The sequence below is a fragment of the Ictidomys tridecemlineatus genome, unplaced genomic scaffold (genome assembly GCF_052094955.1).
Source record: "Ictidomys tridecemlineatus isolate mIctTri1 unplaced genomic scaffold, mIctTri1.hap1 Scaffold_52, whole genome shotgun sequence".
NCBI classification, from domain to species: domain Eukaryota; kingdom Metazoa; phylum Chordata; class Mammalia; order Rodentia; family Sciuridae; genus Ictidomys; species Ictidomys tridecemlineatus.
In genome coordinates this window covers 1099266-1243444 of record NW_027523416.1, presented here as the reverse complement: position 1 = coordinate 1243444, position 144179 = coordinate 1099266, and the positions used below count along the sequence as shown (strand labels likewise).

At 39.4% G+C, this 144179-nt stretch overlaps 1 long non-coding RNA gene and 1 other non-coding gene across 3 annotated transcripts; one reads left to right on the top strand and one right to left on the bottom strand.

The window, feature by feature from the left end:
- Nucleotides 1–54693: 54693 nt before the first annotated feature.
- On the bottom strand, nt 54694–114564 carry LOC120888018 (uncharacterized). 2 transcript variants are annotated; one of them, XR_013433404.1, is made up of 4 exons: nt 114315–114564; nt 91337–91503; nt 82265–82500; nt 54694–54795 (listed from the first exon to the last, which is right to left on the bottom strand). It is a non-coding gene; the product is annotated as an uncharacterized LOC120888018 (long non-coding RNA). The 2 variants fall into 2 exon arrangements; XR_013433403.1 differs by lacking the exon at nt 54694–54795 and having other exon boundaries at nt 81662–82500; nt 114315–114540.
- LOC144373906 (U6 spliceosomal RNA) lies at nt 97654–97759 on the top strand. Its single transcript, XR_013433467.1, has one exon. It is a non-coding gene; the product is annotated as a U6 spliceosomal RNA (small nuclear RNA).
- Nucleotides 114565–144179: the final 29615 nt, after the last annotated feature.

The following is a 144179-nucleotide window of genomic DNA, read 5'->3' as shown; positions in this document are numbered from 1 at the left end:
CAAGACACATGGGGCCTCTCTTCTCTGCCATCTACCAGCAATATTCTACACAGAGGCTTTCCCATAGGATTTTTGTCAGGGAAGAAATGACAGAAAACAGATCTGCACATGGTCCATAGGGGGTACATAAAATGACCAAAATATAAACCTATAAAAAGCCACCACAATTGGAAAGTATTGATTACTCTAGCATAACTTCGCTTAATCCAATTAATGTATAGGTCCACTAGTGAAGTACTCAGCTAGAAAGAAAACAATATAGAAACTATCCCTGAGTTATTTGTACCTCCTCAAAGAAAAGATAATGAGATTTTAACTGAAAAATGCTTACTTGATGTTCATTTCAAAGGGTACCCATTTAATTTTTTATTAACAAGAATTACATCTTTTTAAAAAATTTGTTATCATTTTGTCTAGTTAAAACATCCTGAATCTTCTCAAGTTCTTGAACAAAATAAGAATGTCAATATTTATTTTATATATGTATGTAATTCATGAAATAATATAAGAAACACAAAGTTTACACTAAGATAATGTAGTATTGATATGTAAAGAAATGAAATTCTTGAGTTAAACTGTAGTCTCTCCTACATAGGTCTAGAAATAGATCAGGCTGCCATGAAAAGTATGAAAGTGATTTTTGGCATAAAGAATCAGAGTTTTGGATCTTGGTTATAATTCTTAGAAACTCTTTCTTTCATTAATTGTTTACATTACATAAATAATCTGAGGTTATTCATATTTTTAGAAGGTTTTAACCTTTCAGTGTTTTACTTTGAATGTAAAGCTCAGGCATTTCCAACTTGGGGAAGCCTGGCAGATGTATACCCCTTATGGGTGATTATTGCGATACACACATCTTTTTCTTTGCTGGACTTGGGCATATGTCTTATTCCATGTGTTAATGAGCTCTTTCCATTGGCCCCTTTCTGAGCTCTCAAAAGCCATAGGTACAGGTGTAGTGGGTAAAATTCTTATAAGAAGCACAAATATTATTGAAAAATGTGTTCCTGTCTTCTGGAGAAGCACAGCAGACTGAGTGTCCCCTAAAACAAAGGTGTAAGTTGTAGTTGGGATTTGTTTACTCAGGGATAACTTAGGTAAAACCTCAAGTCTTGAGGACTAACCTGAAACTTATTCTGAGACAAGATACATTCCAAGATTAAAAGAACCAAGTGAAAAATCTAATTTGGGACCCCAATGGTTCAAATTTAAGAGGTAAATTTTAAGAGGTAGTTTTCCAATAGCCATGTTTTTATTAGATTGATTACACTTTCTGAGAGTTTGAATATTTCTAGAATGTTTTGATTATTGAAGCTTTTTTTGGTTATTTGAGCATGCAAATTAAAGAATGCTTAAGACACTATTGCCTCTTCCGTTTTTTCCAATGTCCAAATGCATTGGATTTTTGTCAAAGAAGATAATCCTAAAATTTTCTTCTGATTCACCAAAAGAAATCCAGGCATAATTTGCCCTTTTCTATTCTTTCTTTGAAGTCATTAAAATCCAGGCAATCTTGGTTCACAGATTGTCCCCACTGTTTTTCAGTAACTATCAATTCATCTTCCTTGTCTGTGCATTAAATTCTTAGTTCTTTTTTTTAAAAGAGAGTGAGTGAGAGAGAGAGAGATAGATAGATAGAGAGAGAGAGAGAGAGAGAGAGAGAGAGAGAGAGGAGAGAATGTTTTTAATATTTTTTATTTTTCAGTTTTCAGTGGACACAACATCTTTGTTTGTATGTGGGGCTGAGGATCGAACCCAGTCCTCATGCATGCCAGGCAAGTGCACTACCGCTTCAGCCACATCCCAAGCCCAAATTCTTAGTTCCTAAAATTACACACTTAAGATTTGTCTACTTTATATGTATGTTATGCTTCAATTTTAAAAAGCTAATATATTTTTGGGCTGGGGTTGTGGCACAGTGGTAGAGTGCCTAGGTGCCTAGCATGCGTGAGGCACTGGGTTCGATTCTCAGCACCACATATAAATAAATAAAATAAAGATCCACTGAAAACTTAAAAAAAATAAATATTTTTTTTAAAAAAAGCTAATATATTTTGTTACACATATTTAATTTTACTAGAACATAACTTTTTTGTATGCATTCAACCAATATGCCTCCATTCATCATCTAGTTATTCATAATATTTGTGAGTACATATTTGTGATTCAAACTGACATGAGTTCAAATCAAGATTCTGCGACTGCATTTTTACTCTCCCAAAGTTTGAATTCCTCATTTCTTGAATGTGATCATTGCTTATTTTCAGGGTTATCTTAAGGGTTAGCTGAAGTAATGTAAGTGAAGTACTTAATGCTGCAGATACTACATAGTAAGTCTTCAATAAATAGTAGAATTACCATTTTATAAATATAATGCTTCTATACAAAAAGGCAAATGGTGCTTGCTTGTAGCCACTGTGAAGTTGATCCAAGTGAACAATTTTTTTTTCCAAGACAAGAAACAAATGGTACAAAAACATCAGTGAAAGAAACACAAAACACACAAAACCTGCTTCCCTTAATTAAACAGACAATAGAAGAAATCATAAATTGAGAGTAAAAAATGGAGTGTCCAGTCCTATTTTCAAGCTTTGTTTTTTAAGCCTGTCATGAACATCGTGTACTCCCATATTCATTCAGTTTTGGTTTTGAAATTTTAAAGTCGATTTACAAATGCATGTATTATGTGTAAGAATTAATTCATGCACTGCCTATCTCAGTACCCTCAGTAAAAAAGTTCAACATAATAGTTTTATTACTATTATAATCCTAGTAAGTTTGCAAGTAGAAGAGGAAAGTAAAAACATAACACCCTGAGTGAACTTCCTTTAGTGTTCATAAAATTTTGTTATTTTCTTGATGCCTATAAGACCTCACCCTAACCACTGAAGTTATTTCACAAATATTAAAATTGTTTTTGTTTCAAATCACTTTGTTAACAAATAAAAATTGTATAGTTTGATGGTGTACAAACATGATTTTTTAAAGTATGTATACAATGCGGAATGACTGAAACAATCTGATCCTAAAGTTTTCAATTACTATGTTTAGTCTTGGACTGCGATATTATCACTCAACTAATATTAACATAAGAAAGTAATGTTTGACTGTGAGAATTTTTCACCAAAAATACAATGTAGATAATTTTCGATATACATGCAATTGTAAGAATAATGCAGAAAGAGCCTGTGTGCTCTTTACTTCATTTCCCTTATGGTATGACTGTGCAAAATTTTAATATAATATTGTAATCACAATATTGATATTTATACACCATGTTGCTGTTACTCAAACCACCTATTTTATTTGTACTCACTAGTGTGTGTGTGGGGGGGGAGGGATGTTGTATATAGCTTGATAATCTGTATAGTTTTATGTTGCACCAAACATACTCAGGATACTGAACATTTCCTTAACTACAAGGATCTTCCGTGACAGTTGAAGTGTAAATTATTTTTTCTTTCTTTTTGGCCTGTCGATGTGATGAATGGCATTGATTGATTTTCTAACACTGATCCAAAATTGCATACCTGAGAATAAGTACTATTTTGCCATGGTATACAGCTCTTTTAAAAATGTTGTATACTGTTTGCTAATAATTATTGGTGATTTTCATGTCTAAGTTCATGAGCAATATTAGCATTTCTCTTTTTTAAAACTATGTTTGTCTGCTCTTGGTATTAGAGAAATATTGAGAAAGACTATATGAAATTGTTTTTCAGTTTTTCAATGTTTGCTAAATTTCTCTGGTGAATCCCTTTGGGGCTGAGGATTTCTTCTTCAGGAAATTTTTAATTGCAAATTTTACTTTTAAATGGTTTAATGGGATTTGATAGTTCATGGTTTTAAAATAATTGGTCAATTTTATCTAAATTATTGAATTTATGAGCATAAACTTGTTCAGAATGATGACTTATTCCCCTCTACTGGTTTCAGGTCTGTAGCAATAGCCTCAATTTTATCTTGATATTAGTGATTCTTTTTTCTTCTTTTAATTTCTGTCAGTTTTACCAGAGATTTACTAATTTTGTTGACTTTGTTTTTTGATGTGTTAAGTATTTGTTTAATTAATTTTCTCTATTTTCCTATTATCTGATTTTCATTTATCTTTATTATAGTAATTGACAGAGGCATATGGTGAAGTCAGTGCTATAATTGTGGAAATGTTAATTTCTCATTGTAGTTTTGTTGGTTTGCACTTTCTGTATTTTGACACTCTAGTTTGATACATAATTAGGACTGTTATGTATTTCTGGTATATTGCTTTTCTCTTATTGAATTGCCATTTTTTTATTTCTGATAAATTTTAGAAATATACTTTGTCTCTTATTAATTCAGTTATTCCTCCTTTTTTTTTAAAAAAAGATAATGTTTCTCTGGTTCATCTTTTACATCCTTTCACTTTAAATCTACATATGTTGTTGAACTGAGAATGAATTTCTTTTAAATAAAATTTAATTGGGTGTGTATTTGTTTCATTATTTGTTTCATTGACCCTGCTGCCAACTTGTCTTTTCATTGGTGAATTTACACTGTTCACATTTAGTATAATTAATAATAAATTAAACTTAAATCTTTCACTGCGATTTTTGTGTGTGTGTCCTCTGGATTTTTTCCTCTGTTTTGCTTTCTCTGCCTTTTATGAGACACATAATCAAATTGTACAGTTCCATGTGGATTTGCAATAGTGTATTTCTGTATCAATACTAAAGAAAAGTGGACAGCAAAAAAAAAAATTGTATCTTTGAATGTTCCTTTTCTACTCCCAAGAAACCTCACCAAGTTAAGGGAAGTATGAGAGCAAACCTGGGCAGGAAAGTCCAGATACCTATTATCTTGAAGGCATGGCCTTCTCTGTGAACACAGAGAGTTAGGGTAAGTTAGTGTTATCTGTAGAAAGTTTCTTTCTTGCATGTGTGCAATGATGGTTACTCCTTGAGATTATGGTCATATAAGTAAGCTGATGCTGATATGTCACTGATTCTGCCTCCTAATATGTGAATCTATCTTCTGGGGAGTTGCATGATGGTGTGAACTGGAGGCACTGTGGAAAGGATTTGTATCATTCTACACTCATTCAGCCAGCCACCATTAGACAAAGCATCAAGAGGAAGAAGAGTCTCTACCTTGGTGAAACACCTTGAGGTACAGAGTTTCTATTTGTTCAGCCTTCCAAGAACTGGACTTTCTGAGAGCAGTCACTGATCTCTCCTAAGCTTTCCCTTACTAGTCATATATGTCTCATGTGGGCACTTTCTTGACTTTCCCAGAGCCCGTCAGAGGGCCCTGGCACACTGGGCTGTGGACAAGACAGTCTTTTTGTATCATTTCTGTCAGTGTTGCTCTGGGAATTACAACATATAAATGTGACTTTCAACATACATAGATGACTTCTGTTGTTACTGGGATTTCCAATTGACTTCCCTTGCTTTGGTGCCATGCTACCTGGTACTGTAAGTAAGCTCCTGAATCAACAAAGGAAAAAGGTTATCAAGGAAAACACTGGGCCTCCTTAGGTAAAGTGTGTGAATCTCACTTCTGGTTGCTGTCATTATCTTTTTCTTTGTCTTTATTTTTTATAAGTTTAAATTTTTTTTCAGCATTAAGTTCTCTGGAATTATTTTGTTTAGAATTTATTCAGTTTCTTGTATCTATATATTTGTATCATTTTGCCAAGTTTTGTAAGTTATTTTTCATTATGTCTCTGAATACTCTTCCACACACACTCTACATTCCCTCTCCTTCTGGGACTCTGATAACACAAATACTGAATTTTGGAATATTGTCCATAGTACCAGAAAGTATTTAGTTTATTTAATTTGTTTTCTAGTTCATTTTTCTCTTTTGTTTAAATTGAGCAATTTTTTAATCCATCAAGTTAACCATCCTTATCTTCTGTTATCTTCAATATATGATTGAGCCTTACAAGTCAGTTTAATAATGTTGTTATTGTACTTTTCAGGTTAACATTTTCCACTTGTTTCTTTTGTATGACTGCTAATTCTTGGTTGAAGTTTTTAATTTATTTTTTTTTCATTTGCTCCATGAAAGTGTATTATTGATTGTTTAAGTAAATTTTCTGGCCATTAATTAAAACCCCTTGTCATGGTGCCAGCTGATTGTCTTTTCTCACTAATGCTGTGATCTTCTTTGTTCTTGGTATAACTAGATGATTTTGAATATATTTTATTACTAGCAGACTCTGGATCTTCTAAAATCTCTTGTTCTAGTAGATGAAGACTCTTCTTAGCTTTAGCACTCAGGTCCTGGCATTCTTCTGTGAGTTGTTTTTTTCTCTGACAGTTCAATTTTTAGAGCTTGTGTGGTATATTCTTGTCTAATCTTCCTTCTGGTACTGATGGGGCTTCCACGGGTCTCTTCCACTGTCGATGTTTTGAAAGGGAAAAAGAGGTTTCTGACGGCAAGTATGACAAAGTATTTTTCATCAGGTAAAGGAAGTCATTGATCCTAGGATGAAGTTGCTTCTGTGGCCAGAAATTTATTGTGGTGGGATTCTCCTAACTGTCATGAACAGAGATCAGAGTATTGTCAGAGCATCCTGGCCAGCACTCCTTTTCTCTGGCCTAGCATCTCTGGCAATGGCATGACTCAAACCCTCAGAAACAAAATGTTTTTCTAGTTTTGGCTGATGAGAAGACTATCAGTTACATAGGGGTTTAAAAAAATTCTTCCTATCTTCTTATGTTTGGCTGCTCAGTGTGACTACATTTCTTTTGCTGTTGCTGCCCAGTGGTTTGGTGTCTCAGGCTGATATGAAGAGTGTTTCCTCTGGCTTCTATTGTTACAGGGGTTTCTAATTGACCTCCCTTTCTGTGGTGCCAGGGTACCTAGTATTCTAAGTAAGCTCCTGTACCAACAAGGGAAGGAAGAAAGCAACCTGGTCTACTCCTGGGTCAGCTTCTATTGAGCGTGGGAATCATGAGTCTTCTTACAGTTAAGGGGCTCTGCCAGTTCTGAGTGACAAACCAATTTGCCTTTCTCTTACCTCCTTTCAGGGTTTTTCTTTGGTTGCTTGTGGTGAGCCGTTCCTGCGGACTGTGGTCGCCATTACATGATGGCGCTGGCTCCGTTGTGGTCTGTGAAGGACAACTCCATATCAAAGAGAGTTGGCGTGTTCCCAGCTCCTTATCAGAGAAAGTTGGCGTGTCATTTTCTAGCACCCTGTGAGAAGGGTACACGTGGCAGCTTTGCATTGGGGTTCGAGGTGCTTTATTAAGGCTGGGAGGGGCATCCAATTATTATTCCAGGTAGTAGAAGAATCATTAGAAGAATATCAAGGGCCTGAATAAACTGCTGAAAGAAGATTCCTGAGTCGCGTCTTCCTTGCGGGCAAGGGGGTCGCGACAAGTGGTGCCGAGACCCGGGAGAAAAGAAACAAAGAAACACCCAGGAACCAGAACTTTCAGCAGTCAGGGAGGCGCGCCGGTAAGTCCCAGGTAAGGTGGGACCCGCTGTTAAAAAGCGGAGGCTCCTCTATACATAAAGAGGGAGCATTAAAAGGTACCTGCTCCTCTGTAAAAAGAGAGGGCGTTACATCTCATAGCAATTGCACTCTGTATTTTTGTTTTGTTTTCTGTGTATGTTCGTTTTGTTTTGTGTACTTTCACTTTCGATTTCTGTGTTTTCTTGTGTTGCATTATGGGTGCTGTGACTTCAAGTCCACTCCTTCTAGTCCTCGATGGCCTTTTACGTTCCAAGGGACTGGAGGTGAAACGCAGTACCTTAGAGAAATTTTTACAGAGGGTAGATACAGCTGCACCGTGGTTTGCATTTTCAGGCAGCCTCACTACACCCAGCTGGGATAAATTAGGCAAAGACCTTGACTTTGCTCGTGAGCAGGGCATGCTAGAGGGCGGGGTGATACCCCTCTGGAAGATGGTCCGTAGTTGTCTTACGGATGGCAGATGCCAAGAAGCGCTTGTTAAAGGGCAGGAGGTTTTAGAACACTTGCATGAAGAAAAATCAGAAACAACAGAGAGCGAAGTGTCTCAGGAAGAGGGGAGTGTGCGGGGCGTGGAGAACGGGAGGAGACTGTATCCAGATCTCAGTGTGCTGCGCACGCCCCCATGCGAAAGTGGGTCAGAGGTAGAAGATAATGAAGAGGAGGAGCTGGAGACGCTGTCTCGGCAGCTAGGGAGTTTAGGTACAGGGAACAGAGATAAGCAAGGGCTCAAGAACGGGCGGCCTCCCGATCCGCCTCCGTATGGCGGGGGTGTTTCGGGCTGCCGCTGCTTTCCTCTGTTTCTCAGGGCTGGCATATAATTGCTATTGACATTAAAGACTGTTTCTTTTCTATTCCTTTGCATCCTAAGGACTCACAGCGTTTTGCCTTCACCCTTCCCTCGTGTAATCACGAGGAACCAGATCAAAGGTTTGAGTGGGTTGTTTTACCACAGGGAATGTCTAACAGTCCTACGATTTGCCAGATGTATGTAGGGAAGGCACTCGCACCTCTCAGACAACAATATCCTTCCATTAAGATTATTCATTATATGGATGATGTATTATTGGCAGCCAAATTACAACAGTCAGTTAATGAGGCCTATACAGACTTGGTGAAGTTGTTAGCTCAGTATGGATTACATATTGCACCTGAGAAGGTTCAAACAGGGGATTCTATTCAGTATTTGGGAGCGACGATTGGATATGACATATTAAAACCACAAAAAGTTACTATAAGAACTCAAGATCTCCAAACTCTAAATGACTTTCAAAAACTGTTGGGAGATATTAATTGGATAAGAGGTTATTTACATATTCCTAATATCGTGCTCCAGCGTTTGTATGCTATTCTTAAGGGTGATCCAGATCTTACTTCCCCTCGTACCCTCACTACAGAGGCCAGAGCGGCCCTTATAAAAGTAGAAGCTATACAACATGCCACTCTATGCAGGCTCCAGAGTGATAAACCTTTCCAGTTATGTGTGCTTGCCACTATGCGGCAGCCTACTGGAGTACTGTGACAAGATGGGCCTCTACTATGGATCTACCCACATGTATCCCCAGGAAAATCTTTAGAATACTATCCTGATGCTGTTGCAGCATTAGTACTTAGAGGGATTCAACAGAGCATTCAATTTTTTGGACAAGCACCTTCTTCTCTTATCATACCCTATTCTAAAGTTCAACTTAATGTTTTGTGTGCTACTCTAGACAACTGGGCCATTCTATGTTGCTCGTTTCAAGGGGATATTGATAATCATTACCCTTCTCATCCATTACTCCATTTTGTTAAAGAGCATCCTATCATTTTCCCTAAAGTAACTTCACCCACTCCAATTCCGGGGGCTGTTAACATTTTTACTGATGGCTCTAAGTCTGGAATGGGAGCTTATGTGATTAATGACTCTCCTCCTGTCCAGCATCAATTTGCTCCTGGAAATCCACAATGGGTAGAACTACAAATTGTCATTGAAGTTTTTAAACAGTGTTCTTTTCCTTTCAATCTCATTTCGGACTCCATCTATGTGGTGCAGGCGCTTAAAATTCTGGAGGCTGTAGGAGCTATTAGTGACACCCATGCTGTGTCTGCTTACTTTAATCAGCTTCAACAGCTTATCCGTAGCCGTACTGCCCCTTTCTATCCAATGCACATTCGGGCTCACACCTCTCTTCCTGGCCCGTTATCACAGGGTAATGCCTGTGCTGACTCGGCAACTAGAAGCCAGTTGGTATGCTTGGCCTCCTCCTTAGAAGAAGCTAAATTGTTTTATCACAACTTTCATGTCAATGCTATGACACTGCGCAGACGTTTTTCCATCTCCAGAGCAGATGCTCGTCAGATAGTATTACAAAGTCCCCATTGTGTCACATTTCTTCATCCTCCTACTTATGGTGTAAACCCACGAGGATTGAAGCCATTGGTCGTCTGGCAAATGGACGTAACTCACGTGCCTGACTTTGGTAACCTCACATATGTACATGTTTCTATTGACACATACTCTGGAATTATTCATGCTTCTGCTTTATCGGGAGAAAAGGCACGTAATGTTATTACTCATTGCTTAGAGGCATGGGCAGCATGGGGTGCACCTGCATCCCTTAAGACGGATAATGGACCTGCTTATACGGGCAGACAGTTTACATCCTTTTGTTCTACTATGGGAGTACAACTTGCTCATGGGTTGCCTTACAATCCTCAAGGGCAGGGCATTGTTGAACGTGCCCACCGCACCTTAAAAGAAACCTTAGAAAAACAAAAAGGGGGAATAGGAGTTGACCACACTCCTAAAGAACGCCTGTCCTTAGCTCTTTTTACCATTAATTTTTTGAATTTGGATATTCATGGCCGCTCTGCGGCCGATAGACATGTGTCCCCTCAGCCCTCTGTGACTGGCTATGTTAAGTGGAAGGATGTTCTTACGGGCCAATGGAACGGCCCTGACCCCGTGCTGACATGGGCACGAGGATCTATATGTGTTTTTCCCCAGGATCGCACGGAGCCGCTGTGGATCCCTGAACGCCTGACAAGAAGAGTCTCGAGATCTACTAACCAGCAGCAGGAGGTGCCACAACAGTCCCATGATGAGGAGCTTCATTCTGATGAGTGCTCTGGCTCTGATGCTGGTGCCAACGGTACAGATGGCACCAATGCAGTGGTGGGCAGTGGCACGGGCATGGCCAATGCCAATGCCAGTTCATAGTAATTCTAGTGTCCTCCCCACTCTTTTTTCTACCTCATGTGAGATGTCTGCTCCTTGTACCTCTCCTAGAGGGGACATGGAAAATATTTTTAATCAGTCTCAAGTTAATCTCACAGGAGTTTTTTGTTTCAGTCTTGGGAACACTAATTGTATTAGCCTTAAGACTAAAAATTTGACTAACTGGGAGGACCCATTGCGGTCCAGTCGAGTCTCAGGGAGTATTCTCAGTGCTGTATTGAGCCAAGTAGTTTCAGGGAAGCAATCAGGCTCAGGGACCCCCGCAACTAGCTCTGTTTTAAACATAACTACTTTAGTTATTATCTCCGAGGTATTAATCCCAATGCCTCCTTCTTCTAATAGTACTTGCTATGCCACTCATTTCAAGGCCTCTCCTTACTGTACCCCTAATTTTGGTTTTCCCCCGACATTTATGCCTTGTCAGGACCATTCTTGGGAGAAACATCAAGTTGCTAAAGGTTTCTCCTTTTCCCCCCCTCTGAAGAGATATGTTTATAACTTTAACAACAATGCCAACTCCTCTACAGGAACAGGTTGGTCCTGGTTTCAATGGCTCATTTCCAATGAGAAGGGGGCTTCAGCCGATATTTCCACATTGGCTCAATTACTAGGAGCCAAAAGTTGGCTGGCTAATGTTTCTGGCACTACTAAGGAGAGTGAACGAGGTAATAGGCTTACATCTGTTTCGTTCAACTCTCTGTTACATTATGCCACATTGCCTCCTGCAATGGTCTGTATCCAATCCCCGTTCCTGTTCCTTTTAGCTAATCACACCTCGTCGGGGATGCTGGATTGTTCTATTATTACCTGTTTCTTATCTGAGTGTTGGAATGGTTCTTGGACTGTAGCAGTAATTATGAAAATTCCAACTTTTGTCCCAATACCAGTCACTGCGGATCCAGATAAATTTCCTATTGTAGAGCTACTTAGAGTCCGCAGAGATTTTGAAATCACAGCAGCTATAGTGACAGCCGTGGCGGCATCTACTGCTGCAGCAGTTACGGCCGGAGTAGCCATGGCCAGTCAAGTACAAACTGCTGCCACTATTAATCAAGTTGTTCAACAAACGTCCACTATACTTGAATCACAAAATGCGATTAATCAACATATTTTGTCGGGGATTTTAGCTACCAACCAAAGAATAGATTTTCTTCAAGCTCAGGTAGAAGAATTGGCTGACCTAGTACTTTTAGGCTGCATTGACCAACGTGCACATTTATGTATAACCTCTGTCAGATTTAATGATTCCAGGAATGCTTCCCACATCATTGGTGGATATCTGGCCGGAAATTGGTCCATGGAAGCGGAAGACATGATCCAGTCTCAACTAACCCAGATAGCTGTCTTGACTAGTACCCGTGTCGATCCCGTGACTCTGGGTCAATTCACCAATTGGATATCTTCTGCTTTTTCCTTTTTTAAAGAGTGGGTGGGAGTAGGCATTTTTGGTGCACTGTGTTGTTTTGGTATGTTCCTCTGTTTGTGGTTTCTCTGTCGCCTTAAGGCCCGCAGTGCTCAAGATAAGGCTATGATCATACAAGCTCTTGCTGCTTTAGAAACTGGCAACTCGCCACAGGTCTGGCTTGCGCATCTTAAGCACTAAACTTTTGACATGGTCATTGCACCCCAAGTTATTATAACATTGCACTGGGATTGACATGTCTTTCCTCGTTATTCTCTTAGTGTCAGAAAGCCCTTGCACTCTGCCGGTCTTGCTACCATTGCACGCAGATGGGTTTCTACACTAGTGCCTTTGACATGGTCGTTGCACCCCAAGTTATTATAACATTGCACTGGGTACGACATGTCCTTCTTTTGTCTTTCTCTTAGTGCTGGAAAGCCCTTGCACTCTGCGGGTCTTGTTGCCATTGCACGCAGAAGGGTTTCCACACTGGTCTTTATCTATCACTTTAAAGTCCGTGCCTTTCTTTCAGGGTGCTGCCAACTTGTTTGTAGTTGTACCTCTGCATGGCCACAGTTCAACCTCAGCTATTCCCTTTTACTCACCATCGTCACGATACAGGATGCGAGGCAAGGCACTGCACTTGAGTGATCCATTGAGAAGAGGGACCTCAAGGGGAGCATGTCCTATTGCATGCGGGTTTGACGTGTCTCCGCCCCGCCCCACGAAAAAAGGCGTCGGCTGATATGGTGTCAGGTCTGGGGAAGGCGCCCCCTGGGGCTGGCCCATACTATGCAGCCACTTTTGCACAGTGGGATAGGACCTCTACTCTCGCCTGTATTGTCTTAGTGAAACAAAAAGGGGGAGCTGTGGTGAGCCGTTCCTGCGGACTGTGGTCGCCATTACATGATGGCGCTGGCTCCGTTGTGGTCTGTGAAGGACAACTCCATATCAAAGAGAGTTGGCGTGTTCCCAGCTCCTTATCAGAGAAAGTTGGCGTGTCATTTTCTAGCACCCTGTGAGAAGGGTACACGTGGCAGCTTTGCATTGGGGTTCGAGGTGCTTTATTAAGGCTGGGAGGGGCATCCAATTATTATTCCGGGTAGTAGAAGAATCATTAGAAGAATATCAAGGGCCTGAATAAACTGCTGAAAGAAGATTCCTGAGTCGCGTCTTCCTTGCGGGCAAGGGGGTCGCGACAGTTGCTCCTTATGTTGTTCTCATAGTTTGTGGTTGTATATATTGGGGAAGAGCAGAGGCAAGTGTGTATATTGAAATCTTCTCCAGAACAAAAGCTGTAGATTATTTTTGAAAATACTTATTTTGAAAATGCTATATATAGTCAACAAACCATTTCAAAGTACAATCAAAACTTCCTGTTATGAATATGATAGAAATAGCATATAAAGTTTAGCTAGGCCATTGTCCACAATATCATATGTGATCTAGACTTCCTAAGCATCTACAGTTCACTTGTCTTCTCACTGAGTTACTCAAGTTATTCATGTGTTCTAATGTTTCAGGCCAGTATAACAATTTTTCAATATATAATAGAAAAGTAACCCAAAAGTCTCCTTAATTTTTAGTTGCTCCCATTCAATCATTCAACAATTAGAGGTTTATATTATAATTAATAATGCCATGTTCTGACAGATAAGAGTATACAAAATCAATTAAAATGTATACCTCATCTATTCTAAATTAGAAACTTTTAAAATAAAGACTATGAAGAAAACCAGAATAAATTTTCATTTATTTAAAATTTATCTTGATTACATATCAGGTTTTTAAACTACTCAATATCTACACAAAGATATATTTTTAAAGACACACATACAATGCTTTACATGCCAGTACATCTAATTCAATGAATATCACATATCATAATATGCTATGGATTGGATATAAAATGCCCCCTGGAGAACTCATGAGACAATGTAGGTGTGTTCAGAGGTGAAATGATTAGATTATGAGGGCCATAACTTAATAGGTGGATTAATTATTTTGGTGATTTAACAATTTGAAAGGAATACTGTACTGGGTAGTAACTGTAGTTAGGTAGGGCATGACTGAAGGATTATGTCATCGGGAGCATGACAGTGAGGGTTATTTTGTCTCTGGTTGCTTGATATTTGCTTCCGGGAGCTTTCCTCTGCTGAGATATTCCACCATGATATTCTGTCAGACCTCAGCCCAAGAGCAATGGAAGCAACCAACCAAGGACTGAGACTTCTGAAGACATGAGCCCAGAATAAACTTTTTCTTCTCTAAATTATACTTATCAGATATTTTGATCACAGTGACTAAAAGCTGCTTAACACAATGTACTACAGGTAAAACTACATATATTATAAAATGAATAAAATTGTATTATTTTGATATTACAATACTTTTCCCAATGTAAAATAATAATAAATCAACATTAATGTTAATTACACAAAATCTTAATAAAACAGAAGATTCAAATAAAAAATTGAAAAAAATTAAAAAGCAACTTTATATATCATATTTGCATATAAAAGTATTTATGCTGTAAGGTTAATTTTATAATAGTACAGAATATTTATTCATTTTAAAAATTCCTCCAGGGGAATTTATATCAAAAGGAAATGAAATATTTAATAAAGTTAACGTAAATATGAGACATCATTTAATTATTTGTCCCATTTCCAATCTTAACATAAACCACAAAAATGACTAAGTATGAATTACCATATTTTGTAGTTTATGTAAATTAAAAGATTAAAAAGTTATGTCTGTAGCTAAGGAAAATAAGTAAAACATTTTACAACTGCTAATCAATTCTAAAGCCAGTAATTTGATTTCAATTGTTCTATTCATAAGAATCAATAAAATGCTATTTTTTAGGGACAGGAATTGAGATGAGTTGAAGATTGAAATAATGCTAAGCACCTAAATCTTTCAACAGCATAAACATACTCTGATCACTTGAGAATGAAAAAAATGATTGTTAATATTTTTAGAGATTTCAAATAAAGAACTTTGTGAACCTCTGCTTTCAATTTCCAAAAAGCCAGTCATCTAACCATAGTATTTATGATTAAACAGTGGAGTTTTATTATAGTATTCCGGTACAGTTCACAGCATGTTTCCACACACTGTTTCAGAGGGAATCAAGGCATGAGAAAGTCACCCTGAACCCAGAATGGAAAGCTTGCAGTCTGTGGTCTTCCCATCTCACCACAGTTTTTTCTCTCTTTTTTTTTTTCTTTTAGGTGGAGAATCATGTCCATCAGAACTTTATATTTATGCAAATTAATTATAGAGTTCTGTGTTTCATTATGGCATATAACATAATTAATCTATATTTTCCCAAACACCTCCCTTTCTCTTCTCTCCACTTTCCTCCCTCCTCTGATTCCTATACTCTACTGGCTTATTCTCTACTGGCCTCCCTTCTACTTTCATGGCATCTTTTTTTTCTTTTTTTTCATCTAGGCTTCTATATATGACTGAAAATATATGACATATGTCTTTCTGAGTCTGGCTTATTTTGCTTAACATGATGTGCTCCACTTTCACTCATTTTCCAACAAATAACATAATTTTGTTCTTCGTTTTGGCTGAATAAAACTTCATTGTGTATATATACCACATTTTCTTTATCCATTAATTGGTTGATGGTTTCATAACTTGGACATTATGAATTTTGCTGTAATAAACATGGGTATACATGTATGTATGAAGTATGCTGACTCTAATTCTTTTGGACACAGAAAGGCATGCTATAGCTAGATTATATTGGTTTCTGAGGAACCTCCCTACTGATTTCCATACTGCTTGAACAAATTTACATTCCCAACAACAATGTGTAAGAGATGTTTCACCCCACTAGAACCCCCACATTCTTGCCAGCCATTATGGGTATTCGTACACTCCATGATAGCAATTTAGCATCTTAATGCAGTTTTGATTTGCATCTTTTCTGATGGCTGAAGATTTTGAACATTTGTTTTTCATAGAGTGGTTGGTCAATTGTTCTTGTTTTGAAAAGTGTCTGTTTTGTTCTTTTGCCCATTTATTTTCCTAATTATTGAATGGGTTATTTCATCAAAATGTTCCTTAAATCTTAAATCATTGCTTTTACTGCCTTTTGAAATGAGCATAGGTGTTTGAACTTACTTGTATATAAATACATACACATTTATGTGTGTATAAATATTCTGTATATATATATATATATATGTAGCAACATTCTGAGACATCTTTTAACAATAGATATAACTAATAATTATAAGTTATATAAATATGAATTAGGTATTGAGTTGTTTGACTTTCTAGTCAAGGCAAATAACAGTGGCTCACAACACAGGAGTAGTACCAAATAAATGCAGTAATTCGTTCCCTTTACACAAATAGCTGCTGAAAGGCAGACAGAGGTGTCAGTTGTGTGGGGTGCAGGTGATTACAGCCCAGTCCACACACCACAAGTTTGTTTTTTTTTTTCTCCACCAGAAAACTGTCCATTAACTTTCCAAAGAGCCAAAAGCAAAAGGAGAGGAATTTGTGAAGTTGCTAGCCCATGTGGCTGGTAGTGAGTTAATCTGTGTCTGAGCAGCAGGTAGCAAGAGCCAGTCTGTCTGTTGGGGCTGTTAGTAACCCAGGGGCAATCATAGAACAGCAGGGATGGTATCAACTCAGGCTGCACATACAGTCAGGAATGTGGCAGGAAATTATTTCTGAAAACACACTTTGCAGCATAAGGGAGCCATCAGATGCTACATGATAGTCTAATCTGCACTTCATTTTGGTAATTATTTAGAGTTATACATGTAGGTATAAATTTTAGATAGTTGAAGATATGTAGTTATTGTTCACTTTATATAACACCTTGCCTTAAAATAATTATTTTAAGTGTCCTTGCTTCAAAATAAAATGTGCATGCAAAAAGATTTTGGAATTTTGAAAAAGAGGAAATGATCTAGATCAGCTATATTAGAAAGAGATAGGGACCTGTTCAAAAGGCAGAACCACAAAGATAATGGCTTTGTTAAATAACCAAGAGAAAATAGGGGCTGGATAGTATTTCCCTTGATGATCTGGCAAATAGAGAAAATAAGAAATAAATTAGTTGAAAACAACTAAAAGAAGCCTGAATTATAGGAACAACTGGGTACCAAAAATTTTAATAAAAGAATCATGCAAATTATTATTGGACAATGCTTATTAGTATCGTCTTTCCTTCCTTCTTTTCTTTTGCTTTCTTCCTTCATCTATCAATAGATGGATCTCTCATCTATCAATGTACCTATATTAATATTAAATCTAACATTAAGATTTGGCATATTTTTGTGTTCGCAGAATTAAACCTAAACCATTTGCAAAAATAAACCAGACCAAGGAATCTGTTTACATGTAGTCTTCTTGTTTCTTAACCATGAAAATAAAGCATTAGTTTTCCTAAACTTAGTTAATATAACTTAGTTATATTAATCACCTGTCATTAAAATATTGAATAAAAGGGTTTAAGAGAGAAATAATCAAAGGGGACTGAAAGCTGAATTAAAATGATATTCACAACTAGTATCAAATGTGATAACTAGGATCCCATAGTTCTAGAAAATCCAAACTGCTATTTATTTTTTTTTTCATTTTAAATTTTTTATATTTTTACATAAGCTCTATTATTATTATTATTATTATTTGCATTATTATTCTTAATACACCTCTATACCACAATTTATCATATCTTCCTATACAAGACATGCTGACACCAAATTCACATCTTCATACATGAACTTTGTACTATGATGAGGTTCTCCTTCCACCATCCATGTTATTCCCCCTCTCTCTCCCCTTCCCTCCCACCCCTCCTCCCTATCTAGAGGTAATTTTCCTCCCATGGTCTCCCTTCTTATCACATCCTGAGTCACCCCCCTTATATCAGAGAAGACATTCAGCAGTTGTTTTTTGGGGATTGGCTAACTTCTCTTAGCATACTCTGCTCTAATGCCATCCATTTTCCTTGCAAATGCCATGATCTTATACTTTTTTAGTGCTGAGTAATATTCCATTGTGTATAAATGCCACTTTTTTTATCCATTCATCCACTGAAGGACATCTAGGTTGCCTCCACAGTTTAGCTATTCTGAATTGTGCTGTAATAAACATTGATGTGGCTGTGTCCCTGTAGTATGCTGTTTTTAGGTCCTTTGGGTATATATGTAAACATACAACCTTTTCAAACCTTTTTTACTCATAAAGAGCTTTAAGAACAAACTCTCTAGAGGGGAAAAGAATTAGAAAGGGCCAAGTATATGCTCAGGATCAGAATTCAAGTGAACTTCATGTTTTTCTTTCTGAGATCTATGACCATTAGTTTCAGTAGACTGAATTTCACCTTCTGTCATATTATAGCTGAAATTCTAAAACTAAAAGGTTTACTGTTTGGGGGTCTATCACCTGACCCTGGTGATAGGTTGTGGTTATTTCCATAGTGAGGCATATTCTGCTTTTTTTTCCCCTAGAAATAAGAAAAGTGAAATACTGTTAACTCCTGCACAAAGTCATTGCTATAGAGTGGTTCCTACCATTCTTCAATAGCCAGTATATGTTATCCACCTCACAATTGTCCTCTAATGTTTACATCACTTACATAATTTCAGGTGCTCTTTGGCATGGATCTCAGAGGCCAACTCAAATTCTCTTCTCTTTGCTCCAAATTGCAAAAACATCTCCAAATATGTTAGTGTGATCAAAGGAGGTATAATGGTCAAAATTGCAGCTGAACTGGGCCTCAGAATTTTAAATAATAAGAATCAGAAGATAAATTGTTATTCCATGAAGATTGACATGCTAGACATAAAGTCATCAAGATGGATTCCAGACTGTATCCAGGGGGAGAATGCAGAAGATCAGGATGCCTAAATTTACTTATATAATTCCTGAAATTGTAATGCACATGTCTCATCAAATATGAAGTTCAAATTATGATAAATGCTAAAAATTTTATTAGATGTCAGCAAACCTAGAAATGATGATTTGGAAGAAACTTGATTTTTTTGATGATCAAGGAAAATGACAACAATGACCAAACAAACAAACAAACAAACAAACAAACAAAAACTTGTACAGAGGTATCTATAACCAAAAGGCTTTAGGGTAAAATTTATGTATATATTAGTAGTATTTAGCAATAATTTGGATTACCTAAGTTTCAGAGAAAATATTAATGTATTTCTATGTAGAAGGAGTTTGTATTTTTAAATGGGAGGAATTTGTATTTATTTACAAATGCACTATATTCTATGTAGCTGTAGAGAAACTAAAAACATATTATTAACATCAGACATAGACACATGCATGTCTATAATGAATTACACAGTACCCAGCAATGTCACATTTTCCACTTTCACCTATTCTTATAGTATTCATTTTCCTTAAATCATGACAACCTAATAAATCCCAGTTTACTACAAAGAACAGAAGATTTCTCAAAATTAATAAAAATTGATGTTATTCATCTATGTATCTGAAAAACATCAATGTTCATTGTTTTTAAAACTACATTTTAAATTTATTATCAAAGTAATATGTTTAAAAGTAACTCTATTCTTCCAAGTCCACTACTAATTCTTAAAAGCAATGACATCCAGCTTACTTTTTGTATATTTCATTATCCACACCTCAAAATAATATGTGTGTATAATTTCTTAATTTATGAAAATAAAGTCACTTGTCTATTGTCTTCTGATATGACCAAAAATATTTAAGCATTTAAACTACCACATCACCTCCATGTACTCTGGGTATGGTTACATCACTATTCTTAAGTTTTTTGGGGGTAATTTCTATCATTTGGAACTATTTGAGAGAAGGAATATAAATTAATATAATAAATAAATGTGAACATAGCCCAATTTAATAAATCTCCAATGTAACACTTGTATCACGTTCTCCTTCCTTTCCTTGCAAATGTTAAATTCCACTTAAATTCGGTGTTTGTTTTTCCATACAAGTACATATTCACTTATATTTATCCACCTTTCCCGTTACAAACCCTTTTGAAGTTAAAGGTATTTTGAAATTCAGAATTATTTAGATACTATGAAAACATTACTATAAAGACACTATATACTATAGAATATGTAACATCTTCTGTAGATTTGGAGCAGGCTCTATAATTAAAATCAACAAATATTTCTGAAACAGAAAGCATAAATATCCATAGCAAATGTGATAAACAAGAGGAAACAATAGCTTCATATTATTTAGGTCAGATTTTGTCAGCAAGTGAATTAAGATTATGTAAATTTTATAGGCAATGCATTGGGGGTGGGGTAAGAAATCTCATTTTTATAGCTCTTAGGATTTGGGAGTCATTCATGAGAGATTGTGAAAATACACTAAATAATGGATTTTTATTACACTCCTAATACATTTTTTCCTAACTTTTTTGATACAGATTAGTGTAGTTCCCCTCTGTGAAACCACTTATCATCATCACTTCCCTTCCAGGGACCTTTCTTCCCAATGTCTATCTTTAAACGGAGGTCTTTTTTTGGTTTGATAACACTTGTATTCTGTTACAGAATGCTAACAAAGCTTGTTTTCCCTGCTATGTCTGTAATTTGATTTGGAGAGGGCATATCAATAATCTGCTTACATTACTTTGTCTATGTGAATAAGGGTTATGCAGCTCCAGGGAGCAAATCCATTTTTCTGCGAGCTTTAACTCTATTTAGTTCATTTCTTTGCATTATTTTAACAAACATACCTTTCAATTTACCCAGAATTTCTATCCAAATGTGTTTCCTGTCAGCTGCCTGTAAATACTGAACTCAGATCCTGCATTAAAAGTGATTTCCTTGTTGCTGTCATTGCCCTGTGTGCAACGCAAACATTTGTTTCCAGTTTCCCACCATATCCTTCACTCTTTCTCCATCTGCTTTTTAATCTTTAAAATTTGTTGAAATACATCATTTGCAAATGACTATTGTCTTTTATATTTATGTTGAGACTATACATGTAAAAGCATAATTTTTGTAAAATACTATATACACACACACACACACACACACACACACACACACACACACACAAATAGTATCAGAAAGAAGAGCAAATGAATTTATATTGCTAGCTTAACATTTGTTTCTATAAATTTTAAGAAGAAAAATGTTCAAATGATAACTATAAAAGATTATATTATCCAGGAGCAAGGTGGCAAGGTGCAGAACGTAAACAGTAGTTCTGACTTTAAAATGTCAGTGAATTCAATATACAATGTAATAAACATTCAATTAAAAATCAGGTATGCTTTTAGAATATAAGTAAATGGGCTGGGGATGTGGCTCAAGCGGTAGCGTGCTCCCCTGGCATGCATGTGGCCCCGGTTTGATCCTCAGCACCACATACAAATAAAGATGTTGTGTCTGCTGAAAACTAAAAAATAAATATTAAAAAAATTATCTCTCCCTTAAAAATATAAGTAAATGACAATAACTCCCTATATTCTCATGAGGAAATCTAAATATGAAACTCATTTTATATTCTAAGAACTGTGATTATCTATTTTGACACAATAGTAAGAAAGTACCAATTACAAAAGCATAAAGTTATGAAATAAAATACATTCCAGTATAGTAGTCATTTTGTTACATGTGCATTTTATCACATCATGTTATATACCCTAAAAGATTCCCAATAAATTTATTAAAAATAAAATTTAAAACCATGAAAAAGAAATAACTTAAAAATACAATAATTAAGTAAAATCTGATCCAGTGGCTCAGGAGGCTGAGGCAGGAGGATAACAAGTCCAAAGCCAGCCTCAGCAAAAGTGAGGTGCTAAGCAACTCAGTGAGACTGTGTCTCTAAATAAAATACAAAATAGGGCTGTGTATCTCAGTGGTTGAGTGCCCCTGAGTTCAATTCCTGGTACTCCTCCCCAGCCAAAAAAAAAAGTAAATAAATAACTGATCCTTGTTACACGAACACATGACTAAGTTCATAGGTAAATTATTGTAGGTTATTCTGCAGATTTTATTTAAAGAGGTTAAGCTGTTGCTTAACCTCTTTAAATAAAAAATTCCACTCATATTCCCACATTTTAACCACTTCAGTCTGTACTCCACACACTTGCAATTACCAGACTGCATTTCCTTATGTGAGGCTTCCTCTGATTATTAAAGTCTTTATTTTATCCATCCACTGGACCAAAATGCCAGAGAAAACAATTCCAGAAGAAGTACTCATCTGATGATTAATGAGAACTGGGGTATAAATATTTCAGCTTCTGTTAAGGACTTTATGTTTGCCCTTCTCCCCTGGCCCCAAATCTGTATGGTTGAAGTCCTAACATTCAATGTAACTTGTGAAATACAAATATTTGGAGTATGTGTATTTGGGCCTATGAGGAGGTGATACAAATTAAATGATGTCAGAAAGATGGGATCAAAAAAATCATATTTAATTTCAAAATACACAGAATATATTGTCCAAGGGGCTGTGGATGGAAAGTTTGCCTAGCATGTTCAAAGACATAGTTTCAGTTCCTTATACTGGAGATATATATATATATATATATATATATATATATATATATATATATATATATATATATATTCACACACACACATATATATAGATATATGTGTGTGTATGTCCATATGTATATGTGGGTATATGTGTGTGTATATATATATACACACACATAGAGAAAAACAGAGAAAGAGACATGAAGAGAGAGACAGAGAGACTCAAGATAATATATAGTCCAAATTAATAACATTATATTTATTTGATCTTCAGAAAGGGCAGTTTTTAGGGTGAAACAATATAGAGTTTGATCAATGCCAGAAATACTGAAAATAATGTAGCTTTTATATAGACAACATATTTGAGTAAATTTACATCAAGAAATTGTTTGGATAAATTCTAGTTAAATGAGATCACTGAGTGGAACCACTAATACCACTTCAGTTTATCAATTTTATCCTTGTATTGATAAGGAATAGCCCAGGTCCTGAAGCAGCCAATGTAATGCTTGCTTTTCTAACCAAAGTCAGAAATTATTTCTTGTTCTCTTCATATCATTGGACATATTTCTTAGTCATCTGGAAGAAAAGTACTTTCTCTTGCCTTTTCCAATATTATTTCTTTTATATTGTATATTTCAGAATAAATATTTGCACATATTTGCATTTTTCATATTTGAGGGTTAAATTTAAACTTTATTTTCTAAGATCCCAAGTGCTTTTTTTTTCTTTATTTTTTCATGAAAACTATCCAAGCCCCTCATATTTACACTGGTTACAGGATTTCATTTGATGAAAGAAAACTATTCAAAAGCAATAAACAGAAGGTAGGCTGACTTTCTAGTTACTGAAAGCAAGAACTTGTTGCCTGTGTTCATGATTAAGTAATAAACTATTGTTATAGAGTTTATTAATTCAATCAAATCCTTTAATATAAGCTCATATTAATTGTATCTTTAAGCTTCATTCCTCAGCTTAGCAATGCTGAATTTTCCTAATTGGAATCTGAACTGTAATTATAATTTACTTAACGGGATTTTATGAAGTGTTTTACCTCTTATAACACTTAAAGTTGAATCCCAAATCAAAATTTTGGAAAAAGGATTCTGAGGGAAGGTGCCTGAGCCATACATGGAAAACTTTGTCCCTTAGAGGTGTATCATCTCTGAGAGTTAAGGACATTTATATTCTTGTAATGCTGCAATGCTGTCTGTGGATAAACAATAATTTCAAACTTTTCTTCCTTTTTAGGAAAAAGCATAAAAATTCATTAACTAAGCATTGGAAACCTTTAAAAATATTTAAAGTATAATATCTTTTGGAGGACAGCATGCTTATATATTACACTTCTTCAGAATTATCTTAGGTGTGAAAATTTTCAAATGAGTAAGATGCCATCATCAATACTCAGTAGTCAGTGACTTAAGACTCACATCTTCTATATCAAGTTCACACTTCAACTTCAGCATTCAGCTAGTAAAGAAGTTGAAGTCAATAGCAAAAACATCATGTATAGTTATCACTGAAAGAATGTCCATGGACACATCTGGTACCAAAACTTCAGTGTCACAGATTTGACCACTATAGAAACATCTATAGGATTCTTAAAGTCTTATTATCTAATATCTAGGCTACAGGGGACAAAATGATATTTTGACAAAAATTATCAAAATAATTCAAATGTAAGAAAAGTAGTAAATTTAATCTGACTATTCTAAATTTAATCTTATAGTATGCTATGCATAGAAAATATAATAAGCACATTCAGAACTATACAATCAAAGGCAAATAGCTATTTTAAGTAAGATTAAGATGTTTTATTTGTCAACTCTCTCTCCCCTCTCTTAAACCAGGAGATGGGTTGAGGGAGGATAAGCCAAGGCTTGCTGCTGCATTAAATTTGTTGACAATTAAACTTTTATATTCTCACCTGTTGTTTTTACTAATAATAATAATTACAATTTACTGAGTTTAAATATAGACCAGCCTTTAGACAAATCACTTTATACAACTTAATTCTAATGTTCTCTATCAATGGGTAAGACAATTAAAGTTTAGAGAGACCAACAGACTTCCCCCTATTTACACTTTACAAGATGATGATTATTAGGTTTTAATGCAGGATTAAGAATTACAGAGAATTTTGAAAAGAATTTTCCATTTCATAATAAAATTGGCACTTTATGTATTTTGTGCAAATAAAACAATGTGTCTAAATAAGTTTTGCAAATCAAATTCCAAAACATTCAAGGATTTTTAGAGAAATATTTTACATGTTTTTATTTTTATTTTAAAAATATTTAGTTGATAAAGAATTTTGAAAATAATTTTCCATTTCATAATAAAATTGGCACTTTATGTATTTTGTGCAATCAAATAAAACAATGTGTCTAAATAAGTTTTGCAAACTAGAAAGCATTAAAATTTATCATTATTATTTATCTTGCTTAACAAACATTAAGTATACAGACCAGTAGATGAAACATGCACAGAGCCAAGATGGAGAAAGAGTTACTTCAAACAACTAAGACACTGCATAAAATATATAGAAACGTTGTTCTAAAGATATTGGACTCTGGGCAATAAAGGATAAGGGGAACTAAAGAAGTAAGAACTGCCATTGCTAAGAGTTTCCTGGCAATGATGTAGAGATAGGGGGCACCAGGTGGAGTCCAGAAATCTCTCTGCATTAACAAAATAGATTCTAGAGTCCATGAAGGTCAAGGTGGCTAGAATTCAAAGGGCTGAGTGCAGGAGTGAAAAAGAACTGCTCAGTGAGAACTCTGGATAACAGCAGAGGGTCCCCTATGAGAATTCAGCTGAGAACTAATGATTGCATTCATTTGAGGAAACTAAAATCTAAGTTCACTGAATAGAGAGAAGATATTTTCCTCAATGGTTGCAAAAATTAATCCTTGACTACATGTGTTTTAGTAATATTTGTCAAAACATAAAAGCAAGAGCAAAAAATGGCCAAATATTTTCCAAATAGGTTAATCAAATTCCAAAACATTCAAGGATTTTTAGAGAAATATTTTACATGTTTTTATTTTTATTTTTAAAATATTTAGTTGATAAAGAGAGCACGTTTTCAATGCACACCACAGAATGATTTGATGTAGGTATACATTGTATAACTATTACCATAATTAAAATATATAACAGATCCATCAACATCCAGCTATTCATGAGGTCCCTAGAAATTGTTAATTTTATAACTGAAAAGTTTGGACTTTGACTATCATATCCCCATTTTCCTCACCCTCCAGACTTTGACAATCACCATTCTATTCTTTGTTTTTATAAGTGTGTGTGTGTGTGTGTGTGTTTTAAGATTACACATGAGTGACAAATACAGTATTGGTTTCTGATTAGCTTATTTTGCTTACCATAATGTCTAACAGAATTTCCTTTGTTTCATGCCTGAATAACACTCTAGTGCATGTGTATGTAGGTATTCTCACTGCATTCTCATTTGTATGTTTGTGTCTATATATGTATATATACATAAAATTTTATTTACATTTTAAATATTTTATATGTATTATATGACATTTTATATGTTTATTTTATAAATTATATATTTTCTCACACATTTTTTATCTTTTTAACTTTCAATGTACCTTTACACTGACTCATAACTTGATTATTGTGAACAAGTCTGTAATGAATATGAGAGTACAAAGCAGATATATCTTGGAGAAGATAATTTCACAGCTCAGAGATTATAGCACTGGTCTTACAAAATAAAAATGAATAAATACAGTTCTCAAGCAAGTAACTCTCACATCTCACCCTTGAAATCTAAACAAAGACTGTCACTCATGTAAAGCAAGGTGTTCATCAACTTTCTGTCACTATAACAAATGCCTGGAATAATCAATTTATAAATACAAAAGGTTGATTTTAGCTTATGTTTTGGATCCGTTACTTTTAGGCCTCTGGTGTGGTGTGGTGGTAGACAGCAGTGGCAGGGAGAATGTTATACAGCAAAACTGCTCACTTCATGGCCAAAGATAAAAAATTAATCAAGGAAGGGAGTAGAGTCCACAGTCCATTTAAAGGGTAAACTCCCAAAGACCTAAAGAACTCTCATTAAGCTCTACCTCTTAAAAGTTTCTCCACCTCCCAATAGTGCCTTTCTGGGGAACAAGTTTTACTACATGGGCCTTTGGGGGCCATTAAAGATCAAAACTATGATAAGCAGAAAATAATAATTGAGGAAGATAATGTCAGTCACATGAAACAGACTGAGAAGTAACACACATGATGAAATTAGCAGACAAGGGCATAAAAATTATTACAAGTATATAGCATATACACAGTAATCTAGAGGAAAAAAAGAAATATGTTTAGCAGAAATCTGGAAGAGATGTTAAAGAGAAAAATATCTGACTTTGGATGAAAATTATAATATCAGAAAAAAATTGGATTTTATAAATAACAGCTAATGAAGAAAATATGTTAATGATTTTAAAGACAGAGCAATTGAAACTATCAAAACTTAAAAATGTTTTTAAAAAAATAGAGAATTGGTAATTTGTGGCTTGTGGTCTAACATACATGATACTTGGATTCTCTAAAAGGTGGGGCAGAAAAATATATTTGAAATATAATATCAAATATTTTGCCAAATTGGAGAGCTGCTAAAAATTCACAGATCAAAAATGAAGAATAAACTCTAATTATAAGAAGAATGAACAAAATTATACCTATATACTTCATAACAAGGTAACTTAAATCCAATGATAAAAATATTTTAGAAGCTCAATGTGAGGGAAAAGCGTGGTTCATGTAGAAAAGTAAGATGAGAAGGTGAGCAAATGCAGTGTTGAAAACAATCCAAACACAAAGGCCTGGGAGTAACAGCTTCAATGAACTAAAGAAAAATATTGTACATCTAGAATTCTCTACAGACCAAAACTAATTTTTAAAAATGAAGGAGAAGGAAACACCTTATTTTAGACCTAAAAAAGCTAAAATAATATCACAAGCAGACAAGAAATGTAAGGGGAGTACGTCAGGCAGAAAGGAGAACTATACCAATTGGGAATCTGGGTCTGCATGAATAAAGATCACTCAAAATCATCCCCCATCCCTCTCTCTCTTTCTCTCCCTTATACCCCGTGTGTGTGTGTGTGTGTGTGTGTGTGTGTGTGTGTGTGTGTGTATGTTTGTTTGCTACTGGGAATTAAACCCGGGACATCTTTGCCACTGAACAACATATCCAACTGTTTTTATTTTTTATTTTGATATGGGGTCTCATTAAGTTGCTGAACCTACGGAGTCACTGGGATTCAGGAATGTGCAATTGAACCTGGCTAAATATAATATTTTTAATTAAAATTTATTTTCAAGATAAGTAGCAAAAATAAAATAGCAAAACATTTCAATAAGAAATAGTTATAGAAATAAGCATGGTATTCTAAGTTTATTATACTATATGTGATGTGGTATATTATCAACTAAAAGCAAACTGATAACTTAAAGTTAACTGAGAACTATAAACTCTAAAGAAACAAATTATATCACAGTATAGATAATAAGACAAATAAAAAGAAGATGGGTAATAAAAGTATATTAAGTTAATAAAAAAGGCTGAAAATATCAAAAATGTAAAAAGGGAACAAATGAGACAAATAAAAAATAAATAAGAGTGTTTGATTTAAACCTAACTATATTAACAAGTGCATTAAATGTAAGTGTGTAATTGTCCTGAACACCACAATTATTGTAAGAATGGATCAAAAATAAAACAAAACCATCTGATGTATGCAAGAATCCCACATTAAATAAAAAGACAAAAAAAAGTTTAGGACCAATTGAAACCAGAAGATCTATTGTGATAACACTGATCTAGAAAGCTCAGATGGCTATATTAATACTAAAGTAAATTTTAGAACTAAAAGAGATAAGCAGTATCAAGTCCTTGTTTCTTAAAACAAAATCAATCAGTTTATTTTCAACGATGGAGCTGTGAGGACATCACCCTCAATTTTCTACCCAAAAGCAATGATAAAACATAATAAAATTGCCAACTTAAACCATTTAAGGTTACTGGAGAAGAAAAAAAGATATATAACTAATTGAGAATCAATAATTAATTAAAAAATCTAGCCAAGTTTAAGAAAGTACAACGCATTTGGTGGCTTCTTGCCTTCTTTTCACATCTTCTCCAGGTCTCAATTAGCACAGCAGCATCAAAAACAAAACAATTCATTACATACAGGGAAGCAATTATTCTATGAAAATCTGACTCTCTTGATTCTCGCCAGAAGTAATGAAGAGAAGAATGTATCCAGTGATAAAAGAAAAACAAGATTCTGGGCAAAAGCTAATTTCCAGTAAAAGAATTCTTCATAAATGAAGTAAAAACTTTTATGTGTAAACAAAGACGGATGGAACTTTTTCCTTGAATAATTGTCTCAAAATCCTTAAGCAAGTCCTTTGAGCTGAAATAAAATGACATCATATAGTAAGCTGAATCCAAATAACAAAATACAAAAGTGAGAACATTAAAAAAAAGGAAAGTTTCTGGATTAAAAAAAATAAATAAAAGGAATGTATGTTACATTTTATAAAACAAATTGCAAAACTGTGTAATTGGTTTTATAGCATATATGATTAATATGTATGACAGTAAGAGAACAAAGTAGGTGGGCAGAGATGACTGTATTTGTCATTTTAATATTTTACCAGAGTCTATGTTTGAGTCTATATTTTATCAGAATTTTGTGTAAATCTAAGGTAGATTTTGTATGTGTATGTGTGTGTGTTTGTGTGTGTGTGTGTGTGTTTGTCTGTGTGTGTGTCTGTGTGTGTGTGGTGATGGGTATTGTACCCAGGGTCTTGTGCATGCAAGGGAAGCACTCTACCAACTGAACTATATCCCCAGCCCTAAAATAGATTATTATAGGTGAAAATGCATATCATAATGCCTACAGCAAACTACTGATAAGCTTTAAAATGTAAAAACATCAAGACAAAATCAAAAGGATACACTAAAAATATCTCTTTATCATAAAAGGAGGTAGTAAAGAATAAAATAAAAAAATACAAGATGTAAAAAGAAAGTCAAAACACAGAAATCCAACAATTAGAACTATTACACTAAACTAACCATGTCATTCTAATAAAAAAGCTGAAATTGGATTAAGAAATCAATTTATAACTAAATAGAGCACCCTGAAATTCAAAGATAAGAAAAATGGCAGTATAAATGACAAAGTAGACTTTAAGGCAAAAATATTATTGGAGGAAAAAGTGGCTAATTTTTAATTACAGATCAATTCATGTACATTTACCTAATAATAGAGTCCTTAAACACAGAAAGCAAAACTTCACTGAACTAAAAGGAAAATACTATGATCATACAATAATAGTAGATAATAATAGTAGAACATCAATATGGACTTAATTATCACACTCTCCATAACATATTAGAACAACTAGACAGAACTCAACAAAGATATACAGGATTTGAATGACATTATCAGTCTATTTGTCCTCACTGGAAACAAGTCATTTTCTTTTTGAGCAAACAAGGCAAATCTCACAGTAATGTAGGTGAGGCTGTAACCCAAGACTCACTTTCAAAGGCTGAAAAACATACAAATGTTTTTCAACTCAAAAAAATTAAATGATATGCTTGAATCAAATGTATGAAATATGATATATCAAGTGCTTTGTAATGTTTTGAACAACTAATAATAATAAAAAGGGAAAAAAGAAATTCAATGAGAAATCAACACCAGAGTGAAATTTGAGAAATTCATGTATATTTAGAAATGAAAGGGTGTCTGTGTAAATAACCCATGGGGCAAAGAAAACTCACAAAGTGAGATACAAAGATATTTTAAAATGAATGAAAATTTTTAACAGGCAAAAAAACCTGTCTAAGCACAGCAAATGTTTTTGGCTGTAAATGGCTATAAATGCCTATATTAGAAAATAAAATAGGACTTATAAAAATCCATGAATTATTTGTACAACTTGAGAAGCTAGACAGAGAATGGAAAATTAAACTCAAAACACAAGCATGGAATAAAAAATGAATAGAAACAAGTTGACAAACTAAAAAGGTAACCAAGAGAAAATAACAACAAGACTAAAAATTGTCCTTCTTAAGGTCAAAAAAATTGAAAAATCATGGACTTAATAGTAAAAAATGATAATGATTCAAAATTCCAAAATTGGGAATAAAAAAAGAAGTATCATTACTAATAAGGAGAAAGTAAAACACTATAAAGAAATACCATGAAAATTTTTAGCAAATAAAATAACTTTGGCAAATAGATAATAATAGATAAATAAAATAAAATAAGAAATAAGTATCACATGCCCATTGCATCCACATGCTGCATAAACAGATATTGTCTGTAGAAAATGTATCTCATAGACTGTTTGATGGCCAGGGTTTGATTTATGGAAAGAAAAGCCTGTCTTTTCCTAAATTAATGTTTTCTTAATTTTAAAGGAAAATCCCTAATAATGCTTGCATCAGTCTTTAAAACTTGAGGGTTTCCAAAATTGAAAAATGTAGAAGTTTATGGAAGAACTTTGAAACCAATAAATGGAATTTAAATTATTTAGTTTTCAAAAATGAATAGACATTGTCAAGTCAACCTTAAATCAAACCTCAGGAAATAAGATGCTTCTCTTATATAAGAAGATAGTTTATATTTTTAAACTGTAAAATGTTAGGCCCAAAATATTTTTAAAGCAAAACAAGACATCACATCTAGCTGCCACTCCATGGTGCCTAGGAAAAAGACCATGAGTCAGACGAGGAAACTTCTTGTGGTCCTCCAGTGTGGCCTGATATGCCTGCTTCTGTCCACACCCTGCCCTGCCCGTGGGCTTCCCCATTCCCACCGAGAGCTCAGAGTCACTTTTCAATGTGATTCTCAGATGCTTCCCTGAATCAGCTGTTCATTTTGTCAGGGATATTTCCTCCCCTGTCACCATCTTTCTCTTTACGTAGTTCAGTATTTATCAAATCTAGCTAATATATGTGGTATTTAAAATAAAATAAAAAACTAAAAATGTATTAGACTCCCCATAATAGAAATAATTTTGTTTCCTAATATGTGCAAATGTGAAGACTTTGTTTCCAACTTGTGTATAACTTTGTAATCCAAATGAATTTCAAAACACATGTAATTTAAAATGTAAAATAATCAAATTTAAAATAAGAGCATTTAAATAATATGGTATTGTATTTGTTAGGTGGTAGTAAGATAATGGCAGGTAACAAACAACCTCAGGTCTCAGTGTTATTCAGTAACACATATTTATTTTTCCTTCAGTTATTTGTGAGTTGTGACCCAAAGATAAGTAGGTTTTGAGTGAATTTGAATTTTAAATCTATTCTGTGTTCCTTACAGTAGTAGCTGTATCCACAATAGCCAAGGAGCTAGAGAACAGTGAGCAGAATTAAGAAAAGACAAATCCTCTTTAACTTTCATACTGTCATTTGGATCTATGAGCCTTTCTTTTGTCAATGCGGATCATTTGGCCCAGGCAGGCAAGTGGACTCTTCCTACAGGGCAACCATGCCAAGCCAGGAGCTTAGGAACTGTGTGGTATGAAAACAAGACTGCTGCTATCCGAGAGAGGTGACGTCATTTGTGTGACCTCTACTTGAAATTTCCATTTTGCATGCTACATCTTTGATAACTTTGTGCCTGTGATGACTCTGTCTGTAATTGTTGAGTCATGAATCCTTCCCAACTAAGACAGAACTTTCATTTCCAGAATGTTCCATGTTATTGTTCACTCCTCACTTGACGGAATGCATCAGAACATGCTCACTCCCATCTAGTTTTTCTGCTGAGTTTTTCATAACTAACATAGCATAAGATGTGCAAGAGATTTCTAGACTTCCCCTAAAAACTGAAACTGAGAACTATCTCTAAACTTCCCTGAAATTGTTCATTTTAAGTGTGTGTGTGTGTATGTGTGTGTATACCTATACACACATTTATTGTGTGTTATACACATTATATATTATTCTATACTATATATGAAATACATTACAATATTTATATACATGTACTGGGTGATTCATTTTAAAGGATCTGAGACTATGTCACCCCTAAAATATGCATATTGACCAATTTAAGGATACTTAAAAAATAGCAGCTCAAGAACACTGACATTTCATTCTGTTTCATTGAAGATGAAGTCACCATTTGAAAAATGCCCTCCCTATAGTTCAAGTAACCAACTACCTTAGCATCTGCAAGGATATAAACCTTGCAAACAGAAAGACATCACCGATTTTTATGACGTTAATTGTCTGTTCCTCAGTCACAGGGCTGTTTAATCAACAAATACCATTGAACTTCCATGTCTCAAAGAGTTCACTAAATGCAGGGTATCATTGCTGTCAATGAGAGAGATGCATTTTAAGTCCTCATACAATTTAACGTATTAGACAATTTTCAGCCCACATGTGCTCCCCTGGGAAGTCTGATAGATAAGCTCTCCTCGAGGCGTGTTCCTCTCTGCAGAAAGCTTGAGGAGTAATATGTAGGTGACTATGTGGGGATTATTTGTGTGTGTGTGTGTGTGTGTGTGTGTGTGTGTATGTGGGTGCACATAATATAGTTTATTCATTTCTTTAGTGTATTAGTAGTACCGTTTTTGTTTCATTTTATTCATTCCTCCAGTTATCAAACTTTTAGAGGAAAATGGGAGAACATTTCCATGAAGGAGGACTAGGCAAAGAGCTCTCAGACAAGACACCAATGTTGTGTTTCATAAGACGGAAAATTAAGGAATTGGACACCACCAAAATTTAAAATTTATTCAATGCAATCACCTTGTTGAAAGGACAAAAAGAAAAGCCAGAGACTGGGAAAAAATATTTGAAAGTCACATATCTGACACATGACTTATATCAAGAATATATGAAGAACATTCTAAATGAAACGATAAGAAAGTAATCCATTGAGAGAACGAGCAGCATACATGAACAGAAACTTCACCAGGATGATGTAAGGGTGGCAAATATGTACATTAATGTTTCTCATGGTTAGGTATTACATACTCAAAGCAAAATCACAATGAAAAGTTGTTACACACCCGATCTGGTGGCATCCAACTTTAATCTCCACTACTGGGGAAGCTGAAGCAGGTGGATGGTAAGTTCAAGGCCAGCCTGGGCAACTTAGCAATACCTTGTCTCAAAATTCAAATAAAACTATTTAGGGTATAGCTCAGTGATGGAGAGCTTGCCTAACATGCAAGAGTTCTTGGATTTAATCTCCACCATCAAAAATAAATGAACAAAAATTATAAATCTGCCTGCTCTTGTGAATAAAATTAAATTACTGATAAATTTGAAGGATGATTCAGAAATTTAATATCTCTCCTATAATGATGGTGGGAATACAAATGGTATGACTGCTATGGAGATAAAGTCTCCAGTTTCCTGTAAAATTAAAGCAGAGACTTATGATATAGTTCAAAAATAGCACTTGTGGGTATTTATCCTATGAAAATTTATGTTCACCCATAAACCTGTACATAAATGTTCATAGAAACCTTATTTATATTAACTTCAACCTGCAAATGCCACAAATGGCTTTCATTAGGTGAATGAAAGAATAAATCTGGTACATATATGCAATGAACTATTATTAAGCAATAATAAAGGGCAAAAGAATCTACTAACACATGCAACAAACTGGATGCATCTCAAAAGAAGGAAGCCTGTGCAAAGTGTTTGCATACTGTATAATTCCAATTCTGCTATATTCTCTCACAGCAACATTATAATGAGGAGAGCACATCAGAGTCTCCTGAGGGACAGAGCTGGGGGAGGGAGTTGAATATAAAAGGACAATGGGAGGGACTTCCTTTTGGTGACAGAGCATTGACAATCAACACCTCTTGATTATGGTGTTGCTTACATGAGTCTATACAAGTGTTGAATTATCACAGAAGCACACACAAAGTGTTTGTAAACGAGTGAAATTAAGAAAGATTCTGAACTTGAGTTAGTATGAAAATGTCAGTGTTAATTTTAACTTGTGATATTGAATTTTTGTTATTTTAAGATATTATCATTTGGGGAAGCAGGATTAAGTGCATGGAGAACTCTCTAAACCATTTGTTTACATCTTCTTTAAGCATTTCAAAATGAAAACTTAGGTAAATTATCTTTTGCTGCTGAAAGTCATGATGATAGTATCTCTACATCCATCTGTCAATCATCCATCCATAACTTTTTATAAATGTTTTGAAGGAAATTGAAAAGTCTAGGAAGATCTGTTATCACAGGTGTTGATTGTCCCCGACAAACCTAACCTGCCCCTTCATCTCCTTGACTTTCTGAAGTTACTGCAACATGCTGATCTTAAGAAAGTAACTGTAGAGCTCAGGACACCCAGTGACTTGACCATGCAGGTCCTCCAGGTGCCTGAGTAGGACCACTGCTATTAGTACCCATGCAGAACTCCTGACCACCCACCTGCGCAGGACATCCGGCTGCAGTGCATGCACAGGAGCGCTAGCCACCACTCCTATGTGGATCCCCACCTACCAACATGGGACTCCTCCCGTGGCCTCCATATTGGGGCACTGCAACCACTGCCACTGTCCCCTACAATGCAGTAGCCTGCACCTGGGGACACTGCACTGGGTCCAGCGACAGCCTCCAGCCACAATACTGCATACCACAGCTGCATCTCTGAACATGCCACTCAACACCACTGCCTGGCCTCACCCAACTCTCAGACACCCCATTGCTGAAAGCAGCCTTCTCTATCTTGGGACTCCTATGTGGCCATCTGGGGCTTAGAAGCAGTATCAAGGTACCAAAAGTCCCCAACTTCCCCCACCTCCCAATAGCTGCTAACTTGGCACAGTGCCTGTGACTATGCAGCCAGTCCATAGCTTGCAAAACTTGGTCTCAAAACTGGGTCCTGAATGGCTCAATATAGAACAGCTCTCCATGACAGGTGCATGCCCCCAGAGCACAGCCCATAAGACCTCCGGAGAGACAGGTTCCTGATTGGGAAGTAGAAAGGCAGGGAGGGAGGGAGATCCAGTTTAGAGACTAAATTATAGACTAGGAATTGTGGAGTCTACAAGCCATATAAGGAGATAAGGCCAGGCCCACATCACATGAGTGGGCCCCAAAGGAAATCCTTGGGGTGAGTCTCCCATCTGAAGGGCAAGTGCTATACCCCACCTCCAGGAACCATGCCCCCAAGACCAATCATCATCCATCAATAACTTTTCATAAATGTTATAAGAAGGAATAACTTTCTCACCCTAATAACTTTCACCACCCTGAGGTTAGAGATACCAACAAGTAACAGACACCCCACCTATTGGATGAGAAGGGAAGCTGGAAAGATACTGATTTGGATATTTCAACCCAGACCCTGAAAACTAGAAGATCCTGGAACAACATATACCAAGTTCTGAAAGAAAATGGATGCAAACCAAGAATCTTATATCCGGCAAAATTAAGCTTTAGATTTGATGACAAAATAGAAACCTTCCATGAGGAAAAAAAAAGAATCTACAACTAGAAAAGCATGCACTATAGAAAATCCTTGGCAAAGGAAATGAAAAACAATTGTGAAAATCAGCAAAAGGTGGTATTATACTAAGGAACTACTAATCAAAGGAGAAACCAAGTCAAGTTAAAATCCAAATATAAACAAATATGCCCGGGAATACAAATTATGTCAATTATATCTCAATAATAACCCTTAATGTTAATGGCCTAAAGTCACCAATTAAAAGACAGACTGGCAGACTGGATTAAAAAAAAAAAAGACCAAACAATACAACAATATGCTGCCTTTAACAGACTCATTTCATAGGAAAAGATGGAGGTAAACGTGAGGGAAAAAACATACCACTCACATGGACTATGGAAACAAGCAGTGGTTTCCATCCTCATATAAAATAAAGTAGACTTGAAGCCAAAGTTGGTTAAAATGGATAAAGAAGGATATTTCATACTATTCAAGGGAATCATTCATCAAAAAGACATAACAATTATAAATGTATATGGCCCAAACAATGGAGCACCTACTTCACCAAACAAACCCTTCTCAAATTCAAGAGTCCAATAGACCACAACACAATAATTCTGGGTGACTTTAACACACCTCTTTCAAATTGGAGAGATCTTCCAAACAAAAGCTAAACAAAAGGTGTATAGAATTCAATAATACAATTAATAACATAGACTTAACAGACATATATAGAATATTGCATCCATCAATGAGTGAATACACTTTTTTAAAAAAAATTTTAGTTATTGATGGACCTTTATTTATTTATTAATTTATATGTGGTGCTGAGAATCAAACCCAGTGCCTCACACATGCTAGGCAAATGCTCTACCATTGAGCCATAACCTCAACCCCAGAGTGAATATACTTTCTTCTCAGCAGCATATGGATCCTTCTCTAAAAATACCATATATTATGCCACAAAGCAATGGTAAGTGAATATAAAAAAAGTAGAGATACTACCCTGCATTCTATCAAATCATAATGGAATAAAATTAGAAGTCATTGATAAAATAAAATATAAAAGCTGCTCCAACACCTGGAGACTAAACAATATACTATTGAATGAAAAATGGGTTGCAAAAGACATCAAAGATGACATTGAAAAATTATTAGAGATAAATGAGAACACTGATACAACATATTGAAATCTCTGGGACACTATGAAAGTAGTACTAAGATGAAAGAACATTGCATGGAGTTAATTCCTTAAAAGAAGAAAAAGTCAACAAACAAATGACCTAATGTAACATCTCAAGGCTCTAGAAAAAGAAGAAATCACATCAAAAGCAGTAGAAGAGAGGAATTAATTAAAATTAGAACTGAAATCAATGAAATTGAAACAAGACAAACAGTTGAAAAAAAACTGAGCAAAAGAAAAAGTAATTTTTTGAATAAGTAAAAAAATGGACAAATCCTTAACCATGCTAAAGAAAAGAAGGAGAGAGAAAACAAATTACTAACATCCATGATGAAAAAGGAAATATCACAACGGACACTACAGAAATACAGAAGATAATTAGAAATTATTTTGAAAATTTGTACTCCAATGAAATAGAAAATACCAAAGGAATAGGCAAATTTCTAGAGTCACATAATTTGCTCAAACTGAGTCAGGATGATATACACAAGTTAAACAGATTAATTTCAAGCAATGAAATAGAAGTCGCCATCAGAAACTTACCAACCAAGAAAAGCTCAGGACCACAAAGATACACAGCTGAGTTCTACAAGACCTTCAAAGAAGAACTAATACTAATACTCCTCAAATTATTTTATAAAATAGAAAAAGAGGGAACACTTCCAAACTCATTCTATGAGGCCAATATCACCCTGATTCCAAAACCGGACACATCAAAGAAAGAAAACTTCAGACCAATATCTCTAATGAACGTAGATGCGAAAATTCCCAGTAAAACTCTGTCAAATCACAAAAACATAGCAAAAATATAGTGCACCATGATTAAGTGAAGTTCATCCCAGGGATGCAAGGTTGGTTCAACATGTGGAAATCAAAAAATGTAATTCATCATATCAATAGACTTAATGATAAGAATCATATGATCATCTCAAAAGATGCATAAAAAATTTGACAAAATACAATACCCCTTCATGTTCAAAACACGAGAAAAACTAGTGATAATAGGAAAATAACTCAACAAGGAAAGCTATCTATGCTAAGCCCCAGGCTAACATAATTCTAAATGGAGAAAAATTGAAAGCTTTCCCTTTAAAAACTGGAATAAGACAGGGATGCCCTCTTTCACCACTACTATTTAACATAGATCTTGAAACTCTAGCCAGAGCAATTAGGAAGATGAAGGAAATTAAAGGAATATGGATAGGAAAAGAAGAACTAAAATTATCACTATTTGCCAATAATATGATTCTATACCTAGAAGATCCAAAATGTTCCACCAGAAAACTTCTAGAACTCATAAATCAATTCAGCAAATTAGCAGGATATAAAATCAACATCCATAAAGTCATTTCTGCACATCAGTGGCAAGTCCTCTAAAAGATAAGGTAGGAAAACTACCCCATTTACAATAGTGTGAAACATACACACACACACACACACAAAAAAAAACAACAACGTGGAAATCAACTTAACGAAACAGGTAAAAGACCTCTACAATGAAAATTATAGAACACTAAAGAAAGAAAAAAGGAAGACTTTAGAATATGGAAAGATCTCCCTTGTTCTTGGATTATAAGATTTAATATTGTCAAAATGACCATACTACCAAAAGTAATATGCAGATTTAGTGCAATTCCAATCAAAATCCCAATGATATTCCTCATAGAAATAGAAAAAGCATTGATGAAATTCATCTGAAAAAAAGAGACCCAGAATAGCTAAAGCAATCCTTAGCAAGAAGACTGAAGCAGGTGACATCACTATAGCAGACTACAGAGCAATAGTAACAAAAAATGGCAAGGTATTGGCACAAAAATGGACTTGTAGACCAATGGTACAGAATAGAGGACACAGAGACAAACCCACATGAATATAGTTATCTCATACTAGACAAATGGTGCTGGGAAATCTATACGCAACAAAATGAAACTAAACCCCTCTCTCTCACCATGCACAAAACTAAACTCAAAGTGGATGAAGGACCTAGGAATGAAACCAGAGATCCTGTGCTCAACAGAAGAAAAAGTAGGCCCAAATCTTCATCATGTTTGATTAGGCCCAAATTCCTTAATAAGACTCCTATAGCACAAGAAATAAAATCAAGAATCAATAAAATGGATGGATTCAAACTAAAAAGCTTCTTCTTAGCAAAAGAAACAATCAGTGAGGTGAATAGAGAGCCTACAGAATTCGAGCAATTTTTTACCATACACACATCAGATAGAGAACTAATCTTTAAGACATATCAAGAACTCAAAAATCTTAACATCAAATAAAGCCAAATGACCAAATGAATAAATGAGACAAGGAATTAGAGAGACACTTCTCAGAAGATGATATACAATCAATCAACAAATATGTGAAAAAATGTTCAACATCTGTAGCAATTAGAGAAATGCAAATCAAAACTACTCTAAGATTTCTTCTCACTCCAGTCAGATTGGCAGCTATTAAGAATACAAACAACAATAAGTATTTGTGAGGATGTTGGGAGAAAGGCACACTCATACATTGCTGGTGGTACTGCAAATTGGTGCAACCAATATGGAAAGCAGTTTGGAGATTCCTTTGAAAACTTGGAATGGAACCACCATTTGACCCCACTCCTAGGTTTATGCTCAAAGGATTTAAAAACAGCATACTACAGTAATGCAGCCATGTCAATGTTTATAGCAGCACAATTCACAATAGCTAAATTGTGGGACCAACCTAGATGAATGGATAAAGAAAGTGGGGTATATGTACACAATGGAATATTACTCAGCATAAAAAGGAAATAAAATCATGGCATTTGCAGGTGGGTGGATGGAGTTGGAGAAATTATGAGAAGTGAAGTAAGCCAATCCCAAAAAACCAAAGGCTGAATATTTTCTCTGATATGTGGATGTTTATCCAAAATTGGGATGGGGGAGGAAGCATGGGAGGAATAGACGAACTTTAGATACGGAAGGGAAGGGAGGGGGCATGGGGCTAGGAAAGATGGTGGAATGAGAAAGACATCATTACCCTAACTACATGTGTGAAGGCCAGAATGGTGGGACTCTACTTTCTACAACCAGAGTCATGAAAAATTGAGCTCTATATGTGTACTATGAATTAAAATGCATTCTGTTGTCATATATAACAAGTTAGAATAAACAAATTAATTTGCAAAAAAGAAAGTAAGTGTAACAGGATTTTATGAGGGAAATAACTGTATCCAGTTTTTTTCTGTCTTTTAACTAGTACCCTGTGCAAAGAAGATGCTCATTTGGATAATGGTGAATGAACGAGTCAGTGAGGGAGATAAAGCTTATCACTTCATGTGTAATTAAGACCAAATCAATTCAATCCAGGGTACATTTCCTTTCTATAGGGTTTTCAGTCCTGAGACCCCCTTAGAGGACACAGCTGTGGTAGTGTCCCCTCTTCTTCTCAGAGGAATCAAGAATCTCCAGAAAAGCATTAAATATGGCTGCTAACACAATTTTGGATAAAACATATTTAAATGTTATCAAAATAAATTATTTTAGATGTTTTTAAAGAAAAAAATTCTCTAAATGTTTTCTTTCTTAATTTCTTTGTTTGCTGGGGTTTGGACTCATGGCTTCATGCATACTAAACACACTCTACATTGAGCTACACCCCCAGTCCTATTTATATACTCCTTTTTAAATTTTTTTTTGCAATCTTTTAGTGAAAAGGAATGCATTTTTATTTTTTTCTGCTTTTATCCTCTTTTAAAAATTCTATTCTTTTAAAACATGCCAGTTATACAATTATTATTGTAAGAAGGAGGCCAGGATTCTAAAATCTAATCAGAAATGCTCCCACTTTCTCTGGTACCTCTGCAGAGTTTAAAAGGAATTTAACCTCTAACATCCTCCAATCAAGCACAGACTCTAATTAGCTAATTGGGAGTATTAAGAACATGTTAAAGTAATTGAAGTTGTAGATACTCTTCTGCTACTGTAGTGCATTTTTAAATATATTTTCACTGGGATTTTATAATAATGGAAAAAGAGCCATTTACAGGATGACCGAGCTTGGGGGCGCCATGCTGCTTTTCTGATTAGTCATCAATCTGAAATTACTAGAGCTCTAGGTAAAACAGAGTGAGATATCTTAACCAGGTTCCAGATGCAGATGTGAAAGGGAAATCAGAAGTGGGGATGTGGGCTCTGGGGGGCCTCAAGCTGTCTGTCAAGTGAGCCACCTGGAGTGGAAGCAGGTCCCAGACTGAGCATGGCCAGGGTACAGAGCCTCACCCTCTTTATCCTCCACCACACAACTCTGGTTCATTCATCCCATGACTTTTCTATTCAGGACAAATTTACCAATTCAGAAATACTGGCCACATTTCCTCCATATTTGCAATCTTGTGGTTGTTCAGAACATGCCTACATCTGCTATGGTAGCAGCAGGGTCTGAAACCTTGAATATGTGAAGCATGCTGATGGGAATGCTCTTCGGGGGAGTTTATCTAGAGAGACTTGTCAAAGAAGTATCTCCAAAAATGTGGCCCCTGGATGCTTGCCTCAGAATTTCTTGCCTCGCTTTTCATGAAGTCAGAACTCTAGGTCTCACTCAAGAACTGTGGAAGCAAAAGCTACAGGACTGAGGGGCTTTGGCACTCACAATTAACAGAAAACTAGAACCAGTTCTCAGTTCCCTAACATGAACATGGCAGATAGAAAGAATGTCTCCCTACTTCTAAGGTATGATTCAATGAATACAAATAATATAATTTTCAAACAATCAACAAATGTAAGTATGGGTATCTCCCAATACTTGGCAATCTGGCAGACACTGCACTGACATGGAAGGACTCATTGCCTTCTCTGTCTTTCATTCTCCATACAATCTCATACAATTTTTTCCTGTTAAATATCATTAAGTGACAACCCGGATATATGTGTCTACACCCAACTGTTCCATTTTAACACTGGCTCCTTTACTTAACTGCCTACTGAGATCTCTACCTGCATGTCTAATAGAGACCTCAAACTTTACAGACTCCACATTGAGTTTATGATTTTTTTCACTCAATATAATTTTTCCCCCATCCAAACCTTCTGTGGACTTCCTCATCTTGTAACTGTTAACTCTATAAATCCAACAGTTCAGGCCAAAATCTTGGCTACATCACTGGCTCCGCCTATCCTTCATCTTTACATTTAGCTTATTGGTGCATGGAAGGAAACCTCAGCTAACATCTGTTGTCCAGTGTATTTATTAATATAATCCCTTTCACTCTGGAATACATCTCTGATTGGGGCCACCCAATCCAATATCAGAGAGAGTTGCTTCTACTTGCAAAACATGATCTGTCTCTAATCCTTGTCACCACTGTCTCTTGTCTCATATCTATAATAGCCTCCTGCTCTCACATGCATCATCAACAGTTGTCACATGCCACCTGAAGTGACTGCAATGGTCCCCTAGGGCTGCCTTAACAAACTACTACAGAAAGGGTGCTTCACAGAAATATATTCTCAAACAGTTCCAGAGTCCGCAAGCCTGAAATCAAAGTGTAGGCAAGGACACAGTCCCTCTGAAGGCTCCACAGAAGAGCCCTTTCTTGCCTCTTCCTGCTTCTGCTGGTGGTTGGCCATCCATGGTGCTCCTTGGCCTGAAGACAGGTCACTCTAATCCCTGCCTCCTTCCTCACATGGTTTTGTGCAATGTGTCCAAATCCCCCTCTCCTTGTTGAACTAGGGTCCACCCTATTTTAGTATGACCTCATCTTGAGTTGATTATATCTTCAAAACTATTTCCAAACAAAGCCACATCCACAGAAGTAGGATTTGTTTGTTTGTTTTTGGTGGTGCTAGGGATTGAACCCAGAGCCTTGTGCATGTGAGGCAAGTACTCTACCAACTGAGCTATATCCCCAGCCCCACAGAATTAGGATTTGAACAATTGTTTTAGGGGGACACAACTTAACCCACAACAGGGATTCACTTAAAATATAATTAATAGCAAATCATTCCTTTGTCTCCAACCCTACAATGTCTTCATTTTCCTTAGAATAAGCTCCAACTCAGATGCTGGTCCCCATCTCCTGCTCTGTGCTCTCCCCTTCTCATCCGACCCACTCAATGCTCCAGACGATGTCTCTGTATCTTTCTCTCTGTGTCAAGAATGCTGCCACACCCGGCCCTCTGTCCTTGCTCCTTCTCCCCAGAGCCCTTTTCTCCCTGGTACCCACATGACTCCTCTTTGCTGGTAAATATTTGCTCTCTTTCCATTTAAGCAAATACTGCCCTCTTCCTGCCCCTATGGCTACTGTGTAAACAGAGCCTGATAAATGCTTCCTATTTAAAAAAAAGCTAAAAAAATGAGAAGGGGGAATAGATATTATGCTAGTTCTTATATATATTGTGCTAGTTCCAGAGAAAAAGTATATTGTCTTACTGAAACTTAAGGATAATATCATTTCCCTCCTTTTACAGAGGAAACTGAAATTCAGAAATCTTAAACTACTTTCCAAAGATTATACAGCTCACAGGTGGTGGTCAAATTCTTTCCCAGGTTCCATGTGACTGTTATACAACTTTGTAACACAGTCGTTACAAATATGACCTACTGTTGCATAATAAGGAGAAGCACATGACCAGAACTTTGTAAGAAATGTAAGTGATAGAAGCAAAATATCAAATATCAATGCAAACACTGATGCCTAACCTTAGCCCACAGACAACTTCATGGGCATTCCAAAATCATGCAATAAAAAACAGGAGAAAATGCACAATTAATACATAACTTGAATCTATTTATGCAGAAAAATGGGAAAAGTCAAACTGAGGAACAATCTATAAAGTAACTAGTTTGTACTTTTCAAAAAGGCCAAGTCAGAAATAACAAAGAAAGACATTGAGCATAAAGTCTAAATAGAACCAACAATTAGAACTAAGGTGTGATGCTGGAAATATCCTGAAACAGACAGAGAAAAGCTTAAAGATAGCATTATTAAGGCAATTAAACTAAATAGACTGTTGATTACCTAATAACATGATATTAATAGTCAATTTCCTGATTTTAATCTTTACTTGCCCCAAGACTCTGTAAATGTCTTTGTTATTAGGAACTATGCACTGGAGGATCTAGGGAAAGGACACACTGTCTCCAACTTACCCTGTAGAGAGAGTGTGGTGGATGGAGTTTTCTGTGGCACAAACCATGAACAATTGGTGAATTTGAATCAAGGGTAAAGGAAAGTTACTATCAGTATTTGCAAACTTATATAAGTTCTAATCTTTATAAAATAAGGCCAGATCTGATGCTTTCTAAATTTATTTTGCACTAGTTTTAACATAAAAAGAGAACATTTTCAATTGAATTTTAGTAACATGATGTTCAAAATTCCAAGAAGGCAAGATGTCTTGGCCATAGTTCACACCAACAGAAAGTGTTTTCTGCCTGCCATGCTGGCTCTAAGGAGATACAAAATGTTCTGCAAGTTGGAAACTATAGGAAAGTTCTAGCAAGTAGCTTTTTAAACACTTCTTGCAATCAACACATAGACTGAAATTTCTGACACTTTTCCTAATTAAATCAAGATACAGTAATTATGATGGACTAATACCTTATCACAAAGCAAAGGGAGATTATTAAATTACATGAGATGTCAATATAAGGAAGTGGTCCTTGTGAAAATACAGTGATGGAGACCAAAAAGTCCAAAAGGCCAGATCTAGCAAAAGTTACCCAGAACTTCCTTGGAGTGTGATGAGGACTGCAGATGAGCTTACCTGAACGGCACATTCTGGGCAGATCTACCATAGTAAAGGAACTCATATGCCAAACTTCAGCAGGTAGGAACTACAGAGAACCATTGTGTAACTAATTACACTGGGTCTCAGGTCACGCTCAGCTAAATATTTTAATTTATGTCCCACATGACTTTATACAAGGATCTGGTCAAAGTAGTTCAGATTTTCTTGTCAACTAGGAAGTTCTATTTCTTACTGGGATTAGCAAAGCTCCCGTTTATGTATCAATCCCTATAGGTTCGGTTGGCACAAGCTTTTATCACAAAGACCAAATGCCTCCTGCAGCAATAATAAATGAGATTTTTAGATCAGAAATTCTAATGATCAAATTCTGGACCCCAGTGATGTTTTTGAGGGCAAAATCACCAGGAGGCCCTAATTAGGCAGAAAGGCAATCTCCCTCTGTTTATGTCACAAAGTAGAAAACCATGTGGGTGTTTTTGGTCCTGTTTTCTAGTAAAGATAGTTAGGTTTTCCTCAGAGAAACTAAATATCTCATTCCTCTTTTTTTTCCTTCATCTTAGCTGAGAGTGACATTTTGTCTGATTTAGAGTGCAGCCAATTACATCATCCCACTGAATAGATTGAACACATGGATATCTAGCCTGGTGCTGTCCAGTGAGCACTCCCTATAATTCCTGAAATAGACACTCTTTTCTTCATCAAAACTGCCTGGAGCTGCTGGAAGCCGTTTTGCCACAACTTAAAATAGTCTGCTTGAGCATGAAGCCCACACTTGGAAGGCAAGGATGAAAAAGAGAGGTACAAATTCAGGGCACTATCATTGTCATGGGTTGGATATGAGGTGTCCCCCAAAAGTTCATGTGTGAGACCAAGTGAGAAAGTCTGAAAGTGAAATGAATGGGTCATGAGAGCCTTAACATAATCAATTAATTAATCCACCTAAGTGGGTTACCTGGGTGGTAACTGTAAGCATTTCCAAGATGCAGCTGGAAGAGCTGGGTCACTGGGGGCATGCCTTTGGGATTTATATATTGTCCCTGGTGAACTGAGCTTAGTCACTCTCTGCTTTTTTGTTGTCATGTACTGAGCTGGTTTCCTCCACTACACCCTTTCACCATAATTTTCTGTCTCACCTGAAGCCCAGAGCAATGGAGTTATTTGAGACCTCTGAAATCATGAATCAAAATAAACTTTTCCAGCAATCCTTAGCAAGAAGAGTGTAGCAGGTGGCATCACTATGTCAGACCTTAAACTATACCACAGAGCAATAGTAATAAAAATGGCATGATATTGGCATCAAAATAGACTTGTAGACCAATGGTACAGAATAGAGAACACAGAGACAAACCCACATAAATACAGTTATCTTATACTAAACAAGGGCACCAAAAACATGGAGAAAAGATAGCCACTTCAACAAATGGTGCTGGGAAAACTGGAAATCCATGTGCAATAAAATGAAACTAAGCCCCTATCTCTCACCATGCACAAAACTAAACTCAAAGTGGATCAAGGACCTAGGAATTAAACCAGGGATCCTGTGTCTAATAAAAGAAAAATTTGGCCCAAATCTTCATCATGTTGGATTAGACCCTGACTTCCTTAATAAGACTCCTATAGCACAAGAAATAAAATCAAGAATCAATAAAATGAATGGATTCAAACTAAAATGCTTCTTCTCAGCAAAGAAACAATCAGTGAGGTGACCAGAGAGCCTACAGAATGGGAGCAAATTTTTACCATACACACATCAGATAGAGCACTAATCTCTAGGATGTATAAATAACTGAAAAATCTTAACACCAGAAAACCAAAAAACCCAATCAATAAATGGGTCAGAGAACTAGACAGACACTTCTCAGAAGATGATATACAATCAATCAACAAATATATGAAAAAATGTTCAAAATTTGTAGCAATTAAAGAAATGCAAATCACAACTACTCTAAGATTTCATCTCACTCCAGTCAGAATGGCAGCTATTAAGAATACAAACAACAATAAGTATTGGTGAGGATGTGGGGGAAAAGGCACACTCAAACATTGCTGGTGGGACTGCAAATTGGTGCAACCAATATGAAAAGCAGTATGGAGATTCCTTGGAAAACTTGGAATGGAACCACCATTAGTGAGATAGTGGGACCCAGCTATTCCACTCCTTGGTTTATACTCAAATGACTTAAAAACAGCCTACTATAGAAATGGAGACACATCAATAATTATAGCAGCACAATTCACAATAGTTAAATTGTGGATCCAACCTAGATGCCCTTCAATAGATGAATGGATAAAAAAAATGTGGTATATATACACAATGGAATATTATTCAGCATTAAAAGGAAATAAAATTATGGCATTTGCAGGTGAGTGGATGGAGTTGGAGAATATTATGCTAAGTGAAGTACTCCTATCCCCAAAACCAAAGTCCGAATGTTTTATCTGATATGTGAATGCTTATCCAAAATTGGGATGTGGGGGGAGAGAATTCGAGGAATGGAGGAACTTTGGATAGGGCAAAGGGGAGGGAAGGGAAGGGAGGGGGCATGGGGGTAGGAAAGACAGTGGAATGAGAGGGACATCATTACCCTAAGTACATGTATGAAGACACAAATGTTGTGACTCTACTTTGTACAACCAGAGACATGAAAAATTGTGTTCCGAGTACTATGAATTGAAATGCATTCTGTTGTCATATAAAACTCATTAGAATAAATAAATAAATTTTAAAGATAAGTAAATAGATTTTTCCTCCTCTAAAATGGTTCTTGTCAGATCTGTCAGCCACAGCAGCAAAAACCTGACTAAAACAATTATGAATGCACCCAGCTCTTTCAACTACATGAGCCCCGTGTCCCTTCCCAATTTTATGACTGTTCATGTCATATTTCCCTAATTTTTAACCAGGAAATTCCACTGTGTTACATAACTTCAACCTGAAGTCTCTGAAATCACAGTACGCAGAATTGAGCATATCAGAGACAGATTAAAAGCAGGCTGTGCCATGAGCGGGTCTTTCACACCCACATCAGGCCTGGCACTAAAAAGGGAAGTGGACATCCCGGTGCAATGCAGAGCCCCAGGGTGTGTATGGGAGCCCGACTCCTGCATGCACTCAGCTTTTCAGTTTCAATTCCACATAATCATCATCTGTCCCACCCCTACGGATAAACATGGAACATTGCCCTCAATGAATATCTACTGAATAAATAAATGAGCAAATTAAAAACTACAGGGGAACTCTATGACTAGAGGTAGTGAGAAATCTAAATCTCCCTGTAGACTATATTTTGGGGACAATGTAAAGATCAATGGGACAAACAATGGTGTGTAATTAAAGACATTGATGGAGGCCCTGTAAACGCTGTTCTGGGAATCCTGGTGAGAAGGAAAAATCTAGTGGCGGCCTGCAGAATACCATCATTAGTAGCCACAGGCAGGAGAAGGCCTGATGTCCTGCCTCACCTGCGGTGTTACTGTGGACAGCTACAGATCTTTCAGTTCTTAGAAAGACTTCTATGTGTTCTTGAACCCCACCCCAGAGACCCTCCTCACTCTCTATTCTTGATCAAAAATGTAACCATAGCCCTAGTTTCTGGATCAAATGGCATTTTCTCATCTCTGTCTTCTAAAGGGGCTGAGAAAACAGCGCCTTTAAAATTGAACTGAACCATCAGAAGGGCTTCAGCACATCTCCTGTGTGATGTGGCTGGCAGAAAAGAATATCTACACGTTTGCTGCTGCCTTGACTGTGTTCTATCTGCTTGACCTGGCTTTACAAGTGAGGTTTATCAGTCTTAAACAGCAATAGCTGATTTGGAAATAGGGATATAAAAATCTACTGTTTCTTTACTTTCATATAGGATTTTCAGCATCAAAAGTCAAATGTATAAAGGGCATTGGTGGCTGTGGTTTTCAAACCCTGGCACCACCAGGCAGGATCATATGGATCCTATGTGTGTGAAGCTGTTTCTGAATGTGCTGAATATGACCCAGCTTGGACAGTTGCATGAACAGATGTGTTTCTTTTGCACCAGGTGCCGTGTTTTTAAGCTGTGCATTTAAAATGAAGCGTCATTCAGGAGCTGATGTTTTCCTTGCCCACTTTGAAATGAGATGTTAGGCTGCAGTTCAAAAGAAAATTCTCAGAGGAAGGATTCAGGATGAATAAACTATTTATTGCTCTGTCTACACAAACTGGAGCCCATCTAAATAAGATATCAATGCTTATTTTGTTTGAAGTCACAGAACAAGCCATAGGTTTGGTATTTTCATGAGCAAGACTTCCAGCTCTCTTGGGTCACATGAGGAGCAATGAAAATGGCTGGAAATGGACAGCTTCCAGCTGCCAGAGAGCACCAGTAAGAATGATGGCTTGCAGTTTGATGGCGCTTTTGTGAAAACATGCTCAATATATCTATTATCTCCTTCATGCCCTTACAATGCTGTGCGGGTAAATAGAGCAGTTGTTACCCCCAACTGATAAGTGGAAAATAGTCAAGAAGTGATTTTGACTCAAGGACACATTTTGGTCTAGACTTGAATGTTCATCTTGCCTCTAGGTGCTCTGTCTGCCAGAAGACGTCATAAAGCATAGTAAATAAGATTTTAAAATACATTACTTAAAATGTAGGAGCTTTCAGTGTGCGATGACAAAAACCAATGCCAAAGATACAGCTTATAAAGGAAATAAATGGTCTATATTGAGGAAATGAGACACGTTTATTCCTCAAGCAAAAAGGCACACTTTGAGGGATAGACAAACAGAGGGAAGTTTTGCATTTAAAATTTATTAGGTATAGGAAAGCAGTGTAGGAAGGTACATTTCTTCTCACCCCGGAATTGGTTGATGAAAGATTCAGAGTCCTCAGGATTCCCTCTCAGTGTCGGCTTTACAATTATATTTGCTAAATTCTCTTTTAATTAGACTTTCTCTGAAGTCCCCCCAACCCAAAGCTCAGATATCTGGAAGTATGGTCTTTGGAGGCTTTCCAGTTCTGCAATAGAAATCATTCCTAGAAAAGTGACTCTTTCTCAGTTCAGGGGTTTTGTTGTTTTGCTTTATGTTTTGCCAAATCTTGGTCTAACCAATTCTGGCACGTAAGGGTGATATTCAATTTATGATTCTCAGTGTGCAGGGAGGTGGAGAAGAAAGTGTCCAGAAAAACAAAGATAGTGGTAACAAAGATAGAGATGCAACAAGTGTCCACTATCTGTACTAAGAATTCATTTTGTAGCCACCATTGTTTTTTTAGTGATATTAGTATTGAGAATAACAGTATAAAATGAAAAATATAAATAAGCAGTGGCTTAAATCAATTGGTTTAACACTCTATGTTTAAAGCACACACACACACACACACACACACACACAAATCAGGGCAAGATCAATGGTTTAGAGCCAGTGGGACAATCTCTGGAGAGTCCAAGAAGTTTGAAAATCTCCATCTTCATGATGGTGGCTACATGTTAGCAAGGTTGAAGAAGATTGCTGGACCCACTATAACGCCCACTTTCTAGCCATCAGGGAAGCCACGGGGGGGGGGGGGGGGAAAGCCTGCACTGAACTGAGCAGTTTGTACCTCTGACATGTGCTTCCATCCTCTGGTTAAAAATTGGCCACCTAGTTAAATCTTGCTTTAAGACAAGCTAGGAAATGTAGCTTCAATAACACATATTCCTAAACAAAACTATGTTCACTGGGAAGGTCCAGTTGATATTGAGGCAAATGAGTATAGAGTATCAAGATAAAAACCAGAAAATTCTGAAGCAATGATATACATGCACGCACTATATATATATATATAAAATATATATATTTTTTTCCATAGATACCCCATAGAAGACAGTTTCTTAGACGTATTCATATGAAGACAATGTTTGAGAGAATCCACCTAAAGGGGAAATGTCACCTGATACCAGAGGTTGAGAAGCTTTCTCTGCAATGGTCTAAACAGTAAAGATTTTGGAGTTTGCTAGACAGAGGGGTTCTGCTGTCTTAACATGAAGAAGCAATAGACAATAAGAGGCTACATCAATACCACTCCATTTACAAAAGCATTCTTGCGGCTGAGGGCCCAATTCGCCCAGTGGTCAGAGTTAGCTGACTCTGTCCTACACAGTACCATCTCTCCCTCTCTGACTGAGATCAGAAAAGCAGAGTGGTGAAAACACTCAAGATAGGAAAGAGCTGGAGGCACAACTGCATAACTGAACTAAGGGCCAAGGGCTGTCACTGCATATACTTGGAAAAAAGTCATCACCGTTTCCTAAATTGCTTATGATGGTTCATCAGCTTTAGTCTCCAAAACCCATCTCTGTAAACAATCAGAATGTTCTAATTTTACTATTGATTTTAAAGGAAAATCAAGATCTACTCAACCCTCTACCAAGAATGGCAACAAAAACAATAAATGAAGTGTACACCCCTATCCTAAAAAAGGAAGAAAGAAGTCCTTTGTCTTATTTGCTTAGGATCCTGCCTTTCAGTGCATGCTAGGATTGATTGCAGAGTCTCTCAGAAGACTCCAGAGTTTGGACTGCCAGCTCCACTCTCCTTGACTGCTTGACTGACCTTCCCCACGCTGACTGACAAGGTACCCATTCCAAGGGAGATTTATTATAGCAAAGGCTGGTTGTAGATGGTATCATTATGTAGAATGGGAAGCTGGTTGAACTTGTAGTGAGTGATTATATTCAAAGAACGTGCCTGAGGCCGGTTGACAATAGCTTTAACATGAGGAAAAAAACTGATGGTCCAGGAACATTATGAAAATGCTTTTTGTTTTGTATATATGAACCCTGTGCTGAAGCACATTATTTACACATTACAGTTTTATTGCCTGGAAAGGCTTGTGGGTAAATGATTGCTGGCCAAAGTTAGAGTTGAATATCCTGTTTTATTCTTTATTTCTTTGAATTATGTGAACATTATCTTATTTGTAAGGTTAAAAATGTACTTATGAAAATAAAAATTTCTGAAGAACACTTAAAATCCAAATTCAGAGACTATATTATTTGTTCCACAAGGATGAACAAACTGGGTTCTGGTTGCTTATTAAATGAACGTGTAGTGTATTTTTCTCTGCTGCCTTAGTTTCATAAGAGTAGACTCTTCCTCGTCTCTTTGCAGAGGACAGACTCTTTGGTTTCCTTGACATAATTTTCCAGTCCGTTTTCTCTTAATAAAAACTGTAATATAACACATTCAGGGACATTCCTGGCTATGAGTTTATTATAAATTGGTTTCACATGAAATATTCACTGGATATCATTATTTATATATACTTCTGGCTAGTAAGTGAAACAGACAAAGATTTTATCAGAATAAAATATAATTGATGCTTGCTGTTTTCTTTCTTTCCCTCCCCCCACCTTCTCTTTCTTTCTTTCTCTTGACATATAGGAATTGATCCCCAGGCCTAGCACATGTTAAGCTAATGCTCTACCACTGATCTAAACCCCTAACCCTGGATGTTATTTCTTAAACAAAATTCAAATGGTTTTATATCAGTTGCAACAAATAACAGTCTAACATGCTTAAGTAGGACATTATGATAAATGATTTTGGGTTTCTATGTTGTTTATAATTAAATTCAATAAGAATTATATGCATTGTCTAGTATTCAATATTATTCTCTAGAACTAGAGTAAATCAATTAACTTTTAATGAAAATCAACTTAATTTACTAAGTCAGTAGATTAAAAAGGTACTTAATAAATCAAAATCATTTAAAAAAACATACCAGGAATAACTTTTTTTCCTTGAGGACTGGGTATTACATATACAACCTTCAGTCCATGGTGACTGACAAGTTACTATTATAAAGCAAATTTATGATAGCAACTCAGCATCCACATAGCTGTGGAAATGTTTTCTATGGGAAAACATTTTGAGTAGACACTTCATACTTACACACACACAAAGTTACATGAATGACCAATGGCATTTGAAAAATTACTCAGAGCAGAGTGTCACTGGGAAAATGCAAGTTAAAATCCCAATGAAATATTATTCCACACCCTCCAGGATGCCTACAATAAAAAAGCCCAGCATCATGAAGTGCAGGCAAGGATGCAGAGCATTGGAACCCTCCCGTGTGCTATGGGTGGGAATGTAACCAGGCTTACTTTGGAAAACATCCTGGTAGTTTTGATTAAATATAGACTTGTTCCATGTATCAGTGATTCTAGCAGGTATTTTCTTCAGAGAGCTGAAAATACATGTTAACAAAGAGGTAGGTACGAGAAAGCTTAAAGCAGCTTTATTCATAGTGACCCACATTGCAAACAGCCCATGGGCCAACAAGAGAATGACTTAAGAAACTGTGGTTTATATTCACAGTGGAATCATATTCACCAATAAAAGTAACCACCAACTGACATCACCAGTGGATCTCAAAACCTCAACCATGAATCTCAGAGGCATCACGTTGAATACAAGAGGTTTTCAGAGCACATAATGTATGAATCCATTTATATGAACACTTAACTTATGTAAAATTATAATACAGGAAATTTATCATGAAGAAAACTGAGATAGGCTTTAATTCTGGGAGCAGTGTATTGACAAAGGTACACACAGTACCTGGCAACTCAAGTCCCTCTTGAGATGAATCTTTAGCATGTAATTATTGCCCTTAAAATGAATGGATAGCTTCTATTTATGGAATCAATGTTCCAAAAATAGTGATTTTTGAAATAATGCAATAAGTATCTCTATATACACACACAAATATAAATCTATATAATGTTAAATAGTATATTTACCATATCATAGATAATTTACACTAAACAAGGAGGGATAAGAATATAAAGGGCAAGCAAATAATTGGAATATGGGTGGAGTGCTGAGAAGGGTGACAATTTTCCAGTTAGTTTATGAACCTGGCATTTATTATGCCTTGAGGAAAGTCAGAATGTGTTACACGGGGTATTAGGGGATTCACTCAATCAGCTAATCATGGTAAACAAGCCACATGGTAAAAGTGGACTTACTAGTTTTTCAATCATGTTCTCTTTTTTGGCCCTAAGAGATCATTGATAAACAAAATTTTATATTTTTGAATATCATAACTCTTAGTAATGTGTACTTTTTTTACTCAAGAATATTTGCATATAATTCCTAAAATAGAATCTTATAATTTAAGTGGATATTTGAAGCCATTTGGTGATTTCAGTGACCTCACAGTCAATGGTTTCTACCAGGATATAGGGTGGTTTGCAAATATATGGGGGCAAATACATAGAGGGGTTTGTTTTCAAATGACTAGGGGTGACACTGTGATTAGTGGGCAGGTCCTGGGATGCTCAACATCATGTGATCCTGACACCTGTCTGGCATGGCAAAGAATCACCTACCTACAATGCCAGCGGTGCTTCGTGAGGTCATACTAACCCTCCGGCGATTGCCATCATGCTGAGAATGGAATCCTGTTCACTGTCACAGCCCGCCAGGTCCTGGGCACACGACCCAAAGATGCCCCTGAGGCCCTTCCTCTTCCATCTCTTTGTTTGCCCATTGCCTTTCTGTGTACCTTGGGCTTCTCCAGGAACTCCCTACATCCTGTTCATGCCTGGTGCACTGAGGTCCCTGCACCTGGCTCCTCTTCCTGTTCCCATCTCAGGGGATGTTTTCATCACTTTTGGAACCACAGCCCCGCCCAGCAACGGCTCCCCCTCCTTACCTGTTTGTTTCTCTGCAGCACTTACCACTTTTTGATGTATTACTTCTGTGGTGGTTTTCTTCTTGCTTGTTTATCTGATCGTTTTTTCCTCACCTTACTAGAATGAAAATTTACATGGGCTGGAAGCTGAAAAGCAAACAAAACAGAATCAGAATATTTCTTGGTACCAAATACCTCTCTGGTATTTGTTGAATCAGTGAATAAATCAATGAGTACAGTTAGATCCTCAAACTTGTCCTATTTGAATCCTTGAGGGAGATTTAAAATACAGATTCCCAGGTCTGAACCCAGGAGAGTCAATCCTGTTGGTGTCATGCTCAGGCAAGGTCTGAAACCACTAAAATAGTGCAAAATCCTGTGTGACTCTGCAAACAGTTCAGATAAGTAGAAATACAGCAACTGATGTCTCTGAGGCACTGCTACCTTCCCCGAGTGCTTCCATTCCTTCTGTATCCAATAACAAGTAGCTTCAATTCTATCTAGACCACTAGGGACCGGAATATTGGCTCTATATTTAAGTCTTGTTCACACCTTGCCTTTTGATACATTCTTCTGTTTTCCTACCATACACAATTCATCTTGTGGCCATATAATTACTCCAGATGCATCTTCCTATCTACTCTTGCTGAAATGGATTCACACACTTGCTTCTTCCTCTGAGAAAGGTTCGGTAAGGCAACAATCAAAGAATGAAAAAAGAAGTCTTTCTCCAACTGACATCTTCTAGAAAGAGGGCCGGTTCTTTCTTTTCAGGAACTGAAATGCAGAAGATGTTAGCAAGCTGCATAGCTGGCATATTTTTTAGCATCTTAGAAAGAATGAAGTGGAACAAAGGACCAGTTAAATTCAGTCCCACTCTGTAGAGCACAGAACTATGGGGAGCTGGTTATTAGTAAACATGCAAAAAATTCCAACAATTAAAATGGGCTTGAATGCTTTGAGAAATTCAAATTAAATGTTCAATATTTTATGAAAGCTTTGAGTGGTAATGTTTGCTTGATCCTCACTGCAAAGGGAAGCGGCAGTGTTGGAAAGAAAGACCAGCATTGCAGTGATCTGGAGAAGGTGACTTGGTGTTTCATTATTTAATAGATGCTGCTTTTTGGGACAGAGGAGACCCTTCCCTCTTTGAGGTTACTGTGGAGTAAAATCTGACACAAGACTGTCATGAGATTTTTATCCTCCAGTAATCTCCCAGTGAGTATAGTCAGATTTAAGGAAAAAAATGTGATATATATATATATATATATATATATATATATATATATATATATATAGAGAGAGAGAGAGAGAGAGAGAGAGAGAGAGAGAGAGAGAAAATGTAAACTTCAGCTAATGTTTTTAGTGTAACCATGTCCCATTCAATATTTGAGATCATTTATATTAAAATTATTTTTGTTTATCTGAAATTAGATTATAAGTGGGTATTCTGTATTTTATCAAGCAACCTTAATTTAAGGTTTGAAAAGATAGTATGGCTATCACAGGATGATGCTTAAGCTTCCAAAGATCCCTCTATAAAGACAGGTAGGGTCCAGGCTGGGGATGGAAGGGAGGCACTTGGGACATGCAATTGAAGGGGACACTTCCTCTTCGGCCAATTGCAGAATCATTACTTACACAGCCCCGAGAGTAACTAACCTCTGAAGTGCACACTCTGGTCCCCTCCTGCCTCACTAGTCCAGGTCTGGACACAGATTGTAATTTCTTCTCATCCTCTTTTTTTAAGTTCACAATGTGAGGCAAAAGAAAATAAAATGACTTTATGTTGATCCTGCTTGGGAAAGCTTTAATTTTATTGTATTCTTCACACATGGGTGCAAACGAATCCATCCTTTGTTATGAGAGGAATGAGAAAGGAATCACCCATTCAACTTTTCACAAAAGTCTTTTGGAGAAGCCATCAAATGATAAGAAAATATGGTGGCAAAGAAGCAATCAAGGTCTTTGCTGTCCTGCAGCTTCTATTCTAATGGCGAAGATGAAGGAAAGGATGAAACTAACAAGGGTCGTGCAGAGGGATGCAGTTGATGGCGTGTTGGGAAGATACTTACTCCATGCTATAAAAATCAAAAATAAAAGAGAGAGATTTGCATGCCCCAAGTCAAGGTAAGATTAAAGGCAGTGAAGCACAGAGGTGATTGGCAACTTCAAGGGAGCAAAAGGTATTGTAGCAGCAGCAGCAGTGAGGTGAGGTGATCTGGACAGGAGGGGAGGGAGACAGGGACTTGGGACTTTATATAAAATATACCCTGCAGGGTGTTAAGCAGGACAGTGGGGGTGGGGGATGGGACTCAGAAAATGACACAGGCAGAAGAAAGAGAGAAAACATTGAAATCACTTGGTTCTCACTTCAAATGTTGCTAGCTTTCCCCATGTCACCTGTGCCTTGGTCTCAAGTCCTGGGAGAGATGCCACCTTGAGGATAGTGTCATGTCAAAAGCTTTCATTCAGCTTACTCCATTTGATTTTGGGGACTCAATTTCCCATGGCCATCCATCATACACTGATTTCTTTAAAAGTCAACAGGGAAACCATACACCATAGAGAAAAATGTCATATGTCCACACCACCTTGTCTTATGTCCACTGTGAGCCAGGGCACTGGGATGACTTTTGCAAAGGAGATTTTGGGCTTTAAGGAAGTAGAAATAAACTGTAAAGCACTGGATGGGAATGATTTGTATTGAAGGGGCAGGGAGTGGTAACCCAGGCTGAATCCTGTCTGACTTCCTTCCTAGCAAGATGCTGCCCTGGAAGCTTGGCCTGATCTTCTCTATTACAATGGTGTGTGGGTTCCCAAGCCCTCTGCAGCTCCCAGTATTCTTGGAAATCTCTTATACAAGAAGGGAGGGAATAGCAGAACAAGGAATATAAGTGATGGAAAATGAAAGCTGAGCTCCTCATGATGTATATGAGCCAGCAGAAGGGCAGAGGAAGGAAAGAAAACAGCCGTGGCCAGTTAGGAATGAAGTGGAAGATCTGAAAAGATACAATTCCCAAGCTTGTCAGTGTGCAACCCACGCAGAACCATGAGAAATGAGCGAAATCAAATGTATTAGTGTAAGAGTAGCATCAGCTTATAGGTAAATGTGTGCTTATGTAAATTAATATTAATGATAAGGACAGATATCAGAGTTTGGAACATTTTAGGTATGTTATGGGTTGAACTGTGTCCCCCAAAGGTTTACAGCCTAAGCACCCAGAAACTCACATTGTTACCTTATTGGAAATGGGGACACTCTTGTGTAATTAGTTAAAATATGAAGTAGGGCAGGCCCTAGATCTAATAAAAATGATGTCCTTATAAGAAGTGCAGAAAAGACACAGAGATGGGCTCCTGGAGGCCACCACATGAAAAGCAGCCAGGGATAGGAGTGATGGAGTGATGTCCCTGCAAAACTAGGGACACCAAGGATGGCTGGAAGTTGCCAGAAACCTGAAGAGATGAGGCAGGGTGCGCCTCTGGAGGCTGCAGAGAGAACACAGACTGGCCAGCACCTGGATTTCAGGCTCTGGCCTTCAGAACTGTGAGAAAACAAAATCATGTGTTTTAATTCCCCAGTTTTGTTTCCAGCAGCTTGGGAAGCTAATGCTGCATGCTTTGTTTAATTTCTCTGGCCATGAAGCCATACGTGAGAAATTCTCTTAGTTATAATTATTATTGACAACAACAAGAAGGAAAAAGTCTCAAGGATGTTTGCACACTTAGGGCACTGGGGTGAACTCCAGCAAGGGCAAGGTTGAGTTTGGATGAGAGAGAAAACTATGTCTTCTCCTTAGGTTAAAGACACTAGAGTGAGGAAAACTGCACAACTATGGCAAAAACAGCAATCCCAAGAAAGACAGCCTGTGGGCTGATCAGTTCCACCTTGACGAGAGGTTTGGAATGAGTTTGACAGTCGATTCCTCAGACCAACAGTGCCCTTGAACAGTATGCATTTAGCTGGAAAAGAGCAACTTCCCATGACTGTCTGCTCAAGGGATTTCTGGGAACTGTCCACGGCTCATTTGAATCAAAGTGAACTTGTTTTTGTAGTCACATCGATGTACTCGTTCTTCCTGGGGACTTTCAAAGATGAATTTCCTTCTTTGAATTGCCAGTGTGTATTAACTGGAAGTATTGTTGTTTTACAAGCTTACTACTAAAATTGCTCTCTCTGGCCTTGCTACAGCTGAGGACTTTGAGCCCACCTCAAAGCGTTAAGGAAATAGAATAAAATGAAAACAAAGAAAGATTGCGTACTCAGCGTTACTTTCATTGACATTAATTCTAGTGATAAATAATACGTAAGGGACTGGGTTATTAAGAATCAATAGCAAGTGCTGTTTATTAAGTGCTTTATAAATAGTCTAATATATTCTAAGTGGATTTTGATAGTTCTTCAGGTATCAATTTTATGTATTTGGTCGCACACATTAACTTTGTAAACACTCAGTAACATTCTACTTGAGATTTTTATGGGCTATTTTTTTTCGCCAGAATAATCATTTCGCAGATGATGTTTAGAAGTTTCAGAATCCTGAAGGTTATGAGACAAGGTCATGTCAATATCAAATGGATGGTATTGGGTAGAATGGACACTTCAATTATTCAGAAGGCAATTTTAATTATATCCTTGCCTATTAGTAGTTACTCAAAGGATGGTAGAACTTCAAAAGGAAAAAAAGAAAGGAAAAGATCACTGATTATGCTGAAGTTAAAACAGAAGATGCATAGTGGTTCAAGTCTTGTCAGATGGGACATCACTTCCATTTCTAGTCACAATGGAATAGCAGGGACTGGCCTGACTTCCTGCTGGAACCTGAGATTAAATATCTTTATCTACCAACAAAAGACATAGGAGAAATCTCCTTTTGAGTACTTTGTTATTTAATAGGGTCTCTTTCTCCATTATTGTATTGTAGTAGTTCCCAACATATTTTGGATATTAATCCTTCATCAGATATGCAGTTTGCAGATATTTTGTTCCTTTCCATGACTGCCTTTTTGCCTAGAAACTGTTCTCTGCGCTGGTGCTCTTCAGGTTGACATAGTTCTATTGGTCCATTTTTGCTTTTGTTGCTTGGGCATTTGATGTCATGTCCAAGAAATCATTGTCAAGACCAATGTCATGGATTTTTTTTCTCTAGGCTTTCTTCTAAGAGTTTTATAGTTTCAAATCTTAGGTTTAAGTCTTTAATCTTCTCTCAGAGTTTTGGTGGGTAATATATTGAACTGTAGATGCTCTGGGTAATATGACATTTTAATAATATTAATTCCTTCACTCCATGAACATGGAATATCTTCCCACTTATATGTGCCTTCTTTAATTGCTTTCATCAATATTTTGTAATTTATTATACCAATCTTTTATTTTTTTGTTAAGCTTATTCCTAGGTAGTTTATTCTTCTGATACTATTGCAGCAACTCAACAGGACAAAATCAGAATAATTTGATAAAAAATTAGGCAGAGGACTTAAATAAATATCTCTCCAAAGAAGATATACCAGTGGCCAGCAGATACATGAAAAGATGATCGACATCACTAATCATCAGGGAAATGACAATTAAAAGCCACAATAAAATATCACTTCACATCAATTAGAATAACTAGAAAAGATAGTTAAAAAAACCAAAGTTGTCATGTATGTACATTGTTGGTTCAGAAATGTTACAGAAACATCAAGAAATAAATAAAATAAAAGTAACCCATCCTTTAAAAATTAAAGATAGAACTACCACATGATGCAGCAGTCCCACGTCTGGGAATATATCCAGAGAACTGAAATCTGTATCTTAGATGTCTGCCTTCTCACATTCCCAGCAGCATCATTGACAATAGTCAAGATAGGGAAATTACCTAAATGTCCGTGGGCAGCTGAATGGGTAGAGATTGTGTGGCATATGAGTACAATGGAATGTAGTCAGCCTCAAGAAAGAAGGGAAAATTCACCATATGCAATAGCATGAACGATCCTGCAAGACATTATGCTAAGCGAAATAAGCCAGAAGCTGCCTTTTTCTACCTACACCATGTATCTAAATTAGTCCCAGTATCATGGAAACAGAATATAATAGTAATTGCCAGGGACTGGGAGAAGGAGAAAGTGGGAATTTGCTTTTGAACTGATATATAGTCTCAGGTGTGTGAGATGAAGAAGGGCCAGCAATCTCCTGCCGTAGCAAACAATATTTTACTGAGCACTTACATTTTTTTCCCCAGAGTATAGATCTCATGTTCAATGTTTTTACCACAACAAAAATTAAAAATAGGCATTGGACAACAGAGAGTGTAGGACTGTAGGCCATGAGTGAAACAAAACAAAGAAGGCATGCTTGAAGATTGCCTTGACTTCTTACACAGAGGGAATATACTGACCAGAGACACTGGTGGACATAAAACTTGAGATCTTGAGGAATAGAGTAGATAAAATTGGAGCTTTGGGGAGCTGAGGAGGCTCAAAGTTATGCAACATTGTTAGAAAGGTAGGACTACATATAAATAACTCAGAGATCTACACAGGAGGTTCTAAGCATTGGGGTAGCAGGATATGCATAAAGAGGATTAAAGCTCCACCAGGCTGGGCAAAGGAGAACAAGGAACTGCTGACATGAGGGAGACGCTGGAGGGATGATCAGCCAGCATGGAGACTTCTCAGTGAACCTGGGACATTGAACCAAATGGGTAAGGCCTTATTAGGAAGGCCAAAGTCCCCTTGGAATGAAGGTCCTTGTAGATCTGCTGTAGCAAAGCTTAAAGGAATTTGATGAAGGAATTAAATGGAACAACCAGTATCCTAACTCTCTAACAAAGTCAAACATCCTTTAATACAAGAAAATCCAATCCAGACCTTTAATAATGTAAAACTGGCCTTGTTTGTCATCCAATAAAATGCTGTTGAACATGTAAAGAAGCAGAAAATTATAACAACCAGGGGAAAAATAGTCAAGGGGAACAGACACAGAAATTATAACAATGATGAAATTAGTTAAGCAAAATTTTATTTAAAACTAGTAAAATTGTGTCACATATTTAAAAGCCCAACAGAAACCCAGTGAAGAGACAAGTGGGAGATATGAAAACAGAATTAAATGAAACTTCCTGAGGTCAAAAATGTAGAATCTCAAATGAAAATTTTAGTGGAAAGGAAAAATAGCACATTAGAAAATACAAAAGAAAATTTTGAAGTCAAAGTTGCAGCATCAGAATCTATGAAAAATGAAGATGAAAGAGTATAAAATGAGCAAAAGAAAGAGTGAGTCTCAGCAACCTGTGGAACAATATCAACTGGTGCATCACATGAAGTTAGCATCCTAGAGAGAAGGGGACGTGAGGAAAAGGTCTCAGGAAAAAGAAAAGGAAGAACTTAAGAACCACTAAATCTAATTCCAAGTAGAATCACACACACAGAGACACACAGGCACACCATAGTCAAATAAGAAAGAAACAGTGTTAAGGAGGGAAGGAACAAATGTGAAAGAAGACAGAAGTAAAGACCAAGTTCTAAATGCAAGAACAAAATAACACCTGGCCTCAAATTTCTTGCCAAAATCTTTGCAAACCAGAAGGCAAGAGAATGTTTTTTTTCCATTTCTGTTAACATAGAATTCTATACTTTGTGAAAAATGTATGTTAGAGATGAAGGTAAAGATGTCTCACAGAGACAAAACCTGAAAGAACTAAATGCGGAGAACTTCCACTACAAGATAGATTAAAAAGAAAATTATTTTAGTGGAAGGAAAAGTATACCTGGTAGATCTATAGAAAGCTAAGAAGAGCTCTGGAAATGTTAAATATGTGGGCAAATAAAAAAGATGTTCTCATTAAAAATCATTTAAACTCAATTGACATTTAAAGAAAAATAGTATACTTTGAGGTTTATAAAATACATAGAACATTATATACATATTCTGTGCAATATAATATGTTATATATTTACATGTTTTATATCTATATATAATATAATTAGGAATATGATGTAAAATAACAAAAAAACAAAGATAGGAGTAGAAATTCCAAATATAATTTTAAGGATCTTACATATAATTATATGATAATAATTTGAAAGCAGGCTCTGATGATGAGTTAAATGTGTTTATTTTAAACGCTAGAGCAGGATCGGCAAGCCAGGGCTGTGGCCCCACCACCTGTGTTTGTAAATAAAGTTTATTTGGAACGCAGCCACATCTGCATTGGCACATGTCTGCAGTTACCTTATGTTTTATAACATTAGTCATGAACAGTTGTGACAAAGACCACCTGTCTCAAAAGGCTAAAATATTTACAGTCTAGACCTTTTCATAAAAACTTTGCTTATCAAGCTTGCCCTAGAAAAGTAACTCTTTAACAACTATAATGAAAAAGAGACATATCTGTTAAGTAAATAATCAGAATAAAATTGAATTTTAAAATACACAATTCAAAAAAGTCAGAAACATTAAAAATACATCAACTAGAAAATAAATACAAACAAGGTGGATTTAATAATTGATTATTAAATAATTAATAATTGAATTCAGTAATTACATTAAATATAAATTGTCTGAAAATTTCTAATTAAAAGGCTTAAGTTGTCAGACTCAATAAGAAAAGCAAGATAAAATTATATACCATCTACTACTATCTGCATATGTGAAAACACAAATAGAATATAAAAATAAAAAGTATATACTATGTTTGTATGTATGTGTATATATATATATATATATATAAATCAATAGAAAGTAAATTACTCTCAATATCAAAATATACTTCAGAATAAAGTTATTATACCAGGGATAGAAAGTGATGCTCATAGTGCTAACAGAGTAAATTCTCTAATGATATAGCAATCCTAAATGTCTGTTCACTCAAGAAAGAGCTCCAAAATACACAAAGTAGAATTCTACAGGTTGAAAAATAAATGGATTTGTTTGTGATTATAGTTGATGTCTGCACTATCTTCTTGTCAATGGCCAAACTAAATAGGCAGAAAGATCTGCAGATTGTAGAAGTTTTGAGCAATGATAATTCCCCAAATAATAGATGAGTGCTGAAGAAAGCAAAAATTAAGAAAACAATTTCATTGTTTGATTCCACGTTTTTACAGGAGGGTTTTTTTTTGTAATTGATTATTTAATTGTTGGAGCAAACAGGAGAGAACAAGACCCTTGACCAATATTGCCTTGACCATTGTCAGATCCAGGAGGTGACAGCACTGAGACACTGAAGGCTCTCACTGAGACACCAACAGGACTAGAGGAGTTATAAGAACTCTTGCCACTTGCCTTGTTCCTAGGACCACTCCTGCTCTAGAGTTTCCCTGGGGAAGGACTGAGGATGTACTATGACAAGACCTTCCATAATTGACATCTCAATCTTCATAAGCACCTTATTAGAGAAATGCCATTTGCTATTCCCATTTCACAGGTAAGCCTGACCAAAAGGTCTTTTGAGTGGAGATGAAACCCAAGTCTCTCACCCAGTCTGGACTGCAGCCATCTGTGCTTCTTGGTATCTGCTCCTGCCTTCTTCCAGTACATTCTTCATCAAATGGTAAGATCCTCTTAAATGCAAGTCTAATTTTTTTTTCTATTCCTGTTTAAAATTCCCCTAGCTTCCTAGTGCTCTTGTGGCCTCTGCCCAACCTCACCTGGCTTCACTCTGCTTTTCCTGCTCTGAGCCCCAGCCATGCTTGCCAATCTTGAGGGAAATCTCACACTCTTTGAGTCACATATTTGCACAAGCTGATCAATCTGTCTGGAATGCTTTTCCATCTCCTTCCACACATGGAAGGAAGCAACCCATTTCCCCCAAGCAACTCCCCATGCTTCAAGTCTCAATGCAAATGCTATTTCTTCAAACAGTCTTCCCTGGTACAGATTAGGTAACAGAAATCATAGGTTCACACAAAGCTACACTGATTTAATTATGACTGTGTATGTGTGTTTGCTTAATTATTTGATTTTTATCTTTCTATAACTGGACTCAGAGCCCATGAAGACAGATTTTTTATTTATATATGACAACAGAATGCATTACAATTTTTATTACACATACAGCACAATATTTCATATCTCTGTTTCTTATAAATAAGGGATTTAACTCAGGGACACTTAACCACTGAGCCATATTCCCAGACATTATTTTTATTATTTTTTTTAATTTTGAGACAGGGGTCTCACTAAATTGCTTAGGGTCTCACTAAGTTGCTTAGGGCCTTGCTAAATTGCTGAATCTGGCTTTGAACTTGTGATCTTCCTGCCTCAGCCTTCCCAGGTGCTGGGATTATAGGCATGCACCACCGTACCCAGCTGAGACAGAGATTCTTGATATTGGCTCATTAGTTTATCTTCAATGCTCAGCACAGTGTTTTATACAAAAATATTTGTTAATTAGTAAATAAGACAAGTCAAAAAGAAATAGTGGAATGAAAGACAAGAAAGGAAGAAAAATGTGGGCTACATGAAAGAATGTACCATAAAACTCAGATAAATATTTACAAAACTAATCCAATTCAAGGATAATGATTTGATTCATAGAAGTATTTTTTTTTCTTTTCATCAGCAGTGCTTCTAAAATACTTCAAGTATGCTCTAATTTGTATAGGACTTGATTTAGCAATCTGACACATAAAATGATTTCAAATGTGTATTTAAGGTCACCAAAATAGATGACAATTATTTTCCATTTTAAATTTCTGAATTCTTGAAGCAGCAACAACACACCAACTAGTTCTTTTTATTTAAAGACTGCCTGGTTTTAGGATTGAAAAACATAAATAGAGGGGTGAGATCAGACTTTGTAAATGATTTATTTTATTTAATTTTGAAGCATCTTTGCTCTTCAAAGCTCTGTAGTTTCAGGATATGACTGTTGGCAAATCTCTTTCAGCCCTCTCTGCTCTGGATTAGCTTAGTTTGTTTCTGTCTGCCAAAGTGATTTTTATAAAATGCCCTTAGTGCTGCTGCTGCTTTCCAGGGAAGGCAACATAGGCACTCTTTATTGCCTGCACATGGCAACCGATTAGCCAATAGTAACCTATTATCCAAGCCTATTAATTAAATGAAATATGAATTGATAATTAAAGAAGCTTCCAAATGTATTACTTTCCCCCATCCCATACATAAATACTACTGTGTTCTGTTCATCATAGATGTAAGGCTACATATCTGTGCCATGTAGACAGTATAGGAACTATTTAAATCATTTCAGCTCAACAGTTGACCTGCCTTGCTTTGCCTACATGCATGGCTGTTCTAAGGCTCAGAGTCAAGGATGGGGATTTACAGGAGACTGAGCACATTCCAGGGGCTCTCTTTGGTCTTTTTTCCTTTGATAAACACCCCATCTGTTATTCCTTGTGGATTCAATGAATTGCAAATATTTGGACCCATAACTCTTATCATGAGGGTAGACACAGAAGGTCATAGATGGTCCAGAGGACTTTGATATATTTCTGGGAAGGGATGATGAATTGGTTTTAGCATTGAAAAGAAATTATGGAAGCTCCCTCATTCTACTGATTTCTTTTCTTTCAGAAGAAATCATTTTTTTCAGCACTTCTAGGAGCTTTCTGATAAATGCTTTTATGTAGTTGATTTTTAGAAAGGTAAGGTCAAATCAGTGAGAGCTGGATTCTGCTTCTTGCAAGAAACAGGCACTGAAGCCAGGGAGACCTGGACCAATCTGACTATCTGCTTCCCCAAAGATAACCTGATGGGGCTCTTGCTTCTTAATTTAAGGCCACTAATATCTCTCTCTCTCTCTCTCTCTCTCTCTCTCTCTCTCTCTCTCTCTCTCTCTCACTAGGGTGAGTTACATACCACACACTAGTGTATTTAGAGTATATGATCCAGTGGTGTTTGGTAACTTTATAGAGTTGTATAACCATTGCTGAAATCAAATTTCAGAACCTTATGTTCACTCATGATCATCCCCTAACTACCAATGCCAGGTGGCTGTTAATCTCTTTTGTGTGTCTATTTAGATTTGCTTATTCTGGACACTGCATAAATAAAATAATACTTGGGCCATTTTTTTAGTTAACATTGCATTTTTTATGTTTATCCATATCATTGCACATATCAGTACTCATTCCTTTTTATTGATAAGTAGTATTCAATTGCATGACCACCTCACATTTTGGTGATCCATTCATCAGTTGACAGATGTTTGGGACATCTTGTTATTTTGAGTGATTCTGGTATGTATGTCCATATACACTATTATGTGGGCATGTATTCTTTTTCTCTTGGTTAGAGAACTAAACAGAGGCTTTTCGGGTCATGTGGTGATTCTATGGTCAAACTTTTGAGGAAATGCCAAGCTATTTTTCACAGTGACTGCACCCTTTGACATTCACACCATCCATAAATGAAAACCCCAAATTGTCTGCATCCTCACCAAAACTTTTGATTGTTCCTCTTTTTTGTTATTTTAAACATTGTAGGAGGAATGGGAATGGTATCTCACGAGATTCTGATTCGCATTTCCCCAGTGTTTGGAAATGTTGGGCCTCTTTTCATGTTCATATGGGCCATTTACATGGCCCCTCAGCGGAAATGTCTTTTCAAATTATTTGTTCATTTTCTTCAATTTTAATTATTTGCCTTATTATGTTGAGTTACAAGAATTTTTATATGTTCTAGACATAAGTTCCTCAACAGGTGAATGATTCACAATACTGTACTCTCAGTTTGTAAGGTCACTTGCTTGAGGATACTGTGTGTCATAGAAAGATGTTTTAATGTTGATGAACTCCAATTTATTATTTACTTACTTTCTTTACTTGTGCTTCTGTGTGCTGAGAAATCATTATATGATCCAACATCCTGCAGGTTCTTTCTGATTTTTTTCCCTGAGTTTTGTGTTTTTAGCTTTTACATCTATTTTTATCATATATTTCAAGTTCAAATTCGCATATGGCACATGGTTAAATTCCAAATTTACTTTTTCTCCTTTGAATGTCCAATTAGCTCAGTATCATTTGTTGAAAAGATTTTCCTCGCTGAATTACCTTGACAACTTTGCCAGTTAGCCATGAGCATGAGTCTTTTTCTGGACTCAGCTCTCTTTCAGTAACCTACAGGCTGTCTGTGTGCCAACTGAAAACTGTCTTGATTACTGTAACATGGAGTCATTTTTAAACTGAGAAAGGGAAAAAAATCCTATGACTTTGTTCTCCTTTATCAACTGTAACCACTGGCCTTTCCATAGAAATTCTAGATAGCCTTAATAATTTATGCTGACACCTGGGATTTTGATAGAAATTGTGTTGCATCAGCCAATAATTAGGACAATAGTGACATTTAATAAGTTTTTATCCACCTATGTATATTGGATATCTTTTCAAATATTATATTTTATTCAATTTCTTTCAACACTGTTTTGTAGTTTTCAGTATAAAAGTCTGAAATTTGCTTCTAAGTATTTTACACATTTTAATTATGTTGCAATGAGGTTGTTTTCTTAATTTCATTTCAATGAATTCTTTCACATTCATTGCTAGCATATAGAAATACAATTGATTTTTGTACATTGATCTTATATCCTAAAACTTCATTAAAATCATTTATTAGCTCTAGTAAGTTTTAATGGGCTTCTTAGAATTTTCTGTATATAAACTCATGTTTTTTTTGGTAAACACAGTTTTACTTCTTTCTTTCTAAGCTATATGTCATTCAAATTTTTTCTTTGCCCATTTCTTTACTAGAACCTCCAACAAAACACTAAATTAAAGACGGAAGCCTCCAGTCTTACTCCATTTGGTATGATATTATTTGGAATCTCTCTTTCTTTATATTGCCAAAATGAGTAAGAGGATGACATACCTAAATCATCTACTATTTTTTTTCAAATGTAATATGCAATAGTCATTGAACTCCAAGTTAAGACTGGCCCTTAATGGCCCATTTCTCCTTTATAGAGTACATTATTTCATCTTTCTCATTAGCAGACATTGAGTCTTAATCCCAAGCAAGTTACTTCTTGCAGAAATGACCAGTCACCATCAGAATCACATCATTGGTTCCATTTCCTTCAGGATTGTTTTTGAGCACCTGCTTCGTTCTTGGCATTGTGTTAGGCCAACAGAACATTTCAGGGCTGAGGATCCAGAGGTGATGTCATGTGGATTAGCTCCTACCTTCATGAAGATGAGAATCTGGCAAATGTTACACAAATTCATAAAGTCCAATAATGGCACACAAATTCATAAAGTCCAATAATGAGTAAGTTGTTACAGGAACTAGGAAGGACATAGAGATGTATTGATGAATAGAAGACTCATGTGAGAGTGAGGGCTCAGGGATGGTGTGGGGAGGAGAAGGCAAAGCAATACAAAGAGATAAGAAGGTGGAGACAGAAGCCTGGCCAGAGGTCTCATGTCAGGGACAATATGGAAGCAGTGTGTGAGCAAGGGGAAGAGGTGGAAGAGGAAACTTGGAGTAGTTAGCAAGACCTCAGCACAGGGCTTTGGAGCCTGGGTAAGAAGCATCCTCCTAATTCAAAGTCAAATAAGGAGCTGCAGAAGAATTCAAGGTGAAGGTTAGCAGGACTCTTTGGACACCTTACCGTCTTTACTTCTATGTGAACAATGTTTTGGAAATGCTGGTAACAACCTTAATGTGGGCGCATCTGGGAGGCACGGACAGGCACCTGGGCAAGAACACACAATTTTTGTATGCTGGGAAAGAAATGGTGGATCTAGGACTTGCTGACAGGTTAGAGGAAAGGAAGCTGATGAAATGCAGGGCAGTTGTTAGGCTTCTGGTTGGAGCAATTGGGTCGATAAGGGTGACATCTATACAGATGAGGACAGATTCACGGGGACCATGTCTGAAGCCATAAACTGTCTTATTCTTTAGTTTGTCTCTCTTATGGGTAGAAACCCAATCATTTTTTTTGTATTTTTTTCTCATATGAATATTAATTTTCTCTTTCATTTGAAATTTTCTAAATCCCACCATAAACTAACTTAAGTAAAAGAGGAATTTATTAGGTTGCTAAAGTATTTCCTAAGTTGCAGGAAGGGCAGAAATGGATCAGAGCCTTAAGCACATCTAATATTGAAACTTGAATGCTTTGGGGAGTAGATAGTGTAGTCTTCCTCCTGCATGAGAATCTACTTCATCCTACTATCCTTCCTCTATTTATGGACTTGCTTTCTCCACAAAACAAGAAATCTACCTCATATCATCAGCCCTTTGCCTCCCACCTCTCATCATATGGGAAGTCTGGTATTTATGAGTGTTAGACTATTTAGCCAAAGCTGTGAATTTTAGTGTTCATATGTGATTTCCCCATCAGCATTCTTTGTCGCTAAATTTTCCCACCTTGTTGTAGTTTTCTTATAGTATTTCATTCCTTTTTTTATTCCAAGATATGATATTTTAAAATATCATATTGGGCAGAACCCTTGCTCCAAGTCTGAATACAGATAAACTGGCTTAAATGAATCAACATAACCGACTCACAAGCTAAAATTGAATGACTAAGAAGGTACACCTGGCCTATTATAAGAGAGTTAACGTGAATCACTAGCAAACTGGAGTTACTACCAGATTATTTCTCCCTGGGTAGTACAATTAAGAATATGAGATTCAAAATTACAATACTATTTGGAATCATGAGGAAAATACCATGGGCATCAAGGGTGGAGTTTGAGTGCAACATCTAGCCATAGAAGTAACAAAGCACAGACAGGGAGAATTTGGGGTCTGTACCCCATATTTTGAATTTCTTTACTACTACTACTAACATAAATCCAATAATACTTGAAACTTTTGCTTATGTAAGCCTGTGAACTCCTTTTATTATTAAGATGTATGTTGGATTTATGTCAATTGTAACTAAGAGCCCCAAGAAAGCATATAGATTTAGTCACTGTGGTTGTTTGACTTTTAAGCAAACAACCTCATAAATGGGACTCACTGTGTGGGTAAAGCATTATCCTCAAAACAATCAATTATAAACAGGGTAATGGTGTCAGATGAGAATATGGTAGTCTCCATGGGACCTATAATTAGAAAGAAGAAGGTAACAAAACTGTCATGGAACAGAATAGAAGATATGGAGACAAACCCACACAAATATAGTTGTCTCATACAAAACAAAGACACCAAAAATATACATTGGAGAAAAGATAGCCTCTTTAATAAGTAGTGCTGGGAAAACTGAAAATCTATATGTGGCAAAATGAAATAAAACCGCTACCTCTCACCTCGCACAAAACTCAATTCAAAGTGGATCAAGATACTAGGCATTAAAACAGAGACCCTGCGCCTACTAGAAGAAAACGTAGGCCCAACTCTACATTATGTTGGCTTAGGAAAGGACTTCCTTAACATGATTCCTAAAGCATAAGAAGTAAAATCAAGAATGAATAAATGGGATGGTATCAGACTAAAAAGCTTCTTCACAGCAAATGAAATAATCAAGAATGTGAAGACAGAGCCTACAAATGAAAGATAATCTTGCCACCTATACCTCAGATAGAGCATTAATTTCTAGGATAAACAAAGAGCTCAAAAAAATTACCAGAAAAATGCCAAGTAGTCCAATCAGTAATGAGCAAAGGAACTGAATGGGCACTTTACAGAAGAAGAAATGCAAATGGCCAACAAATATATGAAAAAATGTTCAAGATCTCTAGCAATTAGAAAAATGCAAATTGAGTGAGATTCCATCTCTCTCCAGAATGGCAAATATCAAGGATACAAGTAACAATAAATGTTGGCAAGGATTGTGGGGAAAAGCTACACTCATACATTGCTGGTGGGAATAAAAAATTAGTGCAACTACTATGGAAAGCAGTATGGACAGGAGTCTCAGGAAACTTGGAATAGAACCACCATTTGACCCAGCTATCCCACTCCTCCATATATGTTGAGAGTCACAGACAAGTCAAGATGGCGCCTGGCACTTTGCCAAAAGGAGCGATTTGAGAAGTAACTCCAGTGAGCCATTAAGATGATAGAGATTCCTTTATGACTGACTTCTGTGTCTAGATTATGTCAATTAAGTTAAGCTGTGTATAATCATTAAGATGAGGATTCCTTATTGGTTTACTGCTGTATCTAGTTTATGTTAATTAAGTTAAGCTGTGTATTCAGTTATGAATATATACACCCCTGCAGTCCTACAATAAACGGCTCCCACTCCTGGTATATCAATCTTCACCCCCCAACTATCTTGCCCAGCCAGCCTGGCTGTAGCACATATATATACCCAAAAGACTTAAACTCCACAAATTACAGTGACACAGCCACATCAGTGTTGATAGCAGCTCAACTTACAATAGCTAAGCTATGGAACAAACCTGGATGCCCTTCAACAGATGAATGGACTAAGAGAATGTGGTATATATACACATGGGAATATTACTTAGCCCAAAAGAATTAAATTATGGCATTTGCCTATAAATGGATAAAACTGAAGACTATAATGCTAAGTAAAATAAGCCGATTCCCAAAAATTAAAGGCTAAATGTTCTCTCTGATATGTGGGTGCTGACACACAGTAAGGGAGAGGGAGGGAAGAATAGAATTTTATTGGATTAGACAAAGTGGAATGAAGGGGAGAGAGGGGAGATGGAAATAGGGAAGACAGTAGAATGAATCAGACACAGATTTCCTATGTTCATATACAAAAACATGAGCAGTGAAATTCCACATCATGTACAACCACAGGACTGGGATTCTAATTAGAATAATTTAGGCTCCATGTATGACTAAATATGCCAAAAATACTCTCTACTGTTATGTATAACTAAAAAGAACAAATAGATTTATTTATTTATTTATTTATTTCAATTGTTGGTTGTTCAAAACATTACATAGTTCTTGATATATCATATTTCACACTTTGATTCAAGTGGGCTATGAACTCCCATTTTTACCCCGTATACAGCTTGCAGAATCACATCAGTTACACTTCCATTGATTTACATATTGACATACTCATGTCTGTTGTATTCTGCTGCCTTTCCTATCCTCTACTATCCCCCCTCCCCTCCCCTCCCCTCCCCTCTTCTCTCTCTACCCCCTCTACTGTAATTCATTCCTCCCCCTTGTATTATTTTTCCCTTTCCCCTCTCTTCCTCTTGTATGTAATTTTGTATAACCCTGAGGGTCTCCTTCCATTTCCATGCAATTTTTCTTCTCTCTCCCTTTCCCTCCCACCTCTCATCCTTGTTTAATGTTGATCTTCACATGCTCTTCTTTCCTAGTCTGTTCTTAGTTACTCTCCTTATATCAAAGAAGACATTTGGCATTTGTTTTTTAGGGCTTAGCTGGCTTCACTTAGCATAATCTGCTCTAATGCCATCCATTTCCCTCCAAATTCTATGATTTTGTCATTTTTTAATGCAGAGTAATACTCCATTGTGTACAAATGCCACATTTTTTTATCCATTCGTCTATTGAAGGGCATCTAGGTTGCTTCCACAGTCTTGCTATTGTGAATTGCATAAATCAAAGGCATTCCTGTATATCAGTGACAAATCCTCTGAAATGGAAATGAGGACAACCACTCCGTTCACAATATCCTCAAAAATAATAAAATACTTGGGAATCAACCTAACAAAAGAGGTGAAAGACTTATACAATGAAAACTACAGAACCCTAAAGAGAGGAAAACTTGACTTTGGCATTAGAAACACACATTTTGAAATAAACAAGTTTTAAAAATAGTCTAATGTGTTCCTATTATTCAACTTGATGCCTAAGGGGAAAAAAACTAATATTTCTCAGTACACAAAATACATACAAACTTTTTATTTATACCTAAATCTACTCTATTTTCTTCTAACTAATAGATAGCCAGTGACTTTAAAAAGCACCAAAGTGTCAGTATAATTATCTAAAATCTAAAAAAAAAATTCTTTGTCGACTATAAGAGCATGTTTTAAATACAAATGGAATATTTTTAGAACTTGTACATCATGATATCCTTTGAAAAGTTCCCATATTTCTTATTCTTCACTGATGAAAATCCCTGGCTCCTCTTACCCTGTCACCACTGTGGGATAAAAGAATTCTAGCTGTGAACTGGTCTTTCTTACAGAATCCATTATAGTTGAAGCTCGTGCATTGCATCCAGCAAGTAACATGTTCATTTCCCCAGAGCATATCACAACTCTTTTGTGTCACTTAATACAAGAGGAAAAAAGAAAAAGAAAAGAAGAAACAAAATAGTTTTGGCAATAAAAATCTTCACCAAGGATCTGGAAGCCAGATCTCACAACAGCATGAAGGATGCTACCTAAAGATAAGTGTTATGCTATGTTCACTAGTTAGAGAATTATGCTTCTGAATTCAAAAAAAAAAAAAAACAATCTGGAGTAAATACAAATGCAGAAAAAAATCATAAGGAAATATTAATGTCCCCTCCTATAATGGTTTTAGATAGTTTGGGAAAATAAATTGGGAGGTGATCCTGAGAGCAAGGAGTATTCTTTCAATTACTTTTTTTTCATGTGTTTGATTTGGGGGACAATAATATAGTCACACTGCTTGATGAAAATGTCTCAGTGGTCTATTTTGGGAACACACATGAATGATTTCTGATTTGAATGCAAGAGATACTCAAAGCATTGCACACCAGCAACAGGGCTGGTGCCTCCAGGCCTTGGAAGGCCCCTGGCTCTCAAAAAGATGGATTCAGCCCAATCCTGAGTCTTTCCACTTTCCAAACTCAGACACATGCTCCTGTCATTGTCCTGCAGCTGACACGACTTGTTGTTCCTGAATCATAGCAACAAGGCTCAGAGATTAACAGGCTTTTATAGAATGGCAGAAAACTTCTGAATTCAAATGAGAAACAAAAGTGAAATAAGATACTGGCATCAGATAAGCAATACATCCTTTCTCTATTGACATGCTGTGCCCAAATCCAAATAAAGAAAAAGGTCTGGTTTTGTAGCATTAGATGGGAGGACTGGTTCTGTCCACTGGTGGTAGACTTTCTCAGTGAGACAGCTCTCTTCAGACAGAAGGATAATTCTAACTCTCTCCCTGGGATGGATATCTGTAATTTTCCCTTGTGACTGTCCTATTTTAAAAATATGATTGTTCTTTATAACTCTTTTTAATTGACCTATTCCTTCTTTGTATATCTTATTACCTTCAATCACGCATTGGTTGACTTAGATGTCGTTTTCATATCTTTAAAGTCATGGAGAAATATAACCTGGATTAAAGCATCAGTAGGGGATTCGTAACTTTGAATAATGATCCAAACAATGTTAATTTTGCCCATATCTCAGTAATATCTCTGTGCCTTCCACCTTATTTTTTACACAGCTTCCATTTTTAAACATTCTTTCAGGAATTTTGATAAACATAAAAGGCAGGCAGGTGATGCATGCCTGTAATTCCTGATGCTTGGGAGACTGAGGAAAGGATGATTACAAGTTCAAATGATTTAGCAACTTAGCGAGGGAGGCCCTAAGCAACTTAGTGAGACCCTTCCTTAAAATAAAACATAAAAAGGGCTGGGGATGGGGCTCAGTGATTAAGCACCCCTGGGTTCAATCCCTGGTACAAAAAAAAAGCAGTATTCTCAGATTTCTGGACTTCCCATGCTAAGTAGTGATAGAGTTTATTGTCTAGTAGGGGGGACACACATATATCCAGCAAAGTTTACTAATTGCCCATGTGCTCAACAGTGTTCTATGCCTGGCAGATAATAACAGTGGACAAAACCAAGTCCTTAACTTCAGGGTTCAATGTGAATGTGCTGGTGGGAAAAATAGTGATATACAAAGCAAGCCAAACCAAAAATTCCAAAATGAAGTGACTGGAAGCACAACAATAAAGATAAACCAATGTAAGTAAATAGGAAATGTTAGGGAAGGTTCTACTAGGTAGGTTAATCACAGAAATGACTAATGGGTAGAATTACTAGAAAGGTAGTATGTGCCTAAATCTAAGAAAAATATTAAAAATTCTATCAAGAACTGTTTGGAGTCAGCCCCCCTAGTCATTCAGCTTGGCTTAGTTGATGTGGTATGGACTGAATTGTATGGTAGCCAAGGCTGAGATCTATTTCAGAGAAATAGAGCCTCCTGTTTCCAGTAGACAGACGGTGTCAATGCCAGCCTACTCCAAACTTATACCAAAATGCTTATAACTCAGAAATAAATGCACATAGACCACTCCAACCATAGCTTTTACCACAGCTACTAGACAGGATTTTTAATTAATTTTCATCAACTAGATATATTTAACATAGAGATACATTGCATAATTTCTAATAAACATTTAATATTTAAGAAACTTGTCATCATAAAAGTTGCATTATTTTCTCCTCTGTTGTCTTCCTCTGATTTAAAAGTACAAAGTATAGAAGAAGGAGGAGGAGGAGGAAGGGGAAGAGAAGCCCCCTTGCTGACCTCTGATAAGATACTGTATTTTTTCCATGTTGGGACACCATTTCCTTTTCTTCCATGTTATTTATCATCAAATAGATACACTAATAATATAGTGACTCTGTGTATTGTACATTAAAATAAGAATAAAGCTTGTAAAGCAGCACTTGTCTTACAATAATTTATGGTAGAATGTTGCATAAGAGGCCTCCAGTTCTCAGTGGTGAACTGTGTAGCTCTCCCCAAAAGAGAGCTATTTACCTCGCTTTTGAACTTGGCAGGACCTTTTGACTTGATTTACCTTTTGACTTGATTTACCAAAAGAATGTGGCAAAAATGACCAAATTCTAGCTCTAAGCCCAGTATTCAAGGTCCTGTACTTCTGCTTCCTTTTGGAACCTTGCTTCCACTATGAGAATGAGCCCCAGCTACCATGGTGGCTAATGAGACCACACACACAAAAAAACAAAACAAACAAAAAAAAAAAACTCATGGATTTGAACTCAGGTTTCAATCAGCCAACAGACTACCTGCTTTGAATTGATCCTATAAAAGGGCATGAGCAGACTCTGGAGCTGGTTTTGCCTGGTAAGATACTTCACATCAGGAGATTAAACACTTGGGTTATAAACACATGTAATGGGAGATTACTTTTGTTAACATTCTGCTGGTTTGTAGTAGAAATGGAAAAAAAATCAGCCCCCAGTTAACATATAAAGTCAATATCTACTGGACACTGGGTTGAAAAAACATCTACACACATAAAGGATTTCTCCAGGTTTTGAAGGTCTGTTGTGTCGTTGAGGAGTAGGCTTGCAGGACCTGTTTTGCAGTAAGCCCTGTGTCCCTTTTCTTCATAAAAGCAGTAGGTGGTACTTGGACAATTTGTTGCTTGGATATGATTACACAAGTCTTATTCTCAAATATGTCTTTCAGAAAAAAATAAACATTTAAAAGCAACCCTGTTAGAGTTGTCAGTGGGTAAACTCAAGAGCAATAGAAATGGTCTCTTGTTTGTTAATTATACTTCAGTAAAAGAGCTCACCTTCTTACAGATAAATAATTAGAAAAAGAAATTTATCTGCATGATGCCAATAAAAAATAGAATGAGGAAAAGAGACCATAAAGCTTAGCACCTTAAGAAGAAGTGGTTTATAGAGAGTCCAGACTGTAATGGGCTTCTTCAGTTATATTTTTTTTCTTCTCTGCATTTTTAGTATGAACCATTTTGAGAATCAAAAATGAATTTTAAAGTAAATATCTACAAATGCTTTTTTTTACCAGGCAAGTTTCTGAGTTATGGGTTGGAGAAACCATTTCTTGACTACCTATGTATACAGTATATATTGATTGGCCTTTGACTGGGTCACTGAAGTGAGAGCGGCCTTGAGAATAGGCCTTGATAAAGAGCAGAAAACAGGAAGCATCTGTGTCTCTGGCCAAGGTCAAGCATGCTCATCCTCATCAGCTATGGCTACTGGTCCCACAGAGGCTGTGCCACTGGACTCACCTTATACATAACCCCTAAGGTTTCTGATCCTAAAGCAGTCCATATATTCTGTCATATTTGCATTATTGCTCAAATTCAATATGTCAAAAAGAAACTCCATTTGCTTGAGCATAATTTACATGCCCACAGCTGCACATCTGTGAGGGGGAGAAAATATACATGATTCTTTGGTGCTTCTCAGGTATGAAGTGAGGTTGAGGGTTGCTGGGTCTTTCCTCCCATCAAACCCCTCCTAATGAAGAAGTTCCCCAAAATGGGAAGGGGGTTTAGATACCAGCAACCAAAAAAAAATGTTTTTCTCTGAAGTAATATTCTCATCATGGTACACAACTACATTTGTGAAATTTTATGTAATAGCATCGGAGAATCTCATCTTAAAAAAATAACCATAATTATTCTATGATTCTGTAATCAAAAATAGTACCAGTTTATCATCTATAACTACACACACAATAATGCATATGATCTAATAGCAGTGGCCCCTTGCAGATATATTTCTAAGAAACCATTAACTCTGAACGTCAGAATTTGTTTTTAACATTAATTTAACTCAGATCCCAGTGGTCATGATGACATTCAAGACAAAAAAAAATTGCTCTTTGCTGTGGATGAACACAATGTGCGCTTCTGTCTGGCGGAGTGAGTTTTATCAAGAAGGGCAGCCAAAGGAATTGCAAATCTTTTCTCTTTCTCTGAAAGGAGCTAAGGCAAATCATTTAATACATAATGCCAAGCAATGCTGAGAAATAGTCTTCCTCACTCCTGAAGATATTTAAAAGCTACTGAAGCTCGGCCTCTGAATGTCAGTAATAGGACTTATTCCCAGATAAAAATACATAACCTGCACTTAATCCAAAGGGAAAGGAGTTTCTTAATCTTTTTTTTTTCCAAATAGATTTAGCCTGTGTCAGCACTTTTCACATTTTCAGTTCTCGTCTCCAATTCTGGTCTTTAGGTATTTGGTTTTTGTGAGAGGTAATAGGTAGTGATAATCCATGAAACAAAGTATTTATAAGAAGGAATTAGGGAGCTTTGTGCAATTCTTTTCTTCTGGCCACTAGAAAGAATACTCCTTGCTGAATAGAGTGACCAGGAAATTAAAATCCAGAACTAATCCACAGACCTCATTCTGTCTATTACATTTATCCTGTGCCCCACCCCATCCCCTGCACTCTGCCTTTAGACAGCAATGGGTCCAAGTTGAACCATCTAAGTATATCTCAACTAGAAAAACTTTACTAGTTTGTTTTCTCAGCTTCTCTGTACACTCTTTATCCCTTCTGAAAATGACAATTGGGAAGTAGGATAGTCAGGTAGAGAAAGAAAGTAGAAACCTAGGTTAAGTTAGAGCACACACCAAGGATAAAACCCTAAGGGTCTGGAAAAGCAGGCGAACTGGAGCTTGGAACAGTCTACTGTAGGGTAAAGAGTGTGGGCTTGAGTTAGGTGTCTGGGTCTCAAACCCCAGCTCCATTCTGTAGAATGTCACCAGAGGCAAAATTCTAAACCCTTTTGTACCTGGGTTTCTTTACCTGTATGTGAAAATGGGGATGCATTTAAAATGCATAGCACAGCACATGAGACACAAGAGACTCTCTATACATCTGCACTGTTTATACATTTTTCTCTACTTCTAGCTATAGATAGAGACAAGTGGCTTTCCTTATTTACCACTAAAAGCACATCAACAATTCTAGAATTGTCTCCCACAAAAGGATATGTGTAAAAGCTACCATTAACTCCCATTCTAATGACTTTAGAAAAGAAGAAATATTTCCAGTATTGCAAAGTGAGTTCAAGTATCAAGCTGGTAAACTGTCAATATGTGCTCATAATTGCATGCTAACAGTAAATGCAAATGATGTTATTATATTAATAGCATACAAAATCCTGAAGGTAACTAGGATTCTGATAGCAGCTGCAAGTGACATCAGCCCTCTTCCTTGTGTCTTGGATTTGGAAGTGATAATTCTCGATTGTTTTGCAACTGTGTGCTAAATGTGATTTTTTCATATCAAACAGATTATTTTGATGTAAAAATGCTGATCATTGGAACATAGCAGAAAATCTATATAAAACTAATGCTAAGTAGGAAAATAAGGGAATCATAATCTTATATGTACTTTCAATCAACTGAGCTGAGGCCTTCTATATGGACAAATTTCTATATACAGGTGCTCACTCAAGTAGGGTCCCTGTTTGGATGAAATAAAAGGCATCTCAAGAATTGGGCTGACACTGAGATCCTGATACAGTCTCTTGCCCCCAGAGCTACTCATCTAGAGGGCCCTCGACCTGTGTACTCCCCACTGCTCAGATGTTGACATCACCATCTTTCTCCTGTGCTCGCCTCCCCTCCAGCTGAGCAGCCAATCCTGTTGGCTTTACCTTCAGAAGATAAACTCAGAGCTCCCTTTACCAACCAGTCTAGGGAAAACAGACTTCATCTGTTGCTACATTGTTACAGTAATGACAGCAATGTTGGCAAAAGGTGACACTGCAGTAGGTACCAGGCACTAGTCTGTGTATTTCACAGATAACAATTTATTTTGCTTTCACAACCCTGAGGGAGAGGTATGATCATCTTCAATTCGAAGATGAAGAAACTAAAGCATGTGTGTGTTGGTGGCGGGTAATTTGCCTGAAAATGGCAGGGCTGTTCTCGAAGCTTCTACAACTGTCCACCTAGATACCCCAGTCTACTTCCAGCACAACAGACAGTGGCCGTTTCAATCCCATCAAGTCAGCCCTTCACTTATCTTCTAGCACCTTCCCATATCAGGAAGCCCACGCTACTCCTCATAACCTCACCTCTTACTTTCCTCACTGGGGTTCACTAGGTGCTGAGCCGCATCACTGGCCCCCTCTTTCTTCTGGGCCACTCTAGCATGCTTTGCCTCAGGTCCACGGAGTTCCCTTCTTCGTTTCCTCCCTGTCATTCTCCAGGTCTTTAGTCAAAAAACATCTCATTGAACTCTGCCCTGGCCATTCTATTTAAATTTGTACCTTTCTTCATTACAAAATTGCCAGTCCACATTTCCTGATTCTTTTTCTCTTTGGCAATTGCCCTCTTGTTCTGACATGTTATCTATGCCACTCCTTTGTCTTATTTAATGTCCATCTTGCCCTACCAGCTACAGATACCCACCCTTTCTTTCTTTGTTGCAATATCCACTCAGCCTAGAACAGGGTCTGGTACATAGTACATGTCTTTGATTTCAATAGCAAACTGATTTTGCTGTATAAAAAGACTGACAACTGGGGTTTCATCCAAAGCAATTTAGAGCTTCGCACCCCAGGCCTGAGCCATGTAATATATAAATTGGACGTTCAGCTCTAACTAATCAGGAAGTGACGCGTTTGCCTTCATCTTCTCCCAGGAGGGCTCTGAAAGCTAGCCTGTTGAAATCCCAGATTTATATTTTTGTTATTTTCCTCTAGAATCCATATCTTTGGGTGCTTTAGCTGTGCTGAAATTATTTAAGCTTTCTCTTTCCTGCCCAGGAAGTGGTTTCTACTAATGTGATTTTCTTTAGAATAAACACAAATTAAAATTGTACATAACATTTGAGTGTTGGTTTTCAATTTCAAAGGCTAATAATTAAATTTCCTTTGTTTTATAAGGTTACAGCCTCAGTGTGTAAGAAAAGTACCTGGTGGTTATTGAATTTATTGCTTGTTATTACTGAGAAATCTCTTACATTCAGATGACATAACAGATCCACAGAGCAAACCAAAGTAAACTAAGACTTATCCTGCTTCTGTCTAAAAATCTCCACACACCATTTAAAATTTAGACTTTTAGCTTAGACTTTCCTTATTTGTTTATGTCATATTCATAAAAACACTCAAAAAGATCAGCTATTTTACTTCTAATGGACTTTTGAAGTGAAATTAAACTAAGCCACACCATCATGTCCCAAAGTCTACAGATGTATTAATTTACTGGAGATATTGTGGAGGCTCATTTCTCAACTATTAAAGTGTTTGGGTGCAGACAGCTTTGCATTCAACTTGCTTCCATGTGCATTTAACATCATATTAAGTGAAGAAATTCAACTGTTATTTTGAGAGAGTTTATTTGACTACTTCCAGTCTAACAAATGAAATGCTAAGTAAATAAATAAATTGCCAAATAGACCTTTAAAAAGCTGTTGCATTTAATTCTTTATGTAAACTATTTCTATCCATCAAAATTTTCATTTCCATGAGAAGAGAATATTCCAAATCTCATCATAATTATGGTATTACCTGAATGGAAAATACTTTAAAAAATTATTCTACTTTTATTAAAGCTTTAAAGTTCTTCAGAAAATATATTTAGAAATTATTGCCTCAGTACAAATCATGAGAGGAAAAGTAAGAAATTGAGATCAAACCTAGATATCAAAGACATGAAACACCAATAAATTGGTTTAACGGCTATTTTTTTCTCCCATCTAAGCCACCAGGTCTAGTTAGATAAATAAAACAAAGAACAGTGCCAATGTACTGGTTTAGTATAGTAGAGTATGTAATAAACAAGAATATAGGCTTTGGTTTTACTATAAGTTTAGTTGATCAACACAGGATTTTTAGTGATTTAATTTTAATTGCCATTTTATAATATTTAAAATTTTCAACTGTTCAATGTGATCAAAATATGTCCACATCCTCACAGACAAGCAATGGATGTAGACACTGGGTATAGTGTCTCAAATTTATTTTAAAACTTTACATTTGTTCCATTCCTGGGTTTAGGAGTGACATTACCTGGTGGAATTGGAGTGTATTTTCATTGGAAAATAGGTAACTTTAGTCATTTCACCACCTCACAAAACCGTCAAGCTGTACTTGAAGCAAGTTTGTCAGCTCCAAGGTGTTGATCTCCAGTGCTCTGATGTTCAGTATCTTGAAGAGAAGGATCCAGAATAAAGCAGTAGAAGCAAGAAAGGAAGAAGATGAAGATCCAAGAGGTTGTTAAATGGGCCCTCTGAGTCAGGAAGACCCTGTGGGAGAAACAAAAGCAGTCACGCCAAGGGAAGGGAGATTCATCACAAGTACTCCAAGTGCTACTGGGTGAACCAGATACTGGATCCATGAAGCAGAATGGTGGCAGGGGCCAAGGTAACAGCACTGCCCCACCCTCCCCTTCCCCAGCCCAAGGGAAATGATTAGCTCTTGCCTTTGCTTCAATCTGCAGACAGATGTTTCATTTGACCATAGACAAATGAGCCTCCCAATGCAAAGCCACACAGAGCCCAGCTCCAGAGCGCCCCCTAGAGAGCCAGGCTCTGTACCTCATGTGCAAACTTCCAAGAGAGGGACACTGAGTAGCAGGGCACGTAGGGAGTTCTTGTTTGTAAATTTCATGTTTATTTTAACATTTTAATCATAGTTTGTAATGATATCTCATTGTGGATTTAATTTTTATTTCTTTAAAGGCTAATTACATTTAACATCTTTTCACATGCCTGTTTGTATAAGCAACAACTATTCTGCTCATATCTTTTGCTTGGTTTCTAATTGAAGTTTCAGTGCTAAATTTTGAGGATATTTTTTAAAAAATATTCTTTATGTAGTGCTGTTTTGAATTAAATGTTTATTTGACCCAAAAGTCATATGTTAAAGATTAATGTGGTTATATTTGGAAGGTGAGGCCTGAGAATAGACTGCATTATTGCCCTTGTGAGAAGAGACAAAGAGAATCTGCTCTAGTGAGCTCATTCTCCTACCTGGTGTGCTTTCTCTCTCTCTCCTCCTCTCTCTCCTCACTCTTTCCCTCTCCCCCTCTCTTTCTCTCTCTCCTTATCTCCCTCTCTCCTTCTCTCATGCACACAAAGGAATGGCCATGTGAGGCCCCAGTGAGAAGAGCAGACTCATAAAAGGTGTTGGAAGTCATCTCAGCTCCAAAGACTAACTTCCCCCAAGAAGAACTGTCCAATGGTGAGCCCTGCTGGCTCACATAATCCTGCCACATGATTCTTACCCACCAATCAGACTAGCCCTGCTGGCTCACCTGATCCTTACCCATCAAACTGACTAGCCCTGCTGGCTCACCTGATCCTTACCCACCAATCAAAAAGCACCCCATGCCAACTGTCAAACCACCCCTGGCTCTATAACATGCAGAGATATTCCTCAATAAACAGGCATTTTCTCTGATGGCAAGCCTTGATCATTCTTTCAAAAGGAATCAGAAATATCTCTGCCTTTTCCATTTTCTGAAAGAGATTGTGTATAATTTGTGTTAAATCTATTTAAAATGTTAGGTTGAATTCCCCACTGATACTACAATGGCTTGAAAATTTCTTTTACTTGAGTTTTAAAATTATGAATTAAATGTCCCTAATAATTATAGGACAATTTAAGTGATCTATTTCCTGTTGGATGAGTTGTCATGGTCTCTGTCATGTAAGGAAAGGCTCCATTTCATCTAAGCTGTGAAGTCCGCCTGTTGCGGCAGCATACCTGCCTTCCCAATGGCTGTGAGATCTGCAGCTACCCTTTACATCCTGGATACAGGAGATTGCTATCTTTACTTTTTATTTTTGTTAGTTATACTAGAGATTTAGCAATGATTTATTTTTCCCCAGGGTAGTTTGTATTAAAGAATGAGAATTTGATTAATTATATTTGTTATCTTCTTTTTTAAAAATTTTTATACCTGCTCTTTATTATCTCTTTCCTTTTTCTGGCTTCTGGTTTATTTTTATCTTCTTTTTCAAGTTTTTTTTTTAAACTAGATATTTAGAACGTTAATTGGAGCTTTATTTTTCTCTTCCAATGATGGCACATTAGTTCCACAAGTTTCCCTCTCAGAGATGCATTAGTTGCAGCCCACATATTTTAACATATTGTATTTTTATTTCTACTCAGTTCTATGTAATTTTTTTCTCCTATGAGTCCTATTTGATCCATGGATATTTAGAAGTATCTTGTTTGATTTCAAATTGTTTGAATTTAGCTGATTGTGTCCTTCTGGTGGGGTTCCACAGGTCTGAAAGTTCCAAGGATTTTCTGAAAAATGACATTTAAATCTCCAGGCTTGATTAGATTCAAATTCAATTGTGTGTATACAAGGTGTGTTTTTTTCTCTCGTGTGTGTGTGTGTGTGTGTGTGTGTGCGCGCGCGCGCACAAGATTAAGTCACATTTAGAAGAACACATCTGACTGCTTCTTACTGATTCTTGCCTAAATCCATTAATTTCTCAGGTTTTGTAAAATAATGGTATTCTAATTCCATCATTCTTTTTCATTGATTAACCAAAACATTCCTAAAGAGAATTTTTCGTCATTAACTATTTGGTTATCTTAGATAGTCTAAAAGAGATCTTTCTCTTTTTTTTCCCCCAAAACATTCCATTTTGTGGATACACTGTAAATTATCTAACAAGTTCCCCATTAATGAACATATGTATATCTCCACTCATTTTTTATCAACAGTAATTCTGCCTTGAATAGCCTTCTCTGAACCACTTTTCTGTTTTCATTCTTGGTTCTGGCTTGGGGTTGTGGAAGTGTTTTCCAGAGCAAAGATTAGTACATGGTGAACTTCTGGATATAGCCCAGCTCCTCTGATTGAGACAGGCCATTGTGCATTTCAGGGAGGACCATTCTAGGGGAAGATTCCTAGGAAAGACGTAGTTTGGACACAAGTGATAGAGAAATGGAGAAGAAAGGGAAGGAGGAGTGATGAGAGGGAAAACTGGAGGAGTTCAAGGATGGCCCTCAAGAGGAAGATTTACCCCAATAATTTTCAAAAGAATAAGGAATTTCTAGGAAGGTATATTTAAAAAATAGTGCAACAAAAGGAAATAGAAATTTAACAGAAGACTGATTGTAACTATTATCCAAACACAGGCTTAATGGGCAAACTTTCATGAAAGGCTTTTTGCACCTGTTCTGCCCTCTTAGATCAATCCCTGCAGGCTGAAGGAGAATCTTCAAAGAACAGCGGGTAAGTGATTTGCTAAAAATCCTGCAGATAATTGATTAATTGTACTGGCCTTTACTAAAATGGAAGTGATTTTTCAGAGTAGCATGTGAGCGTATTTCCATTTATTTATTTTAAATAAAATGCTGGGATTTGCCATTGAAGCTCTGGGAGAAGTTTGACATGGTGGGTTGTTCCCTTGCACTACCTGTAGATGGCACAAGGAATGCCCCAAGTTCATTGTCAAGTAAAAGACACCCCCTTTTTAGGCACTGACAAGTAAAATACATACTCCTCCTCGGATCAGCAGTACAGAATCATAATTATATTAGTAAAACACAGTTCACCTCAATGATTTCTATTATCAGTCTCCAGTTGCTGAATAAAAAGCAAAATATTAAGAAGCTGGAAACATATTCTGCCTAGATCATTATGATTTTTCTCCCTTTACTTTATGTACAGATTGCTTACTACCATGGTGTTTATCTGAGAACAAAGAGTATAATTTCAATACACATAATAATTTTCTGTGCTGCTAAAACAACTTCCTACAAAAATCCACACTTTAGAACAATCCCTGTTTATTATCTTCAAGTTCTGTTGTTCAGAAGTCCAGTGAGTTTGGCTGGATCTCTGCTGATGATGCTTCAGCCCCAAGTGAAGAGTTCTGGAGGTCGTGGGGGAGGGTTCAGGTCTGCACCCACTCAGGCTGTTGGCAGGATCCATGCCTGGTGACCTGAGCTACCTTGTCCTTGCTGGCTGGGGGCAGAGGCAGTTCTCAGCTGTACCATCCCCCCACTCGAGACCCCCCTTTCTCCATCTTCAACCCCCTCCAAAATGGGTGCATTCTCTTACTCTGGATCTCTTTGCCTTATCCCTTCTACTCTCCTCTCGTATCTCCGACTCCAGCCTGAGAAATTTTTCTGCTTTTAAGGATTCAATGCCTTTAATGACTCCAGGTTACACTGGACTTAACAGGGTAATTCAGGAGACTAGTCCTCATGTGTTAAGGTCTAATTCTATGAAGCCCCTTCCTGGAGATACAGAAGTTCCATGTTTGAGTGAACAACCAGGGGATGAAAACCTTGGGTGGTCTTTAAGCTAAGCACGCCATGTTCCAAACTTTTCCTTCAGTTTTTCTTCTTCAATTACTAGGAATGTCAGGGTCTAAAATAGGACTCATTTATTGTCTGTGGTCAAAATAATTAAGCAATTCACTCAACCATCAAATATTGATTGAAGTACCCACTGGACGCACAGCTCTAGATAGTGTCCTCACAAAGTCTAAGAACAACAAAGGTGCCTCACTTTAGGAACTTGATTATTAACAGTGAGACTTACATGAGAAAACAAATAAAAAACCAAGTGGAAAGATAGAGTGAGAAATGATGCCAGCTGGTGAGACATGCAGGGCACCCACCTCCTCCTTTACATGACGTGGTGTGAAAAGCTCCTTGGATAACACGAAGAAGAATAGAGACCTGGTCTGGGGAGGCCATGCACACCTGTAGTCCCTGCTATTCGGGAGGCTGAGGCAGGACAATGATTTGAGTCTAGAAGTTCAAGGTCAGCCTGGGCAACATGGTGATAACCTGTCTCAAAAAATAATGTGGGTGCTGGGACGTCCTTTAGTGACAGAGCTGCTTAGCATATAGGAGGCACTGGGTTCAATCCCTGGCCCCAAACAGAACAATGCAAAAGAACAGAGACCTGAAAGAGTGAATAAAGAAACCACATGGAATCAAGGGACATGGGCATTTTAGAATGAGCAAAAAGCAAAATTCAAGTCCCTAGACAGGAAAGCCCCTGGGCTGGGGGTGGGGGCAGGACAAAGCCCATGGGGAGAGCAAGGGTGAAATCGAGAAATAACGTCCGAAATGTCCTGGGCACAGAAGCAGGAGTACAGCATGGGAAACTTTTCAGTGCTATAAATAAGGTCCACCATGTACTGGACATTTGCTGTTAACAGACATGCTTTTCAATTAACTGAAGCTGAGGAAAATAAAACTCCCATTGCTCAACTACAGCGTGCCTTCAGCAAGCACCCACGGCACGTCTATGCACAGATCCAGGCACAAGCCACACTTTGATATCTACCCTACCATTTATAACATTCTGTAATTACATATTCCCCAATCGCTTAGTGGAAAACTAATCAGAAAGCTCATTTCTCTTACAAATATTCAGTTTATAATTTTCTTATGGTCCTGAATCTCTCCTGTTTAATAAATATTGGATGGATAATTGAATGATAAGTGAATAAGAGGGATGAATGGATGAAGAAAAGAAAGAATAAATAATAAATTTAAAGGAGGATATCACTTATGCAAAGTTATGAGACCCAGTGAAATAAGTTCTGTACAATAGCATCAAACAGGGAGAATGAAAACGTAGCCTTGTGGCTCTAGGCAACCATGCAGTGATAAGGTCATAATGACCAGGTCTCAAGGTTGTCCAATTAATGATATTAATTAATTGGGTACTAATTAATTAATTAAGTCATTAATTAATGATATCCCAAGGTGAATCCCCATCTTTTGTTCTAGATTAGCTGGTTAAAAAAACATGATTTTTAGCTTTCAATGGGTTATATAAAACAGCTGATGTGATTCCTGTATAACTTCAAATCTTGTATTTACTAGCATCCTAGGCCATCATTAATTTTAATATAAAAGTAAAGAGTTTCTAAGTCACAAAGCTGCCAAACTTTGGAATTTGATTCTCTAAAGACTCAGTCTTCTTATCTATTCAATGGAGATAATAATACTGCTTACATCCTAGGATACTGTGAGGTTTAGATTAACTGATGTACCATGTCAGCCTTCGACTCCACAGATGCTTAGCATAGGGCTTGGCCTGTGTCAGAGTTTGTGTAGACCAGTGGCTATGCTCACTGACAGAGTTAGAAGGATTAAAACATAAAAATCAGAATTGTTCCAAGCATCCCTACATTTCTAGTTTCACATTCACCACTGTGATTTTGTTTCAGTAGAATCTGCAATGGTTACATAAAATATATATAAATGTAGAAAAACTTTTGTTGGCTTTCTCAAGTATTAAAAATAACTTTTGCTCAAAAATGTCTCCTAGAGATATAGATTCACTCACCTGTGTTTATGAAAACTTTTTTTTGCATGTATGTTTATTGGGTTATGGTTTACAATTACAAAATCCTGAAGATAGTTTAAATATTCTCCAGTAGAATAATGACATGAGTTATTGAATATTCCTGGCTTACAACAGTGGAATGCATTACAATCCTTATTACACATATGAAGCACAATTTTTCATATCTCTGTAAATAAAGTATGTTCGTCAATTTATGCCATTATACATGTACTTGTTTTTTTATTAAAATTCTTAATACACATAAAACACTAAGAATAATGAGGTAAAGAAATGTGAAGACAATGGAACATTACTCAGCATTCAAAGAGAATAAAATCATGGCATTTGCAGGTAAATGGATGATGTTGGAGAATACAATGCTAAGTGAAGTAAGGGGCCAAATGTTTTCTTTGATATGAGGATGCTGACTCATAATGGGGCTGGGGGCAAAGGAAGAGTGCAGGAACTTTAGATAGGGCAAAGGGGAAGGAGGCAAAAGGAGGGAACAAGGGGTACGATGGTGGAATGAGTTAGACATCATTACCCTAAGTACATGTATAAGACACGAATGGTGTGAAAATACTTTGTGTATAATCAGTGACTGTAAAAATTGTGCTCTATATGTGTAATGTGAAATGAATTGCATTCTGCCATCATGTATAACAAATTCATATAAATATTTGAAATGCAAAAAAAGGGAAAAAAAATTAAAAAAAATAAGGGCTGGGGATGTGGCTCAGTGTTTAAGGACCGCAGGGTTTAACCTTCCATACCAAAAAAAAAAAAAAAAAAAAAAAGAATAAAAGAACTGATGAAGAAAGGAGGCCTAAAGAAAGTAAGTGCTAGGTCCAAAGTTGTGGACTCAGATTGGAATGTACCCACTCTCACTAGATTGAGGCCCTTGCCATTCTGATGGTATGTTCAGTCTGGTCATTGATCATATGTTTTACATTATTTACTCCCCTTTATTTTGATTTTTAAATTACTGTCTGTCCATTTTTTTGACTGTATGTGAAGTGATTTTGGCTATGATCTGTCCTGCTCATAATACCTTGTAGTTCTTGCTGGATAGAGTCCCTTAATCCCAGATTCTTTTGGGAGATATTTTCTATTATCTGAAACCAACATGTATTTGAGTCAAAGACTTGAGGGTTTGCTACTGGTAATTAAGTTTGAGGAAATTATCTCATGGTTTTGTCATAGAAAAATGCAAATGATCTTTACCATGTAGAGAAGACGTAAAGATCAAATTAAGCATTAAATGCAGTGGGTTGGACATATAATATGTCATGGCTAAATAGTAATTGTCATGACCATGCTGTCATTAACATAGACCAAGTATATTAGTATCTTTCTATGATGTTAGAATTTATTCAATAACAATAAACTCATAGGCTATAACACTTTTAAAAATGTGAAGATATTAAATGAAGTCTAATCTCCTTGAAATTGAAGCACATGAAAATTTATTCCTGTTTGTGTTAAGACTCATGATGCACACATACTTAACTTTATGTATGCTATGGAGAGAATATGGCAATAATAATTTGCTCTTGAGAACAGGACCAAGGATTTGAAGACTAGACTGAAAATCAAACAAACAAGCAAACAAAAGACAATAGAATATTTTGCTATACATATACACTGTTGGGCATTTAAAAATATTTATAGTACTCATTTAATTAATAATTACTCCACAAATCAGGTAAAACATTAAAGCTGTTAAAAAATCAGATAAAAAGTTGTTTTTTCAATAGTTTCATTTTTATTTCAATTTTGGTTGACTCTAGGGCAACATTAATCTATGAATATAAAGGTAGTGCACTATAGAAACAACTCCTGTTTTATTTCCAACATAATAATATTGGAACTGCAGACAAACCTGGGATCATTTGAATTTGCTTGCCCAGACACTAAAATTGTTAGGAAATGCCTTACAGAAGTTAGTCCGACAATTTTAACTCTTCAGAGAGACTGAGAGTGAAGCAGTTTATTTAGGGATTCACTAGCCTTATTGGCTTTCTGTGGGTGATTTTAATTTAGAGGGATTCTTACAAGAGGAAAGATTGCAAACCCCATTTATCAAAGATCAGCAGTGATTAATGGCTGGGAGGCAACTTAGTGGGGAAGAGAGTAACCAGTCCTTGGACACCAAAATATCCAATGGAAATTGAACTTACATGCTGGGTAAAATTCTATTATCTTAAGATATTAAAGTTATTATCTTAAGTTAAACAAGAATAACCCAAGAATCCCTAATATTACTGGAACAAGTCATAAAACTTCAATACAAATACAGGTGAGACATGGATCCCATTGAAATATACGCAATAAAGATTTGCTTTTGAGTTATATTATCTTTTATAATATAAATATATTTATATATTTAATATAAACAACTCTTTTATGATACACTTTATAAAAAAATAAAGCCTTTTAAGCCATTTAAAATTGACTGTATTACCCAAAACTCAACTGAATTATTGCCACAAGTAAACTTCTGAAATTTTTTTCCATGCTATAGGGATCAAATCCAGGGGTGTTCTACATTGAGTGACATCCCCATCCATTTTTATTTTATTTGGAGACACAGTCTCCTCAAGTTGCAAAGTTGGCCTTGAATTTGCAATGGAGCCTACTGCCTCAGTCTGTCAAGTAGCTGGGGTTACAGGCATGTGTTACCACATGTAGCTCACTATCCATAAACATCTTATTGCTAAATGCAAAGATTTAATGTCTATTCAATGTTTCATTCAATTTTCTGGAGAGTTGTCACCATGGATAGCATACTGGTCACTCACTTTTTTCAGGAATATCTGTCTGCTCTTGCTGAGACTTCTTTGCAGGAAGTTCTTTCCATAGGCACCTGAATGGCTGTAGGCCTCTTCTCCTCTCCTGCTCAGACTTTTGTTAACATCATCCTTCTTAGACACACAGTCCACCACCCGCTTGCTTCTCGAGGCTGCACCTATAATCAGATGGTGTCCATGAGCATCAATCCTCCCTGTCTAGGTGCTTGCAAACCACCTCTCCAAATCTAAACAGGTGCTGACCCCCAATGTTTCAAAAATCAGTTTCACCGTTTTCTCCATTCCACATTCTCCACACCCATCCTCTCTTCTGGTGTCCTTATCAGAGTCAATGTATTTGATCTACTCAGTCACTTAAGTGAACAACAGGAACATTGTCCTTTATCCCAGTGTTTCCAAGCTTTTGAGATTATCAGCACTACCAGTACTATGTACTAAATGTAAATTTTGCTTATCTTCTTATTTAACAAATTTGAGGCTGGGTAAGAATCAGTGAATTAAAGCCTTTTTCACTTGGTCTTTATGATTGAACAGTTCAGACAAATGCCTTTCTTCATTCCTCCCAATTAAATCAACTGCAAAATTGTATAGTATTCTGATATCTGAATAACTCTTGATTCCATCCAGTTTTCACCCCACTAAAGAAACTTAGATTAGGCCACCACCCTCTTTTGCTTTCTCAGTCACCAAATGTCTCACTAGCTTGTGTCTTTTGCACTCTGCCCATTTGTCATTCCAAACTCCTATTCTTACTCACTGCCATCTCCTTAGGACCCCTCTGCCTAATTTTCTTCCACATACCAGTGGCATAGCAGTTTCTAGGTCAATTCTTCTTATTCCCCAGGTCTGGAATAAGTGGCTCTAAGTGTGCACTCAAGTCCTATGTTTTCACTGGGACCAGATGAGGCTACCTTTTGTACATTATTCATGTCTGTTAACAGAGCTGAAGATCTGCAAAGGCAAGGGGTCCTGTCATCTCTGGGACCTACTTCAGTGCCTGGCACATTGTCACAGGCTTGCCACACCAGTTGACTGGATTAATCAAAGAGATTATGCACTGGAATTACTAACATGCAAAGCTATGGGGTAAGGTATCAGTTCATTGACTGATTAATGAACACAGGCTATTGCTGCAAAGTTAAAGGTCAAATCAGTAAAAAATAGAGGAGTTTGGAGAGGACACAGAAATGACCAGTACTAACATATATGGACACTACATCAAAATGATAAAAGACTGACTCTCAACTAGCATAAAATCTGTGTAATCTTGTGTGTAAAGAGCTCCTGAAAAGCTCCTGGAAGGGCATCTAGCTCAGATTCACAAATTTGTTTTACTTATGATAATTGCTATTAAAATTAATCAAACATGCTATGTAAATGCCCCTTAAACATTTAGATTTTGAAAATTGCCATTAAACAGATGAGAAAATAATGGAAGTACACTTTCAGCATAATTGTCATTAGCAAAGCTAATTGTGTTCATTTAAATGCTAAGCATATAACTATTCACTTGCAGTGCAGTCTTTCTAGCTCAGACCAGAAAAAAAGAAAAAAAGAGAGACAAGGAGTAGGCAAGCTAAAGCACTGTCATGCTGTAAATTTTGCAGTAATAAAAACAAAATGAGAAAAGATCTCTCCATGGGGGAAATATTTCCAAACTCATTTTAAGAGGCCAGAATTGCCCCAGTACCAAAGCTGGGGGTGTGGGGAATGAGGAAAGAGAACCAGTCCCTGAATAAACACACTTGCAGAAAACCCTAAATAAATGCTGACAAACCAAATGCAGGAACTAATCTAAAAGGTTATGCATCAGGATCAAGCGAGATTTACCTCTATTATGCAAGGGTAGTTTAACATATGCAAATCAAACTATGTGACATATCACATTAAGAGAATGGGAGATCAAAACTACCTGATCATCTCAATAGATGCAGAAAAAGCATTTTGCAAAGCTAAGCATCCACTCATGATAAAAACTCAAAATAGGAATTTAAACAGAAAATTTCTTCACACAATAAAGAACATTTATAAAAAACTCACAATTAACTTCATAGTCAATAGGAAAAAATGAAAGTTATTTTCTCTAAGACCTGGTACAAGGCAAGGGTGCCCAACACTTCTGTTCAACATAGTAGCAAAAGTACCAGAAAGAGGAATCTGATAAGAAAAAGAAATAGAAAGCATGCAAACGGAGACTGAGGAAGGAAAATTATCTATTTGCAGATGACACATCCTTATACATAGGAAACCCTAAATATTTAACAAGAAAATTAGAGTTAATTAACAGAATTGATATAGTTGCATGCTAAAAACCCCATCATAGAAATCAGTTGTTTCTATACATTAACAGTGATTTATCTAACAGGGTAATCAAGAAAACCAACCCACTTATGATAGCATTAACAATGATAAAATACTTATAAGCTAAAGAATAATGCTATATGACTTAACACAGAAAATTATGAATATTTGAGGAAGTGAAAGATCCACACACTGAAAACTATGAAATATTTATGAAAGAAAATAAATGAGAGAAACATTAATGAAAATATAATCTTATTCATGAATGAGAAGTCAATATTGTTAAAATATCTATAATACTCAAAGCAATGTACACATTTAACACAATCTCCATCAAGAGAAAAAGAAATGAAGAAAAACATTTCTCGATTTCAAATTACATTACAAAACCATAGTAACTGAAGCATCATGATTCAGACCTACAGGCCAATGAGACAGAGTGCAGAGTTCAGAAATGAATCCAGGCCTGCACGGCCAATGAAGATTTCATAAGGACACCAAGAATACACAATGGAAAAAGGACAGACTCTTTGATGCATGATTCTTGGAAAACTGAATACCCATATGGAAAAGAATGAAATTGGACACTTAGATCACACCTAAAAATCAAGTAAAACTAGATTAACACTAACAAGTAAAATTTAATAAAACTCCTAGAAGAAAACACAGCAGATCATTTTCATGGAATAGGTCTCTGCAAAACTTGTTGGGTATGACACCAAAAGTTTAATCAATGGAAGCTAAAATAAACAAGACTACAACTTTTCTGCACAGCAGAGAAAACAATCTAGAAAATGAAAAGGCAACATATGATTAGAAGAAAATATTTACAAATCATACATCTGATAAAAAGTTAATATCCAAAACACATAGCAAGCTCACACAACTCAATATAACATAAGTAAATGAACAAATAAATAAAATAATTACAAAATGGACAAAAACCTGAGGAACTATTTTTTTTCCAATAAAGACATACAAATGGCCAAAAGATGAATGAAAAAGAACTCAATTAGGCTAGTATTTTGCATTTGAGGAAAATGCAAGTCAAAACCAAAATGAGTATCAGCTCACAACCCTTGGATTAGCTACTGCCAAAGACAAAAAGTAACATGTATTGGCGAAGGTACAGGAAAGGAAAGCCATGGTACCCTGTTGGTGGAAGTGTGCACTGGTAAAGCTATTAATGAAGAATGATACACAGGTTCCTCAAAAATAAAAGGAAAACTATAACTACCATATAATCCAGCTGTCTGTCTTCTATATGTGTACTCTACACACATGAGATTAGTGCCTCACAGGGATAATCTGCACCCCTATGTTCATTGAAGCATCAGCCCTAATAGGTCAAGAAGGGAAATAACCCAAGTGTCCATCCACAGATGATTAGATAAAGAAAGATTGGTATATATACACAATGTAACATCACCAGCCTTTAACAAGAAGCTGCCATTTATGACAACGTGGAGAACCTTCATGCTGAGTGAAATAAACAGCACACAGCAAGAAACATACTGCTCACTCTGACTTACTATATGTGCAATCTAAAATAGGCTTCACACATGAAAATAATACACATCACAAATTTCAGGAGGAGAGGAAAAAAGTAAACAAGCAATAACTAAAGTAAAAGTACAAATACATTTTCTAAACTAAAAAGAGAGCAGTAATTCCTTGAGTCCTCACATCTAAAACATGGATTGATGAGAATTCAGTGGTGATGAGGTTGGAGAAGGAGGGTGAACCAGAGCAGGAGAAGGCTGGATGTGGGCGTGCTGGCTCAGCTGTAGCAAGCACGTGGGACTCTTTTCCTAGTGGGATAGGAAGAAGTGCTTCAAGGAAGACAATCAAGCCCAAAGCAGTGTGACATATATTCTCTTCTGGCAAAATTCATAAAAGAGATGGTTATTGAGATGAATCCAAATAAAATCCCTGAATTCCTAAATCTCAAGATAAGAATAAGGAGAATGCTGGAAACTACAAATAGCAAAGGAGAATGCTCATTTCTGAGTTTGGGATTAAATGCCACATGTAGTCTTTGTACTATTCTGTCCTTTCTAAATTTTCCACAGTGTGCACAGAGTGCTTTTTAATCAGAGTAAACAAAACTATGCTACTTTTTAAAAAAAGTCAAACCAGCTCATACCTATTAGCCACTTGCACCCAAGTTTTCCCTTAACTGTTATGCTATTATATTAGAGCTATTTGTTAACAACATTTCATTCTGAAAAGAACACATGAATAGGCATTTAATTGCATAGGGGATTTGTACTGAAACTATTTTAATAAATCAAGTTTGGAACATCTGCAAACATTTGTACCTAAACTGCATATTTGAAGGAACAAAACCAAAAAGCACAAAAGCTCTGAATCAAAATAAAGATGAAATATTTCAACACAAAACTGCTGCCAAAATCACAGTAGAAAATCATTGTTGTTTTGTACACAATTCTGAATTGTTTAATGAAGTTCTGATTGTCTTTGATGCAAAGTAGCAAAGTTCTTCAGATAGAAAAGCAATGTTTTTCTTTAGTTTACAGCCAGTGAGAAAAATCATAGAAATCAAGAAAAATAATATCGAATGCAATGTTCTTTGGTTTTCTTATTCCAAGAGATGTTTGGTTTAGTCTCACAACAAGATACATTGTCACCATTGTCAAAAACAACAGAACTCATTTAAGCTGACACAACCTTAAAACACCCCAGAGAAGGCGCCTATTACCTATAATGGGTAGAAAATGAGTCATCAAATGCCCTATTCCCAGAAATGGATTTGAAGGTGGAGGAGCAAGTATTTCTTCTCAGGTACTTATCAGAGTCTATAATGATACACTTTCTTAATTGGTAATTAGTTTTTGTTTCTTTCCAGTTCTGTTTCTTGACCATTTATTGGGTAAACTAAATAAATAAATTGTGGGAAAAATAAAAACAATGTGCTTGCTCCACAAAAACTCCTGTAACATTGCTAATAGCTTTCATTTTGAAAGTATGGTTTGGTAATGTCAATACATCAAGATACAGAAATCAATGGTATTGCTCATAAGATTAGCAATAGTGACTATACAACCTAGCAATTCCATTCTAGGTATATATCCAAAAGTTGGAAGTGCACACACACACACACACACACACACACACACACACACACACAAACACACACAATGTTCGCAGCAATATGATTTATAAACCAACACCGATCAGCTGATGAAGCAATAAACAAAACTGGTACTTCCATGTGATGTGATGTCACTCAGCCCTAAGAAGAAAAAAAGTGATAATACATGCTTGCATAAGAATATAAAAGAAACTCAAAAACATAATTAAAAGTAAAAGAAGCCAGACACTAAAACTGAAGGCCTGCCTGACTTGGAATGGTTGGAGAACTAATTACTTCTACAGCTTCTTAGAACCAACAGCCAAACTACTTATGAACTTTTGATTCAAAAACTGCTGCTAAAATTGGGGGTGAGTTGCTAGTTGTGGCATTTTTCTTGATAACAAAATATTTTAAAAATATTAAATATGTAAGTATCAAATACATAAATTTAATTTATATTTATTGGATAAAATAAATACACAAAGAAATTTAGAATTGTCTTTGTGCGTGTAAAAATATTTCTTACAGAAAAAGAAAGATGCAGAAAAATTTGCAGATTGAAATTAACATATCCACACTGCTATTATGATCATGTGCCACATTGCAATGTCTGGGTCAATCATGATCCAGGTAGGGCCATAAGATCATCATGGAACTGTAAAATTTCTGTCACCTAGTGACTCTGTAGCCATCACAAGGTCACAGCACAAAACATTGCTCATGTTGTGGTAGTGCTCAAGGTAACAGACCTACTGTGCTGTCAGTCACACAAGAGCACAATACATAAAGCATAATAAAAAACACTTGATAATGACAACAAATAACTATGCTACTGGCTAATGTATTTACTATGCATGTTGTCATTATTTTAGAGAGTACCTCTTCTGCTTACATTAAAATGTCGACCATCATCCTCACTTTGGCAGCACATATACTAAAATTGAAATGATACAGAGAAGATTACATGGGCCCTGCACAAGGATGACATGCAAATTTGTAAAGTATTCCACGTTTTTAATTAAAGAAACAATAAATAAATAGAAAAAATACTAGTAGTGTAGAGAAAGGGGAATAGGGGGAAGAAGGAGGGAAGGAGAGGAAGCACTGGGGACTGAAGTGGAGCAAATCACGTTCCATGCATATATGAGTAGGTCAAAACACTATTATGGGTAAATATTATGCACTAATAGAAACATTTTTTAAAAATGTGTACTGTAAGACATTCTGCAAGCTCTGATGGTGGTGCCTTATACATTCCATGTGTATTGCATCTCTTGATGGCATCACTTTCTCTTGTGCTTTATACAATCTCATGTTGTTTTGTTCATCATGGCCCTAGGAACAGTAGGCCATGCCATACAGACTAATTAGCTTAGGCATGTAGTAGGCCACACCATTTAGGTTTTGGAAAGTGCAGAGTATCATGTCCATGTATAGACAAGTTCACTTAACAACACGTCTCAGAGTATATCCACGTTGTTAAGCAAAATGTGTGTGTACATACATAAAATGTTTTTAGAAAGATAAGTAATTTACTGACATAAACATATTGGTTTATGTCTTTACTACACATTGTGTCATTATTATTCTAAACAGGAATAGCAGATTTATAACTTTCTTGTCTGATGAATGTCTCTCTCTCAGCTTGAGCAATAAAAACTCAAAATATTTGCTAGCAAGAGGTGGTGGACTCAGTTTGGGTCAGGTAGTAGAACAGTAAGAAACTTAAATCACGGACATGGAGAGAGGAGATCTGTAGAAGAGCTCTGGCCATATACTCTTCACACATTTCTATCTGACTTCTAAATTACATGTATGCAGGGGAAAAGAGTCTGGCAATATTGAATGCACTAGGAAACATGAATCCCCTATACATCTACATGTATTCTTCAACTTCCACAAAATTCAAGCAACAAAAGTGTAAAGTACTTAACTTCAAATAATTGGTTGACTACTAATTATATAGAAAAACTAAGGAAATAATAAACAAACAAGAAAATAAATGAAAAATTTTCATAGATAGGAAAAGTACTTTTTTTTAAGACAGAATGCAAAGTTGTAACAATGTGCTCTCTGTAATGCATAGTTCAAAACCAAAAATTTTTGAGAATTTAGAGATGCAGGAAAATGTTTTATCTGCTTTGGAAATAAGAAAGCAATAGAAAATGGTTCTAAGGGGGACCACATATTAGCTAGAGCAAATATTTCTGTGCACATGATACAGATATGTTACAAGGAACATGTTAAGGTAATCTAAGAGATACATTCAAATAATGAATGAATGAAAAATTGTGAGAGAGAAATGAAAACTACAAAAAAAGACAACAATGGAAAAATTAGATCTAAAAAATGCAGTAATTAAATTGAAAAATATATCAGATGAACTCGAGGGCATATTTAATAGAGAAGAAAAAGTAGGAAATCAAATTAAGAATAAGAGAAAATTATAGTTCAAATAATAGAAATATTGAAAAAAAAATGGAAAGCCTCAGAGACACATAGGATAATATTAAACACCACAACGTACATATAATTGGAGTCCAAAAAGATATAGAGGAAGTACATACAATTATTGAAAAAGATAATAGTGAGAAAATATCCCAAAATATTTTCATCACAAAATATTACCCTACATGTTCAGGAAGTTGAGTAAAATCTGGTCAGGAAAAGCTTCCAAATTATCACCTAGACACATACTCAAGATGCTAAATCTCATTTGAGATAAATAGAAAAAAAGTAGAAATCTTTAAAGTGACAAGGAAACAAAAATTAAATACATGTATCAATCCTAAATGTATATTGCTAAGTGAAAGATGCCTGTCTAGAAAGACAATTTGAAACCTCTCAGAAAAGACAAAACTATTGCGAAGATAATAAAAACTATGGATTGCCAAGCATTCAGAGGATGGATGAATAGGCTGCCTACGGGCAATGTTTTATGGCAATGAATGTAGTCTGTATGATACTGCAGTTGCACACACATGGCACTATGCGGTTGAAAGGCAGGGGGATCACAAGTTCCAGGCCACCTGGCTAATTTAGAGAGATCCTCAGCAAATTAGTGAAATCCTACTCTCACTTCAAAATAAAAAAGATAAAATAAAAATGGCTGGGGATATGGCTCAGTTTTAAAGTGCCTCTAGGTTCAATCCCTAATATCAAAAAAAAAAAAAAAAAGGAAAAAGCAAACCTTAATGTATGCAAATCCAAAAATCACTAGGGAGGGCTGGGCTCAGTGGTGCTACAAAAAAGGGCCTGGGGACTGGGGATGTGGATCAGTGGCTCACTGCCCCAGGATTCAATTTCTGGTACAAAAAAATCATTTGGGAGGAAAAGAGATCCAGGATGAAATTATAAACTAACAAGCTAGCTGTGGCATAAATATATGAAACAACTCATTGATGTGAGGGAAATGTGCTATCCTATGTAACTGTGGAAATGAATAAAGTCTATAAGACCAAAGAAAAGAGGAACTGTATATAAGCACTGCAGTCCAATATAGTGCATGTATTAATGACTGTGATGTTATCATATATAAAAGCTGGAATTCAACAAATAAGTATATGGATGGTGGATTTGGGGGTTACATTTTTCAGTGCCAGGTAAGCAAAAGGAAGTCACTGTAATGTCCCATGAATTAATTAATTAGAGTAGAAGACAACGATATGAACTCACATTTAGCTTAATTTAGATACAGTTATATAAAAAAGTTTATAGATCTGTGTCTCTACATACATTAGTATACACACTTTTCCTTGTTCTTCAAGCTGAAAATATTGACACCCAGGAACACTGAGAACATCTAGTGTCTATGCTGAGTAGGACACTCTCTCCTACAAGGCATGTGGTGGATGGTAGGTAGATGTTTATGATTATCTAGAATCCAGTTTGCCTTTTATGGTTAGAACAACCTAATTGTATCTGATATACGACAGTAATGATCTATGTGCTTTAAGTAGCATCGTGTGATTTAACTAAGCCAATAAGAACCAATGATCCTCCAGCCTACAACTTTGTTGGAACTATAAGGAGCTAGTAAGCTAGTAGTTTACACAGCTGGAGCTGACAGTGGCCATCTCCTCTACAACTTAGGAAGCCCTGGGTTTATATTGTTAATATGACAGAGATGAAAATGAGGAAGAGAAGACAATAGGAGACTTACTGACATTGTTGAGCTGCTGGATCTCAGTAGTCCTGCAGTGAACATTGCTTTTGAAATTTAAAATCTTATTGACCAATATTCCCTGATTTTTTTTTCATTAGAACAATTTGAAATAATTTTGTCATTGATAGGTAAGTGGTCTTATTGATACAAGTAGTTACTGGAGCAAGGACTCAGGAAGAGAGCAAAGACACAGTGCATGTATTAAATCAGGGGAGCCAGTGACCAGACTGGGTTAAAGATCATGATAAATTTTAAAGGGTCAATGAGAGGAGAACTGTGTAACAGGGCAGGTGGCCAGCCTGAAAGACAGATCAAATTAACTGGGACTGTTTAGCTTCTGCTACGTGAGCATCCAGTGATAAGTTCACTCTGAAGACATGAAATCAGACAGAACATTTTGATTCCTCTCACTTAATGGATAAAGAACTAGGGAATGATCTCTATTTGTCCCAAATGAAGCAGGACTGGAACTGAAGCCATCAAAGAAAGCCAATACTTTCTCCTTTTATGGCACAGCATGGAGGAAATACCATGACTTTTAAACAGATTTTTCCATTGGAAAGGCGTTAACTGAAATCAGATTGTGTTTATCTATACTGAAAGAAGTTAATTTACTAACCGCCACTATTTACCACTCTAATAACATGTGGTTGGGGCAAATTAAATCTGAAAATAGACTTACATTGACATTACCAGTCCCAAATGCCAAAGAGAACCAACTTAAGAGAACCAATTGTTTGTTCTTCCTCCATAACAAGGAAAGGATGCCAGTTCATAGTTGGAAGGGTAACTGGCCATACTCAGGACCCTTTCTTTTTTAAAGACAAACAACCAACCAGTTATTATCTTCATCATCAGTGTTAAGGTATTTAAGCTCTTGATCCACTGGCATCATAGTCAGGATACCAAGTCAGATTTATTTTATATACATCAAGCTTCTGTTTGCAGCAAAAGTGTTATAATTATGCTTTTGGAAGATAATTTATTAGCTGAAGTTTCCAATGCTTCAAAATATTAGCATCATGTTAAGATTCATTTTACTTTTTCTAACTACCTTTTATTATATTATGAATTTGTATTGGGATTCAAATTTAATTAGCACCTGAAACAGGAATATCCAACAATGATTTATAAGTTAAATGTTATCTGCTACTGAACAGAAAACCTGCTTTAATATTTGGGGAACTCAGACATCTTTTATTTGATTTCTTTTATTTAAAATTCAGCTGTGCTGGGGAGGTTTTCATCACTGTGACAACATGACTGAGAAAAACAACTAACGATTCCTTTTGGGTCATGGTTTCAGACATTTCAGTCCCTGGTCACTTGGTCCCACCTCTTTGACGGGAGGCAAGACTGAATGTCATAACAGAGAGAATGTGATAGTTCATAACTGCTTGTCTTACAGTCATGGGGAAGCAAATAAAACAAGAGTAAGAGAGGGACAGGGTATACGCTTTAAGGACACACTTAGTGACCCACTTCCTCCGACAAGGCCTCACCTCCTAAGGTGTCCACCACTTCCCAGAAAATGCCATCAAATTATGAATCCATCAATGAGGAAGTCAAAGTCCTCATGATCCAATCACTTTTTAAATGCCTACCTCTGGTCATTGCTGCATTAGGAACCAAGCCTTCAACACATTAGTCTTAGGGGACAATATAGATCCAAGCCATGACATAAGGTCAATATGCTTCAAAATCTGTCCTGATGGTAATATGATACAGTGTTGAATATACTGAAACTTTACATGGTACCCCATAATATGAACATTTCTTATGTCAATAAGCTAAAAATTATCACTTTTCTAAATCTTTCTTTCAAGAGATTCATATCTTGTTCAAATTCTTGTCTAAATAATTGGTACTCACAGAAAATAGGCTTTTGCTATGCCACCAGTGATTTCTCAACGCTCTGGGGTCTCCCTGCCACAGGCATATCAGGGGTGAGGGCCCTGTGTGCTCGGGACACCTCAGTCTTGGGTATTTTTTTTAACTTTTAAAAAATGTTTTTTATGATTATTTTTTTATTTTTAGGTTGTGCTGAGGATCGAACCCAGTGCCTCACACCTGTGAGCCAGACGGCGCTGGGAGTGGAATTCATGAGGCACAGAACAGGGACTGCTTTTGGCTCCCACTGAGTGACACAGAAGTCACATTTCCCAAGATCAGACATTGCAGGGCAGTGGAGCGGAGCACCCGCTGTGAGTGGGAACACAGACCAGAGTCCCCTGGGATAAACTGCCCTGAATGGTAAACCCCTATTCATCCTTCAAGACCCAACTCGTGGACTCCCTGCACCAGTTAGTTGTCCAGTCTCACTGGGCCTCACGAGGGCTCCTGTCCACTGCTTACCAAATACCATTTGGCAATGCCCCCCCTGACTTGTTCACCTCTCCCACAGGCTGGGCCTTCCTGGGGGACCCAGGCCCCCCCGTGCCTGGTATTGGTTCAACTGGAATCCCAGCCGTTCCCCTTCTGAGCTCCCCTTCCCCCAGCTAGGCGCTTTGCACCCTCTCTGTATCTTCCAGTGTTTGAATGTCAGACTCCCTTTCCTGAGGCCTACGTCAACTCACCACAGAGCCGAGAGGGAGGCCTCAGAAAGACCCTGTGGAATCTCTCCAGGTGAAGTGCTCTCTAGAGTCCCTGCGAGGCCATTATCAGGGACGATGAAAAGCTCAGTTGCAGAGAAGGCGTGGGAGCATGGGGTTAAGGACCTGTCTGGGTCTGCTGCCCACAGACAGAAGGTTCTACCAATTGCTCTGTCCCTCAGTTTCCCACCAAGAAAGGAAGGATAATAAAAAACACCTTGTAGGACTGATGGGAAGATTAAGTGACTTTATTACAGAATATTTATCTCTGTACTTGGCAAACACTGAACAGACACCATTCTATTACTGCCAAGACCAATAAACACTAGAGGCAGGAAAACCCAGTGTAGTCAGAGTTGGTGTCACCTAGGAATCAAGTGTCACTGGTCCTAGGAAGACCAATCTGAAGCAACCTGACCCACTCTGGGCTGGTCATTTCTAACGGTGTCAGGGCCATTCTGCCCTACATCCTTCCACAGAATATGAGCTTGGTAAGGGCAGCACCCTCCCCTGCCTGTCCCCAGCACACAGTGGTGCAAGGTTGTGGGAAAAGCCTGTCAATCCACCCACTAGATAAGTTCACAGTGTGACCTTGACCAAAGTCTCAAACATAGTCTTATTGGAATGGATTCTCCACTGCCCACAGTGCAGATCCCTAGTGAGCCGATACCACCCTTCCCAGGTGCTGGGGATCAGAGTGAAAAGGCAAGGGGCTCTGTCCAGCGAAAAACTGCCTAGTGTCAAATAACTTAACATTTATTAGGCACTTGCTGTAGGGCAGGCACCCATCCTAGCACCTTACAAGATTTCGATCATTTATTTAAACAACTCTGAGTTTGATCCTATTTTGTTCATGCAGCAACAGAGGCCAAGGCTTAAGCAATTTGCCGATGGCTGCTCAGGTACCCGGGATCTGGGAGTTCAGACGGGGGCTGCTGGGCCAGAGCTCCAGCTCCTCATCTGCCAGAGCACAGAGAATGCGAAAGAGCTGGGAGGAGACAGGCTGGGGCGGTGCAGAAATGCACGAGGGTCCAGGAGGTGACCCAGAAAGCTTGGGAGAGCAGCTATGGAAAGAAGAATGGGCCTAGGGAGTTTAGGATCCAATCTGTCATTAGTGCCGCCCACTTTTTTGAGTCCAAGCGCACCAGGCCTGTCTGGGCATATTTTCTCATTTAACATTTGCAATCACCAAGGGAAGCCATCAACCCCACTTCACAGACGGGAAACCGCAGGCTCAGAGGGAGACTCACCTGCCCGCTGATAAGTGGGAATCTAGGGCTGAAGTTCAAGTTGGCCCCATGGTCCCTGATCTTAACCACTTGATCACAAACTGGTACTGGGGACAAGAGGGAGGGACCAATGCAGAAAGAGAAGAGCCACCCGGTCTTTACCTGGGGTGACAGTTTTGCCTGTCTGCCTCACGCTGAGGGTATAGCTCCAGCTCACATGAGCGTGTGTGCATGTTCTGGGTGACGGAGGCAGTCAAGGGCCTGGGCAAAGGGCCTGCCCCCTATAACGGGGAAGCAAACAGAACAAACTGCTGCAGATGGACCAGGGACGGAGATCTCACTCCCTCCCGCCCTCCCTGCGCTCCTCGGGACTGGAGAGCGAGCAGGCAGCCACCCTCCCAGCTCTTCCCAGGCTTCAGGTGACAGACCCTCCCTGGTATTCTCAGCTCCCATTCACTGAGCACCTGCTGCACACACCAGCCCATGAGCTTCTCAACTCCACACAAGCCACCCGCCACTGCTCACAGCGCCACCCTGAGGAGGGCTTTAGCTTCATCTTGGCCACAGAGGAGGAAACTGAGGGTCAGAGATGGACACCTGCTTCAGCCAGCTGGGACTAAGTGGCACTTTCTGGCTGCATCTAACCTGCCATGTGGCCTCAGACAGAGTCCCTTTCCCCTTTTGAGTCTCAGCCTCTCCAGGAGTAAGTTAGTGTGGGTGATGCCAAAGCTCATTTCCACTCAGGCCTGTGAGCCCTTGTGGCCCCTGCCACCCTCCCCTGCCCACTGCTCTCCAAAGCCCAGCAGGACACCAAGTCACCACCCCGGACACTCAGGGGCAAGGAAAGACGAAGTACTGGTTTTTGCCCAAACCAGCCCAGGACACCAGGAACCACAAAACCAAAGGATTTCCTTGCCCCTGGTCATGGGAGTAGCAGCCCAGAGAGCAGAGGGGACAGCCACCCCATGCAGTCAGGACTTCCTCTCCCCACTTCCCAGCAGGCAGGGTGCACAGGAGTAGGGGAGGCAGGATCAGGCTCTGTGCCCTCTGGGTCTCTGGGGGCTGAGAGGGTGGGATGGAGGTCACTCTAGAAGAGTCCTGAGGCTGAGTTCAAGGGGAGGTCTGGGGACAGGTCTGTGGCTCTGGAGGGAACTTCTGCCCACTCTGCCCTGTTGCTGGGAATGTCTGGAGGCATCTGGGAGGGAGGCCCTGTCCCCTCACTCCTGTCCCTGAAGTAGCTAAAATTCCAGATGCTGGAGCCTCCTGGCCCTGGGGACAGGTGCACAGTGGAGGTCAGGCTCACCCCTCACTCCACCAGCCTCCCCGCCTCACTGCTGCCCCCTGAAGTCCACGCTCCACACGGCAGCCAGGGCCTCGGAACAGTCCACACTGAGTCATCTCCCTGGCGCCCTCCAGTGATTTCCCATCACTCAGAACAAAATGCCACCGCCCCAATTCCAGGGAAGGCCCTCCCTGATGGTCCCCCGCCATGCCCACCTCTTCCCACTCCCTGCCCCTCACTGCTTCTGCCTGGTTGTGTGGGCCTTCCCGCCGCCCATAACACCCAGGCTCCCGGTCCGTCCTTCTGCACTTGCTGTTTTTCCTGCTGGGAAGTCCCACGACCTTGGCTCTCAGCTTAGGCACTGGCTCCTGCCCTGGCACCGCCTGGAGCAGCTCCGTCCCTCACTGCCACTCGCTAGGCACCGTCCTGTCCTCTCCGACGTGCTCTTTCTGGCTGGCCGATGTTCCCGTTTAACCTCCTGCTTCCTCCCCTGGAATGGAGCTCCCCAGGGGCAGGGACCTGGCTGCCCACTCGCTGGTCTCAGCAATGAGTCGCGGCCTCGTTGGGTCCCCACAGCCTGGCAGAAGGGGATGCTGTCGCTCAGGGAAGTGGAGAGGACTGCTCGGGCCCGGCCAAGAGGGTGGCAGGATTCAAACCCAAGGTGGCCTGGTGCCCAGGCGGTCTCCGGAGAGCCTCACAAGGCAGTGTCCACATCCGGGGGCTCTTGCCCACAGGACACTGGCCCACAATGACGCTCTCAGGGAGGGTACCAGGACATGAGCCCCGCCCCACTGTCCCAGGGGTCCTCATGAAGAGACTGGCTGGCTCCACCCTCACCTCCCGGGCTCCGCAGGCCTAGCAGCAGCACAGTGAGGAGGCAGCCATTCACCAGGCTGCGTCCCAGGAGGCCGCAGGTCCACCGCTCACACTTCCTAAGGACCTGCCACCTGCTCCAGCCTGCGGCGGAAGAACGCAGTCAGCAGGAGCCATCGGCACCAAGGGAGGGAGGCCACCAGACACCAGGGACTCCTCAGCCTCCTGGTGGGAGGAGACCAAGGATGGGGAGGGGGAAGGACAGCCCAAGGCCACAGAGCCTAACAGTGGTAGGCCCCATGCTGGGGACTCTAGCGCCAGGACCCCTGAGAGTGCCAGGTGAAGCAGAGGCTCAGCATGGGACAGAATGCAGCTGGGAGCTGCCAGGCACTGGGGACAGGAAGGCCGGAGTGGGGTTGAGGCCCTGGGGCAGGGAAGGCCCTCAGAGTCCCGCCTGCCTCCAAGCACCCACTTAGCTGAGGAGAGAGGAGACCCATATGCTCTGAGAATGGATGGCCCCTTGGGATCCTGGGCAGCTCCTGGGAGGGTCAGACTCAGGCCACCCGCACAACGGCCAGTTTCTGCTCCTGGCTATGTGCCAGGAGATGGGGGTTACAGGTCTGTGGAGACCCCCGAGAAGGCCACAGCAGCACCAGACTGGGCCAACCCAATGTCATCCATGGACACTGCCACGTCCATCCCCCAACACACTCAGCCTAAAGAGACCAGAGGCCAGAGCCCACGCCCCCGGGATGGGCCTCAGAAACGGTGCCACCTGCTGCCTAAGGAAACCAGGCACAATCGGTGCGCTGCATGGACCAGGCAGACAGCGCTTCAAACCAGGCCAGCCAAGGGGACAGCAAGGGCAGGGGACTGGCGAAGGGCCACGTGGGGATTGGGGACATGATCTGCACTTTGGTCCAGTGGTGTGCAGGTGTGCCCTTGGGACAGTCAAGCTGCCTGCGACGTACCCTCTCTCTCCGGCAGAACGCACCACTCCGCCCTGGGGAAGGTGCAGGCCGCCAGCCACAGCAGCAGACTGCCATGGAGCCCCCGTGTGCCAGCCAGAGCCTGGCTCTTCTGAAGCACTTCAGATGAAACCCTCCCAACAAAACGGGCGGCAACCATTCAGAGAGGGGACACGTTTTCCCAAGTGACACAGCAAAAAGTGACGCAGCCAGGTTTGAATTTGGGCCCATTGCAAAAGACCTCCAAGGCCCACTCCTACTACCTCGGCAGTCCCCTGTCCCCATCCTGCCCTGTCCACACTCTGGGCTGCCAGTCCCTCCCCACAGCTACCCTCCGCTCCAGGCCTGGGAACAGGAGCTTGCTCGAAATAGCAGCTTAGGAAATGCATCCTTCCTCCCCTTCCCGCTCCCTCTACCCTCCCTCGCTCCTCTCAGGGCACATCTCTGAGGTCATTTCAGCCCTGGACCTCAGCCCGATAAGAAGGAACTCCAAACACAGGGCAGCTGGGGAAAGGGGCGGTGCTGACTAGGGGTCTTTCTCCACCCCTGGGATCCCCTAGCCCAGCCTGTGGTCCCAGAGAGGCAGGAGGGCTTGAGATTAGAGTCCCCACCTTTGGCTCTGATTCCCAAGTGACGCAACCCAGTGTCTGGATTCAGAGAGTCATAAAATGTTTATTTGGAATAACAACTACCACCACGACCATTTGTCCCTCTCCTCTCCTGTGCCAAGAGCTCTGCTGGGTACGGCAAGTAGCCGACAGCCTCCAAAGCAGGTGCCGTCGGGATCCCACTTACAGATGAGAAAACCGAGTCTCCAGGGGTCAAGCGCGTGCGCGCAGCCTCAGCGCAAGGAAGCAGCAGGGTCCAAGGCCAACTCCAGTCTGCGTAGCTTCGAGTCTGTGCCACAGCACTGGGCTCGTCCCCCTACATGTCACTGCTGAAAACAGCCCTTGCGTTGGTCCGTCCCAGCTGTGTCATTTTACAGATGGGAAGACTGAGGCCCGGGAAGGGAGAGTGCTTGGTTCAGGGTCACATCAAAGGTGAGTGACCCATCTTGGGCTGGAAGGCAGGTCCCCACCCTTGGCCTCACTCTCAGTGGCCAGACCTGAGCCAGGAGCAGGCCACGTGCACCTGGCTGGGTGTGGGAGGCAGCAGGGAGGTGGGAGGCTGGGGTTCCAGCCAGAGGTAAATATTGATATGACTGTGTTTACACGGTAACTGGACTCCTCCTGGCTGCCGCCTCCTTTCTCCCAGCCAAGGAGGGAAGGAGTCTGTGGGGAGAGGAGGCTTGTGGGCCAGGGTCATAGAGTCAGAAAGCCCAGGACATCCACAGCTGGGGGGGCCTGGAGTCCGGGAGATGGGGGTCACAGGCCTGGGTTTGAGTCCTGGCCCTGCCAGTGGGTTCCAAGACACTTAGTGAATGGAGACGAAAGGGCTTTCTAACTGTCACAAGCACAAAGGTCAAAGATAAATAATCAGCAGCTCAGCATGGCCAGCGTCCACACTGTCCACCCCGTTAGCTTCTGAGAGCTTCACCCCTGGTGGGGGTGGGGGGCTTTCCCAGGAAAGTGGAGTTTCACTAAATCTAGTGGCACCCTGGGGTGAGGCCACGGCTCTGAAGAATGGGGTGGCAGGCGCTGCCTCACGCCAGCCCCTGGCTCCTGAGAGGCTCCTGAGCCTCGCCTTTGGCTTCCACAACTCAAAAAGTGGCTGCTGCCTGGGGGTGGTGCAAAGATCAGGGAGATTACGTTTGTTTGTTTGTTTGTTTTGAGGGATTGAGAATCCAACCCAGGGCCCCTCTACTGCTGATCCTCATCCCAGCCCTTTTCAGTTTTTACTTTGAGACAGTTCCTTGCTTAGTTGCAGAAGCTGGCCTCAAACTTGCGATCCTCCTACTTCAGCTTCCCAAGTCACCAGGATGATAGAGTGCACCACCACGCCCAGCAAAGGGCACATTCAGGTGCCAGGCAGGCGTGTAGTAGGTGCTCATTTCACGCCTCAGTCTTCCCCCATACACATCCCATGGCTCCCAATCCCCCTTTAGCAGAAGCATTCTGGGCTTAGCTCCCTCTTGGGCCCTGATTGCAGCCCCTCCCTCAGCTGATTCCCTGAATTTTCTCCAGAAATCTGCTCCTCTGTATATTATCCCCCCAAGCCCTGGGGGGGGAGCCATTCCTAAGCTTGTCAGGGGCCAGGACAGGCCTGCAGACACCCCAGCCACCCTGACCTGCAGGGCCCCGAGACAGGGTGGCAGCCCAGGCGGAGACTGGTGCCACTCCTCACTGCCTGCTGACATGGCTCTGGAAGGACGGACAGCCCCCCATTCTTATCTGTGGATGAGTGAAGCACCTAGGGGCACTGCCGCCAGCCGCCACCTCCCCAGGATGGCTTCCCTGATGTGCGCACCCTGGCAGGAGGCCTGCATCACACCCTGGTTGGCGCTTGGTGTTGTCCTGGTGTGAGGAAGGTTGGGGGGGGGAGGCCGGGGCCCACAGGGGAAGGGGCTGCAGGGGCCCTCAGCTCCTCGTCTTCGTGACCCTCTAGGCAGCGTGATGGAGTGGCCTGGGGGTGCAGGGCAGTGCCCAGCGACCGACCACCGGTGTCCCCCCAGGCCCCTCTCGTGGCCTCCTAACTGCCCCCTACCATTCCTGCCTTCAGGTACCCTCTCTGCTCCCCTGGCTCCGCATGTCTCCTTGGCAACTGTAACTACACTGGTCATTTCCTGCCCACATCGGCCTGTCCCCAGCTGTGGCAGAGAGACCCCGCTGCCCTCCATGCTGACCCCGGCCCCAGCGCCATTTGAGCCAGGCACTTGTTGGGTGAATACAGGAACGAAGCTCCTTGGCCGTGGCCCGGGCACTGGCCTTGCCAGCTGAAAAGACACTGAGCAGAGGCACAAAAGGTCGTCACCATTTGCTGAAGGTCCCCCTCCCTATAAACCCCAGAGCGTGGACTTCAGCTAAGCCACGATCTCAGCTCAGGCCAGGGCACTGCCGCTGACCCCAGGGCTTCGCACCGGAGCCCTGCTCCTCGTCTGCCAGGGGTGAGCCCTCGGCTGCTGGCAGGAAACGAGGGCTCACCCCTCGACACAAAGCGACAACATCCTTACTTACCCCAAACCTAGCAATGCAAGGAAACATGAGTAACCCGGTTACCAGACAGGTGCTGGCCATCCAAGTGGCTGAGGCGCGACTGTGGCCTGGCATGCAGCCATCCTCCTACCTGCAAATGATAACCTTGCCCCTCGTGTTTTTAATGGTGTCCGCACCCATTGTGTCCTCACAATGGTACCCCAAGAAATGGAGCAATCTGCCCCCCTTGGTAGGGAAGGTGCACAGACAGGGAGGGTGGCTGACCCAAGGTCACACAGCAAGTTGGTAGTTCAACAGGATTCAAACTTGGGCCCTGGACCTGTCCTCAATTCCACCACTGGGAGTAAAGATGACCTGCAGCTCTCAGGCTCCCGCTGGGAACGGGAAGGCACCGTGTGGGCAGAGGGGAAGCTGGGCTGGTCTCCTTCCCCGGAGCCTGCCTGTCTGGTTCACGTCTCAAACATCCAGGCGATGGGTGCCTGTCCTGGCACTGTGCCCTGGCAGCCTCACACACCTCTCTGTGCCTGATGTTGGGTGGTCTGAGGACAGCAAGAGGCAGGGGGTACAAAAAGCCACCTCATCCCCAGCCTGCACAGAGGTGAGGTGGGTCCACTGGTTTTTTTTCCTTTTTAATACTGTTATTATATTTTTATGCCTGTATTTTATTTATTTTTAGGTGGTGCTGAGGCTGGAACCCGGGGAGCCCCAGCCCAGGCCCTCCACTGAGTTTTAAGATCAGTGCTGACTCCCTGCCACGGGGGAGAGACCTGGTGGGGAGCGGAGCTTGGGGGAGTCGGGCAGCAGAGCAGGAAGGAGCCCACACGGTCTGCCAAGGAGCCCCATCAGGACCCAGGGGCCAGGGGGACCTTGGCCACACTGGAGGGGAAGGGCACTAGACTTCAGTGTCCACAGAGCAGGAGATCAGGGGCAAACGCTGTGGCAGTCCTGAATCTCCCCCACCTCAGGAATGATGGCCCAGGGACCCCTGTTTGGGGGAGAGCTAAATGACAGGGGCCAAGGAAGCCTGGCATCAGCCCCACCCCAATCACAGGTGGTGTGTCAAGGATCCACCCTGGGGCCTCCACTCAGCCTGCTGCAGCCTGCTCTCTGCCCCTGTGCCCCTCTACCTGTTTCCCCCCCTCTTCCCGGCTCCCTCACACACTTGCCAGGCCAGCTCCATCCTGGGCTTTCAGAGTTCCATGTCACTCAGCTCCTATGTCACCCAGGTCCCTGAACTGGGATGAATTTTCCAATTCACATGCCACCTGCTCAGTGATGCCTTCTCTCATCTCTCCAGCCAGAAGTCAGCCCTCTCCTGGTGTGATACTGCCACCTCTCCTAAGGACTTGCCACATAGCCTGAGGACCAGGTAGACATTGAAGGACTCGTGGACGCTCCCTTAACATGGTATTTCAGTTTTTTCTTCCCCTGCACAAGGTTTGGTATATAATAAGTGCTCAATAAATCTCTGTTGAATGACACACAAAATATTATCTACATATCACTGTACTCTTCTCCTCATATCATGATAAACATTAATCCTTCTTCCAGACTTTCAAACAGGTCAGACATTAGGTAGAACTTCCCAACCTGAGCTCAAGGTTGTAAAAGTAAGGAAACTAAGCTATATCCAAGCAAAACATTCTCACTTGGGTTATCTCAACCAATTTCCAAGTCATCCCTAGAAGATAAGACTTATCATCTCGTGTCATTGATGAGCCAAGTTGTAACCCAGGGAAAATGGTGCAACTTGACCAAAGTCCCTGTGGGGAAGTAGAGGAGCTGGAACTCGAACCCAGAACTGTTTGATGCCAGAATCTGGAATCTTCCTGATGGGCTGGGAGGCTTCTCAGATGTGAGGTTCTAGAAAGTGTCACCAAGATAAGGTGGGGACCTCTCCCTCTTCCTCTTTATGATGGTTTTTAAGGAGGAAAAAAGACTTCCTTCCATGTAACTTAGGTCAGAGTGGGCTTGAAGGCACAATGGGTGACATGATCTCACAGACTTACCCTCTTTTATGACTCATATTTTAAGACTTTGAATCAAGTGCTGGTCCCCGGGTAATGCACCCTAACAGTGAAACTGACCAAGCAGAGCATTCCTGTGGGAATCTTAAATCAGAGGTACATGGAGTCCAAGACCGTGTCTGGGTGCTCTGGCAGGTAGAATAAAGCCACAGTTCTCTAAAGAGGTAGGTGGTGGTACACAGGAGGAAGATTCTAGTTGGTGCATAAGGAAGAAAATTCTAGAAGTGACTGACAGGGAAAGGGAGTTTGTAAGGAGTCTCTTGGAGCTGAGCAGAGCAGGGAGTGGTCCTGGGTAGTAACTGGGGGCTCTTCAGCTGTTCCCAATGTGCCCCTCAGTCTTGGCAGCAGCATCACAAGAGAAATAGAAGAGCTGCATCCCTGGGACTGGCATCCACCATCACTGGCACCTGCTCTCCTGGGGCCTGATCTGTTGCCTTGTGCCTACTGCAGAAGGCACAGAATCTACTGGTAGGCGACAGAATCAGAGGGACTTGTCCATTGGAAAAGGGCCAAAGAGAAGTAGGTGGCCTCTTCCTGGTAATGGAGAGGAAATCTCCAGGCCCTGGAGAGGTGACCAGAGGCCTTGGCTCTGGGCGGAGCCAACTCCCTCCAGTCAAGGACCATGTTGGATCAGCCTGGACCAAAAGGATTTCCCTGAGGGCTTCAGAGACCCCCATGAAACTTCCTCCCCTGGGTCCCCCTTTTCTCTGGTGCCTCTGCCCATCCCTGCCAGCACCTGGCCCCTCCTCTGAAGACTTGCTGGGAGACGCTGGGGAGACCAGACCTCTGGACGTGGAGCCTCCAAGTGCCCCTGGTCTCTGGCAGCCTCCATCCTGGCCTGGCCACAATCACCAACCCTTATGCCACAGCGGGATCAGCAGTCTCGGAGTGTCCCAGTCTAGCCCTGCGAATCTCACGGTGCAGCCACACACTACTTCCCAATGGAGCCCCAGAACGCCCCCAGCTTTCCAGACACTCAGGTCCAGGTGGATTCAGAGCCTCGGAATCACCACCACCCTCAAACCCGACCCAGCCCGCTGCCAAGGGTCTGTACGCCAAGCAGGGTGAAAGGACTTCCAGATGCCCCAAATCAGGCCGCACCAACGGTCCCCAAGCCGAACCGGCCACCGCGAGTCCTCCCCACCCAGCCCGGCCCAACTGCCCAGAACCAAGCTCCGCACGACCGGCCTCAGGCCATGAAGCCAGCGCGGGGCGTGGGGACCGGGGCGAGCCGAGCCCTGCCCGGGCGCCCCTCCGCTCCACGCTCCCGAGGGCCGAGCGGGGGCTGCACTGCAGCGGGCGCCCAGCCCCCGCGAGTCGGGCGGGCCCGGGTGCCAACCGCGGCGGCCGGCAGAGACCGCGGAGGCTGGACCGGAACAGTGCGCAGGCTAGAACCGCACTCACCATAGCGCGCGTGCTCGGCTCCGGCCTGGCTCGAGCTCCAGGCTCGCGGCTTCCGGCTGGCGGCTCCGGCTGGCGGCTCCGGCTGGCGGCTCCGGCTCCGACTCGGGCTCTGGCTCCCAGCGCTCTGCGCAGCTGGACAGCGCGGCTGGCTGACCCCAGCCGCGTGCGCCTAGCTCCCCGACGGCGAGCGTGCGGCTCCGGCGCCCACTCCCAGGAAGGCGGGGTCCGCCGCGGGCCAATGGCGGGGCGCGGGAGCCCGGGCCCGGGCGGCGCAGCCAATCACACGCCGGGAGCTCGAGGCCAGGGCTGCCTGGGGACCTCGGAGGGGCCGGTGCGGGCGGTCTCCAGCCTCGGGCTTCGGGGTGCAGAGTCCAGACCTGCCGAGACTGGCTTTGAGGGTAGGAGGAGTCGGGAGAGGCTGTGTGGTGTCCGGTGCGGGGCGCGGGAGTCTTGGCGAACTTTGTTTCCTGCCTGGCGCCTGCACTGGAGTATGACCCAGGGCTCTGCAGCTGCGTGTGTGTGTGTGTGTGTGTGTGTGTGTGTGTGTGTGTGTGTGTGTGTGTGAGAGAGAGAGAGAGAGAGAGAGAGAGAGAGAGAGAGAGAGAGAGAGAGGGACGAGTGGGTGTGGGAGGGAAGCAGAGAGGAGCGCGGGATCTCCAGGCGTGTGCATTGGTAGATTCAGCAGAGAAACTGTCTCTACATGTATATTGTGGAGGTGCGGGTGAAGCAGGAAAAATAAAACAGAAAACATGCCTCTCTGTATGTTTTTATGATGTGTAATTTGTACATTTGCATTATGTTGTGTGGTGGAAAGAGACTTTGTGTCTCTTTTATAATCAAGAAGAGAGCAAATCCCTGTGGGGTTTTTTTGGTGTCTCTTGTGCATGTGTGTATGTGTGCACAGGAGAGGGATGTGGTTAGGATTTGCTACAACTTTGTGGGTGGCCCAATTTGTGAGACAGAGGGAGAAAAGCACTGTGTGTGCCGTGAAAGCGTTGAGCATTTATTGTGTCTGTTTCACCATCCTCTATGTTTGGGTTAAGGAACTAATGTGGAGCTGGCATGATGAGTACCTGTTAAGGAAAGCAAAGGCAGCCTGGAGGAATTGGGACTTGGGTTTTGAAGCATGACTAAGAATTTGTGAGCTCCCAAGGAAAGACCTGGGAAGTCTTGCCTACTCCCCACAGGGGACAAAGGGTTGAACTGGCTGGGGATGACAATGGACTGAGGAGAAAAGAGAACCTACCACTGGGAGGGAACAGTAGAAGCAGTTGGCTGGACCCTTGTCCAGGAACTAGCTCAGAGTGACCCTGGGAATACCAGGGAGAGAAGAGCTAGGTGCAGAGTCCTGGGAAGCTGGTATGAGGACCCGGAGGGTGGGGAGGGGCTCTGAGCAAATAACTCTCTGCAGCACTGGCCCCCTTTGTTTGACAGTGCTCAGAATTCTTCACTGTAGAGGGAAGGACACAGGGAGGATGGCTAGGAGGCGTGTGGAGTGCCACAGGTAGGGAGCAAGGTGAAGAGCAGAGGGCCACCCAAGCCACTCACTGGGCTGGCAGCAGAACCAGGGCCTCCCAACACCAAGCCAAGTCTCTTCCATCCCTCAGACTGCCCTGGGAGACGCAGCCCCTGGTCTTACGCGGCTCAAGGGGAAGCACTTGAAGTTTGCTGCCAACTCCAATGCTTACCTCTGTCTCCTTGGGATCCTCAGAGGTCATCTCTCCCAAGCTCTCTGGGAACACCAGCTTTAGTAAGCACTGATCATTTAATGTGTGCCAGACATTTATCATTTGGTAGGTGCTTTGCGGCATTTTCTTAGTAATTCTGACAATTCTATATTACAGATGTTATGATTCCCGTAATATCCCATGGCCACCCACGTCCACACTGAGGGTGGGAAAATCAGTATTCAGAGAGGGAAAGTTATTTGCTCTAGGAGGCACAGCTATTCTGAAGGGATTCTCATCTGCTGGCCTCCTGCTTCTGCTCAATATTCATGCCCTCTCTGACCGACACATGGTGATTGTGGTTGGGAGAACATGTTTCCCTGGTTAGACTCCTAGAGATGGAGAGCTACTCCAGCCTCTGATCACAGCGATTGCTCAGTCATAGAACATCAGGGCTCAAATTGGCAGAAAAGCCAATTTAATCTGGCCAACCAAAAACAAAGAACTCTTTTGCCTATATAACTACAAAGTACAGGGGGAAAGCTAGCTTTAGGCATGGCTCCTTGAGGAGCTCAGATGATGCCATTAGGATTCAATATCCTTCACTCCATCTCTCAGAACAGTTTCCTTTTCTCCTGGCCTGTTTTTGGCAGTTCTCGCCTCATGATGACAAGGTGGCTGCCAGCAATACCAGGCTCACACCCTACTGCCTCAGCACCTCCAACAGAAATACGGATTCATTGTTCCCAATAGTTTCAACCACATTCCCCAATCCAAGACTCATTGGCTCTCATTGAGACATGTGTCAGTTCTTTGGTCAATCACCAGGACCAAGGGTTCTGATAGGTCAGACCACTCAGAGTCGGACTGTCTGAGGTGACCTAGCCCGTGCTCTGGTTGGGGTCCAGTTTCTAGCTTTCCCAGCCTTAACACTCACCAGGATCCAAAAGGAATAGCCCAAGAATTTGCAAAGAGGCTTACTGGTCAGTACGTGGTGACAGCTGATATTGGTGTCATTCTAACTCTGCTTGGCCTCTGTTACCCTGTACGAAATAGGTGCTCGGGACTGTCTAGTACACAGTGGGTCCTCAAGGCCTCCCTTTTGGTTGGCTGATTTTTTTTTAACCGATGCCACATGTGTGCCAAGTCAGTCATCTCCTGGCCAACCTGGGCAGCCCAAGGTGTGCAGGCAGAGTGAGACGCAGAGGAGATTTTAATTTTTTGTTTTCATAACTTAAATGAAACTACAGTCAAGGGCTCCTGGGGAAATCACTGGACTGTCCAGGGACTGGCACTAGCTTGGCTGAGAGGACGTAGTCAGGAAGACATGAGGAGGAGTCCACGAAGAGGCTGGCAGGGGAGGGCACCGGCTTCAGACCAACTGGCCCCTGCTCAGGGCAGTCAGGACGGGCCTCCCAGACTGATCGAGACCTTAGTTGAATTGCTTCACCCTCTGGACCTCAATTCCTCTCCTCTGTGCATAGGACATGATGATAGTTCCAATGTTCCCAGGAAGTTGCAAGGTGGAAAGATCCAGCACAGTTCTGGACACACAGGAGACTCTCAATCCATGGGGATCCCCCTCCCCCTTCAGCTCTTCCTGATCTCTCATACAGCTGAAGCTCTTTGGGGAGGGGAAATGCACTGTGGTAGCAGCACGGAGCTCTAAATCATGGGCCAGAAGGGCACAGTGGTTAAGAGTCCCGGCCTCAGGGCTAGGTTACTTGGGTTCCCATCTCAGCTTACTAGCCGTGTGATCTGAACTTCAGCTTCTATCTGTGGTGTAGTCATGATGATACCAGCCTTGATCTCCTAAGACTTTATAAATGAAAAAGTGGAAAGCACCCGTTGGGGGTAAAGGTCAGTGGTAGAGTGTGTGCTTAGACTGCATGAGGCCCTGTGTTCCACCCCCAGCACCAAAATAAATCAGAGCTCCCAATAGATAGGAAGCTCTCAAGAAACTAGAATGCAAGCCAGCTCTTGTGTTCAAGAAGTCTCCTGCTATACTTGGTCTGGTCAGCCTCATAGCTGCCCCATGACAGGACCTGCCACCATGACTTGAGGTCTGTAAGGACTAGAATCTCTGATTACCATTCCTGGCTGACCCTCACTCCACTCCTGGCCTGGAGGTGAGGAGAAACCTGACTGCAGAGGTGGCTCAGTGTACTGGGTACCATGGTCTAAATAAGCCTCCAATGTTCTGGAAATTTCATCTCCAGAAATCTTGATAATGGTAATTAGAGGTGGAGATCAATATATGAAGATCCCTTGTCTTGCAGTGATTAGAATTAGATGAGGTCACAAGGGTGGGGCCCCTAGGATGGCAGTAGTAGCTTTATTAAAAGAGGAACAGAGACTGGAGTTAGCCTGCTTGCTCTGCCTTACTGTGTAAGGCACTCCGCCATGTTCTCTTGCAGCAGGAGGCCCTCACCAGATGCCAGTGCCAGGCTCTTGGACTATAAGAAATACATTTATTTTTCTTATAAATTACCCAGTCGGTGGCACTCAGTTGCAGCAATAGAAAATGGACCAGGACAGTGGACTGTGAGGTCAGACTCAAAGTAGGTCTGAGTCTGTTCCACCACTTCCTGGCTCCTTTACCCTCCAGATCCCAGTTTCCCACTAGGAATGACAATGTCCCTCTCACAGAGCTGATTTGAGGATTACAGAGGATCCCACATGCAAAGCCCTGACAAAGGAGCCAGCCCCCCCCCCCCAGAGTGGAGGCTCAGGGGAGAGTGGTTCCCTGCCCCACCTTCTGGGCTGGCGGTCTGCCCCTTCCTGGCTCTGGCACTGCCCACTGAGTTCAAAAGTGGCTGCTGCAGCTGTCGTTTCTGAAAATACATTCCCTGGCTGCTTTCTGTCTTTTCATCCAAGTCTTTACCAAATCCTTAAACAGTCTCAAATTGGAGGTTTCAAAACACACACACACACACACACACAAAAAAAAAAAAAAAAAAAAAAAAAAAAACCTCAAACTCTGACCTCTGTGTCCCACCAAGTTGGCAAATGTCCCAGAGGATCTTGACCACTAGTCACTGAGTTAGACATTCGGTTCCCTCAGTCAAATTCACTCATATCTGACAAGATCAATAAGGGAAACAGGCAGCAATGATCAAAAGGGCCCACACTGGCTCTGGAGGCAGCTCTCGCAGCAGGATCTCACACCACACAAAAGTGCATGCAGGGAGTGTTCCATAAAAGCTCCTCTACTCACAGGCAGCCCTCATGCCCAGAGACACTGAAAAAAAATGGTTCCCATGACAACGGGCTGCAAATATTCTATATAAATGAGTCTGTGCGCTCCTGTGTGTGTACATAGCCACACAGAGAGGCACGGAAATAAACTCTTGGCATGATTTTTTCCTATTCCAGACACAAAATAACTCGCAAGGATTGATGGCTGGAAGGGAGAACAAAGCTTTTTGAACCAAGATTTTTCCAGTGGACTGGCTCCCAGTGATGCCCAACTGTTTTAATGTGGGTCTGTTTTGGTTCCTGCACCCAGAATATAGTAGATTGTCAATAAATAATTGTTGAAGGAATGAATAAATGATGGATAAATGGAAGAAAAGAAAAGGAAGGAGGGAGGGAGGGAGAAGAAAAGCCTGGAATATCAGGGCTGGGAAGGCTCCTACTGAGTATCCAATCCCATCTTACTCCCTGTGTTTCTGTTGGAGAAACTGAGGCTCAGAAAAGGATTCTTCCTCTCTTCTGCCCCAACAGAATTATTGGCAGAGGATAGTAGCATAGACCCAGGCCTAGAAATTCATGATATACTTAATAAATATGAGTTAAATTTCTATAATAATACACATGTATTGAACAATTATTATCTGTCAGCCCTGCATTAACTACATGCAGACAGTATCTCATTTAAAATTTGCACCCACCCAAGGGATAGGTTAAAATTCCCATTGAAGCCAGGGGTGGTGGTGCATGCCTATAATCCCAGCAGCTCAGGAGGCTGAGGCAAAGGGATCAGAAGTTCAAAGCCAGTCTTAGCAACTTAGCAAGGCCCTAAGCAACTTAGCAGACTCTTTCTGTAAATAAAATACAAAAAGGCTGGGGATGTGGCTCAATAGTAAAAGTGCCCTTGGGTCCAATCCCTGGCACACACACACACACACACACACACAAAAAATGCATTTAACATAGATGCAAACTGTTTATCCGAGAGGTGATATCACTTGACACCAAGTTATAGAGTCAGTATGCAGTCGAAGGGAGAAATTAAACTCAGGACCTCTCTCTAAATCCACTGCCAAGGATAATTAGCTGCCTTCTTGCAGATGTTGAGGGCTCCAAAATAACTCGCCTAAGACAGGAAGCTGTGTAGGAAGGACTTGAACTCACATTTTCGGACACACAGTCCAGGATTCCTTTCAGTTTCCTTCCTGCTTTCGAGAGTCAGCCATCTGACTGGGCAAAGGAAGGGGACCCCCTTCTGGCTGTCTTTGCCTCCCAGGACTCAGTTCCCCCAAGTGCTCTGCTGATTCTAAGTGTCTCTTTGGGTTCTTGCGCCGCCTAGTGGTAATATCCTAAACTGCATCAGACCTAACTAATGAACCAGCCCAAGCCCTCTTTGGAACCAGGTGTTTGCTCTAGTTCTCTGGAAGGAAATAGAACTGGTGCTTAGGTCCAAGCATAGGCTCCTTGCTGTCCTGAACGGATGTGCCACTCTCTTTTTTCTCAGCTTCCTGACTGGCCTCCCTGACTCCATTCCAGCCTCCTCCAGTCTGTTCTCTGCATAACCAGCCAGAGAACCCAAAATGAACCATGTTATTCACTCCACTCCCTGCTTATACTCCCCATAGTGTTTTGTTTTTTTTTTTTTTTTTTTTGGTGGTGGTGCTGGGGATTGAACTCACGGCCTAGTGCATGCAAGGCAAGTGCTTTACCAACCAGCTATATCCTCAGCCCCTACACTCTCTCTAGAGTCCATTTTCTGAGGATGAAGTCCATCCTCCTTATGGACTGCAGGACACAGTCAATGGTCCCCACCTCTCTCTCTCCCTGCCTCCACCCTGTCTCTCTCTGATCTTCAGCCTCCTCATCTTCTTCCAATTGCTTGTGTCTGTCCGAGCCACTTCCTAAGTCAGCCTTTATACACACATCCCCACACCTAGCCAATTCCCTACCCTGTACCTGGAAAATTGCTAAGTTCCTGTTTGTGAAGCTGAAAGATGACTGCCTCAGAGATGCACTGTTTTGAACCTCGGCCTGACCCTTGCTAGGCAAGTACTCTACCCTGAACTGCACCCCCAGCCCAAGAACGCACTTTTATATTCCCCTGCAATGCCACTCCCAGAGTGCTTTTTGGACTTGCAGTTACTTATGCAATGACTGCCTTTATTGTAGTTAACAAGAACCCATCTCACTCAATCTCACTCAATGGGGCACACCCAGCACCAGGCACAATTCCTAGACATGTAGCTTCTCAATATTTGTTAAATTAATGAATGGATTAAAATGAAGCAAAGGAAAAACCTGATACTTAGTAAGCTCTATATACCACAAAGTACTCTAAATTATGTGTGTGTGTGTGTGTGTGTGTGTGTGTGTACGCGCGCGCGCACACACAACTGGGGAATGAACCCAGGGGTGCTCTACCACTGACCTGCATCCCCAGAACGCCCCTCTTTTTTTGAGTCAGGGTCTCTATAAGTTGCCCAGGCTGGCTTTGAACAAGTGATCCTTCTGCCTCAGCCTCCTGAGTCACTGGGATTACAGGCACAAGCCACTGTGCCAAAAGAAAAGCCCTTATAACCATTACCTCACATGAGCTATGACATGGCCATTATTAGCTTCATCTTACAGGTGCAGAAACAGACTCTGAGATTTTAAACTGGTGGGGCATAATGACACGTTCCTGTAGTTTTAGCCAATCAGAGGATTGAGGCAGAAGGATCATTTGAGCCTGACCAGGCACTGTGGCACATGCCTGTATTCACAGAAATTTGGGAAGTTGAGGCAGGAGGATTGCAAGTTCAAAGCCAGCCTCGGCAATTTATTGAGGCCTTAAGCAATTTAGCGAGACCCTGTCTCAACATAAAACATAAAAAAAGGTTGGAGATATGACTCAGTGGTTAAGCGCATCTTGGTTCAATCCAAACCCTGGTACAAAAACCAACCAACCAACAACAACAACAAAAATCGTAATACATCCATTGCTGGGCATGGTGAATCATGCATGTAATCCCAGTGTTATGAGAAGCTGAGGTAGGAGGATCAAAAGTTCAAAGCCAGCCTCAGTAATTTAACAGGTCCCTAAGCCACTTAGCAAGACCCTGTCTCAAAATAAAAAATGAAAAAAGGGCTGGGGATGTTGCTCAGTGGTTAAGTGTTCCTGGGTTCAATTCCTAGTGCTTAACAAAACAAATAAATAAAAATAAAAACCTTACTATAAGGCTATTAAAAAAAAGAATGCATACAAAAACTAGTGACATCTGAATAATGTCTGTATTCTGCTTAACAGCATTATACTGGTACAGTTTTTTGAGGTGATTATATCCAGTTTTGACATTGGCTATATTTATGCAGGATAGGTAAAGGGTACATAGGAATCTTTATGCAAGTTTCTTCAACTTCCTGTGAGTCTATAATTATTTTATTTTTTAAAATTTGTTTATTGGTGCATTATAATCATACATAATAGTGGGATTCATTGTTACATGTTCATACATGCACACTATAATTATTTTAAAATAAGGATTCTTTAAAATGAAAGCACAATTTTTCTGTATCCTGATTGTGGTTACATGATTCTATACACGTCTCAAAACTCATTAAACTGTACATACAAAAAGTCAATATTATCATACATAAATTTCTAAAAATGTGGTCAAACAAAGACTTCTTCAGATTAATAAAAGCTGAGAGAATTCATTACTACCAGACCTGTACTCTATGAAATCTTCTTTTAAAAAATTTTTAATTGTAGATGGACACAATACCTTTGTTTTATTTATTTTTATATGGTGCTGAGGATTGAACCCAGTGCCTTACTCAAGCCATTAGGACACCTCTACCTTAAAAATTCATAAACCAAAAGCACACTGCATTTCCAGAGGGATTTCAGAGGTCACTGTCACCGTCAGGACTTGAAAGACACAGGAGTGGTGATTCCCACCACATACCATCCCCCTCCCATCTGTTTGGTCTGTACAGAAGGCTCAGGGGGATGAGTGTGGGTTATTATAAGGTCAGTGACTCTATTGCAGCCACCATCTAGATACAGTGTCATGATCTGGTCCCACGGTCCCAAACCATCATGTGACACACTCACACCCATCGTAAGCCACCATGTGACATGCTCACCTCCATCCTACACCATCAAATGACACACTCCAATCCCCTATTCTGGCACGCAGCTACTGATCTGCAAATTGCCTTCCTTCCCCTTTCCTGTCCATCATGGCCATCACAAGGGACTTTCTTAGATCTGGAAAAGACAGCAAGACACCTTCATTGTCCTGCCTCAGGAGTGTATCAACTCTCTAGGCCAACGTCCCAACTTAGTTCACAGAGATCTCAATGACCTTCCTCTTCCACGAGGTACCACCTGGCCCATTACATGGACCATGGACAATGTCACGCTGAAGTGGTGACTGTCCTACACTCGGTGATCCATGTGCATGTGAGGGGTAGGGGGAGGAAGTCCAGCTGGAATTCAGAGCCTTCTACCTCAGCAAAATATCTAGGGGTCCAGCAGTGTGGGTTTGCTGAGATACCCTTCTATAGTTGCTCCATCTGGTACCCCTACATCCAAGAAAGCAGCATGGTGCCTAGTGGGCACCTCTGCACTTGAAAGAGATCAGATTCTTCATTTGGATGTGTTGCTCTGACCCATTTACTGGGTGATCAAAAAAAAACCCTGCTCTCTCTCTCTCTCTCTCTCTCTCTCTCTCTCTCTCTCTCCTTCTTTATATATATATAAATATATATATATATTTATATATATCCTCTTCTTTATATATATATATATATATATATATATATATATATATATATATAAGGAGAGAGAGAGTAACCCCCCGCCAGTCATTCCAGCAAGACTAACTGAGATCACCCATCATCTAGTTGTTACTTCTTTTGTTAGTATTTAGAACATAAGCAATCCTATGTATATATTCCTATTTCCCTGTCTATTATATTCCTAGGATAGTGGTAATGAAGTACCACAAACAAATTGGCTTGAAAAAACAGAAATTTATTATTTCACTGTTCTGGAGGCTTGAAGTCCAGAATTGGTAGGTGTTGACACATCACATTCTCTATGAAGGCTCCAGGAAGAATCATTGCTTGCCTTTTCCTAGTTTCTGGTGGTTGCTGGAAACCATCTTGGTTTGTAACTCAATTATCCCAATCTCTGCTTCCATCATTCCATGGCCTTTGACATAGTTTCTGTGTCTAAATTTTCCTCTTCTTATAAGGAATTATAAATCATTGGATTCAGGGCCCATTCTAGTCCAGCATGACCTCATCTTAACTTTATTATATGTACAAAAACTCTATCTCCAAATAAGGACCTGAACATATCTTTTTTGAGGGACACAATTCAATGCACAACACACATTGCTGTTTTTATACAAAATAGTATTGTATTTTTCTTGCTCTTCAGTGCCTTGTAGAGTCTACATGAATCTGGCATGATCTGATTTCTGTTTTTTAGGATCTATTGGGCAGCAGTATAGAGGCTGAATTGGAGGCAGCAAATCAAAGAGGCTATTAGAAAGAAAGTCACAGGTCCAGGTGAGACAGGAATGTCTGATTTTAAAAAGTTCAGCTTCTAGCAAGGCACAGTGATGCCCACCTCTAATTCCAGGGACAGGAAGACTGACCCAAGAAGATCACAAGTTTGAGGCCAGCCTCAACCAGTTAGCAATACCCTAAATAACTGTGATCCATTCTCAAAATAAAAATTAAACAGGGTTGGGGATGTAACTCAGTGGTAAAAAAAAGTCTGTTTAACATTTGTGTGGACAACTTTTTCAACACGTTAAAGTTTCCCTCACTTCCTTAATCACCCACAATCACCCACTCACTCCTACAGCAATTCCCTGAACTCTCTCATCCAGTGATTGCTGTTATTTATCTCTATTTAAAACAAAGCTGCAGATCTTGCCCCCTCAAATGTGCCCCCTTCCTTCCATACTTGTAGTTTTGGTGAATAGTAAATCAGTTAGCCAAAGGCAGAGCCTGAGCTCATCCTCGATTCTTCCCTTTCCTCAACCTTAACCATCTAGTGTTCATTCAAAGACACAGCGTTGAGCACATATGTGCTCCAGGCTCAGTGCTGGGTGCTGGCAATACAAGGAATAGTCAGGCCCAGTGCCTGCCTTCAAGGAGCTCACATTCATTGGAACATTATGATGGAGCATTACATAGCCTAGCAGGACCATCTCTTATATTATTTTCTCCACTCTATAGATGGGAGACCACCAAAGGACCATGTGTTCAAGCTTAGTAAGTGACATGACTAGTGCTCAAATTTAGGCCTGTGTGATACTATAAAATATAATTTTTCTCCTTTGGGTAGCCAGAAATTCCTGCCCATTTTATTTTCTGCTGTTGAAGACTTCTTCATTGCTGATGTCACTGACTTCATCATAGACTTATTATCCCTCCCCAGGACCATTATATTTTTCTTCTAACTGATCTCCTTTCCTTGCTACCCATACCTCTATATCCTGGCCAAAATGACCTTGGGAAGCAGAAATCAAATGGTGCCTTTCCCTGCCAGGCAAGGTGACCTCCACATTGCTATGAACCCAGGGCCTCATGCCTGCTACGCAAGTACTCTTAACACTGAGAAGCATCCCCACTGGCAAATTTATTTCCTTCCTTCCCCTCCCCAACCTTCTCTTTTCAGTGTTGGGGAACCAAGGCAACTTTTTAAACATTATATCAGCTATGACTGTTAGCTCCAATAAAATCAATTATTTTGTAAGTTGAACTGGTCACTTTTGTCATATAATACTTTTACTTGAAAAATCCACAAGAAGACAAATTGGTGATTATTCAAATTGGTACCTAAAAGACATTTTCTTAAAAATGAAAAAGTGAGGATGTCAATCTCAAGGAAGAAAACTAACAGTATTGGCTGCAAAAGATAAAATTTTTCAAGTAACGTTAAAAGCTTGAGAAATCTGTATCTCCAAATGTGAGTTTGGTAATTTCATGATACTAAAGACTTTTTTGTAATAATTAGTAGTGATATTAACAAATGTGATTTTTCTTATGTTATGCAATAAAATGTTTTAACATTTAAAATAAGCATAACACAGAGAACAAGGATTTTCCAAATAACACATGTAATATTTTAAAACTATGGGAAAAAGATCCATTCAAAATGAACAGATTTTAACAGAGAATACAATGTTCAAATTCCATATTAAACTACAATTTCAGAAAGCACCCTTCAGCAAGTTTTAATGTAGTACCCAAAAAAGAATATCTACAATTTTCTGAAACATGTATTAAAATATTTTCCCCCTTTCCAACTCCATACCTGTGCAAGCCTAGATTTTCTTCATATGTTTTAATTAAAACATCACAACAGACAGTGCAGAAACATATGAAAATAAACCCCCTTGAGGGGTTGATCTTTTTTGAAGGCAGTATCTTGCAGCTATGTAGTTTTATGGTACAATCCTGCAGAATCCAAGCAGTCTAACATTGTCCTTCATTTTTTTTTTGTCTCCATTAGTACAAACTGGCAATGTCTTTGTGGAATAAATCCACTTCTATTCCTGAATTCTGCTGATAGTTGATCAAGTCAAGTCCATGAGTTGGACATATTATCTCAAAAGGCTGTTCAGTCACGTCTTTGGAGTTCTTTTTAGAATAAGTTTTCTCATTTTTGACAATACAGATAGGCTGAGAATTTTCCAAATCTTCAAATTCTGGTTCTGCTTCAGTTTTTGCTTAGGAATTCCTTCTTGAATTCATCTCTCCTCTTTTATGTTTCACTATAAAGCAGGAGGAAATGAGCTACTCCATCAATACCTTGTTTAGAAATATTCTCAGCTAAATATCCAATTTCACAGTGTCAAATTTTACCTTTCATAAAATGCTAAACACAGTTCAGTCAAATTCTTTTCTACTGTATAACAAGAATCACTTTTCTTCTGGTTTCCAATAACATGTTCCTCAATTTCTTCTAAGATAGCACCAGAATTGCCTTAAATGTCCATATTTCTGGACTTTCACCTAAAAACCCTCCGAGCCTCTGCCCATTACCCAGTTCCAAAGTCACTTATACATATTGAGGAATTTGTTACAGTGGTACCATACTTCTTAGTATCAAAATATCAATTCAATTCAGGATGCCATAAAAAAAATATATCATATACTAGGTAGCTTAAACAACAGAAATTGATTTTCTCATAATATGGAGATGGAAGTCCAAGACCAAGGTGCTAGTATGGTTGGATTCTGGTGATGATTCTCTTCCTAGCTTGCAGACAGTAGCATTCATGCTCTGCTCTTGTGTGGTGGACACCATGCTATCTTGTAAGGCTGAAAATTTTACCAGATTAAGAACCCACCCTTATGACCTTATTTAATCTTAATTACTTCCTAAAATTCCTATCTCCAAATACTATTACATTGGAAGTTGGAGTTTCAACATATGAATTTTGGGAACACAATGCAGCCTATAGAAATATGTAATGGCTTTATTGTCACTTTTTAAAATTAATAATTTTTGAAATTTATGCTTAATTTCTAGTCTGACAATAATGATGAATACAATAAAAAAGTTCAAGCTACTTAAGATGTTCAGTAATTTGTGTTAAAATTCCTAAATCCAATAAGTTTGAGTACAATTTTTTAATACAGTAAAGGGAGAGAATGTACTAGAAGTATTAGAGGAAGAAAAATCATTTAGGACACTGTAGCAATAGCCTCAGAAAAAGATATCAAAGGCCTGAATACGGTATAGCAAATGTTAAAATCAAAAGTTAGGATGGAACAAAGATAATTTTTGAGGGTAAATCAATATAATTTGAGGGTCAATTGTTTGGAGAATAAAAGGGAAATAAAAGAGATATAAACAAATAAAGATTTCTAGTATAGAAGTTAGATATCATTAATAGATTGTGAGATAATGAAAGGAAAACTACTAGAAGAAGGTAATTAGTTTCATTTTCGTTGCAGTAATTTACTTGCAGGTCAGCATGGGAAAAGAAAGAAAAAGAAGAAGCAGAGCAAGCAAAGCAGCAGCAGAAAAAAAGTCCTTTATTGTGTACAAGCAATCTTTTTATAGTATTGTGAACAAAGAAGGCAGCCTTCCAACATCAATAAATCAGGTCTTTCAGCTAATTAAACATAGCACACAGAAGTTTTACTTTCTAATCAGAAGTGACCCGCCTCTCATGGCTAATCTACTCTCAGCCTGGAGTATGCTGAGCTTTGCTCTTTGTTTAGAACAGATGAAAAATTTTTCTTAGCGCCCTCCAAGCCCACTTGGCAGAACATCCCGTTTGCAGGCAAGTTCTCCCAAGGTCAGCAGACACCTCGTTTTCAAGCATGTCTGTTGTTACCTATCTAAACCTTGTAGAAACCTCTCGTTTGCGAGCAGACTCTCCCAGGGACAGCAAACATCTCGTTTTTAAGCATGTCCGCTGTTGCCTTTCTATATATTGACAGAATATCCTGTTTGCAGGCAAACTCCATCAAGGACAGTAATAGTAACGCAGTCACATTTGATTCTCTACAATTTTGAACAGAGTAAGTTCCGGGTGCTTAGGATCATAAAAAGTGGAGATATCTAGCAAGAGTCAGAAATGTGGCTCTGGAACTTAAAACTTGTAAGTAGACATTTAAAATTGCTTCTCCCAGTATATATGTCTATGGAAGATAATAATAGTATAGAATGAAATGAAGTAACCCTGAGAGACTTTGACTCATTTTTCTAGGTCCAATTCAAGCCTGTTCTCTGTAAAACACTTTGTGTCCCTAAAACTAACTGAATACTAATTGACTACTCCTTTTTTCTGTCACTACAGTATTATATACATACCTGATAAAAGCAGCTAACCATAATCTTTTGCTGTCAACTTATTTGTAAGTCTATATCTCCTACCAACTTGGAATGTTTTTAAGGTTATCTTCATTATCATTTTGAATGATTTGGTCAGTCTTACAATAAAGAATAAAATCAAATTGTGTATTATTGTTATAATTATTCATATACTGAACTTTGAGCTTTTTGGGGACAGATATATATATATATATATATATATATATATATATATATATATATATATATATATATATATACATATATATATATCATATTCATTTTAATCTGTACTGCTCTTATGATTATTTTATAAAAGAAGAGAAAAGAGACAGTTAAGAAAATCATCATTATTCCTTCCTGAACTCTCAAATGGCTACCAACCCTACTTCTACTCATCTTGGTCTTTACTTGACCAAATCTTAAAAAGTGGCAGGATGTCTACTCGATATTTTCTACTAAACTGACATAACTAGTGTAGTGACTGGGTTTATTGAACAAATGAGACATTATAGGAATTTTAGAGAATTAACTCAATTCTTAAATTTATCATTATTACCTATACCAAATGAGAATAATCCAAAAATATCATTTTTATTTGGCTTTGAAAACTTTACTTTCCTAATTACATATCATTAATAATACTTGATTTTCATTACTGTACACATAGAGAGGAACTATCTACAATTCAAGTATGACAATGAACTATTCAAACATGAGGAACTAAACTTTGATGCCTCTGTAAGAAAACTGAAGAGAAAAAGTATTTTTCCCACCTTACTCTCTTGGGAGAGATGGTAAATTCCTAGATTTCTCATTTGGAAAATAACAATATCCCCTGATTATTTGCTGTGTATATACACACCAAAAATACCATTGCACTTCTATCGGGATTAGTCGCCACTCCTAGGCCTCGAAGCATTTGAGTGGCTTGATGTAACGGCCAATGTTTTGGCCATTCTTGATGAGAGATGATGCTAAGGTCTGCACCTGTATCCAGTAGCCCATTAAATTCATGTCCTTGAATATTTAGTTTTAGCATGGGGTGAGAATCTAAATTTAAAGAAAGCATAGCTCAATCTACACCTGTGGAGCCTAATCCATTGGAACCTCTTTCTACAGCATGACTGGAAAATTTATCATGTAGGATTGGTATTATTAATAACTGTGCTATTCTATCTCCTGGTGAAATTACTGATATACCCTTTGGAGAACTGGCTATAATTTTTATTTCACCTTCATAATCGGGATCAATTACCCCAGGACTTATCAAAAGTCCTTTTAGAGTAGAAGAGCTGTGTCCCAATAATAAGCCTACTATTCCTTTGGGAAGAGGTCCTTTTTCCCCTGTGGGTGAACTCCCATCTCTGGAGTTAGTACTGATTTGGTGGAGGCGCAGATGTCCAACCCTGCGCTCCCTCTGGTTTGTCTGATGAGGGATCTGATGTCCTGGGCACTACCCTGATGGGGTTGCTGGGGTTGCTGGGTTCCTCCAGTGCTCCATATAATTGTGGTTTGGGGCCCCGGAGCATTGGGGCCCCCTGTCCATTTTTTGGCAACGGAGCCCAATGCCTTTGTCCATGATATTGTGGATAAACACCTTGTCCTTGTTCTTTTTTTGATAATGGAGTACCCTCTATGGTGGTTTGAGAATGGCATTCATTAGCCCAATGTAATGGAGTACCCTCTATGGTGGTTTGAGAACGGCATTCATTAGCCCAATGTCTTCCTCTATGGCATCGTGGGCAAATACCCGGTATTCTACTCGTTTGATACCTAGTTTTGTGAAACCCTCTTCCTATGGGGCAATTCCTTTTAAAATGTCCTGTTTGTTGACAATTGTAGCATGTTCTTGGCCTGGCATCTAAAGCCTGTTTTACTGCAGCTGCCACAATTTGCCCTTGTTCATTAATGTCTCTGGCATCTAAAGCCTGTTTTACTGCAGCTGCCATGACTTGCTCTTGTTCATTAATGTCTCTACATAATTTAATATATGTGTTTAAATCTTCCTGTTTCCATGGTGTAATGATATCTCTGCACCAACAATTCGCTTGGTCATAAGCCAGTTGTTTTATTAATGGCATTGCTTGTTCTGTATTCCCAAAAACTCTGGTAGCTGTTTGAATAAGCCTATCTACAAATTCAGCATAAGGTTCATTAGCTCCTTGTATTATCTTAGATAATTGACCTTGTAAACCTCCATGTCCTTGTAAAGTTTTCCATGCCTTAACTGCATCTACAGCAATTTGTAAATATACACCAGGATCATATGTAATTTTTTGCTGCTGATCCTCATAAGGTCCCTTTCCTAACAACATATCTAGATTTCTCTGAGGATAACCAGCTGTTGCATTTCGCCTAGCCGTCTCCTTGCAAAATTCCTCATTGGCAATCTTTCATAACAGGTATTGTCCTCCAGTTAGCACAGCTTTACAAATATTAGCCCAATCTGCTGGCGTCATGTTTAAGTTGGTAATGGATTCGACCAAGCTTACAGTGAAGGGTGCTTGAGGACCATAGGTTGTTACAGCCTCTTTTAGCTCCTTCACTGATTTGAAATTTAAACCTTGGTAAATTTGCTGCCCTCCTATCTCAAATACAGGGCATACTTGAGATTCTGTCTCAGGATCCCAACTATCAACTGCGGGGGTTGGGAGTCTCCTAGCATATGGAGGTGGTGCTGTTGATTGGACACTTATGCCCTCTGGTGATAGAATGCTGTTATTAGCAGTCTCCTGTAGAGGTGGTGCTGTTGGTTGGACACTTACGCTCTCTGATAGAAAGGTGTTATTAGCAGTCTCCTGTTGTAACTTTTCCCCTGATGCCTTTTTATGCTCTAAACTTCCTTCCTCTGTCTCAATAGCTCAAAAGACCTTCTCTTTTACTTAAATCTTTATGTCTTCTCCTTCCTCTACCTTTGTCTGAACTGAAGGCATTGGACTAAGCAAACCAGATACCAGTGTCCACAATATCAATATGCCAACTGGCAGAGTCTTTGGGTTGTTCTTTTCTATTCTTTTTAAATCTTCACCATGATGCTTCCATTGTGATTATATAACAACTCTTCCTTAAAAAGCCATGGGCTATATTTTTGTATTGTATCAACGTATGCCCTGACTGTTTTTGATTTTACTGAAATGCCTCCTTCCTCTAACAATTTACTTAACACTCTTTTGGTTTGTTTTTTATTAATTGCTGATCCCGTATTTCTACTATAATACAACCCAACAAGATAACACCAAACCAAACCGAGACAGAATCCAATAAAAATGGAACAACAAAAATTCATTATAGCCTTTCTATCCTCCTGACATGTGCATCCGTCCTTCCTCCCTATCTGTTCCTCAGACTCAAATAGTTTTTTTCTCAGATGTGAGCGGTTTTTCTTCCGACTCACTCATCTCCAGGGAGAGGCAACTTAAAATAAAAATGAAGCAAAACAAAAGAGAAAACTTAGAATGGCTACCCATCCTCTCACCCTTCCCTCAGGGGCGAGCAGTTTACTTACCCACAGTCGCTCCCCGTGCGAGCCACCAAATGCCACAATCTTGCTGGGCACAATTCAGGAGCCACTTGTCAAAAGAAACTAACTTTATTTTTGGAACTACAAACGCCAAGCAAAACAGCTCCTCAGGGAAAAAACCCCTCAAAGCCCAACTGCCACCACCGGCTTCCACAAGCCTCTATCCCACACACACCTCACCACCTCCCACAATCCTCCTGCTCTTGAGGCTGATTGGCTGGGTCGCGTGAGCAGAGACAAAGAATTCCCCCAATGAGCAATTCCGTGGTCTGAAAGGGCAGAGAAACAGCCCAATGAGCAGCTCCAAGGAGGAGCCAATCAGCTAGATGTTGCTGGGGCCACTGTGAGCCAATCATCAGCTGGCAGTCTGAAGGGCAGGGAAACAGCCCAATGAACATCACCACAGAGGAGCCAATCAGCAAGATGTTGCTGGGGCCGCTGTGAGCCAATCATCAGCCAGCACCTGGAAGTTTGCTGGTAGCTGGAAGTTTGCTGGGGCCCCTTTGGTTGTGGCTCTCAACATTACTTCATCGGGGTCAGGAGCCTGACCAAAGGAAGGCAAGAGACTTCATCCAATTTTACACTTCTTTTTCATCCTTTTAGATTTGGATGGACACATAAGATTTTTCTTGAGTTCCCTGGGGTGCTGAGAATGTAATTCACAGCCACACACAGGGCCAAGAGTCTGATTCAGACACAGAGTTTACAAAGCAATTTACCTAAAAGGCACAGATTGCGCCTCTTCATTTCCATTTGAAACTGTTTTCTTGTGGATTCCCAAAGGAGTGCCCCAAGGCAAACACCTCCCTGACATTCAGGGGAACAGAACAATAGGGAGGATAGAAGCCTGGAGAAAAACTTTTCTTTAATTGAACACTGTGGCACTGACAGCTCCTAATCCTGCAACTTGGGTGGCTATCTATGCAAGCAGGGATTCTCCAGAGAGATCCTTACCAGTCATGCTAGTTTTTGACATTTCTGAGATGCTTGGCATTCCCATCAGAAATCCAGTCAATGGCCATGTCACAGAGCTTGAAGGTGGTACCCATCTTGGACACAAAAACACGAACCCCTTCAGAGAGTGGCCAAAATTCAGGAAGAATACAGGAATTAGGATCTTTGTAGGTGTTGCCCATCTTCAAGGACAGCAGCAGTCGATTTATCAATTGGCCATGAGGAGTCCTGCAAACATTTCCACTAGACAGGACACATTCACGGCTGCATTCTTCTCTCTACTCCCTTTAACCACAAACCCAGTGGGATCCACTGACATAGAAAGACTAACTAGATAACAGTCCATTTCAAACCAGCAACAACAACAAAAAAACCCAAACGTTTTTCCTTCATGTTCTCATAACATGAGACAAAACGACCAATTGAAACACACAACCACTAAGACACAAAAACCACCCCTGTATTTGGTCTGCAACTATCCACTCTGTCCTCTGACTGGTGGGTGAAAATATGTTCCCCAGCAGTGGCCTCTCCTGTCTCAGCTCTGGTTTCTTTGGCCATCTCTGCGTAGTTGTCAGGAGCCAGCAATGAGCCAACAATTCTTTCTCTGGAAAGGCTCCTGTTGAGACCATTCAAGGCATTTGGCATTCCACACATCACTAGGTGCCAAGAAAGAATGACTCTGGCCTTGGTTCGGACAAACAAGTGAGCCCACTGGGACTGGAAATGCCTCTGGGTGCCTAGCCTCCTAGATCTCAAGTTCAGAGAATTCCATCACCAAGGAAGTGAGGTGAGGTCACTTCCTTCAGGGAAGTGAATGAGGTCACTGCCTTGGCAACCACTTTGTCCTAACAGTTGTTTCCAAGGGTCCCACGAGATGGAGACTGCCCCACCTTCCTGTAACATTTTCACAAGACATAAAGGTCTATATACCCTAGGAGCCTGGGATCAGCAACCCACACAGGCCTGCTTCTGTCCATCTTCCCTGCATTGAGAAGAGAGAGGCTGATTCAGCCACATCCCTTCATCCTGACTGGGTTGTTGGCCATGGAAGATGACTTTAGACCTCACAGGTCCTACCTAGCTGCCTACATTTGCTCCACGGATCATTTCTGCATCTACCTTTGAGCTTCTCAGCAGCTGTAGGATTCCCTACATACCTGTATGGCAAGATCAACTCAGGACCTGTTGTTATGTGAAAACAGATTGAGGAAACAGAGCCTGGTTAAGGGTCATATCAGGTTCGATTTGGGTTAGGAGTCATTCTGCTGAATGAATACGGGTATTGGGCAACTGGGATATTTATAAGAATCTAAGGTGAAATGTAAGTATGAAAATAGAAACCTAGGTAAGATCTGAAGCACACAAGGATGTTGGGCCCCTGATTTGGATACATAGTTTTGAATTATGTTCTGCAGAGGTGAATCCTCTAAATCCTTAGACAATGGCATAAGATCTTGTACCTGGGACTACTGAATGTAAAAGAGAACTTCCAGTTAAATTGAGATAGTAGGGAGGATTCCAGTGTAGGGTAAGGAAGAAGAGTGAGTTTAGGATTTGGGCAAAAGGCCCTTTCACTATCGAATGAATTTCTATTAGAGTGTCAATGGGAATATCAGCAGACATGAAGAGTCAGTCACAACAAAGCACTTGGGGAAATAGATATCAAGAGGGATGTTAGGAGATAGGGCAAAGTACAAAATGAGTGATAAGATCAGGGATATTTTCAACAGGGGGTTGGTTCAATACACTATCCTAGAAAGAAACAAGTGTATACTCACCATAGGATTGAAATTTGAAAACAATAGGCAATGCAGACGTAGATGATTTTAGTAATCCATGCTCTCATTAAAATTAGGCTTTGGAAGAATCATAAGATTAGTGTGAGTTTGGCATTTTGTGTCCAAAAAATATGATGAGAGGAATACATGGAGCAGGTGACATGTGTATTTCTTACACCATTTTTGGGAGCATGTTTTGAAACCCTATCATTTAGAGTTTTGGGAGAAAAAGAGGTGGACCCTGGGGCTACCTATATACAGATGATGCATGAATAGACCATACAATGAATAAAAATTATAACAGGTTACTATTTTAAATAATGGATTGAATTGATATTTTAAAAAATACATGAAATCTGGTATTCACATAGAAACATTCAACCCAAGTAGTTATACATCTAGTGGTAATATTAGGTTGCTAATTATACCAATCTGTGTTTGAGGTTTGCTTTGAATATGATGATGGAATTCAAAAGTAATTGGTTATAAAAGAAATCTCATAAAAAACAAGTAAAGCAACATGGAGAAACACATGGGTTCTGATACATAGAGTGAATGTAAGTGAATCACATGCATATCAATTTGTGAATATTGGATGAAATGATACACCATATGAAATATCATTTCTGAAGAAATAAAAATTTAACAATTTTGAATGAAAATTTACTTCAAAATACACATCATGTCCCATTTGAATATACTTTCATTGATGTTAAACTGGGTCACTTACCGTAGAAATATGAGGGTTAGTACTCAATATTCACTGAAGTTCATTTTGAGTATTCAGAAATGAATATAGATTTCAAGAAAATTAATATTTCTGAGAAATATCTTGTGAAAAGTTGATTATAAATCCACACAGATGGACATGAAAGATTCAAGGTAGTATAAGTATATGACACATATATTTCATGTTTGCAAATCCATACTATATATTTAATATATTGAAATGTAATAGTACGAATGCCAATTGAAATTTCTAAGGGGACGTATATCCTTCACATATGTACCCAAAATATTCATTTTCCTCTATGTTGTTTTATGTATAAACCTGTTGAAGAATAAGCACACCACAGATTGAATCTTCAGTTACCTCAGTGTATTGGGGGGCAGTGACCTCTTCATGAAATTTGTATTTTCCAAAATCAGAGTCCTCTCAAGAATATACCTGTGATGGCAGTAGGATTATATATGTGTATATAAAAATATACATTGTGACCCAGGCGACAGAGACATGGAGTCAGGAAGTTACATATTTGTTAATTTTGAAAATTCATAAAGAAATAAAAGGAGAAAAATGTGTGACAGGTTTTATAACATGTATCTCTGATGAAGCGTAAGGCAAGTCCAAGTATACACCATGCTTCCTATCAAATGCCTCTACTTCTATTACTTTAGGATTATTTTATCGATGTTATGATAAATAGTCAGAGTCCAGTAGGTTATGGGTTTGTGTCAGAGATTCAATATTTCAAATGGCAAAATGGAAAATGAGTCTAATATATATGCAAACAGGTGCCACATAAAAATCTTCCATTGTCATCCACCTCAATGCCTTGAAATTACTATCACCCCAAATAAGACACAATGAGAGGAGAAGAGGAAAAAAATCTGAGAATACATATCTCAAATTGGAAATTCTGACTAGCTCACAAACTCGGGTGTGGCAGAAGAGATCCCCAAAGTAGGGGACAGGGTAAACATTCTGCAAACATGGAACTTTGCTGGCCTAATGACTTCTTGACTATCTGCCTCTGACATTTGTGCTCTAGAAATATAGCTTTGTGCTTTAGCTTCCTTTGCAGTGAGACCATGAAAGCTTGGTCTCAGTCTATGTGAACAGGAGGACATGGTTTCATATTTTCCAATACGAACAGGAGGCAGCAGAGCTGAATCCTCTCTTTGTAGGTAACTGTGGCCATTGGGGTATGAATGTCGCCCTGGGTGGGTTGTGAAGCCTTTGGTTCACCCTCCAGTTTTAATTGCATTCCTTGCAGCTTCCCTGGAAAATTGGTGTTTGTTTTTGAAATACATAAAAGTCAAGCGGGACACAGTGCTAGAGGGAGCTCTGTCACGTGGGGTGAGTCAAGGTCTGAAGGAGAAAACACAAACTGGGCTGCTACCCCATATCTCTTTCCAACTTGAGCATAGTAACTTGATTCTGAGCATCGCACCAAATCCACTCCCACAACAACATGCCTTTATAGTTTAGGGTCTGCTGGCTGCACCTTGTCAGTCACATGTCATTTGGAAGCCAATGACAGAAGCACAGGGGCCCACCACAGATGTTGGTCACACACCTGCACTCCATTGCTCCAGGCCCAGTTCCCTGCTGGCTCCTACTCACTGGCATCTCTGTTCCTCACCATGGTCATGAATTCCACTCAGTCAAAGAGGGCACTCGCTGATTCAGTCATGATGAGCAACAGGAGATCTAAAGGTTCTCCAGGGATTTCTGGTCATGGGATTCTCAAAAACTTCATGGTATTGGCCTAGCTATATTTCAAGAATGAAGAAATGGGCACTGTGGGTTTTGATTCATTCAGGAGCCATTAAGTGTTGAGGAATCTCCTGTCAGTAAAAGCTCTGGAGATGGCATGCAGGCATGGCTTTTCAAGAAGTGGTGAAAGGTCACTGGAATCCAGGCCCATTGGGGTATAAACTATGAGGTTCATGTGAGTTTGGGCTCTCAACTATAGCTGAAAAGGCTTTAACAGCAAAATCATGTGAAATCCTGGCAGAGATTCCCAGTGCTGTGGAGAAAGCCACCCTTGGCTCAGATCTCAGTTTCCAAAGGCTCCTCTGATGCCTGGCCTTGTAAAATCCCAACACAATTCATGGCAAGAGTTCTCTGAGATCAGTTACAGAACTCAGTCTCTAATGGCATCACACCAAAGTTCAAGCTGAGGTGGACCCAGTCATCTTTTCCGACCACCACACAAAAGACCACTATTCTAACAAAAACAATCCCACATGGCCCTAATCTTCTTCCATACAGACACACATCATAACCTTCTGGCTGGGGGTTTCCATAGGGGGAGCAGTCTAAGATGGTGTGCAAAGTAAGCTCTCATGCCCATCATATGCCCAATGTCATGGTGGCCTGGACACCCTTCCTGAGAAACAGGATAGATAAAATGGGCCTGTTGTTAATACTGCTCTGCTTCTCAAATTAGAGGCCTTCTGCCTGCCAGGGGTAGATTCTTGATGCGTACTGGACTCATGAAAAACCCAAACACCTGTGTGCTAGTTTCTGGAGGGCTTGCAACAACTCATTTGACCCAGAGGATCCCTGTTCTTACTTCATAGGGGTCATGAGCCTGACCAGAGGAAGGCAAGAGACTTCATCCAATATTACACTTCTTTTTCATCCTTTTAGACTTGGATGGACACATGGGATTTTTCTTGAGTTTCCTGGGGTGCTGAGAATGTCACTCACAGCCACACACAGGGCCAAGAGTCTGATTCAGACACAGAGTTTACAAAGCAATTTACCTAAAAGGCACAGATTGCGCCTCTTCATTTCCATTTGAAACTGTTTTCTTGTGGATTCCCAAAGGAGTGCCCCAAGGCAAACACCTCCCTGACATTCAGGGGAACAGAACAATAGGGAGGAAAGAAGCCTGGAGAAAAACTTTTCTTTAATTGAACACTGTGGCACTGACAGCTCCTAATCCTGCAACTTGGGTGGCTATCTATGCAAGCAGGGATTCTCCAGAGAGATCCTTAGCAGTCATGCTACTTGTTGACTTTTCTGAGATGCTTGGCATTCCCATCAGGAATCCAGTCAATGGCCATGTCACAGAGCTTGAAGGTGGTATGCATCTTGGACACATATACACGAACCCCTTCAGAGAGTGGCCAAAATTCAGGAAGAATTCAGGAACTTAGGATCTTGGTAGGTGTTGCCCATCTGCAAGGCAAACAGCAGTCCATTCCTCAATTGGCCATGAGGAGTCCTGCAAAGATTTTCACTAGACAGGACACATTCATGGTGGCATTCTTCTCTCTACTCTCTTTAACCACAAACCTAGTGGGATCCACTGACATAGAAACACTCACTAGTTAACAGTCCATTTCAAACCAGGAGCAACAACAAGTACAACAACAAAACGTTTTTCCTTCATGTTCTCAGAACCTGAAACAAAACGACCAATTGAAACACACCCACAAAGACACACAAACCACCCCTGTATTTGGTCTGCATCTATCCACTCTGTCCTCTGACTGTTGGGTGAAAATATGTTCCCCAGCAGTGGCCTGTCCTGTCTCAGCTCTGGTCTCCTTGGCCATCACTGTGTAGTTGTCAGGAGCCAGCAATGAGACAACACTTCTCAGGAAAGGCCCCAGTTCAGACCATTCAAGGCATTTGGCTATCCACACATCACTAGGTGCCAAGAACGAATGACTCTGGCCTTGGTTTGGACAAACAAGTGAGCCCACTGGGACCGGAACTGCCTCTGGGTGCCTCACCTCCTGGATCCCAAGTTCAGAGAGTTCCATCACCAAGGAAGTGAAGTGAGGTCACTTCCTTCAGGGAAGTGAATGAGGTCACTGCCTTGGTAACCACTTTGTCCTAACAGTTGTTTCCAAGGGTCCCATGAGATGGAGGATGCCCCACCTTCCTGTGATATTTTCACAAGACATAAAGGTCTATATACCCTAGGAGCCCAGGATCAGCAACCCACACAGGCCTGCTTCTGTCCATCTTCCCTGCATTGAGAAGAGAGAGGCTGATTCAGCCACATCCCTTCATCCTGACTGGGTTGTTGGCCATGGAAGATGACTTTAGACCTCACAGGTCTTACCTAGCTGCCTACATTTGCTCCACGGATCACTGCTGCATCTACCTTTGAGCTTCTCAGCAGCTGTAGGATTCCCTACATACCTGTATGGCAAGACCAACTCAGGACCTGCTGTTCTGTGAAAATAGATGGAGGGAACAGAGTATGGTTAAGGGTCATATCAGGTTTTATTTGGGTTAGCAGTCATTCTGCTGGATGAATACGGGTATTGGGCAACTGGGATATTTATAAGAATCTAAGGTGAAATGTAAGTACGAAAATAGAAACCTAGGTAAGATCTGAAGCACACAAGGATTTTGGGCCCTTGATTTGGATACATAGTTTTGAATTATGTTCTGCAGAGATGAATCCTCTAAATCCTTAGACAATGGCATAAGATCTTGTACCTGGGACTACTGAATGTAAAAGAAAATTTCCAGTGAAATTGAGATAGTAGGCAGGATTCCAGTGTAGGGTAAGGAAGAAGAGTGAGTTTAGGATTTGGGCAAAAGGCCCCTTTCACAATCGAATGAATTTCTATTAGAGTGTAAATGGGAATGTCAGCACACACGAAGAGTCAGTCACAACAAGGCACTTAGAGAAATAGATATCAAGAGGGATGTTAGGAGATAGGGCAAGGTACAAAATGAGTGATAAGATCAGGGATATTTTCAACAGGGGGGTGGTTGAATACACTATCCTAGAAAGAAACACGGGTATACTCACTATAGGATTGAAATTTGAAAACAATAGGCAACACAGACGTAGATGATTTTAGTAATCCATGCTCTCATTAAAATTAGGCTTTGGAAGAATCATAAGTGTGAGTTTTGTATTTTGTGTCCAGAAGATGATGTGATGGAAGGAATACATGGAGCAGGTGACATGTGTATTTCCTCCACCATTTCTGGGAGCTTGTTTTGAAACCCTATCATTTAGAGTTTGGGGATTAAAATTGGTGTACCCTGGGTCTACGTATATAGAGATGATGCAAGAATAGACCATACAGTGTATAAAAAATATAACAGTTTACTATTTTAAGTAATGGATACATTTTATGAAGTATCATTTCTGAAGAAATAGGAATTTAACAATTTTGAATGGAAATTTACTTCAAAATACACATCATGTCCCATATGAATATACTTTCATTGATGTTAAACTGGGTCACTTACTGTGGAAACATGAGGGTTAGTACTCAATATTCACTGAAGTTCATTTTGAGTATTCAGAAATTGTTGAGAGCCACAGCCAAAGGGGCCCCAGCAAACTTCCAGCTGCCGGCTGATGATCCAGCTGCCAGCAAACTTCCAGTTGCCGGCTGATGATTGGCTCACAGTGGCCCCAGCAACATCTAGCTGATTGGCTCCTCTGCGGTGATGTTCATTGGGCTGTTTCCCTGCCCTTCAGACTGCCAGCTGATGATTGGCTCACAGCGGCCCCAGCAACATCTAGCTGATTGGCTCCTCCACGGAGCTGCTCATTGGGTGACTTCTTTGGCTCTGCCCACGCAACCCAGCCAATCGGCTTCAAGAGCAGGAGGAGTGTGGGAGGTTGAGAGGCTGGTGTGTGGGGGAGAGGCTTGTGTTAGCCGGTGGTGGCAGTTGGGCTCTGAGGGTTTTTTCCCTGAGGAGCTGTTTTGTTTGACGTTTGTAGTTCTAAAAATAAAGTTAGTTTCTTTTTGACAAGTGGCTCCTGATTTGTGCCAAGCCAGACTTCGGCATTTGGTGGCTCGCATGGGGAGCAACTGAGGGTAAGTAAACTGCTCGCCCCTGAGGGCAGGGCGAGAGGATGGGTAGTCATTTTAAGTGTCCTCTTTTGTTTTGCTTCGTTTTTGTTTTAACTTTCCTGTCCCTGGAGATGAGTAAGAGGGAAGAAAAACCACTCACATCTGAGGAAAAACTATTTGCGTCTGAGGAACAGATAGGGAGAAAGGACGGATGCATATGTCAGGAATATAGAAAGGCTGTTATAATGATTTTGTGTGGTTCCATTTTTATTGGATTCTGTCTCGGTTTGGTTTGGTGTTATCTTGCTGGGTTGTATTATAGTAGTAATACGGGATCAGCAATTAGTAAAAAACAAACCGAAAGAGTGTTAAGTAAATTGTTAGAGGAAGGAAGCTTCCCAGTAAAATCAAGAGCAGTCAGGGCATACGTTGATATAATACAAGAATATAGCCCATGGCTTTTTAAGGAGGAGTTGTTAGATATATCACAATGGAACTATCATGGTGAAGATTTAAAAAGAATAGAAAAGAACAACCCAGGGACTCTGCCAGTTGGCACATTGCCATTGTGGACGTACATATCTGGTTTGCTTAGTACAAAGCCTTCAATTCAGACAGAGGTAGAGGAAGAAGAAGACATATTGATTCAAGTAGAAGAGGAAGTCTCTCAAGTTAGTCAGAAAGAGGAAAAGATTCAAGTAAAAGAGAAGGTCTTTCGAGATAGTGAGACAGAGGAAGGAAGTTTAGAGCAGAAAAATCTATCAGGGGAAAAGTTAAAACAGGAGACTGCTAATAAGACCTTTCTATTAGAGAGCGTAAGTGTCCAACCAACAGCACCACCTCTACAGGAGACTGCTACTAACAGCATTCTATCACCGGAGGGCATAAGTGTTCAACCAACAGCGCCAACTCTACAGGAGACTGCTACTAACAGCACTCTATCACCAGAGGGCATAAGTGTCCAATCAACAGCACCACCTCCATATGCTAGGAGACTCCCAACCCCCGCAGTTGATAGTTGGGATCCTGAGACAGGCTCTCAAGTATGCCCTGTATTTGAGGTAGGAGGGCAGCGAACTTACCAGGGTTTAAATTTCAAATCAGTGAAGGAGCTAAAAGAGGCTGTAACAACCTATGGTCCTCAAGCACCCTTCACTGTAAGCTTGGTCGAATCCATTACCAACTTAAGCATGACGCCAGCAGATTGGGCTAGTATGTGTAAAGCTGTGCTAAATGGAGGACAATACCTGTTATGGAAGGTTGCCAATGAGGAATTTTGCAAGGAGACGGCTAGTCGAAATGCAGCAGCTGGTTATCCTCAGAGAAATCTAGATATGTTGTTAGGAAAGGGACCTTATGAGGATCGGCAGCAACAAAATGCATATGATCCTGGTGTATATTTACAAATTGCTGTAGATGCAGTTAGGGCATGGAAAACTTTACAAGAACATGGAGGTTTACAAGGTCAATTATCTAAGATAATACAAGGAGCTAATGAACCTTACGCTGAATTTGTAGATAGGCTTATTCAAACAGCTACCAGAGTTTTTGGGAATACAGAACAAGCAATGCCATTAATAAAACAACTGGCTTATGACCAAGCGAATCGTTGGTGTAGAGATATCATTAGACCATGGAAACAGGAAGATTTAAACACATATATTAAATTATGTGGAGACATTAATGAACAAGGGCAAATTGTGGCAGCTGCAGTAAAACAGGCTTTAGATGCCAGAGACATTAATGAACAAGGGCAAATTGTGGCAGCTGCAGTAAAACAGGTTTTAGATGCCAGAGACATTAATGAACAAGGGCAAATTGTGGCAGCTGCAGTAAAACAGGCTTTAGATGCCAGGCCAAGAACATGCTACAATTGTCAACAAACAGGACATTTTAAAAGGAATTGCCCCATAGGAGGAGGGTTTAACAAAACTAGGTATCAAACAAGTAGAATACCGGGTATTTGCCCACGATGCCGTAGAGGGAGACATTGGGCTAATGAATGCCATTCTCAAACCACCATAGAGGGTACTCCATTACATTGGGCTAATGAATGCCGTTCTCAAACCACCCTAGAGGGTACTCCATTATCAAAAAAAGAACAAGGACAAGGTGTTTATCCACAATATCATGGACAAAGGCATCGGGCTCCGTTGCCAAAAAATGGACAGGGGGCCCCAATGCTCCGGGGCCCCAAACCACAAATATACGGAGCACTGGAGGAACCCAGCAACCCCAGCAACCCCATCAGGGTAGTGCCCAGCACATCAGATCCCTCATCAGACAAACCAGAGGGAGCGCAGGGTTGGACATCTGCGCCTCCACCAAATCAGTACTAACTCCAGAGATGGGAGTTCAAATCATTCCCACAGGGGTAAAAGGACCTCTTCCCAAAGGAAC